General features: G+C 34.4%; 1 protein-coding gene across 2 annotated transcripts; it reads right to left on the bottom strand.

The window, feature by feature from the left end:
- Positions 1-53329: 53329 nt before the first annotated feature.
- LOC149571461 (R3H domain protein) lies at positions 53330-99535 on the bottom strand. Of its 2 annotated transcripts, none has more exons than XM_089812976.1 (9): positions 99303-99535; positions 99067-99191; positions 90593-90655; positions 69645-69694; positions 68784-68892; positions 63083-63189; positions 62783-62941; positions 53790-53891; positions 53330-53700 (listed from the first exon to the last, which is right to left on the bottom strand). In XM_089812976.1, the coding sequence occupies exons 2-9, from the start codon at positions 99131-99133 to the stop codon at positions 53506-53508; spliced, it is 852 nt and encodes a 283-aa protein (XP_089669102.1). In that variant the 5' UTR covers positions 99134-99191; positions 99303-99535; the 3' UTR covers positions 53330-53505. The 2 variants fall into 2 exon arrangements, with proteins under 2 accessions (XP_089669102.1, XP_089669103.1); XM_089812977.1 differs by having other exon boundaries at positions 99067-99199; positions 99305-99441.
- Positions 99536-144179: the final 44644 nt, after the last annotated feature.

The raw sequence follows: 144179 nt of genomic DNA, 5'->3' as shown, positions 1-144179 counted from the left end.
ATATTAATTTACAAGCAAAAGGGGAATTATAGTAACAAAGCATAGAATAGACTACTATAGAATCAAAGAAGAGACCGACCCTTGAAGGTTTACAAAACTTTCTTTTATAGCTCAAGCATAACTGAGAAACTTATGCCTTAAGCCAAAGCTCAAATACTGCCATTAAATCCCTAGAGAACAATCACTACTGATCCAAAGAAGATTTTATTGAGTGCATGTCAATATGCAAAAAATCATGTCTTTATACTAATTTAGACCTTGAAGAGACAAAAATGATAGTCATGACTACATAGCTAGCTAAGAAAGCTAACTCAAAGTGGTGATGGGGTGTCCTTTGTATCAAATAGGCATGGACATCATCAAAAAGTAGTTGCAAATGATCAAGGAATTAGTTTTCCATTAAAGAGCTACCTTTGAGAGTGTTTCGATGTGCCAGATCAGATATGTCATCAACTCGACCGTCAAACCTACCACATGGCCTAATGATACTAAAGAATTTTTCCACCTTGTTTAGACATTCAACTGTCTGTTGACCCATACTCATCACCTTTTTTTGTGGCTTCACAGCTTATTTCCTTCATTAGCTATCTGACCCTGCAAAATTGTAAACTACATTTTATGTTTATCACTGCTTTGCATCTTACCTTCACTATATTCCCTTAACTATTGAGACCTTACTAGTATTGTGTAATTAATTCTTCATGTGGTCACTGCAGTTTAGACTTAACAGTCTTCTAACTATGTGATGGTGCGAAGACAGTTATGTCTTACTTGTTGCCCCTTCACAACTAAAATTGAACATAACATCAAATGTTTATGACCCTATGAATATTGAGAATATTACTACTTGTGTTTCCATTCATTTTGTTGTGACCTAAACCCTGACTACATTGAAGATACCTGCAACAATGTGAAGACAAGGCTTTGGTCATGATCGCCCAGTCACCATTATCATTCACCTTGACCTCTTAACCCTTGTGACTCAGTGAATAGCAATTCTTTGCCCTAGTCACCCTTTTGTAGTTTGGAACTGAGGTTGGCATCAAATGTTTGCTACCACATGACTGATGTTATCTTCGTTGCACGTGTTACCTTTTGCACGGGCATGACCTGAACATGAACCAAAACCTACATACTTGTGACTCCATGAAGACTACCATTTAACCATAATTTCACTATCACAACTTGATCTATTAACCTTGATGCTAACTTAGTGATGATTTGATAAGGTGCTTCACTAATTTGTAACTCTAACTCTAGTTAACTCTTAACTCCTTTCGACTGTGTGACCCATAACCATTCACAGCATTGTGACCTAAACTATCAACCCATCTCTTAACTCTATGAACATTCAATAGTAGGCTTTTTCCACTTTGTTTCCTTGACCTAGGGTTGACCTTAACCATCCATGACTATGTGAACAAGAGGAAGATCATAACATCACCACTTGAAATGTTAACTCAGGTGTTAAACCTATGAATGAGTGATAAAGAGAATTGTTGCATCGCTACCATGACCATACGTTAAGCTTAACCACCTGTGACCATGCAATGACTACCACCATGAACTACTAGAGTTAGAGATCATGACATCATACCTTGAAAATGAAAGTTAGTCTTCTAACCTATGAAGTTGCGCTGACTATTTTGCACCATCACAACTTAACTGACAATTACTCCTTAACTATCTGTAACCTTGCAAAATGAATGATCACATCATCATAGCTTAGAATTGTTCCTTTAAAATGAATGTTTTAATAGATTTAAGACTAAAAGAAAAGTAAAAAGACCTTGTTGTATCCCATTGGCTTGCATGGTAAATAATGAATAATCAAAAAGGATGTGAACATGGGTGCCACCCTGAAAATTGGATTTTGGAAGGAGGGGCAATAATGAATAATCCGTTGGGCTGGAGTCACCAAAAAATGAACCTTACATTCTGTCTATATTCTTACAAAAACTGCCTCTTCTCTATGATTGCAAAAGCTTCAAAACATTGCTCTCTCGTATAGAGAACGCTTGCACCCGTGCACTTATTGAAAATAGGAAAACCAATCTACTATATAAAGAAAACCTTGACCTTCTCTAGAAGCAAGGCTCAAGGTGAATTCCATTGACTAGAATTGTTAGAATATCACCATTAGGCCTAGATTTTTGGAAAGCATTGGCCTATTTACAACTGCTGATAACATAAGGACTACTCCACATAGCATCAAACTTGGAGTGCCTACCAGGTTTAGTTCTATCTGCATTCCACTTGAAAACAAGGTCTCCCTCTCTGAAAATTGGTGTTGTAGCCTTCTTGTCAAAACTTCTTTTGACCTATTGTTGATGAGCCTCAGGTGTAAGCATAGCTTGTTTTCTCTTTTCTTCCAATTCAATTAGTTCTACTAACCTAACTATCATGGGATCATTCTCTTCTAGTTCCAATCGATGATCCATCTCAAGAGAGGGAAACTTAAGTGAAATAGGAAGACTAGCTTCCCTTCCATATACCAACATGAAAGGTGAGTTCCTAATTTCTCTATTGGGTGTAATTCTATTATCCCAAAGGGAAGTTATTATCTTTGAATGCCAACACCTCTTGTTATCTTCAATTGTTCTCTTCATGATTATGATGAGGTTCTTGTTGGAGGATTTGGCCAAGCCATTTCCTTAGGGATAGTAATTTTAGGAAGTGTTCAAATATATCATGTGTTCTAGAGCCCAAGAACATATGTGAGCTCCAATAAAATATTTGGCATTATCAAATATGATAGTTGATGGAACACCAAATTAGGTCACAATTCCATCAAGGAATTCAACCACTGAAGCTTATGTTGCATCCTACAAAGCCGCTACCTCTATCCATCTTATAGAGTAATATTTTGGTTCCAAAATCCATTTGTGACCAACACTAGAGGGTGGGTTTATTGGACCAATAAAATCCAAACCCCATTGAGCAAAGGGTTGGTCAACTTGGATGGGATGGAGAGGAAGGGCAACCAATCTTTGCTTTCCTAAGAAGAAAGAACATTTCTCACATTTCCTCACCCACTTATGGAAATCATTAAATAAGGTTGGCCAATAATAGCCAACCCTCATTATCTTCATTGCAATAATTATGGCTGAGAAATGACCACCAGTAGGGTCATCATGGAACTCTTTTAGTAACCTGATGATCTAATCAATTTGTATACATCTCAATAGGACTCCATCATAATCCTTTTTGAACAATATTCCATTCACCAAGATATGAGAGATAGCCTACAATCTGAATTGTCCTCTCCTAGCTCTATCTAAGCCTTGGGGATATATCCCTTCTATCAAGAAGGTAGTCATGTTATGCAACCAATCAATTTGATCTTCATTCGCCATTGGTTTCTCACCTTGAATTATGAGGGCAACCTCTTCACATGTTTCAAAAGATGAAGCCATCTATTTACATAGTTCCTTGCCTCTAAAAAGCTCGGTGATCTTGGTATCAATTTCCTATTCCATGAATCTAGTAATCCATCTAGCTCTCTTTTCATTGATATCCTTGTTTAGCAAGAACTTTTTCACACTAGCATGTGGGACTAAAAGCTAGATCTTGTTGTGAGACAAGAGATGTCTAAACTTTTTAAGAGCCCTTATAAATGCAAGGACTTGTTTCTATACATAGTTGTATCTACCCTCATATCCTTAAGCCCTTCACTAAATAAAGCAATAGGATGCTCCAAATTTTCATCATTCAACTATGTAAGGACAACTGAAATCCTTGATTCTCCTCCAAGAGAGTAGAGGATGAAATCTCTATCAAAATTGGGGTTGATAAGAGTGGGGGTTGATGCAATTGATTTCTTGATCTCTTCAAAACTAGCCTTCCCCTCTTTGGTCAAAGTGAACATTAGTTTCTTCTTCAACATAGTTGTGAGAGGATTCGCCATAGAAACAAGATCAGGGATGAACCTTCTTATGAGGTTGATCCTACCAAGAAAGTTGTGCAATCCTTTCTTATGGCTAGGAAGTGGGAGAAAGAGAATTGCTTCTACTCTTTGGATCTATTGTTATCCCACCTCTTGACATAATGTGCCCTAGGAGCTTTCCTTGGTCAATGGAAAACACACACTTATTGGGATTTAGGGATACACCATACTCTCTACATATGATGAATACCCATATCAAATGATCAAAATGATCTACTACATGTTTTGAGAAGACAGTTATATCATCAAGGTAAACCAACACAAAATTTTCTAGCACACCTTTGAAGGCCATCTCCATTGCCTTTTGACATGTGGCACCTGCATTGGTTAGTCCAAATGGCATCTTACAATAAGTATAGGTACCCCACTTGGCAGTGAATGTTGTCTTATATCTATCAAACTCTTGGACTAACACCTAATTGTAGCCTAGAAAAACATCTAGGAAAGAAAATATTTCTGAACCACTAGCCTTGGATAGGATCTGTTCCATAGAAGGAAGGGGATGGTGATCTTTAAGATAGGCCTTATTAAGGTCCATAAAGTCTACACATAGTCTAATCTCTCCACTTTTCTTCCTAACAAGAATAAGGTTAGCCATCCATGAGGAGTGCTTGATAGGGAAAATAATGTTAGCCTCTATGAGCTTTGATAGTTCTTTTCTCATTAGTGGTTCAATCTTGGGGTTAACTAGCCTTTGTTTCTGCCTAACATGCTTAGCACCATGGTTTAAATCTATGGTGTGCTGAAATAAACTTGGGTCAAAACTATTTAAGTCTTCATAAGTCCAAGAAATAACGTCATTGAATTCTTGACATAATTTAATGAAAACTTCTTATTCAATATTAGTGCATACCTTTCCCAAGTTCAAAGTCCTTCCATCAGTAATAGTGATAGGCGTGTAGTCGTCCTTCCTTGCAATCAAATTTGAACCTTTTCCCTTTGATTGATCATTAGAGTTAAATATGTCTTACAAAGTGACCAAACCTTTAGGCAGTTGGTTGGAGCTGAGATTCACAATCTGGTCCCCATACTAACTTTGTAGCTTTGACTCATTTTTTGTAGAGAATTCTACTTCATTTTGAAAGAAATTAACAATTCGCACATCAAAATCAAACACTTGTCAATTTGTGCAATTATCTCAGATAGTAGACCTTACAATAATTATGATTTGTTGCTTCTTTTCATCAGCAACATGCTTTGGTATATCATTATGAGCACCAATGGTTGCAATCTTATCAGCGTGTTTATTTTTGTTTCTTGGGACACTCTAAATATTGAAAGCCTGAAAACCTTCAAGTAGATCCCACACTCTATGCTTGTATGATTTGAGAAGGTTTTCTTTGTGATATTATGATTTCTAATTTGATTAACAGCCAACTCACTATCCCCAAATACCTTTAAGAGCTTGATGCCTCTTCCTTGTACAATTTGGAGACCTTAGATCAAAGCTTCATACTCTACCACATTATTGGTGTAGCTGAATTGGAGTCTATAAAAAAATAGCATTTCTCCAATTTAGGGAAACAAGCATGACACCAACACCTTAAACATTTTTGTGCCTTGACCCATCAAAGAACATATTCTATGATCCACTTGCATTCTCTTCTTTTTTCATAAGATTGGGAATAGGGACATTCTCCTCAAATATGCAATAGGTTCCAAGATCGGTCTCCCTAGCTTCTTGTATTCGGTCAAATTGATAAGCAATGGCCCACTCATCCAAAAGATAATCAGGCACCTCTTGTAGGGTAGTGACATGGTCATGGGCTATGCATCCCTCATCTTCTTCCCAAATTGTGTAATTCATATTTATGGGGCTAGGAGTATAGGTCTCTATATTATTGAGGGCTAGAGATTCAAACTTTATGGAAGCCTTTGTTCCATATCTTGTTCTAAAAAACATGTAGGACCAATCAGATGCAATGTAACCACCGATTTGTGTAGTAAAGTCTCTAGATAGGAAAATAGAAAAATGTGGAGCTCAAAAACTAATATGTCTAGTGTGATAGTACAAATAGGACATGCATGTAATGTCATCTTCATATTTTTAAACACTCCTACTATTGTTGCAAATATTCCATCCAATTGAAGGACTCCTTTGGCCATTGGTTCATACTGAATACCAAGGTTATTAGCCACACACTTTGACATAACTGAGTTGCTAGCTCCTGAGTCTATCATGCAATTATGAACTAGCTTATCCCCTACAATCAAAGAGACATAAAAGGGTAAGGTTTACACTTCTTACATGTTCCTTTCTCCTTTTTGGTTTGCATAAAGCTTTTTGCATTTTCCTCTCTGGCTAACTAATCTTCCACTACTATTCCTTCTAACTCTTACAGCAGTAGTTTCTTCTATGATGGTATAGCAGTGACAACATACCATATAGAGATGTTAATAGTAGTCCTCTTCATTTGATATACAATTTTGAGAGGAGTTCATACTACTTTGGTTGGATCCTTGGGAGCTACAAGGACCAATGACTAAAAGTGAGCAGTCTGAGGTTCAATAGACTTCTTGTTGCCCACATCTTGCCTCTATTTGGGAGCAACATTTGGTTGTGTATTCATCATTGGTATATGAGAAGTAGTACTTGAAGTTGAAGCTTGATTTGGAGAAGGAGGTGTGGTATCCTCGACAATTATTCTTTTGCTTCTGGTATTGTGAGCTATGGCATCATGATTGGTATGACAATGCTCTTCTGGTTGATGGTTCATGAAAGAATAATCAACTTGTTGCTATACATGAGAAGCATCAATAGATTGATGGTACTACATTTACATTCTGCTACTTGATCCTATGTGACTAATGTTTGAGATGTTTTTTCTCTTTGACACATACAATACCCATAGGACTAGTTGTAAGAAGGACAAAATTCTCTCTCTTAAGAAAGGTTGTTCTAGGGGACTAATGTCCTATTTGGATTTGTGTTTCCATTTGGAGCAGGGTTATTACCAATAGATCTATTCTGGTTGTGTGGAGCATAACCCTAACCTAGATTTGGTGATCTATTATACATAGGGCCTTAATAATGAGGTTGGGGAGGCCTCTTGCTTTGAGCTTGTCTCTTTAGAGTCACTAATTCATTGTTCATTTTTTACATCACAACATTTTGATTCTAAAATTTTTAATCCATATCAAAGTTATGATCCTTGATTTTATCTATATTTTGCATCATATCCTACATCATGGTCTTGATTTTATCTTTTCCACTAGAAGATGTAGAAGCTATGGGAGCTATAGTGAGAGGTTGGCATGTAGATGTGGTAGGAATAGGGGCTACTATGGATTGATGGTTAGGCATACCAGGAAAGAAAGGCATTGGAGGCCTTGGAGCTAACTTCCCTCCTTGAATCAAGATATTTTATGCTTTTATAGAAATTTCATATATAGATGGTAAGGTATCCCCTCCCATGGATTGTAAAGTGGTAGCAATATCACAATAAAAGACTCTGAGGTAATGTAAGTTACAAAGAGAAGGCTTTACTACAACAGGTATCCTATCCCATATTTTTTGGAATCTATAATTAAAATATGTCATACACTCATGGGGCACTCTCTTGATAGTAGTTAGTTTCTCTAAAAGTGATAGGTGATCAATTTTTTCCTCATAATTCTTACAAAGCCTTTCACCTAACTCATTCTAGTTAGTGATTGAATTATGAGGTAATCCCCTATACCATTGTAAGGCTTTTCCTTTTAATGATGAGGCTAAAAGTCTAACAACAATGTCATCCTCTATAATACCATGTATATTGCAGATATTTTAAATTTCTTGAATGTGCTCTAAGGGAGAGATGGAGGTCTCACCAATGATCTCTAGTAGACTCTTAAGAGTAGCTATTGGGATATCATGTCTTTGAGCTAGAATAAGGGGACTGCCACCATTGGACGACAAAGCATGCACTTTGTGTTGTGCCATGTGGAAAAATGATCTATTTAAATAGATAGATGGTATCCTAGGCTATGACCTATCAATAGGAGGAGTAGAGAGAGATCTTGTAGGTGTATGTGTTACTTATGCACTCCTAACTAGTGATAGAGATAATCTATTTCTCTTTCTTCAAGGATTTCAAAATCAAAGCTCAGTATATTGAAATGTACCTCTAGAAGATGAACTTATGTGAGCTTTGGGAATGAATCACAACAACTTTGGTTTGGAAACCAAGATGTAGAGATGGAGTAGAGTCACCAAGTTCTTTGAATGTGAGCCTCTTGAAGGCCTAGAATGCTAAGAGCAACACTATCTCCTCAGCATATCTTGAAGCTCTTTTCTTTGACATGAATGAACTAGTAGACTTAGAAATGCTTCAATTATGAGTCCCACCAAGCGTACCAAAAACTATTCACACAAAATTTTGCACCCTTACCTAAATTTTTTACCTAAAGACAACTTTGTGTAACATGGAAACAATCTCAAAAGTGTGGGACTTTGCAATTAGAGATTGACTCTTCAGAGAAGGTCGACTTCCTTATTATCAGGATGCACCTAACTACTTCTTGAGAGGAAAAGGGAGAAGGAATGCATGAAAGAAAACTACCTATTCTAATCTAATAGGGGTGATGCACCAAATAGTATTATTCAATCTTATCCCTACCCAAGGAAGCATAATTCATCAATATAATCCTCAGATACACAAATTATATCTTATCTTTGACTCAACAATTATGCACAAATAAGAAATCAATGAAATGGTACAAGGAAGGGACTTCACTATATATCATTCAAAGACAAATAGATACAACATATAACTAACAATGAAGGAAAAACATCAATATAATGCAAAAGATGTTGCATGATATATTAATGGAAGAAAAAGATACAATTCATAATTTTATTCATTCATAGGAAAAAGGGGAATTATAGTTTCAAAGCATAGAATACTATTGCTATAGAATCAGAGAAGAAACCAACCCTTGGAGGGCTTACAATACTCACTTTTATAGCTCAAGCATAACTGAGAAACTTCTTCCTTAAGCCAAAGCTCAATTGATGTCATTTAATCCCGAAAGAACAATCACTTTTGATCCAAAGAAGATTTGATTGAGTGTGTGCCCATATGCAGAAAATCATGTCTTCATACTAATTTTGACCTCAAAGAGATAGAAATGATGGTCATAACTACATAGCTAGCTAAGAAAGCTAACTCAGAGTGGTGATGGGTTGTCCTTTGTGTCAAATAGGCATGGAGATCACCAAAAAGTAGTTGTAGATGATCAAGGAATTAGTTCACCATTAAAGAGCTACCTTTGAGAGCATTTTTGATGTGCTAGATCAAATATGTCATTAATTCAACTGTCAAACCTTCCACATGGCCCAATAATAAAGAATTTTGTCACCTTGTTTAGGCATTCAACTATCTGTTGACCTGTGCTCATCACCTTGTTTCATAGCTTCCCAGCTTATTTCCTTCATTAGCTATTTGACCCTATGAAACCACAAACTACTTCATTTTATGTTTATCATTTCTTCACAGCTTACCTTCACTATATTCCCTTAATTTTTGTAACCCTATGACCAATGTGTAATTATCTATTTGTGTCATTGTGGCGATTTAGATTTAACAGTCTTCTAACCATGTGATGGTGCGAAGATAATTATGTCTTACTTGTCACCCCTTCGTAGCTAAAACTGAACATAGCATCAAATGCTTGCAACCCTATGAATGTTGAGAATTTGACTACTTGTGTTTCCATTCATGTCATTGTGGCCTAAAGCTTGACTGCATCAAAGATACTTGTGACCATGCAAAGACAAGGTTTTGGTCATGATCACCCAATCGCCACTGTCATTCACCTTGACCTCTTAACCCTTGTGAATCAGCGAACAACAATGCTTTTCCCTAATCACCCTTTCACAGTTTGGAATTGAGGTTGGCATCAAATTTTTATAACCTCGTGACTAATGTTATCTTCATTGCATGTGCTTCCTTTTGCACAGTCACAACTTAAACATGAACTGTAGCCTAGATACCTATGACTATGTGAAGACTACCCTTTAACCATATCACACCATCACAACTTGATTTGTTAACCTTGATGCTAACTTAGAGACGATGTGATAAGGTGCTCTCCTACTTCACAACTCTAACTCCAGTTAACTCTTAACTCCTTTTGACTCTACGACCCATAACCATTCACAGCATCACAGCCTAAACTAGCAACCTATCTCTTAACTCTGTAAAAATGCAATAGTAGGATTTTGCCACTTTGTGACCTTGACCCAGGGTTGACCTTAACCATCTATGACTATGTCAATAGGAGGAAGATCGCAACATCACCACTTGAAATGTTAACCTTGTGAACAAGTGATAAAGGGAACCACTGCATCGTAGCCCTGACCATAGGTTAGGTTTAACCACCCATGACCATGTGATGACTATCATCATGAACTACTAGAGTTAGAGATCATGACATCATGTCCTAAAAATGAAAGTTAGCCTTCTGACCTATGAAGTTGTGCTGATAGTTTGAGTTGACTATTTTGTGTTGTCACAACTTAGTTAATAGTCACTCCTTGACTTCCCACAACCTTGTGAAAGGAATGATTGCATCATTGTAGCTCAAAATTTTAACTTCAAAATGAAGGTCTTATGAGACTTAAGACTAAAAGAAATGTCAAAAGACCTTGTTGTATCTGATTGGCTTGCATGGTAAATAATGAATAATCCAAAGGATGTGAACATGATTACCACCCTAAAAATTGGATTTTGGAAGGAGGGGCAAAAATGATGAATAGTACCATCACCCAATCTTGTACCTCAAACTACATTTTCTTCCTTCTTTCATCCATATTATACTTAATTTTTTTGTTTGCTTCCATCAGAGTCCTAACCTTTTCATGAATTTCTTTCATAGACTGAGAAAAGTCTTTAGAATGTCCACTACTTTCTTTACGAATCCTTAACTCTCTAAGTTCACATGCTCCCCTTGGATGCATATCATAGACCACCTCAAATGAACTTTTCGTAGTAGATATGTTTATATTATCATTGTAGGAAAAATTAGCTTGAGGAATCACCTGATCCCACATCTAGCGATACTCTTTAGTCAAGCACCTTATAAAGTTTCGAAGAACTCTATTTATCACTTTTGTCTAACCATCTATTTGAGGATGGTATGTTGAACCAAATGCCAAGTTTGTGCCTAGTCTTTTCCACAAAGTTTTCCAAAAATGCCCCATGAATTTCACATCTCTATCTGATACTATATTGATTGGAAAACCATGAATCTTTACTACCTCCTTGAAAAAGAGGTGAGCAATATAGTATCATGAGTTGTTTTACAAAGTATAAGATGATGCATTTTTCTAAATCTATCAACTACTGCAAAGAAACTATCAAAACTAGTGTTATTTATTGGTAAGACCACCATGAATTCCATAATAAGATACTCCCATGGTCTTTCAAGAGTAGGTAAAGGTTGGTATAACCCTACATTGGAAGATTTTTCTTTTTCTTTTTGACAAACTATACACTGCTCAGCATACCTCCTTACATCTCTCTACATTTTGGCCAGTAATAGAACCTTTGAACCAAGTCTAATTTCTTTTTCAATCCAAAATTACCACTAGGACTCCCATCGTGCTTCTCTTGGATGAGTTTTTCCCTCGTAGACTCCTTAGGTACACATAACTGGTTATCTTTCAACAACAATCCATTTTTCAAAGCATAGTAAAAAAATTAGCTATTAAAATTATTAGTGAAATCAACACATACCTTCTAGGATTCTAAGAAATCTTCATCTCCATCATATAGGTCTTTAAACCCTTCAATGTCAATGCTTTGTAGCTAGATTTCTTGGACAGTGAGCAACCTTCTACTGAGTGCATCTACCACCTTGTTATTTTGACCTTTCTTATGTTTATAGTGAATGTATATGGTTGAAGGAACTTCATCCATTTGATATGTCTATGACTTAATTTCTCCTATGTGTTTATGAAGCTTAGAGCTTGATTATCAGTTTAGACTACAAATTCCTTTGGAAAATGGTAGTGTATCCACTTCCTAAGATCTTGTACCAGTGCATAAAGTTCCAAATCATAAGATGAGTACCTTGACTTTGCCTTATTCAACCTCACTAAAAAATGCTAAAGGCATCCCCTCTTGGCTTAGGACTTCTCCCACAGCTACATTTCTTGCACCACATTTGACAATGAAAAATTTTCCAAAGCTTAGCAATACTAAGATAGGTTGTGTAGCCACTTTTGGCTTCAATTGTTCAAATCCTTCTTTAGCCTCCTTTGTCCACTTAAACTTGGTCTTGATTCCACCTTTGATAGTGTCTACTACATTTGCACATATCTCACTAAATCTTACAATAAACTTTCTATAAAATTGAGCCAATCAATGGAAGCTCCTCACATCAATCCCTATTTTTGGAGTGGACCATTTAAAGATGGTTTCTACCTTACTTGGGTCCATTTTCAAGCCACCTTGGGTGATTACACAACCTAAGTACACAAGCTCTTATTTCAAGAACTCACTCTTCTCTAGGTTAATGGCTAGCTTCTCTTCATGTAATATCCTTAACACAATCTCTAGGTGCTTCATGTGTTCTTCTTTTGTCTTGCTAATTTGAGGATATCATCAAGGTAAACTACCACAAACCTCACCATGTAATCCTTTAACAACTAATTCATTAACCTCATAAATATGCTAGGTACATTTGTGAGACCAAATTGCATAACTAACCACTCATAAAGACCCTCTTGGTTTTGAAGGTCATCTTCCATTCATCCCCCTCTTTCATCCTAATTTGATGATATCCACTTTTAAGATCAATTTTAGTAAAGTACTTAGCTCCTTCTAAACAATCTATCAAGTCTTCTATTCTAGGAATAGGAAACCTATATCTTATAGTTATCCTATTAATTACCCTAGACTTAGTACACAATAGCCACTTACCTCACTTTATTGGTGCCAAGACAACTTGTTGGCTAAAAATTGTGTACGTCACTAAATAAAACTTAAAAAATTATGACTTTAGGTAGCATTTCATGAGATTTCTCTCTCCTCTCAATAATAGGGGAGGCTCCCTTCTTATCGTAGGTAGGTTCAATAGGAACTTAACTCAAATTACAAAAAGGATGGTTATCTTGATCAGTTACTCTTTTTTCGAGAATGATTTACATAAAAATCTAACTTTCCAACTTAACAAAAAGTGCCTTATTGCTACAATAGTATTGGTGACCCTGGAATTGATGTAAGAACAATGCTAGGGGAAAAAATTTACTTTTTATATTTTGTGAAACACAAATAGAACCAAAAGTCTCTTGAACTTGTCTTGAATAAATATTCAAGTAGAATAATAGTAAGGCACAAAGTCTCTTACTCGATACTCTCATATATAATAAAAATACATACAATTGAATCCCAAAGTCTTCAACTCTAAGTAATTACAACCACTACTATCGATTACAACTTTTCCTCTTGCAGCTCAAAGTCTTCAAAAGTTCAAATTGATTGTGAATGCAATAGGTAGCTCAAAGTCTGCACAAACAAATTCAAATCCCTTTTGATAAAAGATTCAAAACTTGCAACAAAAATCTAGAAAATGTCATCACATAACACCTTGAATCAACACAAAGTTTCAAAGCAAGTTGCCTCTTTATTGATAGCAATTTGATTTACAAATACAAGTTGACAAAATTTTATTGCATTTCTAAATGATGAATATTTATAATGGGCTCTCTCCTTTATATAGAAAAATAGGAGAGAGAAAGGTGAAGGAAAAGTGGAACAACCTCAACTACCTTGACTTATCTCTAAGTAACTACTTTGACTTTATTCAAAGTTGCATGCCTAATGTGATCGCAACTTAACTACATGAGCTAGTTGTACAAGTGCATGTTATTTGGTATTTACAACATAGATTCTCTTTACATGTAGCTTTCCTATTATTATTCTATGTAAAGCATTTTATTTGAAGTATTTGCATGGTATCAACCAACTCTCCAAAATTTTGTAGGGACTCGAGTACAACTACAATATCTAGTTCATCGTGAGATCATTGTAACCTTTTGAGTATGTTTGCTACTCTAGATATATCTTTATTAAAAATCTCCATTTAATTTTGTAGATTCTTTAATGAATACTTCTATGTTTCCAATGTATCTGGCACACTAATGTTGGATTCATCCACTTCCAACTGTAAACGGATGACCTCGACAAACTATGTCAAAACATCTTATTGATTCTTGAGTCTATTATCTTTAGTGATGATTTCACATGATAGCCCTCTAAATTCCTCTTTTATCATGTTTTCTTAGTTAGTTATCTTGGCTATTGCTACCTTTGCATCTTTTACAAGTCCTTGTAAAATTTTATCTTTGTTGGTCATCACATGTGTGTAACCATGGTATATTTTAACAGACATGATGGCTTCGTACTCACACAAGACATCCAAATTAATATCCATCATGTTGTTCCAAGCACTAAGACTTCATCTAGCAACTTGAGTTTATGATTGAGTGACTTGAGAATGTCATTCAAGCTAGTAGTAGTTTCTTTCCCTTTTGTTAGTGTAACTTCTCTTGACATTGTCGAATGGTGTTCCTGTGCAACTGTCACATAAAAGATCCATAGTGTATGAACATCATCGTATGAAGGGTCCATAGAAAACTTGGATGGTAAAAACAAAGACTCAAGCAAGGTATGTATAGGGAAAGGACATGGAATGGTTAGGGATAGCAAATGAGAAAATGTGTCAAGCTCATGATGACTCAAAAATGACTAGAATAGTCAAAAATGAGTTTTAGGGAGTGGATTGCATATGTGGACAGTGAGCTTTAAAATGTCTTATAGTGTAATAAAATAGAAACATAGCATACTTTAATAGGTGTAAGTCATACTATGTATCTAACAAACATGCAAGAAATTCTTCTTCATCCATAGGATAGCCATATGGAGGTTCATAGAATGCATATTCGTGGGACTTGCACTTGCATTCTTATGAGAGGAAAATAAGGACTTGCTTCCATATTAGAGCAAAATTTTATCCCTGATTGCATATGCAAGTAAATTTTACCTCTGCATATGTAACTTTAAGAAGAAGACGGAAGAAAAAGAAGTGACAACATATATACAAAAACATACAAATATGAAAATGGAAATGAGACTTGCATACACAACACAACAAATATATACAACAAAAACCTTATGCAAAATAACAAGGAATCATACCCTTTTATCAAGAGGCAAGAGAAGAAGTCATTTTTAACATTTGCAAAAAATCTAAAAATGCAATCAAAGAGATTTATTGGATTTAGAAAGATTGTGAGATGAACTATTAAATAGACTTCAAATCTTAACTGGATCCTTGCAAGAGATGAGTCGAAATTCCAAGCTCGCCAAGTGTAGGAAGTTAGAGCAAAAAATTGCATCATTTTAGCAACAATTTTGACTAGGCAATGTGCAACATGCAAAGAATTTGGAAAATGGCATCCAAAGCATATCAATTGATTTATAAGACTTGAATGCAAGCTAGGAAGGATAGGAAATGCTTTCAAACTTACCTTGATCCAATCACTTCTTGTTTTAGTGGAGCAAAATGCTCAAAACTAGGGCATTTTTTTAGCAAAAAGGTGCCTTAGATGGGTTGAGAAATGAAGAAAACACTCAACAAACTCCCTTTTTGAGTAGCACAATGTGTTATTTGGGTGATTTTTGGCAAAAATGATCCTTAGATCATAAAAAATGAGCAAGAAATGTTGAAGATATGTGCATTTGAAAGCTAGAAAACCCGTTTTTGGAGGTAAACACCCGAAAAAGTCAAGTTTTGAGAGCCAAAAATATGTGTTTTTTGCCTAACAATTGCCACTTTTGGGTGTTTGATCAAGAAGTCTCATGTTATGAAGTAAAAATGCAATTTTTGGTTGTATTTGCATGTGGAAAATGTGCCCATTACCCTCCAAATGTAAATTGCAAGTTAAAAATGAGATTTCCTTGTGCAAATGCATATATTATAATGCATGCTATGTGCTATAAAATTGCCACTTTGTGTTTTTCATTAAGGACTTAGTGCAAAACGTCCTTTTGGAGATCATTTACATATTTTTGAAAGACATGCTGGACAAAAAAATACCACTTTGCCTTGGTGGGGTTTTAAAACATAAAAACGCATTTTAAAATGCATGTAGTTGGGCCAAAAAATCCACTTTGGCTTAGGCTAAGTGAAATGAATTTTTAAATATTACATACACATGCAATTGGGTCCACAATCACCACCTAGTGAATTTACATGTTATTGAAATATGTATTTTAACTTTAAAAGTCCATTATGCAGCAATTTTAAAAGATGTAATATGTAATGGGTTAGAAAAAACTCATTTAAATGTGTGTGTGTGTGTGTGTGTGTGTGTGTGTGTGTGTGTGTGTGTGTGTGTGTGTGTGTGTGTGTGTGTGTAAACTTATACATGCAAAAACATATGTAAATGGGTTAGATTTTTTCGCTTACATTGATTTTAATAAGTTTTAAATATGCAAATGCATATTAAAAACCCACTTAAACACATTAAAATGTGTTATTGCATTGAAAAAGTCCATTTAAATTAATGGTGGGACTTATATTTTATTAGAAGTGGGTTTTCACATTGTGATTTGCATGTTGATGGATGCAATGTGTAATAAAAATCCCACTTTATGCACTTAAGTTGTCTCATGTATTTATATTTCATCTATAGCTTTTAATAAAGTAACATGAAAAATAATCTAGAAATAGGCTATTTTCGTAAAACATAAAAAAAACTATGGCTAAATCAACTCAAAATGAATATAAAATTTAAAATGGACCACAAAATCCACTTCAACTATTAAATATAATTTTATATTGTGCAATTGCCAACAAAAAGTCCACTTTTATGAGTTTTTTAATAAAAATGTGCAGTTGACAAAACCCCACTTTTTCCCTTATAACTTGAGCTAGACAACTCTAATTTGGACCTAAGTTAGTTCAAATCGAGTGAAATTTCAAGGGGTATTTACCTAAGGAAAAAATAAAAGAAAAAATTATTTACAACATAGAGAAAAATAAAGAAAATACATGAAAGTTTACCAAAAATTGAGTGTTTGCATTGCAAGAAGAAAAACTCATACCAACAATCAATTCGGGATAATCTCTACATAAAACCTTCAAAAGAACACCTAGACAAGATTGCATAAAGAACATTTCAAAGATAATGAATTGCTTTCATGATGCCTCAAAAATGCATTAAAAAAAAGAGGGTGCACCTACGAATCCATGAGAAAATCACGTAGGGTTGCCTCAATTTTGTGATGTCAAAATCGAGGACAATGCAACTAGAACAACACATGGGCTTATACTCTTCCTGGTTAACCCTTGGCCAAGAAACTCTTAAAATTTTCTTGCTATATCTTTGTTTTGGTCTAGTGTCATCTTGTATGCATCTTTGTTAGGAAAATATGCCCCTAGTATGAAGTCAATTTAATGGATAATGACTCTTTAAGGAGGTTGATGGTGTGCCATCACTGATGATGTCACTGAATTGATCCAATAGTTGTTTTACCTCTACACAAAATGTTGGCTTTGGGTTTTCTTCTTCTTTGGGTTTTACTACAATTTCAAACCCAACTCCTTCTTTCAATTTGAAATCATGCAAGAACTCTTTACCACTCATTAGGAGCACATTTGAGCCTACTAAGGTATCTTCTCCTTCTTCAACACATGACTATATTTTATAAGTGACCCCACTCTTCTTGAAGGTGTACATGTATTTGTTCCCATGATGGACTACATCTTTGTCATATTTCCATGGTTTACCTAATAGTAGATGGAAAGCATCCATAAGAAAAACATCAGATATTATCTTTTCTTGGTATTCTCCTATAGAAATTTCAACCCACACTTGCTCTTTCACTAGGACATTCTTCCCTATGTTCAACCAAGTGACCTTGTATGGATGGGTATGGGGTATCTTGGTGAGCTTCAACTTTTGAATTGCCTCCTCTGATATGTTGTTATATGTTGAGCTTGAGTCTACGATGACCCTCCACACCTTTATAAGAATCTTACACTTCACTCTGAATAGTTCACTTCTTTATTTGGGTTCCTTTATGTTGGGTTCTTTGATCAACACTCTCCTAAACATTAGGTTTTTAGCACATTCTAAATCAAGAATTACTACAGCAGTTCTTGCACTACTAACCTCTTCTTGAGCTTATGCAACCTTATTTTCCCCTGGTGAAGATGATACCTAATCAAAAGACCTATGTGCAGGGTGGCCTAATTTACCACAATTATAACACTTCATATTTGCAAAGTGAAAACCTCTCTCAAATCCTTTGAGTCTACCTCTTACACCACTGTTAAAGCCTCTGCCTCTACTATAATTACCCATGTTACTTGTATCATTACTATATTTAGACAACTTAGATTCACATTGGTTCTTGTTTTCATTGCTTCTACCACCAAATCCACGTCTATGACTCCCTCTAAAGTCTCTTCCTCCTCCTCTTCCCCTTGAACTAGTGTCATGTTTCTTTTTACTCTTCTCTTCCAGCTTAAGTGTTCACTAATAGCACTATTGGATGGTAGTAGGGGTTAAGAGACTATTTTCCTCTTGGATACTCCATCTAGGTCCAGTCAAATATCTAGCAACCTTGATGCTCTCCTCTTCTTGAACTTTGGACCTAAGACATAGTTTTTGGATTTCCTCTATATAAGAAACAACATCCATATTTCTATGTTTGAGATTTTTTCTCTTTTTATGTAGTTGGATCTCATAATCTTCTAGTAAATAGTTCTCATTTGTCTAACCATCATAGCCTTCTAGTTAGCTATTGGTTTCTTTCCCTCCTTTTTCTCTTTCTTCTTGAAGAAACTTCCACCAATTCAGTGCTGGTCCCCTCAATCTAGACTTGGCTACCTTCACCTTCTGAGCTTCAATAACTACCTCACACTCAAAGTGATTCTCCATGCACCATTCCATCACTAGCTTAGGATCCATCTTTCAACTAGACAAGGGTATCCCTCAAAGATCTTTTCCACCCAATGCTTTCATGGCCTTAGGGAATGGTTCCTTATGTAGAGGTGGGTTAGGTTCAAGTATTTCATCTTCTTCATCCATTTCCTTACCCTTATCTTCACTATCCTTTAAATTCTCTTTGACCTTATCAGTTGTCTCTACCACTTCACCTAGTTTATTTTTCGTAGCCTCTAGGGCTTCTTCGAGGAGCCTATTCTTATGCTTTTGTTATGTCATTTCCTTGGCTAATTCTAGATTAGTTACTTTAGTTGCCTCACCCATTAATTCACTACCAAACTTTGACATATACCTTACCCAAATATTTTTAGGCTCTAATACCAATTTGATAGGGAGATCTTTTCACTTGAGCCCTACTCTCTTGAGGACTCCCACAATGTCCTTATCTTGACCTTTCTAGGCTTCTTCCTAACAATCTACACTAGAAGGAACTCTTACTCCAACTCCTCTTTCCCTAAAGATCTCTCTACAAAGTACATACTCCAACTTGTTCACTCTCCTCCTCAAGACTTAACTCACTAAGTCCCACACTCAACACACCATGGCCATGCTTCTCACAAATTTGGTTGGAAAGGCTTCCAAAATATGCATTCAACTAGGTTTGATACCAATTTTTTTCTACCTTTTATGGTCTCCTTACTGATCTCTTGAAACCCTTGGAATTAGGCCTAGTAATCTTCTAGGTCTAATCAAGCCTCTTGATTGAGTTTTTGAGAAATATTTGTGAAACTTTCCAAACAAGGCCCCAAAAAAATCACCATTCTTGATACCCTTTTTAGAGAACTCAAATATTTTTAAGGTTCTAGGTTCTAAACTATCCGTACAACTCCTTAGAAATTGGCCTAAATTTAAGGGTTTCAAACTTGTTGTGTTATATTGAACTCAAGAGTCCCAAACACCCCACAAATTGACTCATTGTGCCTTTTCCTCTTGCACATAGGTTCTCTACCACTCCTATACAGATCCATGAACTTGGATTGATCCTATCAATCCATTAAGCCTTACATCTTTCTTACTATTGTTATCAAACCTTCTAGTTGGGTACAAAAAAATCGTGTAGGTCTTGATGGAAAACATAGTAAACCTACAACTCTTGACTTTAAATTCCATATTTACACAATGTATAAAGTACCCTAGCATGTTTCAAAAGGTTATATTATTCTCATTGTAGAATCTTGTCCTAGGGCCATTTTAAGCACTCCTACTTTGTATAGACCAGTGAACCAAACAAAGAAGAGATTTTATTTAGACCAATTAATATACCGATTATAACCTCAAGATTCAATCCAAGAGTATTAACAATTCCCTATCCAACCATGAAAATAAATATCTCAAGTCAACCCATTATCATGTGGATGCTCGAGTTGCAAAGTGACTAAAACAAATTAGTGTAGGAAAATTGATTGCTTGATTATGAAAAATGATATGTACAAGTTGCCAACCTTGATCTTAGACCTTATATGGTTCTAAGTATCTTCATAGACCATGGCTCAATTTTCCAAATTAAACCACAACCTCTTCTTACCTTTGTTGCTCAATCTTGTCAATTGTTGTCATGATAATATTGCAAAGTTGAAATATTGTCAATGACAACTTACCTATTGACCCAATTTGACTCCTAGTTGACAGATTTTTACATACCTTGATAACTTCTGACATACACATTAAAATTGACTTCACAAACACTACAAAACACTCTAGAACTCATTTCTAGTCCTTATTCACTAGTGACTTCGATAAAGTCACTAAAATCCAAAATAGTTTAGGTTTAACCTAAAACCCTAGGTGTTCTTGCACTTTTTTATAAGAGGTAAAGATTCTATTGCACTAAATGAGAATATTACATGTGATAATGTTTATTTGGTTGATGGTTTGAATTATACTATGTTGAGTATATCTCATTTGAATAAAAAAGACTTTAGATTTGAGTTCAATAATAGAAAGTATAGTGAATTGATTGCTACTATTGAACAAAACAAAGGTAATCTTTACTAGTTGAACACTTCTTATGGAAATTGATTGATTAGTAAAGTAGAGGAATGCTAGTTATGGCATAAAAGGTTTTTTCATGTTAACTTTGAGAATTTGATAAAGATTAGTAAGAAGAAATGTGAGGAAGTCAAACCAGAGAATATTGTGCAAGGAGTGTTAGGAAAGATGACAAGCTCAATCTTTATAAAGTTTTTCTAGATTGTGTGCATATTGATCTGTGTGGTCCAATAGGTTCTGGAAGTTATCATGGTGATGACTATTATTAAGATAATATCTTATACTTTCTATAATAGTCAACTACTTGTCTGTAGTCTGTCTTTCAATCTAGATAGGAATGTTTCCTATCCCGTCTCTTTTTTCTTCAGTCCAGATAGGAATGTTTCCTATCCTGTCTCTAGTTTTGTTTCTAATTCCGTCTTCAGTCTACGTTGTTTCTTTTAGAAACAACATCCTTGTAATTCTTTATAAGGAACACATTTGTTCCTCTGTTAATCAATGAATCATACGAAAATCTGTTAATCTGCCAACTCTTCTTGAATCTTGTAACATGGTATCAGAGCCATGATAAGCAATTTTTCAAAAAAATTATAATTTCTTTTGAAATTATCTACTCACGACTGCCTCCTGGTCTGCAAAATCCGTGCCTGTATCCTTGGGAAAGCTCGCAAATTTTTTTTTGCAACTTGCGTCCATATATTTTCAAGCTCATTTGACAGCAAAATCGCGATTGTAGGGTCAAGGATAAATTCTTGGTGGGTTTTTCGAGAGCTCAACTTGGTTGTCGTCTGTTTTTCCTGGGTGCCTCGATTTTTGTGCCTCAATTTTTGAGCCAGCAGATCTAGAAAATGACAGCAGATTCCTTCTGGGTTTTTTGAGCTCTCTTCTGGGTCATTCTCTGATTCTTCTGGGTCTTCTGTATTTTTGCCTCGAAGAACGTGCCTTCACAGATTTTCACAATTTTTCATTGAAAAACGTGCCATGGCATCTTTGACAAATATTCTGCTCAAAAATAATTCCAAATTCAATGGTCGCAATTATGGAACCTGGAAGCAGCGCATCATCGCAATCTTTGAATATCAAAACACCGATCAACTTGTTCTGGGTGTTACGCAGCGTCCAACTTCTCCAGGTCCTGATCAAGGCGAAGCTGCATTTTTTACCTTCTGAATCTGTTTCTATTTTTATGGGTTTGTTGATTTTCTCCTCAAAAATCATTTCAAGTTGTCTGTAATACGCAAGGTTGCGTGAGATTCTGGGTTTGTTGATTTTCTCCTCAAAAATCATTTCAAGTTGTCTGTAATACAGAAGGTTGCGTGAGATTCTGGGTTTGTTGATTTTCTCCTCAAAAATCATTTCAAGTTGTTTGTAATACGCAAGGTTGCGTGAGATTCTGGGTTTGTTGATTTTCTCCTCAAAAATCATTTCAAGTTGTCTGTAATACGCAAGGTTGTGTGAGATTCTGGGTTTGTTGATTTTCTCCTCAAAAATCATTTCAAGTTGTCTGTAATACGCAAGGTTGCGTGAGATTCTAGGTTTGTTGATTTTCTCTTCAAAAATCATATCAAGTTGTCTGTAATACGCAAGGTTGTGTGAGATTCTGGGTTTTACCGTTTTTTCCACAAAAATGAAGTTTTGTAAATGCAACCTATTTTGAGTCATAGCACTCTTTTGGCAAAGCTTCTTGGTTTCAGCATTCTGTAGATCTAGGGAGGGTCTCAGTTATCACAGAATGTTTTGTCATCCGTACGTTGACCATTAAGGGAGGGTATTAAGATAATATCTTATACTTTCTATAATAGTCAACTACTTGTTTGTAGTCCGTCTTTCAGTCTAGATAGGAATGTTTCCTATTCTATCTCTAGTTTTGTTTCTAATTCTGTCTTCAGTCTACATTGTTTCTTTTAGAAACAACGTCCTTGTAATTCTTTATAAGGAACACATTTGTTCCTCTGTTAATCAATGAATCATCCAAAAATCCGTTAATCTGCCAACTCTTCTTGAATCTTGTAACAACTATTTCATATTGTTTTTTGATGACTATTCATGGATGATGTTTGTAATTTTTTTGAAAATTAAATCTGATGACTTTCATACATTTAAGATGTATAAGGAAAGAGTGGAGAAGGAAACATGTAAATAAATTAAATGTCTTACATTTGATAGAGAAGGTGAATTCACTTCACATGAGTTCAATACATACCATGATGAGAATTGAATCAAGAGGGAGTTAATAGCTCCAAGGACACCACAACATAATAGAATTACAAAAAGGAGAAACAAATCCATACTGGAATGTACAAGGACATTGCTAGAGAAAAAAGAAGTGGCAAACCAATTTTATAGAGAAGTGGTGAGCATTCCAATTTACACTTTGAAATAGATACAACTTAAGAAAGGTACAAATAAGATACCTTATGAATTATGGGATGGAGATACTCCTAATGTTAGTAATTTCAAAGTCTTTGAAAGCAAGTGTTACATTAAGAAGGATGAAATGAATGACAAGTTTGATACTAAAGAAAATGAAGGTATATTCTTCTGTTACTCTACAAGAAGTAAGGCTTATAAGTGTTTGGAAAAAAGGACTAACAACATTATTGAGAAAGAAAATGTAAACGTTTGTGATTTTCCAGAAAAGAATGAAGAAGATAACAACAAGAAACCTAAAGACTATATTAAGATTATCTATTATAAACTAGTGGAACTTGAAATAGTACCACAGATGAATGTAAGAGAAAGAAATGCTCAAATGGTGACTAATAATGAAAATAAAGGAAATGAGAGAGAAGCACCACCCAAGGTATGCAAGGCTTAATCAATTTGAATCTATAATCATTCGTGATAAGAATGTGGGAGTTTTGAAAAGAAATAAGATAAAAGATAAACCTACTTTTTATATGAAATTGAACCTAATATAGCCAAGGATGCACTAAAGGGTTATGATTGGATAAAAGAAATGAAAGAAGAAATTAATCATATTGAGAAGAAGAAAACATGGGCTTTAGAACCCAAACCTATTGATAAATATATGATAGGTACTAAGTGGATTTTCATGAATAACCTAAATGAGAAAGGAGAGCTAATAAAAAATAAAGAAAAATTAGTTTTTAAAGGATATGATCAAAAGGAATGTCTTGATTATGGTTAGACTTTCTCCCATGTTGCAAAATTAGGAGTTAGAATACTTCTAGATAATGTTGCATAGAAAGAATTAAATGTCTATCAAATGGATGTGAAATCTTCTTTTCTTAATGGAATACTTGAAGAAGAAGTATACATAGGACAACCTAAAGGATTTGTTGTTGAGAAAAGTAAGAATATGGTTTGCAATTTGAATAAGGCATTGTATGGATTGAAACAAGCCCCAATAGAATGGTATGAAAAAGTTCACTCTTATCTTATGTAGATTGGATTCACAAGGACTAGGAGACAACAATAATGTGTATCTTAAGGCTGAAAATGAGGACATGATATCAATTTATGAAATATCTGTTGTTGATATGATATTTTCTAGAAATGAAACAATGAGAAGGTCATTTGCTGATGAAATGAGATAGGAAATTTGAGATGTTTATGATCAATGAAATTAAATTCTTCATAGGACTTCAAGTATAATAGATGAATATTGGCATCTACATAAGTCAAACAAAGTATATGAAGAAGTTAATAATAACATTTGGAATGGAAAATTCAAGACGAATTGGTACACCTATTATCAAAAGTTGCAAATTATCTAAGGAAGATGATTCAAAAGAGGTAAATGAAATCTTGTATAGATCAATGATAGGTAAGTTATAGTTTGATGTTGATAGAAGTCTAGGTATAGCTCATGCAATTTGCATAGTTGCTAGATTTTCATTACATCCTAAGGAGTCTCATATGATAGTTATGAAGAGGATATTCAAATATATTAAAGAACAAAAGATTATGATTTATGGTATAGAAAATGAGGATATTTTAGTCTCAGATGTAGATTGGGATGGTGATTTAGATTATAGAAAAAACATCATTAGAGGAGCTTTCTTTATTCGATAAATATTAGTGTCATGGATGAGAAAGAAGCAAAATTGCATTTCACAATCCACTGCAGAGGTGGACTATGTTGTTGCTTCTATTGATTGTCAGAAAGGAACCTAGATTAAGAAAATTCTTGAAGGATTCATGAAAAGGTAATTGAACTAGTCATGGTACATTGTGACAATAAAAGTGCTATAAATATTTCAAATAATCATGTGATGCATTCAAACACAAAGAACATTGCTATAAACTATCATTTTCTAAGAGAGAAAGAAGTTTGACTTGAGTATGTTTTTACAAAGGAGTAATTTGCTAACATATTTACCAAACCACAACCAAATGAGAGGTTTGAATATCTCAGAGTTAGATTAGGGGTCATTCCCCTATATGTTATCAACTAGAGGAAAGATGCATATTCCATGAGTTCATAGGTGCAAAAGAGGGAGATGAGTACATAAATGGGGAGAAAATTGACTAAGAGGGAGATGAGTACTTGAAGGGGAATGAACTAGAAAGGGGATACATGTATTCTTGATGTCAAAAGGAGGGAATGTCTAAATGAGAACAAAATAGACAAATGAGCGCAATCAGAGCAGGAGTAAATGATAAGAGGTGAAAAAATATAGAGATGCAAAGTAAAGTATAGATTGTACAATGTGTTGTCATCAACAAGTTAGAGAACAAAAGGGATTGTGAAAATAATTGTAAATGAGTTATAGTGTTGTCATAAATGCCAAAAGGGGAGATTGTTGGCTTAACTCATTAATGTGATGTTTGTTGGCATAATTGTTGAATTAATATCATGAGGAGATTGTTGGCTAAGCTTGATGATGATTTTTTAAACATTTGATGATAGATAAATTAATTATATGGTTTTTACTGATACCAACTATTTGACTAAGTGTTTTAGTATGTTACTACATATTCATTAGTTAAAATAATGAGTTGCATAATGAATTAAGTGTTGTTATTGTACAATAAAATTTAGTGACACGTTATGATTGTATTTTATGATAGCACCTGTTTATATGAAGAATTGATTATGTGTGATGGAATCAAGTTGGGTAATGGCTTAAGCACTTGGTGACAAAAAATTAACTAATTTGAATGTTACTTCAAATATATACTAGATTACTTGAATAGATCAGTGGATATGGTTGATAATGATGTCAAGATCATATGGTTAAGATACCATCATATAACGTTCAAAGGTAAAGTTCATTTAATGATTAGGAAGTGATGTTGACAAGAATAGGTAAACTGGAGTGAACAAGTAAACTAGACAAACATTAAATAGAGTGAACATGTCAACAAGAGAATGTTGAACAAGTAAAGGCTTATCAATATTGTTTGAAATGACTTGAGGAGCGATCGTGGACTGTCAATTTTTATTGGGACCAATGATTAGTTTTGAAGATTCACAAGGTATATTTGTGATTTATCAGAGGAATTGACAACACATTAATTGAGGTAATATATTTGAGGAAGATTTTTCAAGAAGTTTCTAAGTTAGTCAAAATGACTTATGAACCTAGAATAAATAATAAGGTACAAATTGAATGTGATCCAAAGCAATCAATATAAATGAATGAATGAATAGTTAGATGTGGCGTGTGATGAAGCAATCAATTGAGATCATTGAATTTACATTTTCTTAAGGTGGTGGAATGGATTTCTACTTAAGCATAAAGAAAGAAGAGGCTAATTGTTGATTACAAGTGGAATGCAAAGTTGGAGAAGGTTGTGATTGATCAATAAGTGTTAGAATCAAGTGTGATCGAGTTAAAGTTAAGAGTATGTTATGTTTTTGAGTTACAAATATTAATTGGATCTATTATAGAAGAGGTAGTGTGAATTACAAATCATTTTCTATCTATTACTCTCTAATAATTGTAGCATAAAAAATCCCTTAATTGAGTGGATCCTAATAGGTCCCTTTATAAACTCCTCTAACTAGATGGCATTTTGAAGGATGTTTAAAATATTGTAACAAGGTTTCTCCTAATAGGGTAAAGACTTTGATAGATATTGAAGTTAAAATTCTTAATAGGGTAGCACCTAATAGTGATTTTGTAACCCTTAACTAAGCAAGCTCCTAACAAGGTGTATTACATAAGAGTACACAATTTATGAGCATCATTCTCACACTATGGTTTTATCGCCTATTGATTTTCCATGAGATATATATGGTTTCGACATTGTGTGGATAAATTTTATGTTTTTTCATGATACTTTAAGTCTACTTTACATATTCTTCTTATTGGATGGTCAAAAGGCTAAATTGCTTATCAATTTGATCAGTTTGAATTGAGTGAGCTTAAGTTTGGGTTGGTGATGACTAATTCAACCCCTTAATAATCATTCCTATATTAATAGAACCTATTATTTTTTGTCTCCATAATGTGGCCCAAAAAGACTCTTCTTTGTAAGTCTTATGTGACTTTCATTCATTATGTTGCAATTCTACCTACTTTGGGGAATCATGACTGTTGACACAAAAGCCTGCACCCATGTCCAACATGTTGTCCATAGGTGACCTCATGTAATATAGAAATTGCCTCCAAGTGTGGGACTTTCACTTTGAGGTTGAATCTCCAAAGGACATCTTCCTTACAATTAGGATGCACCTAAACTACTACTTTGAGGGAAAATGGAGAACGCTCGCATGAAACTAAATGTTGAAAGGGAAAGTGGGTGATGCACTAGATTGAAACATGAATATATCTCTATCTATAGATGAACATGATATTAATAAAATACCCCAAACCATACAAATATTAACTCTAATCTACTTTCCAAGAACTCATATGTAGGTTAGAACAAATGAAATGTTGTAAGGAAAGAGATATTCACAGTACAACATCCATGAGTAGGTTAAACACAACATACAAACTTGAAAGATAACTTAGAAACATTCAACACAAAGAAAAACATGCACAAGATTTTTAAATGGTAAGAAAAGGAAAACATAAAATTTCATTAATGAAAGGAAAAAGGAAGTTACAGCTGTAGATCATAATGCTATTACAAAGAACCATAGAAGAACCCAAAAATTATGTATAGAACTTTTCCTTTATAGAGTTCAATAATAACTTAAATACAACTTGAAGCTCAAACCCCAACTAAACTAGAGTTAGATTGTAGATGAAAGCAATAAATAAATATCATAAATAAATTTTGATCTTTGTAGCAACTTTCTCTTGGAAGTGATAGGAATAGCCAAAATGAATGCATTTGACAATTGGAAGGATAAATCTAACATAAGAAAATCCACGCAACAACAAATAGTATGGATATGCATTGACATCATGATAACAAGGCCAAAAAAGTCGCCCAATATTAAAGAATCAACATTGGAAACATGTTGGGGCTACAAGAAATCAGCTCATTCCATTGGCAAAAATATCAGGATGAGATAACACAAAGTGTTAACCCACCTGTGCATACTTGTTAGGTTGACTCATTGACCTTTTCTAATTTGCAAGCAAATCTAGCAAAAATATGTTGCAAAAATGTGAAAAAAACCTTGGTCATTGATCATAAAATTGTTAGAAAGTAAAGTCCACCAATATAGTTGAGAGGGATGGGGGTAAATTAGGTATGCACTTCAAACAACTTAAATTAACTTTATCAAAATTGAAACATATAACCAACAAATATAACAACCACAAGATGATAACCATGCAAAGTGACATAAGATATGTTAGCTAGGGAAGCCCTTGATTAGATGGAATATCTCAATGAGAATAATGTCCACAAGATGGTGTACTAATATAGAAAGTTCAATACAATCAGTACATTTGAGTCCATGTTAAGAGAATTTGAATCTCTATTAGAAGATTCCAACCATGTCAGGAGCTGATAAGAAGTCGGTTGAACCCACTGTCCAAATTGCTTCAGAAATGTTCTCACTAAATTAATCTAGGATAACATATCTAAGGATGGGCTAACTAATACAATAACTTAGCTTCCCAATATAATTCCTTTGATGTTCTCAACACATCATTCTCAATATCCTCTATTCTAATCTCAGCAAATTACCATCCAAATTTTGCATATAATAATGATCATACATTAAAACACATATAATGACTTACAACCAAGGAAAATAACTTTCCTTTATACCAAGTCCTAAAACAACTAATTGAGTCAGCCTTGAGGATTCCCTAATGCTCAATGAATAATATAGGACCATCATAAGATATTACAATTAAGTTCCACATGCCACAATACATAATACACCAATTTATAACTCCAGTTGACTTGAAAGTGAACATAGAACATGTTATGCTTTAACAACCAACACAAAATGATCTTTTGATTCCTTAACATTGAACAAATAACCACTAACATGTCTCTGACCAAAATCCAAGCTTGTTGAACATGATTTAACCTTGCCAAAAAGATATAACCCAAACATCAACATATTGTTTCCTATGAGGTGGGCTACAACTAGTGCTCTATAAAACTTTCATAACTAATGTAAGAACATCCTGGGGTAGTTGGAAAACTTGCATTTGAGAGTTGTTTTGACCTTGGATTTGGTTAACTCAGTTGAAAGGAGGTGATACTTGGTCACTATTGGGTTAGTTCTCAGTTGTAGTTTCACTTGAGGAAATTAGTGACTAAAGGAGCTCAGTTATGCTTATTTGATGCTCAATTGATGATCTTCTCAGTGGAACTCATGCTCGGTGAAAGCACTTTCTTAGTATGCTTAATTTATACTTGGATTTTTTGGTGTTTTTTTTTAATTCTCAGTGGTTTGGTGCACTAATTAGGTGTTCTTAGGATATTTGATAGGCCGATTGGTGCATTTAATTTGTATTCCATGTGATCATGACTTGGATTGATCGTAGGATGTGTACAGAACTATTTAGGGTCTTGGTTCTTTCTCCTATGTGTATTTAATGATTTCTGTAAGATGACTAATGCATATTGTGTTAATTTGAGTTCTAGATGATTCTATTTGTAACACTATGACTTGTGGTCATGCAAGTATAAAAGAGGGGTTTGTGTAGTAGTGTATGGAAATAGTGAGAGTAAAGAGTGGTGATAGTAGAGATTTTAGGAAAGAATCTAGAGTTGCAAATTTGTGAGCAAAGCTAGTAGCTAAGTGTAGGCATAGGAAAGAAGAAGGTTTCTTTTTCGCTTGTCAACACAAGTTTAGATCTTTCTTGGGGCTTCTACCAGAGTGTTTTGGTGTTACAGATCTGGGCTAGCTAGGGTTTGTTTGGATCTTGTGAGATCTTGCAGAACTATTACTCTAGTTGCTTTATACTTGGTTATAAGTAGGAAGGCCTTACAAACTAACACATTGCATGTAATCATTTTTTTATGAATAAAGAGTTGGATTTCTATAAGATCTTGTATTTTATCTTCATTTTTCATTGTATGGTTAATTGTTGGGGGCTTAGTCACTTCCTTTGGGGGTTCACTCAGCCTTGCATTGTATCTAGTGGTATCAGAGTGAAGGTTTGATTTGGTTGGTGATTGTAAGAGAAAGGTTGTAGAGATTCTATATGATTCTTATTGCATATTTGTGTTCCTAGACTTGTAAAACCCTTCCTTGTTTTTTGTATGTGGTAGTAGGTTGTGATGTGGCAGTGGCAATCTTTCATGTTAGAGTGGTTTTCACCTTAGAGTTGGTGAACTCAATTGAAAGGAGGTGATGCTTGATCACTATTGGGGTAGTTCTTGATTGTAGTTTCACATGAGGAATTTGGTGACTAAAGGAACTCAATTATGCTTGTCCATGCTTGATTGATGATCTTCTTGATGGAACTTATGTTCGATAAATAAGGATCTTGATGAATGTGCTTTCTTGGTATGCTCGATGTATACTTGGCGTGCTCGATGGTTATTGTTGATGCTTGGTGTTTTGGTGCACTGATTGGGTGTTCTTGGGAGATTTGATCAAATGACTAGTGCATTTAATTTGTGTTGTATGTGATCATGACATGGATCAATTGTGGGATGTGTGCGGACCTATTTAGGGTCTTGGTTCTTTCTCTTGTGTGCATTTAATGATTTTAATAAGTTGACTAAGGCATATTGTATTTATTTGAGTTTTAAATAATTTTATTTATAACAAGTCAACTTGTGGTCATACAAGTATAAAAGAGGAGTTTGGGTAGTGTTGTAGGGAAGCAATGAGAGTGAAGAGTTTGGATAGCAAATATTTGAGAAAAGAGTCTGGAGTTGTGAATTTGTGAGAAGAGCTAGTAATAGAGTGTAGACTTAGGGAACAAGTAGGTTTCTTGGTGGCTTGCATGTACAAGTTTAGATATTTCTTGGGGTTTCTACCAGAGTGTCCTAGTGTTATAGATTTGGGCTAGCTAGGGTGTGTTTGGATCTTGTGAGATCTTGCAAAAAATTTATTGTAATTGTTTTGTACTTTGTTGTGACTAGGAAGGCCTTACAACCTGACACATTCCATGTAATCAATTGTTGATGAGTAAAGAGTTGGATTTCTATAAGATCTTGTATTGGGTGTTCATTTTTTGTTGTGTGGTTATTTTATAGGGCTTGGTCACCTCCATTGGGGCTTCACTCGGCCTTGTACTGCATCAATAACTAACTCAAATCCTCATAACTTTATTACTGCACTTAGACATATCCAAGAATACTCTACCAACCCCATTGAATACAACTTTGTATCTATGAGCCACACTAAACAAAATTGACTCTACAACTCTGAGTGTTCTATCCAGAAAGCCAATGTTTTGACATCCATGACAAACTATGTCATGAATGCAACACATAAGAACTCAATCATCTCTCCAACATGAAAATAATCTCCCCAAAAGAATACTCTTAACATTCTTGCTAACACAAAAAGATACACTCCATAAAACCTTCAGAAGTGAGTGTGACATTGACATGGGCCCACAACACCTTTTGGCAAAACAAAGCCCCAAAAAATTTGATAGTGGCATAGTTCCTCATTAAAAAATAGAAAAAGAAAACACATGGAGGGATAACATGAAATGTTAACGCCTTGCCATGTGGCATAGTTATGGGTCTTTAACCCTTGGAATATGTTGCATTACAACCACTTGAATGGAATGGAGACACATCATAGAGCAAAGCACAAGGACATAAAAAATTTAACATCTTGTCATGTGGCATAATTTGATTAACCATTGAAAAGATGTATGATGTGAAACCTAGGACACATGGCCAAAAAGTGGCCCTTTAACCCTCAAAGAATGATGTCTTAACACCGCTTGAATGGAATGGAGACACATGAAAACCATGCAGGAAGGGATGATATAAAGAATTTTTCGTAGATTTGACATGTTAAACCACTATGATAGATCCCAACACATTAAAGATTTCTTAGATCAGTTATTTGTGATATGTTGAGTGTGGGCAAAAGATTTGACCTGTTAAACCACTATGACAAATCCCAACACAGTGAAGATTTCTTAGATCAGTTATCTGTGATGGGCTGAGTGGGGGCAAAAAGAGCCAAATTTTTTGGAAACTTGGATGGGATGCTTTCCTTCTAAGAATAATATTAGTGGCCTTAGTAAATCCATTAGGCATGGAGTCACTGACAAAGAATGACATGTTATCCCACTTGTTGTTTCACAAAATTACAACCTTTGTAACTAGAAAAATTGAAAAATTGCAAAACTTGCTATCTCTAGGAGGGAATAGTTGTGCTTGCACACTTCTTGGAAAGATAAAAACACCTACTCTACTATGTACAAAAATTTACAACAAAGAGATTAAACAAAGTCATTGACTAGCTTGTTGAAATAGTTTCCCTTTCTTACAAGATTTGTGTTCCTTTCATGTATGTGGGTAACTAGATTAGACAACAAACATGGCATCCATACTACTACAATTTTAAATACCTTCCCAATGCTTGAAAAATGAATCTCTCCAGCACTACGACATTGTTATTTTGAGAAAGACATACTTTCTCCTCTTTGTGAAACTCTTGCTCATGCTTTGAAATAAGCATGATCGGAGGCATCATGCTAATTTTTTGTAGAGATAAATTTTTTATGGGGCATCATCTTGATGACTTTGGGTCTAAAAAATCAACATTGACCACTCTATTATGCTCTACAATGATGGTATTCTACGGGTCTGAAAGTGGCTCCTTCTTTTCTTGTGAATATATGATCTCTACCTTGTCTTCATATTGGAGATACTAGTATGGTGTGGATCTCCACTTTTTTTATTGAAACTCATGATATTCTATTGAAGGAGAAAATTTCCTAATGTCTATGGATGAGAAAAACATTTTCAGCTCATCCCAAAAATTCTCTTCATTAGATTCCTCTAATTTCCTACTCCTTTCATGAAACTCCATGCCGAACTTCACATTTTGCTCATGAAATTTCCAGTCAATCTTGTTTTAGAAATCCAACATCATCTCTTCAAGATTTTTATATGATGATGTTGGGACTCATGGAGCAAGGGTAGGAGGATAGTAATAATTTTGAGCATATTGGCCACTTGGTGTTGCAAATGAATTTTGGCCATAACCATCTTTAGGTTGAGATTGATAGTGATAATATGAGGGCTAAGGAATAACATTTTCATGATATATGGGTCTATGATTAAAACTTCATAAAAACTGTAAATTCATAGAAAATCTTAAAAATCACAAAAGATCAAGAATGATCTTTACATACCAACACTTGGTCTATTTAAGACTAGTAGATTTACACTTAGAGTCCCCATAGTTTTGATGAACTGCTTCCAAAGGATGTTGGAACTAAGAATAAACCCCAAAATCTCCATGAATAAACATTGAATTAGCTACCAACGGACTTATGTAGTTGAATCTACAGCCCACCAAGAGTTCCAAAAATTATGGTATGATCAATGGAGGTTTTGAAAACTAATTTAAATCTTCAAAATTTTGTCCCACTATGCATGCCAAAAATTGTTGACACAAATCTTTGCAATGGTTGTCATGTTATCTCTGAGCGACCTCTGGTAACATGGAAACAGCCTCCACATGTGGGAATTGCACTCTGAAGTTGAATCTCAGGAGAAAACCAACCTCCTTACAATCAATATGCACCTAAACTATTGATTTGATGGAAAAAGGAGAAGTATTGCATGAAATCTAAATTTTTAAAGGGAAATGGAGTGATGCACCATATTGAAACATAGTTACTATCTCTTCCTTTATATCCCTCTCATGCTCTTTTCTTTGTCATGTGCTTATTTTCCTTGACTTATTTCTTGGGGGCATGTCAAAGTGGAAATGTCTCTATTTGATGCATGTATACTCTACTAAAGTCATTTCTTGCATTAAGGAACTTGCAATTTCTTTAACATGGGGGCATACACTCTTCTCGTATTTTTCACAAAAGCACTATTATTTATGCTACTAAACACTTGGATCCCTTATGCACATACAATCCTTAAGGATAGATCATTCTTGTTGGACCATTTTTTTGGACATACAATCCTTAAGGATAATTTCTAGACAAGTTTACTAACATGACACACAAACCCCACTAGAATTTCAATGTCATATTTTTTAGTGCTTTTCTTTGTGTGGTCCATAGTAAGACATACAATATTTTTGGGCATAGAGGTCACACTTAGTTGTATTTCTCATTCAAAGTGAAAAATATAATAATAATGAGAAAAAGTAATCACACCCCTCCCTTCTCTCCCCCTCCTATTAGTGATGTATCTCTTATCTTAGACTTGGATTTTATAAGGACTTTTGTTACTTGGGGGCTTGATGCCTCCTTGTATCTTTGGCTTTGATAAGATCACCTTGTTCATCGGATCTACTTTACCATGAGCATGATCTTGTTTCACACTCGTACTAAAGTAGGGGATAAATGTATAGCCTTAAAAAGTAACATTTTATTTTTCCTTTTTGAGACTATTTTATCCCTCCTTTGTTTGGCCTCTTCCATTAGGATCTTTCATTTTATTTAATTGCATACATTATTTAATTCAAGATCCTCTAGTTTCCTTTAGTATTTCTCAAAACTCTATGTTAGCTCTAATTCCTATGCACAAATTTATGTTTATCCATCCATTTTCTATTCACCTTCCCTCTTGGCCGATGTCAACCTCTACATTTGATTTTCCTACTTATATGTATGTCTTTCATCAAAAATTCAAGTACATCTCAAACCGTGTACTTTTTTACCTCCACATCATCACTCCTAGGTATCAATAGTTCAAGAACAAGCTATACTCTAGAGCTCAAATTTCAAAGGGTTTCAAGGCTCGATGAAATGCATTTTCCTTTTCCCTCTTTGTGGAGTTAGATAAAACCACTATCAAATGAAGTTTTCTCCTCTCATTTTACAATCCACATGTGTACACACTCAAGCAATCCGTCCAAGTTCTCAAGAAAGAAAACTATTATGCATTCAAGTAGTTCAAGAAATCTACCATTTCATCTTTAAACATTGGAGAATTATTTTTCTAGATCTAGTTCCTTTCTCTATAGAAAGCAAAGGAGTTGGCCATCAAGGTAGGAGATCAACATTGTTCATTCTTTTTCCTTCTTCATTCATTCATTTGTGATTCATGATTTGGACAAGTAATAATTTATTGCATGTGGTGGACACATCCTACATTCTACATTTCAACATACATGCAAGCAAACATCTTTGTGAATATAGCAAATTTGTATCCATCTACAAGGGTTTGATAATTATAGTATACTTATGTTTATCTTGTTTGCATTCTTTGATAACTTCATTTCAAGGTTAATTTCTAACTGAGGGTTTAACTAGGCGGCTCCCTTTTCCAAAATAATTTTCCCTTATCATTTGTATAGGAGTAGATCCATCAACTTGATCCAAATTTTTAAAAAATTTACAAAGCTATGTAATGCCCTACCAGGGAACCCAAAAGAAATTAACCTAAATTTTCACTAAGTTTGCCAAACATTTATTTTTGAAACATAAGAACAACAAGAGATAATATAGCAGAAGAAATAACTCACATTATTACAACCATCATAAACAAATTACATCTCTTAAGGGTCTCATGATGTTGAATCACATATATAAATAAGTTTTATTAATACTAATCCGATACACAACAAATCCACATCAAATAATTACTACAAGTACAATTCCAATTCAATAATATATAATTACATAAGATACCACTTGGCAAAATTAGAATGTATAATCATCCATTGTACAAGTCATGGGGTATAAAAAGCTTAAAGAGTATACATCGTCAATCAAATACATCATCTCATAAGATCTCTAATAAATCAAGTACAGTATAACAGGATATAACCATCCAACAAAAATACAAGTTCAAAAAGAAAGGAATAACTACACAAATACATCCAGCAATGGCATCCAACTGTCAGATCTCAATGGTATAAGGAAAAGCACTATCACCTGAACTCATGCAATCTAAAAGGCCCACTCCCATTGCACTGAGGATATAGTCTCAAGTCCCAAATGAATATCAATCCACAAGTCATAACCAACATCTAGGTCAAGGAAATCATGATAGCAATCTATCTCAAAGGTACCAAGACACAAGTAACATCTAAACCTAGAGGCAACAAAGACACATAAGAAATCTACAATGTAAGTGGCCAAGTGTCATCGCATGAGCCAACTCTAAGGTTACCATGGTAGCCTCTCTGGACTCCGGCCCCCTAGTGTCTCTATGCGACATCAGTATCCTTTCATATAGACAAGGCATACTAACGAGGCAAGGTTGCAACCAAGCATCTTCTCTACTCCCATCCTAGCCTGTACTAGCACTCAAGGCATGGGCGAGGAAGAAAACTAATTCTTATTAATGCATTTTACTCTCATTTAATGAAATTTTATCACTTATTAAAACAACTTACAATGGGTTACCCAGGCAGCCTCTTTAGGCCTCCAACCTCCATTGCAAGCCACTTCCTAACGTACACATAAGTTACCTACCCTAAGCTCATAAAATGTACAACTCATAAAATCACAATTTTCACCTCAGTCCTTTACAAGAAAGTGGAAAGCACCTAGAGATAAAACACAATAATCACCTCAGTCCCATGCAAGCAACTAGAAAGCACATAAATACCAATCACAATAATCACCTCAATTCTATACAAGTAACTAGAAAACACCATAAGATAACCAATCAAAAACTCAAAGGTTACTGCTAGCCATAAGTGCCTTCCCGCCAAGGATTAATTTCAAATATTTGAACACACCCAATGGTCACAAGACTCAATTCTATTATTTAAATCCTAGAGCTCTGACAAGATGGTATGGTCACGATCTTACGATAGCTCATGTATTAGAGGATCGGGGGTGAAACAAGCAATGATAAGATGCTACGAGGCTCCTATTGGTTGAGCAGTTAGGTTGTCGTGACATCGCAGATAGTTGAGAGATCGTAAGCCAAAGGTCTTGCTTGATGTTATGATAGTAAGTGATCATAAGATCGTAAGTGCCACAAGGATATGTTCTGACGCCATGAAGGTCAATGATCATAGGATCGTGGAGTTGACTTCCTAGGTTTTTGATGCTATGAGGGGGAAGGTTGATGATATGATCATAGATTCGTAAGGTCGAAAGCACAAGTGAGGACACCTCCTAAGGTCAAGACAAAGATAGTCAAACCACGGTCATAGGATCGTAAGGGTTATTGCCACGACTGTGAATATTATGGTGGACCACGATCGTAAGATTGTAAAGGTCAAATTGACCATGTCGTGACATCGCAAGGAAAGAATAATGGTACCATGATCTTATGCCAAGGGTGTTAAGGACTTCCATTTTTTCATGAGATCATATGATCTTGTTGTTGTCAAAGGATCATAAAGAGAATGAAGGATGGGCTTGATGCTATCAAGTATTGGCAATCGTAAGATCATAGAAGTTAGGGTTATGAAAAAAAGGTGATATAAAGGGTTTTGACCATAGTTGACACTCGTAGGATTATGAGTTCAGTGTTGACCAAAACATATCAAGAATTTCACCTGCCAAGTTGGACGAAGAGGAAGTCCTAACCAATCAAGTATCAGAAATGGTATAGAGAAACAATTGAATACGGTTGACCTATGCTTTCCACTTGATTTGGTAATTTGATAATAGGGGAAATAACTTTTTGATGATAGATTCGATCTTTTTGATCTCTTGCAACCACTTTCATCATTCCCCGAGCTTGATAAATGCAACAGAATACTCCATCACTGTCGGTTGATCCATCTACTCAATCAGAAGGTTAATGGTCGTTGCTCTTGTCCTCTCAGAGATTGTTTGGTGGATAAGTGATCTTCTCACATCCATATTTGCACTATGATTAGATCTTTTCCAATTTTATAGTAATTATTCTCTGTAAAGTTGATTGTAGTGATTGAATTCTATCTTAGGGTGGAAGCTATCTGAGTTATGCTTACACTATAAAAGCGGATGTTGTACTCTTTCTTAGGGTTAGATATTCTCTATTTCTCTAGTATTGTCTTGGCATGCTACTATAAATTCCCTCTTTGCCTCTGAATTATATGACATCCTATCGTATCTCCTTCATCCATCGATGTATTGTGCAAGCTTTGTCCACCTCTCTTCGATGTACTATGGATATATATAATCTACATCTATGTATCTATTTTGGCCTATGAATGATAAGAAGTGAAGCCTTTTCCTTGTGTAACTCATTTGGTTGTTTGATCTATATGTAGCTAATAGATTAAACAAGTCTAAATCTATATATCTTTGGATTGTCATGATAATTTTACTATGCATGTACGAGTAGAGATCGATCTAAACACCCTATTTTGGTGCATCACCTCTTTAGAATAGATTAGATAGTTCCTTTCATGTATTCCTTCTCCCTTTTCTCTTCAAGAATAGTTTGAGTGCATCCTAATAGTAGAGGAAGCTGGCCTTCTCCAAAGACTCAGCCTCATAGTTCAAGTCCAATAGCTTGGAGGTTGTTTTCATGTTTCACAAGGTTGTCCTTAGGTAAAAAATTTGGACAAGGGTGCAAGATTTTGTGACAACAATTTTTGGCAAGCCTGGTGGGACAATATATTAAAATATGTAAATTTCACTAGCATCAAAGAAAGCTTCCATGTTCATGCTGAGGAGATACTATTGCCTTCAATATAAAGCCTTCAAGAGGCTTGTCTGTTCAAAAGTACTTGGCAACTCTAAGCTTCAAGCACAATCTGGTTCCAAACCAAATTTGTTGTGATTCATGCCCAAGACACACACAAGGGCATCTTCTAGAGGTAATTTCCAATACCAAGAGCTTTCTTTTTCTAATCCAAGAAGAAAGGCTAGGATATCTCTATCACTAGTTAGGAGTGCAACAGTAACACATACCCCTGCAAGATCCATCTCCACTCCTCTTGTTGTTAGGTCTCAACCTAGAATACCATCTGCTCATATCAATAGACCACTTGCTTACATGGATAGAGCTCATGCTTTTGCCACCTTTAATGGTGGGAGCCTCCTCCTATTAGCCCAAAGGCATGACATACCAGTATCAGCTCTTAAAAGTATACCTAAGTTTATTGGTGAAACCTTCATCTCCCCTGTTGAGCATATTTAGGAGCTGTCTAACATCTGCAATATTCATAGCATCATCGAGGATGACGTAGCAGTCAAGCTTTTGGCATCATCCTTGAAAGGGAAGGCACTACAATGGTATAAAGGTTTGCCTCATAACTCTATTACTGATTGGGATGGTTTAGGGGCAGCCCTATGCAAGCATTTTGAAAACAAAAATGATCACATCACTTTTAGAACAGCTGACAACTATCAAGAGGGGCCCCCATGAATGTATGACTAATTTCAATAATAGATTTTGGAAGACATGGGAAAAAATATCTACTGTAGTGAATCCATCTCATGGTAATGCATTATTGTATTATCTCAGAGCCTTCAATAGTGATATTTCTACCACTCTACAATCTATGGGAGGGGACACTCTACCAAATGCTTATTAGGTTACCATAAGAGCAAAAAATATTTTGATACAAAGAGGGAAGTTAGCTCCAAGGCTCCCAATGCCTTTCTTCCCTAGCATGCCTAGTCATCAGCCTATTGTAGCCCCTATTCATGTTTCCTCTGCAAGTCAGCCTCTTGTTGTGGTCCCAATCGCCTCCACATCCTCTAATGAAGTTGATAGGATTGAGGCCATGATACAGACATTGATGCAGAAAGTGGATAGGAGGATGCAGGATCAAGAAAAGAAGATTGAGGACAATAGTACAGTAGTACAAAAGATGGGAAATGAGTTGATAACGATGAAGAGGCAACAAGCTTGAATAATAAGCCTCCACAACTCTAGAGTCATGTCCCCTGCAATCAGAATAGACCTATCGACCACCCTCAAAATTAGAATAGACCTATCAACTACCCCCAGACTTTAAATACCAACCTAAATAGGGCTTCAATCCCTTAGAACAATCTTGCCCAAGATCAAGATTTATGCCCTTCTTGTAACTCTACCCATAGAACCTGTTGACTAGTATTCCAAAAGATCTTATTATAAGAATCCCTTAATGAACACCATAACACATTATAGATATCCATTAAAAGGAAAAATAAATAAAATATTATAAAAGCAACAATTAGAATTTCATTTACTTACTTTTTATTAAATTTACAATTTCAATCTTCAATCTTTACTATAATTAACATTAAACTATATAATAAAATTTTAACTATTATTAAAATTTAATAATTATTATAAAACATATCAGTAAAATAATATTTAATTTTATTATAAATAATAATTTTAAAAATATAATAATAATAATAAATCGAAAAGGGTTTATAGCCCCCCACGGCTTCATGCAATGGATGAATGTTGCTTGCAAAGTTCACTGCTGCCACAACAGTGTGAGTCACTGGTTGTAGTGCTCATGGCTGTTGTATGTAGCGTGAGCTACTATAATAGTAAGGAAAGAGGGGAGGTAGGGATGGTGGCTCGCCTCTAAAAATTTTTGATATTAAATTATATATAAAATTTAAATAAAAACCCATGTCAAACTCAAAGCCTCCCCTGCATAAATTCATTTAAGAACTATAATATCTTACTACAGTAATTACCAATTACTATGGTAAATATAAATATATATATATATATATATATATATATATATATATATATATATATATATATATATATATATATATATATATATATATATATATATATATATATATATATATATATATATATATATATATAGTTTTTAAAGATTTTCTCGCTCACAAATATGGTAGAAGTAATTATAAAACTATCAAACTTGATTAATTAGATTTAAGTCTTCCTTCGAAACACTATTCCAAATTCAGTATTTTCCAAACAATCCAATTACAAAAACAAAGTTCTCAAACAAGGGTTTCAATTAATTAATTTGTTCATAGATGTATTCAATAACAGAGAATAGTAAATTTCAACACGAGGGTTTCAACCCGAAATAAGTTTTGAAAACAGATCTATTCAAACACGGAGAAGACAGAACATTTTCAAAGAGGAATGTACTGTGCAAAACTCAACAAGAGCCTACTTGGATCTGATGGTAACTGATCAGATGCTCAGAGCTCACAAGAAAATTCCCTTCCTTTTGAAAAAAACCCTCTTTCCAGAAATTGTCTCCTCCAAACCTATGTGGAGAAATGAGCTCTAATTTCTTAATAAAGAGCTTTCTCCCTTTAGGGTTTCAGTTTTGCAATCACGCGAAAGCTTTTTGTTTATTGTTTTATTATATTTAATTTCATGTGTAACCTTTTTGTAACCTAATTAAAATAAACTTTATTAAATTAATTCTTGCTCTCTCTTATTAATTCACAAAATGTCTTTAATAAAATATTTATTAATTTAACTAATAATAATATTTGAAGTTAAATCATAAGGTTTTACAATTAAGAAAAAATTCAAATGTGGTAAAAAATGGCTAACCAAGTGAAAAAAGCAATCTATCTACAAAAAGCATATTTGAACCCTAAGTCTCGCTCATGATTGAAACCCGAGATCATGGGATGTGCCCTAAACAAATGCGGAAGCTTGAAGTGGGAAGACTAGAGATTTTTTGCAACATAAAACTACACAATCGGTATAATGCTTTAGATCTAGAACTAGAAGCTCAAAAATTCCCAGCAAAACTGAGTTGTTTTGAAGCACTAGTTCAACTTCATAATACCTGAAATGTCGCCATTATCAGAAAGAAAACAAAAAATGATATGCAAAGTGGAGGGAAATGGAAACAAGTCATGAATCAAAGAAACAAAAGATTAGGCCCCACAATACCCATTTCAACTCCAAGCAACAACAAAGAAGCAAAAGATAAGCAATTAAAAAACTAAGAAGTCTTCTTCAGAAAAACCAAGTATACAAAATCAGAAGAAATCAAAGCAATTAAAGATATTACAGAGGGTAATCGCAAACCCTTATTTACACAAATCATCCCTAGATCGGCAAAGGTTTCGGTTGCTAATAGCATTAAACTTGGCAGTAAGAAACCACTACCCCCTCTACCCAAAAAACCAACAGATAGATCAACTGAGACTACAACAATGAAACCCAAGCCATCTATTTATATCCCCTCGCATAAGAAGAAGCATCTTGTTGTAAACAAGCAGATCAAATTTTTGAATCATCTTCCTAGAGAAACAAACAATGCTAAAAATAGTGAAACAACCATAATTAGCAATGAATATAGTAAAGCGAAATGGTAGGAATGCTCTGATCTTGGAGTATATGTGATCTGGAATGACCCAACAATATACAAAGTTAAACTGGAAAGGAACTTAACAAAGATTTTTGGTACAAAGGTAAGTAACATAACCCCTTTTGACAATTGCTCTTGGTATCTGCAATGTCAAGATCATAGAACTAGGAACGAACTGGTAGAAATATCAAATTGTTATTATAAAGGACATCCAATCAAATTCATAGCATGGCAACCTAATTTTAATGAAAATAGTAATCTGAAGTTACAAATAATAAAATGGATGGAATGTGCAAATATTCCCCGAGAACTAAATGACATTAACATTATAAAAAGAATAGGGAAAGCTTTAGGAGATCTTATAGGTTTTGATGTAAACCATTATAAATCAAGTAAGCTAAGATTCTTAGTTTCAATGAAAATAGAATAGAGTGAGCCTATAATGAAAAAATCCATAACGAACAAATCAATATATAAATTAACCTTTACTAAATATGAAGGAGAAATCAATAAAATAATTGGAAAAATTTTTAAAAAGAAAAACATAAAGATCAATCTAAAAGAAGCCTTAAGGAACATAAGAAAAAAGGAGAAGGCAAAAGACAACAAGGAAAAAGGAAAATTAGTTGACAAAGAGAATACAAATAGTCAAGTCTTGAAGGAAAAAGAAGCAGAGTAAGAAGATAAGAGGGAAAACATAAGGATAACAGAAGACCCAAAGATAGGAAGGAAGAAAAACATGGATTATCAACTCATAATGGATAAATACAAAAACTATAAAGAGTACGAGCAAGATAAGGAAACCCTAAAAGAAATAGAGCTCAATATGAAAAAATTGAGCATGCTTTCTCATGAGGTGTTGCTCCTACAAAATGATCTGGGAGATCAATTTACTCTAGCAGATTGTAATCATATGAAACATAAAGGCAAGTCAGTCATGAGGTCAAAATGAAAAAAGAACAAAGAAAGAGAAAGCAATATGGAGACAAAAGTATTAGAAGAGAAGAAAGACATGGATCAGGGTGCAGTGGAAAGAAAAAGGGAGACAACAATAGATAAACAAAAAACTATGGGAACAAATAAACATATAAATCAAGAATAGAGCCTTCTAGACAAAGAAGAAGTAATAATTGAAAAAGTAGAATAGAGTCCTTGCATATCGGCTGCAAATTCAACAAAATGGAGTAATGTGACCATCAGGAAAAAATTAAAGAAAAAAAGTTATAAGTTTTGGCAGACACCCATCAGTGGGATAGATATGTTTGATCTAGATAAGGAAGAGGAAATCAGGATAGAGGAAAAGACTTCTATAGAGCCATTGCTACGAGTGAAGATAGAAACTTTAATTAGAGAAGCAAACTAAAGTAGCAATCAATCAAGTAAACCAAGAGAAGATCAGGAAAATCAATAAGGAGACAATACGATCTAGGAAGATTTTGGAATCTTGGGGGAAAAAATCTCTAGGGAAGGAGTAGAAAACTGTAGAATTGAGGGGGAAGGTAAGATTGTAGAAGAAGAAATTCCATTAAACGATCAAATGATTAAAGAGATTTTATCAATGTGTGAACAAGAAGCAGAAGAGTTACAAGTCTTAGCAATGGTCAGGCATCATTCAAATTTGGAAAATTTGGGAATATCCATTAATCAAGAAGTTCTAAAAACACCTAATTGTGGAAAACAAAAACTTAAAAGAGGATGAAAATCATTGAGAGAGCTTAGGGAGGTAGCAGGGCAAGCAAAGGAACAAACTAAGATTAGTGAAATATTACAAGTTGGGAAGGGGAAGACCCTTCCCAAGGACCAATGAGAATAAAAACATGGAATGTTAGGGGCCTGAATGCTCCTAGCAAGAAATGCTAGCTTAAGTGTAACCTCACATTGTTTGAACAAAAATCTTATTAATTCAAGAAACAAAATTAAATAAAGAAAAAGGAACTAAGTTAAGACTTTGGAAATTTGAATTTAAATAATCGAATGGAACTTCACGTGGATTGGAAAATACTATGGAATAATCGTAAGATCGATCTAAAAATAATAGCTACTAATCCTAATTGGATGGGATGTAGAGTTTCAAGTCTTAAAAATAATCTCCAGATCATAGTAATAAATGTCTATGGGCTTACACAAATAGCAGATAAATTAGTAGTATGGAATAAGATCAGCACCCTCTCAATTAATCAGCAAAATGAGAACTTTATCATTGGAGGAAATTTCAACGCACTATTAAAAAGGGATGAAAAATATGGGGGGATTAAGACAATTCCACAAGCAACTTTGGATTTTAGAGAATGGGTAGAGAATAACTCACTCATAGATATCCAACTCTGAATGGAACATATACATGGAATAATAGAAAAAAAGATTTCAGTTATAAAGCAGAAAGGTTGGACAGATGTTTTTCTAAAGGATACTTAAGTAGCTTAGAGAGAGAAATCAAGGCAGAAATATTACCACTGGCAAGTTCAAATCATTTTCCTATAACAATAGATATCATGGAACCATCTAAACCTACTGGAAATTCATTTAAATGTGAAAAAATGTGGTTACTTGACAAAAACTTCATGGACAACATAAAAAAATTGGTGGCAAGAAGGACAAGTCCAAGGATAAAAAAATGTTATTCTTTATATCTAAACTAAAGATGGAAAAGGAATTTTTTTTTAATGGAATTTCAATCATACTAGAAACCATCCATTCAACATCAAAGAATAAAGAAGCATGCATGTTACTAAAACTAGATATTCAAAAAGCATATAATAAAGTGGACTGGAGATTCCTATGTAAAACCTTAGAAGCATTTGGATTATCACATCAATGGATTAACATCATTTTCAGTGTATATCCACCCCTAAAATTTTGCTCCTTATAAATGGAACCCTAGAAGGTTTCTTTAGTATTTCTAGGGGGATCTTACAAGGTGGCCATTTTTCTCCCTTCCTATTCATCATCATCGTTGAAACCTTCAAGAGAACAATTAAGATAGTACAAATCGAAAAGAAAATCAAAGGAATTAAGGTACAGAGAATGTGGCTAATACCACACATCAGCAATTCATTGATGACACAATACTAGTTGAAGTTAGTACTAAAAGAGAAACAAACAACTTTAAAACAATCCTAAACAACTACACAAAAGCATCAGTGCAAAAACTTAATGCAGAAAAATAAAAATAAAAATCCTTAATACACCATTAGAAAGAGAAGAATATATTTGCAATGAATTAGGACACAAGAAAGGAACCTTCCCTTGTAAATATCTAGGAATATACCAGGATAAAGGGGTTAAAAAGAGTCAAGGTTGGGAGCAAATATTGGAAAGAATAAATAATCATACAGAAGCATGGAAAGGAAAATGGTTAACCAAAGATAGGAAAGCAACAAAAATCAAATCAGTTCTATCAGCAATACACATCCCTCAACCACATCAGGTGACTACGACTCCCTCCCTCAACCACATCAGAAACATCAAAGATAAAGTAAAACATACAAGTACGTACACCATACACATGCAAGTATGGGATAAGTAACCATAGAAACTATATATAAAACATCAATTTATCTATCATCATGAAATAACTAAAATCACTATATGAACATACGAAACATCATTTTCGAAAGGATAAACTTAAACACCTGAAATAATCATGTATCAAGTAGCTTATCAAATATATCGAGTATGAAATAACATCCAAACAAATTAGGTAACCAAGTACCACTATAAAACATAATCATAAAATTGGCCTAAAAGAGTTCGGCAATACAACATGAAAATCAAACTAGGGGTAGGTATTACAATCTATGACCTTTGAATTTATTCCTCAATGGTATATGTTTCCCCTGGTATGACCTATAACCAATACATTTTGCACCAAGTCAACCAATTCCTAGAGCATTCATATTTTCATGTTTAGAAGTTAAAGGTCTAAAGATTCCAAATCTCAATCTATTCCAGATTTTGATATAGTATGTCACAGTTTTTGCAAATCTTAAAGTGCAATTTGTATTAGCCCTCAAGGTCTCTTTCTCTCTCACTCATTTGATATCTTGTTGTTTATCATTACATAAGTATTCCCCTTACTTTCTTTTCATATATATTACATCTCTTTTACATTAGATTAAATGGAAACAAACACTCTCAAAAGACAAAGGATCTTAGAATTGACACTTCCACTTAGGTATGAATCTTGCATTAGCACCCCTACAACTATTTGAGTAGTGTTGATCTAGTTTTCATCTTGAATGAGTCTACATTTTGTTAGACCATTGTCCTCTTTATCCAGTGCATAATGTGAATGTGGAGATCTACCATTGGTTATTATTTTCACCTATACAGTCGCATCTATTAAATTTGATCAAGATCACGTGGATATGGGGATCCATTTACCTATTGGTACCTTAAAAGTAATTAGTAAGCCAAATTTTAAGAATAACATGCATTGTTGTGATGTGAACATGTCAAAGATATGTTACAATGGGATCTCATGGCTAAGAATATACATAGGAGGGGTGTTGGTCATAGAAATAATAGTTGCACAAATGAGATTAATCAAGGTGAATGTGAGTGTGAATCTATTATGATCTAGATGCAAAAAGTGCATGGCTTCTTGCAGGTGTTAAAGAATCATTGTTTATTGAGGAGACCCTTGGTAGATATGTGAATCTGAGGTTTTGCTCTAGTTTATCCTAAGGGGACAAAATAAAGGAAAAGGTCATATATGTTGACAATTCCATACTACATTTCCCAAAAACTGAAAGCAAAAATGAAGAAAAAGCTTGGTAATACAAGAACCTACTTCTTAAAGGTTAGAAAAAGATGCAAATACTCCTAAATGATTTGATAGGTTTAAGAATACAATAGAAGAAACTCCTAAGATTAATAAGTAGGATATGTTTTATATAGAAAGTCAATTGTGATATTGCTATTAGGATTTAAGTATGTATTTTTTTAGTCAAACTCAGTAACATATGTTTCATAATCAGTGATGTGCAAGCATCACCTAGATACAATGAGTGCTAATTGTTACATTCATTAGCATGAGAGATGGATTCTTGTCAATGGCTACTCATGAAACATATGTCAATAAGTTTAACTCAAAAAAACTACACAACTAATTCCTGATGGCACTCTAGCTACTTCAAAGATTCATTATGATAAAAATTTAATGTGCCTCTTGGAATGTTAGGGGACTGGAGTCACCCATTAGAAAATACATCATCAAGAGTTTTTCAGCCTAGATAAGCATAAAGATGTCATTCTTGTTCAAGAATTCAAAGGTACTAGTTTTACACTTGGAACCAATCTCAACTTCATCTACAAAAGTTCCTCACACTTTGTCAACAGATCTGAGAGATGAAGAGTGTGTGAAACTATCCTAGTCTCTAAGAAATTGGGTCATTATATTATTGAGTTTGGTACTCCCCATGCAAAATAGTTTTATGGGCCAACATTGAGAAGGGAGGATTTGATTATAGGGAAAGAATTAACTTGTGGTTTTGGCTTTAAAATTTGCATGACCTATATTGGGTCCTTATGGGTAGGTGGGGGTTGGAAGGGAAATAAATAACATTTTTTGGAAAAGAATGAAAACCAAATTTAACTTGTTTGGACCCCTTGGTGAGTTGAAGAAAGAAAATACTAACATATGGTACACTTGAAGGGAAGAATGAGGATCTACTGCAAATTAGATAGATCTTATGCTAAAAGAGACTTCTACAATTTTGACCCATCATCCCATTAGGGAAAACAATTTTGTTTGGAAGAGGTGATTTAGAAGAAAAAAACAATGAATAAATGTATTATTCTCAACAAAAACCCCTTGAAAGACTAGGATTGCAATGCTACAATAATTACACTAAGTGGAATCAACAAATGGTTACTCCATGACTTGGATGATATAGTAAAATGGAAGAAGAATGTGAATGGATGAAAAGTAATAGTGCCAACTCTTCATAAAAAAAGAGTCATAGATATGAGAAAGAAGAAAATAATCTCGAAGAAAGATTACTAAAATCTAAAACTTGTTTGAAATGGGACCCATTAAATGAAGTTTTGTGTAAAGAACTCACCACTACCAAAAGATCCTTAAGGAGATTACAATTAACAAATATGTAGGGGCCTAGGGTGAGGGAAATTTTGAATTGGTTGATCAATGAGGACATAGTTGTTGATTTGTAGTGACTAATCAAGAAAGTATTGTACACTTTTCATAAGTTGCAAGGTTTGGGGCATTACCTTGAAAAAAATGGTTAACTCGTCAAACATTTTTGAGTTGACTCATCAAGCATTTTTTGAGTTGATGCATCAACCATATCCCAAGGTTGACTCGTCAAGTATGTTTAGGGTTAACTTATTAAGTATATATATATATATATATATATATACACACACACACACACACACAACAATATTGAATTGTAACGGAGGTTTAAGATTGTAACGAGTTGAAGTAACTAGATAATAATATTGGACTCATTCAATGGATGTAGCCTAGGGATTAAATGAACCATGTTAAATCTTTGTATTCTATTCATTTATGTGTGCTTTATTCCTTTGTGATATTCCTTATATTTACATGTAACTATTATTTTCTTTCTATCTATTTTTTACACTAGGCACAATTTTTTTCTTTAGATACATTAAGGACAAAGGCATCACTAAACGAATCAATAAAATTTGGAGTGAAGATAACTTTCTTTCTAATCGAGAGGAAATCAAAATGTAATTACTTCTATTCTACAAGGACCTCTTACATATGAAAAGGAAAATGTTGCTATTCAAAGGCTACAACATTCCTAAGAAATTTACTTCAAGGAAAATATCTAGAGAGGATGCAGTTAGATTTAGGGGAAAAGAAACTGATAAAAACGTTTATGACTAACTAATGATAACTCTCTTAGGATTAATGGATTATCCATATAGTTTTATAAAACGAATATTAATTAGGTATGTGATGGTTTGTTTCAAGTCTTGAAGGATGATCTCAAAGGAGAATCTTTCTAAAAAAACTTCAATGAAGGTATTATTAAATTCCTTTCTAAATATGGAGACAACACTAAAAAAGAATTGCAAACATGTCATCCTACTAAATGTGTCGTGCAAGATTCTAGCTAAAATTGTAGCCTTGGGGTTGACATTCTTCCTAATTTTATCAATTTCATCCAAACTTGCTTTATCAAAGGTAGAGATATTTTAGAAAATCTACTTCCAATTGGGAAGCCATGGAATAGATGAGGTACTTGAGAAAAAATACACCTACAATCCTCATACTCTAGACATTGAGAATGCACGTGATAGGGTAAAATGGTCAATTTTGAGGATTGTCATTGAAGCATTTGGTTTCTTTGAAGCCTATTGTAGCATGGTTAACACCTTGCTAAGAAATGGTGTAGCTAAAATGGATATGAATGGCCCTCTTTTTCTCTCTGGGGAGTTTACCTTATAAAGATCTACCATAAAAGGCTAACATCTTGCACATTCACTCTATGTTATTGCCTCAGATATTGTGCACTGTTATTTGAGAGAATTGTGTCTTATCCCTAGTTTCAAGGGCTTACATCTTGACAACAATGATTTTTCTTAATAAACAATTTGCCAATGATATTGCAAGTTTTGTTGAACTTGAAGAATATAATGTGGAGAATAATGTGGACCCAAACCTAGAAGAAAGTAATTACCCTTGTTAAATTGATTATTAGGGCTTGTGATGGTGACAAGCCTTGGAAAGTAATGGTATTGTACCCAAGCAAGCTAAAAGCTGAAAATCATTGCCCTCTATGATATCCTCATTAGCAAAATGTCCCTACAGGATATGAAGTGTTTAGAATTCAATGCAATGCTTGGGAGATTAGTAAAGTCAAAGTTTGTAATTGCCTATTCGCTAATGACAACAATAGTCAATTGTTTGCTTATAGATCCATATGGTGGACTTTAGAACCTAGAGGCAAAGCATTGACTCAAAGGTTGCTCAACCAAAATTGGTTTTTACAAGATATTAAATATTTCAACAAATTTAATCATAATAGACAACTTAAATATTGAACTTCTTTAAGTAGTGAATATACATTTTGGAGATCTCGTATCTTTAAAGAAGCCCATGAAGGGTTTCAATGGACAATTAAACGTCAAAATATTAATAACTATAAAGATTATAAATGGCAAGTTGATTATTTCTTATTTAATGTTAAAAACCAAAATAATTTACAAATCTCTTTCTAACTATTATTCTATTTATGATTATTTGAACATTTGTTGGAATGTTAATTAGATGGTTAGAAAGGCAACAAATGTTTAGTCATTGTCAATCAGTCTTGAGCCTAAAAAATACATGTTTCAGATAGTTGCTTATTTCCCAATGGTTGTCAAAAAGATTCTTCTGATATTGAAATATGTCTTGTGTATTGGGTGTGAATCAACCAAGCATATTTTCTTTGAATACTTTAATTCTAAAAAACTATAGAATATGTTTTGCAATGACTTGTTATGGGAGTCAATAGGGAGGTTAATTGGAAGGAATTACATATAGGGATTGTAATAATTTAGACAGGTATAAAATGTTTAGATTTGTTTACATCTGAAATTTTCTGCTATATTTGGAAGGCAAGAAATGAAGACAAGTACAAAGAATTCACGAGGGCATTTATTGAGACTTCAAAAATACTCATATATTCTAATGTTGCTTTGAAAGTAAGGCGTGAACTAACCAAGCATATTTTCTTTGCGTGCTTTTATTCTAAAGAACTATAGAATATGTTTTGCAATGGCTTATTATGGGAAGCAATAGCAAGGCTAATTGGAAGGAATTACATACATGTATTGTAATTATTTAGATAGGTATAATATATTTAGATTTGTTTACGACTGAAATTTTGTGCTATATTTGGAAAGCAAGCAATGAAGACAAGTACAAGGAATTCACAAGGGCACTTATTGAATCTTCAAAAATACTCATATCTTTTAATGTTGCTTTGAAAGTATAGTGGCGATGAAAGTAGTTTCCCAAGTTTATGAAGTGACTAATTGATGGTATGATAAGAGTTAACAATGAAGAAGTAAAATATGGCCTCACATGACTTTACAATCTATTTGATAACATACTTTTGTTGAAGATCAAAGATTTCCTAAAGGTTAACAAAGAAAATGGAGAACTGCAATTTCTCAAACAGTCTTATGTAAAATAGAGCAAGGACCTTCATGTATTCAATCAAAATAAAGTTATATAAGTTATATTGTAAATGAAGTAAGAAATGGTTCAATATTTTTTGAATATAATTATGCATAATATATCTAATCTAAAACTAATTAGAGATTACATATATAATGGCAGGAATTACTGACATCGTGTCAGTTTTTTTTTTGGTCATGATATAGTAATAGGTTGAATTTTTTTCTTTTATTTTTTTCTTTTCCTTTTTTGAATTGTAGGCTGATACATTTTGTGATATAATACAATTTGTAAACTATATTTTAGAAGAATAATATTTTAAAAATTCAAAAAAACTTTTAAACGATAGTATCGCACCGAATAAAGAGGGATGATTAAGCTAGATTTTATCTAAATATAATAAAAAAAGAATATAAATGTTATTTTTCAGGGTTGTATGGGAACAACATCCCACGCACCATAACGAGCGAGAAATGGGTTGCCTGTAACTGTTTTCAAGTGTTTGATCAGATTTGTAGAGGAGATTGGAGTGGAATAAGTTTGCAGTCAGTGGCTTTGAATTATTACTTGTTTCTTGTAGCTTGTGGAATGTAATAGGTTGCGGAATATTCTTCAATATCAAACAATATATAGCGCGCGTGCCGGGGTTTCAAATGCTTTTTCATGATTAATATACTTTAATTTCACTTAATTGTTTTTGCAAATTAAATTTTGGGGTTTCATGATCCGTCTGCAACAACAGAGAATCCTTTATGGATTCTCAATTGTTGATCATCTGATTAATTTCTGCAATCACATACCACCTTCGGATTGTTATTTATCTTTCATAAACTGAACAACTTCTCTATTTTAGCGAGTTGGAACATGTCATTTATGTTTAGAGTATCTATTTCATGCTTCAGTATCTGAAAATCTTGTTTGCAGGTATGGAAAGCATCATTTCTTTCATACAAAACCCACCTTAGTGAATCTTGCGTAGTCTGCATATTTCTATATCGAACTCCACCGAACCATCCACATCAATAACGAAAAATTGAACTCTCATTGATTACCTGATGGCTTTATTTGACTTAGCCAGACCCTAGAAGCTGTCCCAATTTCCCTTAGATGCGTACCAGATTCTCTTAAAGAAAATTGGACACATACAATTTGGCACCTAGGCATATTTTAGATTAAGTGTAAAGAAAGCAATTTATTTAATTATATCTCCTCGTCAAAAATGACCCAAGTACATTTCGCTTTATTTAAATTTTTGCAGGCCCCATCAAACGCCTAGCAGTTGATTGCAAAACTTGTAACCCTGATGTAGTAAACTTATTATTATTTTCATATTGCATCCAATTGAAGCGCGTTGGCCCTTGTCGGTGTGCATTTTCGCACACCAGGTTTCCAATACTATCTGGCACCGAGGAAATAAAATCCAGAGATACGTTTTCAGCATTTCTAGTAATTGCATTTTAATACAATCGAGACGCAAGGGTTGCTTCAAGTTTTATTGATGCATTACTCAGTCAAAAAAATAAAAAGACGCAGTTCACCAAGCCAAATATAAGACTCCAAACATAAAGGAAACAGTCACATTTTTTAACTGAAAAATTACATAATCAGACAATTTACAATCATAGAATTGATATAACATATGCTATGCTTACATTGGACTCTCGTTTTACAGATGTAGAGATTATCCCACAGAAAGTATGATTTTACAGACAAATTTAAGCACTAGGCATCGTTAGCCTTTAAGCTGCTGCTTCCGTCTTTGGGACACCATTCTTTAGGATGCTAAGAAAACTAACAAGCTTCATCGGAATAGGTACATTTAAATTTGAACTCTCAGATTGCTTCTTTTTCCTGATGTGGGTTCTAGTCACCAAAGAACGCTCTCCTGCTTTATCTTCCCACTTGGAAACTGTATTGGATACCAAGCCATAGTACTGAATAGAAACAACCGAAGGTAGGAAATAAGTTAGGGCAGTAAAACAAAAAATTTAAAATTTCCCAAATCACAAAATTTTTAAATTACCTCACAAATTCCATGGAGAAGTAGACGGTGGAAAGGATTTTCGGCTTCTAGAATAAGAACTTCATTGTTTTCGGAACTATTTACATAGGTCAAGATCTTGTCCTGTCAATTTCAAAATTAATCAGCTAGAGTGCACACTGAATTCAATCTCTTTGGACAAACAAATCCAACTCTACAAAGAAGAATCATGGTGACAATTTTTGCCAGGTGTCAACAGAACTTATACACGGTATCTTATATCTATAACTTAATACGTGCTGAATCAGCCAGATTGAAATGGCTTCAAGGGACACCATGATTATAATATTAAAAAACGAAGATTATGATTGCTAGCAGGTTTCCACAATCCATATTGATTTATTGTTGCTTCTGGATCTAGATTGTGTACGAACTTCTGAATGAATGTTTTGGGTCACACTCTGTGAAACATCATCAGGACAAGAGCTCAAAGAGAACAAAACATGTGCATGCTGGAGAACATCATGATTTTATCACATATAAAGAAACAATCATGTTTAGAAAGCAAACAAAAACCAGTGTAATTGTAGTGGACCCACTAATTGCAGCAGGTTGACTTTGTTTAATCATCATTAATGATGACCAGAGAGTGGCTTGATTATTCTGTCCACGTTAATCATGCGTCTGTGTGAATATATCAATTGAACATTTCCATATAAATTAATTCATGCCATGGTATGCAAACAGCACAAAATTGGTATGCATTTCAAACCTGAAAGAAGAGATTCCCAATTATGGGAAAATGAAAATATAAAATAGTACTCATGCAGTTCAAATGTATCCAGATTCCAAGTAAAATTTTATCAAGACAAAGAAGATGGAAACAGTGAGAGTTTTGAGGGCAACCTCAAAATTATGCATGATGAAAGCTTTTCAGGGTTGAACAAATCCAAAGTACAAGAATCATGAAAAATGGTGTGATTCAAAATAGATGAGGAATGGAACACAAAAGTGATTTCACAAATCCTCTAAATATCAAGGAAAATTTCTTATAGCATTGGAGAATTTGGAACTTAAATGACATTATCAAACTACACTAACAGCTTGCCTCTAGCCAATATCAACATAGGATATAAAAATATGGAATGGCTCTAAGTCAAGATTATGTAATGCGAAGGATGGATGTAAGTTAGCATCTAGGCAGCAAGAAAAAGGCCGAAGTCTCAATTACCGATCCACTTGTGTCACAACAAACAATGCATGCCAATGGCAGGCCTCTTCACTTGGCAGCTTTACAAGTTCAAATTTTAACAGAAAACTGGTTTAAAATGAATGGTTTTCAGGGTTCCCTCAATTTGCCTCTTATATAACAACACCAAGGAGGATGTCAATCATATGCTGCTAACTGCACTTTCTCCCAACAATGCATGCCAATGGCAGGCATCTTCACTTGGCAGCTTTACAAGTTCAAATTTTAACAGCAAACCGGTTTAAAAGGAATGGTTTTCAGGGTCCCTCAATTTGCCTCTTATATAACAACACCAAGGAGGATGTCAATCATATGTTGCTAACTGCACTTTCTCCCAAGAATGCTGGCAATGGCTATACACAAAACTAGGATGGCTATCATCTTTACCAAATAACATTGTAACTTTATTTCAATGTTGGCCAAGCCTATATACTAGGTTACCATATTCACTTAGTCCAGGGCAAATTCAAAAGTCGGTTCTGCATAAAGTCGGGTTGATTCTCATTCACTATAAATTTGCCACCAGTTTGAGGAATTAGTGGCAAATTTGCTCAGCAGGACCCTGGTCAAATTTGTCACGAATTTGGCAGACATTTGTTTGTCTTTAGCGCACCTGGAAAGACTTTGCGATGACGTCGGTGAATTGGGAACAAATTTGATGTTACGCTAATGTTTTTTGAGTTTTTTTTTTGTTTTTTACTTGTCGTGTCAGCCCTAAAGTGACTGACATAACACAACAAATATTAAAAAGACTTCAATAGACGGAAAGGTTGATCGCATTCACAAAAGACGGAAAGGTTGATTGCAAGAAGAATTCAGATGCACTGCATGTAGTTGACTTATTTTTCAAGGAGAATGTGAGATTGCATCCATTACAAGGAAGTTAGTTTCAGACCAAAACTATAAGTTAATAGTAGAAGATTGCAATGGTTCTTTAATGGTCATCTCAGTTACTCTTTAGCTTATTAAGTAATTTCTATTTTATCTTCAGTTCATGATTGTTCTTTTTAGAAACATTGTCTTTGTAAATCTATAAAGGAGCTTTCATCTCCTTCGTTTAATACAACTACAACAACATCAATTTACCATAACATGGTATCAAAGTTGGTCAATGGGATTTCATAAAATTTGAGGAATTTTTTAAGAAAACTTCAGGCCTCTTTTTATCTGAATTTTTTTCTAAAAAAATTTTTTTTCAATTTTTGAAACTAAAAATTGTTAGGGGTATTTTATGAGATTTGTGTGGTTTGTCTTCAAAGATTTTTGCTGAAAATCGCAAGCTTGGTTGAGGATTTTCATTGGGCCTTTTCTTGGTTTGGGCAAAAGTCCCTGATTTTTGAAAGTTGCATGTATTTGCATGTGCTGTTTTACCATGCAAAGTCTCGTATTTTGCCACATGAAGATTTCTCTAATGAGTTTTCATAATTTTTTTCCCTTAAAATTTTCTAATGGGTTTTCATAATTTTTTCCCTTAAAAAATTTCTGATGGGTTTTCATATTTTTTTCCATTCAAAAATTTTTCTAATGGATTTTCATAATTTTTTCCCTCAAAAAATTTCTGATTTTGTAATTTGCAAAGTTTCATAGGATTTCTTTGTGGGTTTATAGTTTTTCCCTCAAAAATCATCTGTTGGGTTTTACCATTTTTCCTAAAAAACCAAGCTTTGTATTCTCTAATCCATGTCTCAAATTATGTTGTTTGGTTTTGATTAATTTTTCACATAAAAACTTGTCCTATTTTTCTCCTAAAAAATCATGGCTTTTTATAGTCAGTTTTGGGGCATCGTGCTCATCTGCAAAGTTTAGAGGGTTTGTCGATTTTTCCTCAAAATCTATTGGTTGTTCTCAGTGTTTGCCTTGTCTCCAAGGAAGAGAAGCTTCGCTATCCAACATCAAATTCGATGTTTTGTGATGATTTTTGGTCAGATGTTTTGCTGATTCTGGAAGGATTAGTGACAACCTCATCTCAGTGGCAGAGTCAGTGGTAGACTCGTCTCTTTTTCCAAAGCATTCCAAAGAAGGGGGCACCCTTCTTTGTTCTTTTTTCAACAAATTTTGGCTTCTTGGTCATTAACATTTTGCAGAGCAAAGGAGGGTCTTGGCAATAGCAAAATGTTTTAACATATTTGTGACCAAAAGACAACTGCTAGACAATGACCATTAAGGGAGGGTATTAGAAGATTGTAATGTTTCATTATCTTAGTTAGTCTTTAGTTTATTAAGTAGTTTCTATTTTCATCTTTAGTTCATGATTGTTTATTTTAGAAACATCGTCTTTGTAAATCTATAAAGGACCTTTCATCTCTTTTGTTTAAGACAACTACAGCAACATCAATTTTACCATAACAATTTATTGGCCATTATTGGAGGACAATTTAGAGGAAAATGAAAACTGATTTCAAGTTTAGTTCTACTTTTCATCCCCAGGCTGATAAGACAAACAGAGGTTGCAAACAGAAGTTAAGGTAATTCGTTAAAGTGTTTGGTTGGAGATAAGCCTACTAATTTGAGATTCTGATTTAGCACAAGCAGAGTTTGCCTATAACAATTTAGTGAATAGGAGCACAAAAAAAGAAACATTTGAGATTGCCACTGGTATGAATCCCAAGGGAGTTACAAAGTTAAGGGATCTTAGTCATGAGGAGGAATTCTAAAGTAGATAAATTATCAGATCTTATGAGATCATTACATGAGGATAGACATCATTCCGAATAGATGAATCAAAAATATAAAGAGAATGCAGATATGAAAAGGAGACATAAGGATTATCAAGTGGGAGATGAAGTTATGGTCATTTGAGAAAAGAAGATTTCCTATTGGAACTTATAGCAAGTTGAGGATGAGGAAGTTTGGACCTTGTAGGATCTTGAGGAAATTTGACTCAAGGAATGCTTATGAAATTGAATCACCAGAGGATATGGACATAGCACCCATATTCGATATTGTAGATTTGTAAGAGTATCATGTACCTAATTTGAGTTCAAAGGACGATCAAATGTCAAGCAGTAGGATCCTAAAAAACCAATGAAAGAGATAGAACGGATATAGGACAATAGAGTTGGAATGAGTACTAGAGGTAAGGAATATATAGTATTTGGTGAAATGGAAGAACAGACTAGTTGAGGATTCAGTTGAGAATTTTTCATGGATTTCTCAAGCTGAGTTGGATCATTCTGATTCTTCTCAAGAATCACAATGAGAGACTCACTTTTCATTGTTTTCAATAAACCTAGGTGTCTGATGCAAGAGTGTCTTGGGTTCTTAGCTATATTACTTCAACCAAAAACATTTTTGTTATAGTTTGTTCTTAGTTTGCCAAATTATACAGTCAAAGTGATCAGTCGAATGACCCATCATTTATTTTGAGTTACATCTTGCACAGTTGGGGACTTATTTAGGACCTAGATGTTGATAGTATTCCAGGATTGCGGCTCAGTTGATCAACTATTTGTCAAGTTGTGCCAAATTCTTATTAGATTATTATGTTCTTGTTAGTTTCTTGACCTTTTCATGAATTCCTATCTTGTGATGGAAAATCCTAATATGCGATGGTCAGTGGCACATGTTTCTATGTTTGTGGCTTGTGTATGGACCTAAATCTCGAATTGCCAACCCTTCCATGATTTTTGTAATAAGTTATATATGATTTAGGGCTTGTCCTATTTGTGGTAATATGTTTCTTTCTTTGGGAATGTAATCCATTTCTTGGTCGACTTATGTATTATGTGGCCTATATAATGCATTCTAATAGATCTTTTAAAGCATCAACACTAGGACAATTATGAGAAATTAGAGAATTCAAGGTATTTGACCAACTTTTTTGGGTCATCAGGCTTGTTATGCCTAGCATTTATGAAGGCATGTTTATGATTCGATGTACTTGAATTTCCAACTAAACAAAGATTGATCTGTGTTTTTTTCACTCATCTTCCTTGTTGGTTCCGTTGAGCTTGCTCTTATTGCATGCTTGGACAAATCTCTTTGAGGTCCTTCCATCCGTGATTGCACCATCAAGAGCGTCACACACACCAACAATAAGAATGAACATACTTATCGAATTGGTTTGTTAAAGCCCCTACTCATCCCAAACAAAAAGTAGATGTGCATCACAATGGACTTCATCACTGGGTTACCTAAGTTATAGGATAAGAATAGCATATTGTTGTTGTGGACAACTTAACAAGACTTGCACATTTCTTTGCTATCTTCACAACACACACAACAATCCAGGTAGCTAATTTGTTCATTAGAGAGATCTTCATGCATCATGGAACACCTAGGAGTATAGTCAGTGACAGGGATAGCAAGTTCCTAAGCCTTTTCTGGTAAGAACTATTCAAGTTGAGTGAGACTGAGCTCACTCCCAATTAGTCTCACTCCCAACACCAGTCACCACCCATAGGAAGATGAGAAATAGAGAACAAATAAATGTATGGAAGGTTATCTCAAAAGTTACATCTCACGATAGAGAGAGTGTGAGTTAGACGGGTGAGGAAGACTCGGCTGATGGACAAATGAGAAAATCGAGATAGTAAATAAATGGCTGGAAGCTTATCTCAGAAGTTACATCTAATCAACAAAGAGTGTGAGTTAGATGGCTGCACATTGGTGAGTAACACTATAATTCCACATATCATATATCTGTCAAGAGAAAAGATTGTAGCCATCACCTTCCTTGGTGTAGTACAATCAAAACCAAAACAACTATTTTGAGTTTTTTTTAAATACATATATATGCCTTGGGGAACAAGTACAATTTGAATTCCACTCATAGATCCATCTTCAACTTAAACGCCAAGTCCACATACAATTGAAATTCTTCTATAGGCTTTATTTGTAGACCAAGTAATCTAACCAAACAATATAATCCAATATCAGGACATTGCCAGCATTAGAGTTAATATCAAAACTTCTAATTGTAGTTAAGAGAAACAACACCTTGAAACAACATAATATGTAAGGTCAGGTTCAAGTTTGTGGGTTTTGTACATGAATTCAAAATAAACCAAATGGGGTTGGAGTTATTTTGGTTTTATGTATAAAAAGCATGTATACATATATACATACTTGCAGCCCAAAAGCAGGAATTAAGTTCAGAGTACCACATAGCATAATACAATAAACAAAACTAGAGTAAAAATAAAAAATACTACTTCAATATAAATTAACCAAACGTGAATGTCATAATAAATATACATTGTTCAATATTTAAGTAATAATGTCAAAACCCTATGGTGCGTACTATGAATATTGCTGCTACCTTATAAATAGTGGTGACTAAAGTCCATTTTAATTTCTATTAAAAAACATAAATGGGTAAAAAATATAAGGCTGTTAGGCAACGACACCGAGAATGTCTACTGATGTTTATTCCCTGACCTTATCACTCATTTGAAGATAAGAAAAGTGAACACGGGAGAAACCAAAATGTTAATTGTTTGAATGTGGCAAGCTCTATTCTCCATGGTTTAATACATGGATCTCCTTCCTCAATCACGAGTATGTAAATTTGAATGAAGTGTGCTTGGTTGAAAGGCCAAATGGCTGATTCAAGCCACAATCAAGTACGAAAATGTTGTCATGCAATCGTGGCAAGCTCTATTCTCCATGGTTTAATACATGGATCTCCTTCCTCAATCATGAGTATGTAAATTTGAATGAAGTGCGCTTGGTTGAAAGGCCAAATGGCTGATTCAAGCCACAATCAAGTACGAAAATGTTGTCATGCAATCACCCATTCATCTAATAGACTAAAATATCTCTATTTCTGTTTCTCTCTCTTCCATAGATTTACTTCTATTTCTAATGTCACTCCTCTTCTATGTTTCCATATTGAAACTTTCTCTCTCTTCAGAATGTTTCTATTTCTCTCTCTTTGTTCGTTATAGAAACATTCTTGTGTATAACATTCATTATTTTATATGGTATCAAAGCTATTTTTTTGAAAAATAATAATTTCATTATTGAAATTTTCAGAGTTACTTTTTGAAATAGGTTATTGAAAATATTTAATTTCTTCGTGAAGTTTTCGACTCAAGATTTTCAACATCCTTTGCTTGGGTGCGTTCAAAGTTTTTTCTATTGCAAGAATTTGTTTTCCTCTAGCAAACATCTACTTCTCTACAACCCATGTTCTTTGTTTGGCAATCATCGTTCTTAAGCTTGACAACCTGCGATCTAAAGTTTTTCTTCTACAAATCCATGCGATTTTTGTCGCGATTCTGGTTTTGTTTTGGTCGCAGGACTTGCAGATTTTTTCTTTTAGGTGTGTTCAGATTTCCCTCCAAAACGACTAGTTTATTGCCTGTTTGTTTCCTGCCTCTCATTTCTGCAACTCGTCATTTTTTTCGGAAGGTACTTCAGGAGATATTTCTGCTTCTTTGCTTCAAATGACAGCGTCTGGAGTTTTTAAAACCCTCAATCTGTGATTTCCGGGCAGACGTGTTCCTTCTCCACGTTTTTTATTATCGAGTCTGTAATTTTTTGAGTTTCTCGAAAAATGCCTAGGGTTTCTTTCGAAACACTCAGATGCTCTATTGTTTTGGAAAACTATTTTTAATTTTTTTTGTGGGTTTTTGCAGATCTCAACTAGGTCGGTCTTTTTTTTGGGTGCATCATTTTACATGCCTCAATTTTTGAGCCAGTGGATTCAGAATCTAATTTCAGAAATTTTCTAGGTCTTTTGAGCTCTCTTTTGTGTCCTTTCATTTTTTTCTGGATCTTCCATCAATCTACCTTGAAGTTTGTGCCTTTTCAGATATTCATTTTTTTTGCATTAAAAACGTGCCATGGCATCTCTCACCAATCTTCTCTTTGAAGGCAGTGAGTGATTCAACGGAAGGAGCTACAACACCTGGAAGCAGAGAATGATGATGATCTTCGAGTATCATCGCCTTGAGGTGCTTGTGCTAGGTATTGCCACTTGTCCTAGGTATTGACATTTGTCCTACCACAGACCATTATTGCAAAACATATAGAGTGGATTCCCTTGAAAATGTTTTTGTTTTGAAGTTAGATTAAGGGAGGGTATCGCAGTTAAATCTCTCTCTTTCTCTCTCCCATAGATTTACTTCTATTTCCAATGGTCACTCCTCTTCTATGTTTCCATATTCTCTCTCTGTTCAACGTGGAAACTTTCTCTTTCTCTTCAGAATGTTCCTATTTCTCTCTTTGTTCATTATAGAAACATTCTTGTGTATACTTGTATATATAGATAATTTATGATCTCTGTTTACTAATACATTCATTAATTTACCATAATATCATCATTGCAGTTGAAGGAAACAGTAGGGATGTGGGCTGAGCAAAAGGCCAAATAAGAATAGGCTAAACTATTTATTGCCTGTTTCTTGATTTTAGCACTGATTTCAATCTTAGCTATCACTTCAAAAAAAGCTAAAAAATAAAGAAGCTTGCCAAACTGCAACAGATTCATTTTGGTCTTGCAAAATCCATTATGGGTTAGCCTGAATTCATCCCAGACAAACCCACAGAGGAAACAGTGTACCCTGACAGAATCCTGGCCCAGATCAATCTGGAATCCAAACCTGACCTGGACTCAGGGTGTGCAGGGGGCAAACCAGGATTCAGTTCCAAAAGAACCATCCATATGCATTTGGGTCCAAAATTAAGGAGGAATTATTCAGAATGATAGATCTCGTTTAAGAGTTAAGAGTGGACAAAATGCTCATAAGAATTTCTGGGGTACCAGACAATCAAAGTAAAATAAAGATGCATGAAGAATAAGTAATGAATCAATATGGTTTAAAAGAATCTTCCAACATACCTCCAAAGCTTCAACAAGAGGTGAATCAAAGTTGCGCCGTAGCGCCTCTCGTGAGCGTCGTTCAACCAACTGCCAGGATTGTATTGCAGCTATTCTCTCTGAAGTTTGATTCTTTGCCCCTTTTGAGTGGGGCTTCGATGTAGACATGAGCATCTGCAACTGTCAAACATAACCTAGAGGTTCATGTCGGGAAGCAGTATAGGAATTGATGAGAATAACACTAAAGGTTCATACAGCCATCAATCATCCAATGGAACCTACTCTACTGGTACTTATTATAACATGATCAGTATCACATGCCTCTTTATCCATGTCCACATTTCGAAAAGGCTCCCAAGCAGCCATATCTTGGAGAAAATCATCACCTGCTCCAGTGATTCGTTCAAATGGTGTCAAGGTCCTTTCTCCTGAAAGATAAAATGACAAATAAGAAAATTCAATAGCATCCAATAACACTATAACAATTAGATACAACATGAATCTAGATGTAACAAATTTTAAATCAGCTCACATTATTATATCTCTCCCCCATCACTAGTATGTTTTTCTAACAGCAAATAACCTTGGGATCACTTGATTTATATCCATATATTTCTCAGCATACTGATAGATATGTTTCCATAAAAAGCCCAAATTAACTTCAACGACTATGCAAAGAATCAGAAATCTATTAAACTAAATAAATTTCATTAAATAAATAGTCAAATATAACAAATATAGTTAATATGATAGTATTACTCAGCCAGCGAATTTGATCCTCCAGGCAGTAAATTGTAGGCCTCTTAGGCTAGTGAATCCATCTTTGTTTATAACAAAATAGACCAAGTTCAGTAGTGATTTTATTGCGAAGGGGCAGCATATATCCTCCTGTCTGTCCATTAATTGGGACCCTCAGTTGGACACCTGAATTCTCCTTGAAAAGGCAGTAAGCTCCCTTCCAGTTGCCAGTGAACCGTTCCTTCACCAGCAACAATCCTGCATCCAAATTAAGTCTAAAGGAGTAGTGATTTGTCATTCTTGGGTAGTGAAATTCTCCTTGAAGGGCAGCTACCTTGGTTCATATTTCGGTTGGATACTTTGGCTCAGGTAAAATTTGAGAAAGAGATATGCAAAAGTATGTGATTCCAAAGAAGAAACTTGTGTAATTTTAAAAAAGGCAGAGCCCCGATTCCTCTTCAGGTCTAATTTTATTCTGTTGAAAGATATTAAACAGAAACGTCTAAAAACAAGCAGAGTAAAACACTTATCATACACAGGCTACACTCACGGCAGAAAAAAATAAAAAACTGAGGCAAACATCTGAGCCGTTTTAGCTGCAAAACATGAGAATAAGAAAGTCGTTGAGAAAAGCTGTAGTTTGTGAAGGAATTTCTTGAGAAACAGGTGTGCAATTCAAACCATGGACCTGGAACTGAGTTTTCCGCTTCGAAAAAAGATGGCTATGTATTCTATGACTGCAAAACGATAAAAATTGCAAGGCAGCAGGAATTTTTCAAACACACCAAATATGTCCATTATGAAATCTCTGCTATCAATAGGGGGAACTGGGCTCCCCTTCCTTGACTTGTAGAAGAATTGGAGTGGAAAACGTTAAAACCCAGGAGGTCTGTGAAAGCAGAAAGGATGGGGTTGGGTAGATCAGCATGAAACAAGGTTCAAAGAAATCCTACCTTTACCCCCTCAAATCAAATCTCCCAAGCTACAATAGATCCAATGTTCCACAGCAAACAGAGAGAGATTCCCTAAAACCGATTCCCCAAACCAGCTTAACACGTACCAATAAAAGGCAAACCCCTAACCAAAAAGGGAATTTGAGAGCATGTCAAAACCAACGAACATTCAACCCTTGAAGTAGTTAGAGCCTGGGAAACTAAGGCAAAACATGGCATTACAGCAGAAAAATCAAAACCCTAACCAAGAGGGTAGGATGGTGTTGGAAATCCAGGATGGTTTGGTTGAAAGAATCCATGAGCTAGGTAAAACATTTGGCATTTTTGCAAGTTGGTGCAGAGTGGAAATCCCAGTAGAACAAATAGTCGATTGGTTCAAGAAAGCTTTCAAGAAGAGGGTAGGTATAGGTAACCTTTCCGATAATTTCCTTTCTGTAGATTGTTGCAGCAAAAAGTTGAAATCATGAATGACTCTCCTTGTTTTACGAGTTATCCTCTCTTTTTTTGATTGGCAACCAAATTTTAATCCTGCTGAACTTAAGTCATTGAAGGTAGATAGATCGATTACGGTTCCTGATCTGCCACTCGAATTGCAAAATAAAGAAACTATCAGGAAGATGGATAATAATAAGTTATGTGAATATGTAGGTTTCTTAGATGAGGGGTATGCTACAGCAAATAGTGTTATTATTGTTCAAATAGATAGTTACATCAAAACGCTTAGCCCAATAGAATTAAGAGCTAAAGAATCCACTTTCATTATTAAAATGGACTTTTATCAAAGAATTCTCAAGCTATCGGAGGTAGATGATGAGGAGGAATCAATTCATTCAGGGAATTACTCTCATACTAGGGAGGTTAAGATTAGAATCAAGGTGGTTTCACCATTATAGACAAAACACCTACTGTAATAGCAGTAGTTGAAGAGAAAGAGGAAGGTGAGATTGAGGGGAGCCAAAACAAAGGTTGCAAGAAGGATACCATGATTTTGGATATAGGAAAGGAGGAAGCAAAAGATAATGTGGAAGCGGTAGGGCTGGAGAATTTAGCCAATAACAGAGATATGAAAATAGTTCAAGGTTTGGTTTCAGATCCAACAGAAACCTCTTAGGGTCAACAGGCTAAAGGAGACAATGGTTTGAAAGTAGGGGATTGTAGTAGACCTAGTAGCATTAATAAGACATTGAGCAAGGATAGTTAGAAGCCCTCATCATCTGATACATTGGTAGGAGACCAAGAGCTTGAAATCAACATTAATGAATGCAAAAAATCCTTGGACAAGATTCTCCATCAAACAAAAGATATGAAGGGAGTGGTAACGTAGGAGTTAGGAAACATTGAGAATGGAAGGGTGCAATTTAAATGGCATTGGATTCGATCTTAATTAGTATTAATGAGAGGCAAGATGCTGAGAAGGTAATTTGTATGGCAGAAAAGGAAGTGGAAGGAGAAGAAGCATTGGAAATTAATAACATAGAAATGGAGTTGGAGGAGTTGGGAGACTTTCTAGGGCTTGCTTTGATATTGGAAGGGAACCAATATAAGAGTCAAGAAATGCTACCAAAGGTTGCTGATGCTCTTAATGAGGAGGAAATAGAAGGAAATAAGATGGAATTAGCTCTAAATACAACTATTGCAATAGTCGATAATAGATAGTTGGGTCTTATTCATAATGGAAAGGTGAATGATCAGGCAGACCACGCCAAGGTCAATAAAAGGTGTGGTAGAAAGTCAATAAGTGAGCTTAGGAAAGAGGATGCGCAGTCATCAGGCCAAGCAAAGATTACTACTCTATATGCAAGGAAGGGGAAGTACCTTCACATTGAGCCATGAGGCTTATGGCATGGAATGTTAGGGGCATCAATACCCCTAACAAATAGTGCCTCCTTAAGCATTGTATTGGAACCTCCAAGGCAGATATCTTTATGGTATAGGAAACCAAACTAGGTAATGAGGAACTAAAGGAGCGAGGATGGAAGTTAGGGATCTAGGTTTTGCAAGGGAACCAGCCCTAGGGGCTTTTGTGGGACTAGGTATAGAATGGAGTCCTAGACCAATATCCTTTGAAAGGTATAGAAATGAGGAGTTTTGGATGTGTGGGAATGTTGGAAGTATCAAAAGTAGCCTGAACTTTATTATGATTAACATGTATGGACCCATTCCCCTTTAAGAGAAGAGAATAATGTGCAAAGAAGTAGGGGATCTGTTTGAAGCTTTCCCAGATCAGAACTTTATAATAGGAGGTGATTTCAATGTGATCCTCAACCTTAAAGAAAAATCAGGAGGTACAGTCAAAGAGTCTCAAACCATATCTGAGTTTAAAGATTGGGTGTTTAGGCACAAGTCATAGTAACAAGAATTGCGGTGATTCATGCAATTCGCATGATTCAATGGTTTGATTCAAGCTAAGCGGTTTTTTGTGAATCGAATTGATGATTTGTTGACATGAATCGCCATGAATCGGCTGGAAAAATCGGGCAGCTTAATTGGGCAACTTAAAAACATTTTTAAAAATACAATTTTTTTAATGATTTTTTTTCACATTTCTCTTTCTTAGAACTCTAAAAGGCCTTCTATTTGTTGAGTACAACAAAAAAAAAAAAGGAAAAGTGAGAGATAGACTTGAGCTAAAGCTAAAGCAGATAGACTTGTCTTTTCATTTTGTTTACAGATAGACATATGTTTCATGAATCTTCATCTTACATACATTTATAATTCTATATATCTATGTCGTGACTCATTATGATCCTATGATTTCTATTTACTTAAGCTAAATTTTATATTTTACATATGTGATGGATTTATCATTTATGTTCCTTGTTTATGTATGTTAGATTCTATTTGATGATGTTATAGTTTGTTTAAGTTAAATTCAATAAAGGGTGCATGAAATAAATTTTAAATTGTTAAAATCTCTAAATTTCAAGGGTTTTTTTAATTTGCTGATTCATAGCCAATTTGATTCTGATTCATGGCCGATTTGCAATTCGATTTGACCTTACCGATTCCAATTCTCATTACTCTGGCACGAATTAATGGAGATTAAATCAAATAATGGCTCCTATACTTGGATTGACAGGAGACTGGGTTTTAGTCATATAGCGGAGAAGCTAGATCGACTCTACTTCAAAGGCAATTTACTCACGTTTGGTAGAAACTTAGAATGCTTAATTTTACCATTTTCATGTTCTAACCCTTTTCCCATGTCTCTAACTGTTAAAGATGATTGTAGGCCTAATAGGTCTCCCTTTAAATTAAGATAATGTGGTTCAAGGAAGGAAATTTTATAGAAACTCTAGAAAAATAGTGGAAAGAGGAACAGTTTGAAGGTTCTAAGGCCTTCGTATTTATGGAAAAACTTAAGGCCCTTAAAAGAAGATTGAAGCAATGGAATAAAGATCATTTTGGCAATATATTTGAAGCCAAGAACAATATACAAAAGGACACGATAGATCTCAATGAGAAGATATTGAAGTGTTATACTCTTACATACTTATATCTTTATCTGCTTTTTTATACATACAAAGTTTTCTTTCTTATAACTTTACGAAATATATATATATATATATATATATATATATATATATATATATATATGTCTTTATCTGTATTTTTATATTTATATATATCATATTTATAGGCTGAAACACATGGATTTATGCTCAAATTCTTTCCTTTCATCTATTCATGCTTGCTCTCTTCGCAATGGTTTGTGAAACAGGGATCTTCAAATGTATATTCTAGAACAGTAATAATGTGAGCTATACTAACAGTTGGTGATGCGGGAATCCTTGCTCTACTAACAGCTGGCAATAGATCCATAACTTTCATTGGTAAATTGTTGTCCGGAGGTGGCATCAAGCATAGAGGCTTGGCCTAAGATAACTTAATATCGGTCATATTTCTATTGTTAAATATTTTTAAAGTAACACCTAGCCTAAGTATATAGGCATGGTGAAAGGCGGATAACGCCTCAGTTAGCCTAGTTAGGATAATTTTTAGCTACAAGTGCAATATAATAGATTTTATCTCTAGTGTTGGACATGTAAATGAGGATTAGTGATTCTCATCTTATTCCTGCTAGTCCAGGATGAATTAATCAAATCTGAAACTTCAATTTATATCCAGCCTGCAGAAGTACAGGGCGAGACCAGAGGTTTTCTTTCCTCTGTTATATCCTTCCAATGCCGCACAAAACAGAGACTGTAATTAATTTATCTTAATTACAATTAAATAATTTGGTTTCAGCCTTTTACTGATTGAAAAAAAACTATGCAAGAATCAGACTGTATCCAATATAAAATGGGATGAAGGAAAAAATAGATTTATACCCCAGGGAGGAGGAGCAAAAAGCCCAGCTATTTCTTCTTTACTCATTGGAGGAGCAAGTTCTGAAAGGAGGCGATCATTTAGCCACCTACATAAGTGTTTGTTACTGACCTGTAACATGAATGAAAAACTAAGATTAACTTTATAATGTCCATGAATAATTTAAAGGATAACATCAAGAAACAAGTACAAGTACAAGTACAAGTAAAAAAAAGAAGAGTTGTAACTGGCAAAAGATGGAAATGAGTATGCTAGAGCAGAAAATGAGATAAACGGTCTAGGCAAAAATGTACAAACTTTTAGAACCTCCATGTTACATTTTTTAAAACTGTCTATTATAATAGCATTTCAAATAAATCTTCTCTTGGCAATGATCAGAGTAAAAGTCATAATCTAAGAAAAGGCATATTATTTAGAATCACATTGTTTGAGACTAACATATTTACCCATTATAAATGCCCAGAACAAGAAAAGATTTCAGAAATTTCTGTTAAGGCAAGGAGATTTGACGAATTAAAATTTGTTTGAAAAACAAAAATATAAGAAATTTTAATTTAACAACCGCTGCCTGAACCAATTTTGTCAAAACCAAGAGCTAAGGAACCTTCACTAAATATTTTCATTTCAAGAATAAGCTCCCACCATTATAGAAAACCTAAAAAAGAATTCAAGATATCATTTTTCTTCTTATAGATTATAAATGTAACAAATAGCCAGAACAGGAAACTAAGAATGATTATTGACCTCTACTGCCAAAACCTAATAAATAGGTCTTTTGACTTCAGGCCTCTTTAACATTGGGCAATCTAATATCATGAAATGAATTTTCTTTATAAAAGAAATTTCGATGACAAGATGCTTACATCTGCATTCATAAACCATTGCTGAAGATCTGCCTCCTTAATAGCTCCACCTTTCAGAGGGAACAGAGATTATGTCAGAAACAAATTTGACTTCAGATGTGGCAAACCCAAGTTAAAATTTGAAAATTAATCTATTGAACATCAGAGAACAAAGTAGTTTCCAGCTTTTGTTCATTGATTGATTATATGGGAATCACTCTCTGCTCCTTTTCTACTCACATTGATGTTTCTTACAACAAAATATTACAATTACACTTCAAAGATTAAGATCACTTGAGCTTTTTAGGTGAAAATAATTGAAAACAAAAAGGGTATTTTTAAATTCTAATCTGTAAGACTAACTCATTTCAGGTATGTTCACATCACAAATAAAGAGCTCAAAAAGAATTTTTAACCAATAAGATCTTCAAATAATATTTGCAGAGGTCGAGTAAATATAACTGCCAGTTCACAAATAGCTATGCCTTTTGCAATAGGCTCATATGCCATGTGAGATTGGCAAGGTGCACAAAAGCAGTTCATAGAAAGACAATAACTACCATACACAGTACAAATGTAAGACTGAATTAATTACATAGAAGCCAAAACATGCTAAGGATAAGATGTCAAAGTTTCTGGAAGCAAAAAATACCTACAAAACCAAGCAATTATGCATATCATCAATACAAAATTTAAAAAATTAAGTGTGTCAAATCAGTACAAAGCAGGGAAGAAACACCAATTGTCACAATAGCATATGATTTACTGCACATGCAGACTATGACTGAATTACACAAGATTTCCTTATTAAAATATAACTATTTATGGGGTTGGAGAAGTCATTCTCATCTCCTAGTATTTTCTAATATTCTATATGTATTGTCTTAAATTGGAAGCACTTCAATTTAATGACGGTTTAGCACCCATTTAATGAGATTTCATTGTAAATTGCATTTTTCCCATTTCTTCTTATCTCTTTTTATTTCTACTAGATGGAATTGGGGTAGCATCTAATGGATCCTCCTTGGTATTCTATGGCGCAAAGCTCAAGGTGGGACCTATCCACATAGTGTCCTTTTCATCTTCCAATCACGAAAATTCCTTTTCCGCACTGAAATAAAGCTTTTCTCGAGATCTGCACCTAATTTCCCAAAATCAGCACCTGTTCCAGAACCCCAAGGGAATCCTGGAGCTTTCTGGGCCCTGAGTCAAGGACGTAGTGCATCCCTACCCAGGACCTATTCTGGGTCCCCTTCTCGGCCCTTATGTCAAGGTTGATTCGAGGCATCATTTCTTTTTCCCAGTTGGTTGGTGGGAGAAAGTTTATTCTGAATCCTTTATAAGCACACTCAGTTGCTCCATTTTTCATTCATCATTTAGATATACATGATCCACATTGAGCATATCACGATTCCATCTCCATCCACGCACATCAAACAATCAAGCATTCAAGCATTCTAGGTGTTCAAGCAAGCTCTCCATTGAAGATCAAGGCTTCAAGCACTCGTGCAAGTTAAGGAGTTTATGCAAGGTCTTTCATAGCATTTTGAACATTCAAGGTCTCCCTTCATACACTCAAGATCCTTTGTTACATCTTCTACATTCATCTCTTCAAGATCTACATAAATTTCTACGGCAAATTTCAAGCACATTCATTCATGAAGGTTTTGATTTGCTTTGATTTCTTTTTCTATGGTTTTTGAAGTTGAGTAGAGGTTACTGCATCAATATACTTGATTACATTCTAAATTCAAAAGCATATCCATAGATTTACATTGCTTCATGTTCGATCTTATTCCACTACTTCCTAGCATCTCTATTTCAATTTCAATTTCAATTTCAAAGTTAATTCCTAAACTGGGGTTTGAACAAGGCAAACCCCCCTTCAACAAAACAAAACCATTTTTCTCGCAAGTTACAAATCTCGAAAAACAAAACAGAGCACAAACTCAGATACCATTTCCGCATAACTTCAGAGATCCGAAATTTGTTTTGTGATCAGACACAAAAGGTTAGGGATGCACTACATCCCCCACCCCTGCAAATTGACCCAGTTCTAGATTGACACCACCCCTAAAAGTTAACTCTGACCTGGAGCCGAACGATTTCTAAGTTTTGTAATTCTTGTTGTTTCAAGTCTAGATTTCAAGTTTCAGTCATCTCCGACACCATTTGACAGCCAATTTACAAATTTGTATCCCTTAAGGCAAGTCTTCTCCTCTTTCCTTTTTTAATATATATTTCCATTCCTTTGCATTCAATTTTTACATTGCATATCTATCTTCATATAACCCTCTATGGAGGTGAGGGAGAAGTAATCCCAAGCAATTTACCCTTTTGCATTAGGTTATAAATTAACACTTTATCTTGTGTTAATCGGGCCCACAAACGAGGTGAATCTTGGTTTTCACCCTTCATCTTGCATACGGTAACAAATCATTTTCCCCCTATACACTATAAATGCAACATCAATGCATTTATGGTACATACTTACTAAATGGAATAGCTAGTTCTTTTCAATTATTGAGTTGTGTCCATTTTTTAAGCAAGGTTACCAATCCTAGCACTAGTTCGAACTTGGTCCAAAAAAAAAGAAGGGGCTAAGTTCGTCTATTCAAACACATTTTAAAAAAATTAATACATTCATATTTGGAGTAGTATTTAAGATCAAGATACATCACCATATTAGTCATCAAATAACATAGCAAAATACAACGCCATATTAGTAGTCAAATATTCTCGAATGTCTTGACATATAAAGTTGAAAATAGTAATGTTAAATGTCAATAATCAGTCATCATTGATCAAATATCATACAAGCCACCAAAAATATTAATCACCGTCCATATTAGATATAGGTAGAGATAACCACCAAAAACAATGCCACTACCACTAGCAATAGAACTCTCGTGCTCGCTAGCTGGTTCATAATCCCCACCATCAGCAAGCGAAGCAAAGTCAGTAGTAGAAACATCCGACTCAAAAAGCTCTAGCTCAATATCCCACTTCATTGTGTCCCCTTCTTTGTAACCACTTTGTTTGTGTACTGAGCTTCAAGTTTGAGTGCATATACAACAAGTTTTCTTCCTTTTTTGAATGTAGTCGATATCCTATTTCCTTGTGCCCTCTTCTCTATTAGCATTAGCCCTATCACTAGCACTCTCATGCTCACTAGTTGGTTCATAATCATCGTCAACATCAAATGCAGCAAAGTGGGTAGTGGAAGCATCCAAGTCAATATCTTCTAGATTGATATCACACTTCTCTGTGTCCCTTTCTTTGTAGCTACTTTGTTTGTATGTAAGGATTTCAAGTTGGGTGCACACACACCAAGTTCTCTGTGTTTCTTTTCTGTAGTTGATTGTGCTTTGCTAAGTGGATGGAAGAGTGTACTCTGATTCCTTGATGCAGATGAACTAGCAACCTCTTTTAAAAAGTTAAGGTTTTCAAAGTTAAAAGTTCCAAATTTTAAACTTAAAAGATTAAAAAATATTTTGATTAACTTACTTGTGATAAAAAAATTGATCGCAAGAGGTCATAGATGTGTGAATGATTAGTTGTTAAAGTACCACCAACTATGAGCCTCAACCATAATGAAATAACCCTCACCAAGATCACACTAACTAACTGAAGGAATAAGAATTATGGGTGCTTACAAACTGCAACTTCCTTGTCTTTCCATGTCCTCAATTAAAATATTACAGAGTTAAAACAATTACCTCTGATGCCAGCTACCCAAATAAATTTAATCTGAAGCTAAAGATGTATAGTCTATTGTTTGCAGATGAAATTCACAATCATAGTAAAGCTGGAACATTCAATGTAATAGCACTCTATGTCTTAAACAAAAAATCCTCCAGGTTGTTCAAGTATTCCTATGCCTATTAGCAAAATATGGGCGCTTGAGATTCTGATTAAAACACCACTAAGTGCAGTAGTTTGGGCGACATCAAATTGCTGTCGCTGCAAAGGATTTGCCCAAGATTTTGCAGCAAACTAATGTCCAGGGTTAATGCAAATTTCACCTGGGCTGGTGGTATTGATGAGACGCCTACGACAGGCACTAAATACATCCAATCACAGGAAAAGCAAGTGCCTATTGTGCAACCCCGACTGTGTAAATGCAGCGTTGCTAATGATGATGGATACCAAGGATGGTATCATTTCAGTTTTGCAGTGATATCAGGCCCTTCTAACTGCAGGGATGCCGTCAAAGGACTTTGGTAATCTTAACCAAGGAATTTCTCCATATAGTGCCCACATATAGTCTTTTCCCAAACTCCCAAATATGCAAAATGATAATTGCAATTCACTCTCGGCTGATAAGTCCCCCAAGCAACAACAAATACAGTAGAGAAGACACCAAATTCACCAATGGATATTTGTTCCTCAGCCACAGTCAATACAGTAAGACGAAACACCAGATCCCAACTCTTAGATCAACACCACCATACTTCAGCAATGGAGTTGAATACACAAACTCAAAACCCTCACAAGAGACAATCAAAAAGCAAATAGAAAAATTGAATATTTTCTCTCACAAATGGGCTCATATTCATAACACAATTTGGCACTCAGCTTCTTCTTCACACTTTTCACTTAAGAAGCTTCACCTACACAATACCATTTTATAACACGAAATAACATAAAGTGCCTTAATAATAATGAAACCTTATTAATTTATTAATAAATATGAACTCATCAATAAATAGCTCCATCCAATGCAAATGATGACCAACTGCACTACCAAAAATGACTTACTAAAAATAGCAAGTCCACAACTGAGACCCTCAAATCCCTCTATCAACTCACGAGGGTTGCCACGATGAACTGACCAAGCCAAATGTAGGAGCTTACTAAAAATGGGGAGATTACAATCCTCCCTCCTTAAGATTGCTTGTCCCGAAGCAATCCTAGAGCAAAACAAACATAACAATCCACCTGGATCCCAAGGGTAAAACTGTTTAATAACTGTCTCGCACATAACTAACTCTAGTAGCACCAACACCCAAATAACTAATATCAATAACAAAATCATCCACAAACTAACTATAGGTGTTGATGAAATAAACAACTCATCGAAACTCAACCCAACTGAAGCACCAACTTTGTCAACACCAGAATCCCAATATAACCGAGACTTACACCCAATTGTACTACGAAGATGGTAACAACCATAGGTACCTAAAACACTACCACCAACTCCATCCTTTGTTGAGTTATCTTGGGTGTGTCGATACTGCAAGGATCTAACTTGCAACTAGACAACGCTAATCCATCCCAAAATGGATGGCATGGAAATGGAGTCAACCCACTCCTGCATAAAACCAAATCCTCTACGTGTGGGTCAAAAGTGAAATAATGAGCACTCCTCACTGTGTAATGCCGATGAAAAGCTCCGAACTCTGTCAAAGGCCCATCCGTATCAAACTGAGAATCAAGAGATGGCTACAATCTCTAACTCCGAATAGCTGGTCAGGTAGGATCCTAGGTAACCCTCTCAGCAATCCCAACCACAAAATCCCTGTGGGGAAACATTGTAGCCAAGGTCTCTACAATCTTTTCCACCAATCGCCAAATACCATAAGAGCCTCGGATGAGAATACCCTCTGACGCTCTGCATGATTTGAACTCTCCACTAGATACTCCATTAGCAAATCTGTGCAATAGAAATTATACGAGGAAGCATCCAAGCGACCCTACAATCCACAGCTAAACCCTCTGAAATCATGGCACTACTAACTTTCTAATGCTATCAGCTTTATGAGATGAAATAATAGATTTGCTTTCGGTAGAAGGAAACAAATCCCCATGAGAGCTTGTCCCAAATTTGATGGTAACCTACCAAAGTCATATGAGGAAGAAGGAATGGTGTCAGAAACTAGCACACATACCTTCGACAATGTCCACCACTATCATGCTAACCACTAAGGAACTTGGAACAATAGGAATCACTCTGCAGTCCTCCACCAATGCTCTCATTTCCTCTATACCCACTACACACATATTAGGGACGGATATATCTACCTCATCACCACATCCATCCTCCCTACTCGTGGAAGTAAACTCACCACCGATCACTACTATATGAAGTTGGACTGGGTCTGGGGTTGGTGTGGACTAAGCACGCTCCAACTCCACGATAACCTTGTCCAACCGTGACTATGGCTCCTAGAAAGCCAACTAATTATATTGAGGAGAGCCCACAGTCACCTCAAGCTCAAGGGTGAGCTCAACAACCTCCTCTTTCCCTAACAATGTCTCATAACAAGTACTCTCCCACTCAAGAAGGTAATTATTACATCCCAATTTTTGACCTAGCTTGAAAAATAGTTGTTGAGGTTTACATGAAGTCAGTTGGCAGTTTAATTTGATATAATCTGGTGAAATGGTAAGATAGTTAGTCGTTATGATTTCAAGTGTAGATGACATGTTAGTTGATCGTTAATCGCGAATTCATGGAATTAAGATGAAAGGCTAATTGGTATGATTATTTATAATTTATAATTTAATTACAAAGAAATTCCTTGTAGGGAGCATGTTGAAGGGGTGGAAGCATTGTCAGAAAATATTTCGACAAGGCATCACCATCACTGGCAGATGGGTAAAGGACCTAGCGATTTGACACAGGATACACCTGTGGAATTGCTTGAGTTATTTAAATAAATAATTTAAATAAAATAATTGAATTAAAATATAAAACGTATCTTAAAGTGCTTTAAATTATCTTTTGTCGTAGTATTTTTAATTGTTTATAAATGTTCATTTAATTATAACAATGATTTGGCACCATTATAATTTAATTAATAAAGTAATGTTGCTTGTACATATAAGATTTTAATAACTTTAGAATTATAATAAATTATTATAATTCTCGAATTATAACTTTCCAACTCTATTCTTCCAATTTAATATTATTTGCTTTTAAATGATAACATTTGGCAATTTGAATTTTTCCAACTTTTCTTTAGATTTGAATTTTTGATGTATTCATGTAGTCATTCGAGGGGCTTTCTTTATAACCAATGGGAGTCGGAAAGCCATTGTTCGTCTCTTATATTGAAGCCATGGAATATGATCTTGTAACGGATGGAAACCAAAAGGTTTGGCCGTATCTTTTTTTTATGAATCATCAATGTATATCGACATTTCATTCTTGCTACCAGCATTCATCCCTGCTCACGGCTTGCAAGCCTTTCAAACATTCGAACCCTCCCTATTAGCAATCAACTTATCTTGCAGAGACAATCCCGAAAACGGATATATTGTGCATACGGCTGAATGGTCTAGCCACGGGTCTCAGCTAAGGTTGGCGAACTCATCCAACATACCAAGCTATTTAATTAATCAGGCATAGTCATGTAAGAATTCTAATACTTTCCACAAACCGTTTTTCATTCCTTTCCTGGTTGGTAATAAAGATGAAATTGCTCCTTTAGCAGACATCTATGTGTATCAGGTTTCATAAAAATAGCATAGGATGCTGCGTCTCTGTTTCAATATCAAGTGTATCATCTCTCTTACAGTGTCATTTCTATTTGAAAAACGTAATACAGATAATAGGACTGTTGCCTTCCATATTCTGATTTAAGTTGCCATCCATTTAGTGAAAAGTCTATTTTTGTCGTCTCCATAGAAACAATATGTCAGTGATTGGTGTATAAAGCATGTCATCTTTCTTTTTCCTTATTAAGATTATCAAGTCTGCTGATTGTCATTCGTGATATTCACTGCAATTATTTACATACTGGTCTGAGTTCTCTTTTGAATATATATCTGAATATGTTTAAATTTCTCTGAATTATTTTAAGAAAGATATCATCCCAGATAAAATCAGTTACATCCTGATATAAGAATAAATAACTAAGAATGAGATAAAGAACCTAGAAATTCACCAGGTGAATGCCAGTATGTGGTGAAGAGAACCAACGAAAATGAGGTTGACATCAGTATTCATAAAAATGATACTTAAAACATTTCTATAGCTTATGCATGTTTCATCCAGGAAGTATGATGTCAATTTTGTGATCTTAAAAGAATATAATCACAGAATGTGAAATAATAATTGTATGCAATCTTCTTGAATGATTGTTAGAGCCGCCTATTCTGAGAATTCTGGGTACTTGGGACTCACCCGGCTGTGTAACCGAGGAGATGGGTGTTGAGGTGTGAGAAAGGGATCACCACTAATATGAACTAGTATCAGTTATGACAATTCAATACTTACCATTTAATATGAATTAATTAATAGCTCATGCTTATTCTCATTATTGTGATCTCCTGCTACCAAGCCGTGTGGTAAGCTAAATTATCAGGAAGCCCAGTGGATGGTAAGATGGCCCCTGTCAATTCCGGGTAGGGAGGGCCTTTCTCGTCAGAGATCGTGTGGGGATATATTGTGGTCCGAGGTTGGGTGGTAAAGCCCTTGACATTGTTTCACCTCTCTCAAGATGTCGGATATGCGTCAAACAGAGATAAGCCATGCATTCAATTGATTATCAAAAACAGGTATTATCATTTTTATTTATTTATGAGGAGGTAAGATTAGATTGAAGTATTTCATTGTTATCATCATTTTACTTTCATATATATGAATATTGAATATAAGTATTTATCTAGTCTTGAGAAACTGTCACAGATAAGTAATTGGAAGGAAAAGAAATCCGAAGCCCTAATTGCTTGGGTGATAGCTGGAACCTTAAATGATATAGTGGTGTTGGAAACCCTAGCTGAATCCATGGCCGCGGAAGCCCTAAAATGAATCCGTGGTATTGGAAGCCCTAAGTGAGATAGCGGTATCAAAAGCCCTAAATGAACCGATAGTAAACAATGCCCTAATTGATACGGTGGTATGTGATGCCCTAATTTAAAATAATTAGAAGTATTTAATTTGATAGCGGTTTTTAGATGATAGTTGTCATATGAAATTGTTATAGTGTATTTGTAGACTAACCCCGGTGGTTACAGAAGCATTCCTAGTTTGATTCGAACTCAGCTTTTCGAGGCATGTGGTTTTTAATTTCTGTAGTAACTTAATTTGATGGTACTTCAAGTATTTAGTTAAAAAATTTTGTTTAATGGATTTTAACAGTAAATCTTATTCACATGAACATGAATGATATAACCGTCTTCCTATGAAACGAAATAGTAACTATATTCCTTGAGTATGTTGAATGTTAAATTAGACCCGAGAAAGGCAACTACCACCATGCTCATCTGTCATGGGAGCACCCCAACCAGATGCAGCTAACATCTGCTGAATAACATCATAATGCTCAAGAAGATGTCACTATCACTCACCTTCAACTAGCTAGTCACCTGATGCCTTGGTGACCCCTAACTCCTATTTAAACACTTTCCCCCACTAACTGCACTGTGATAGGAAACTAAATCCGAATTGCTCCCTGCAAGATCGCTAACCTTGTGCATGTCACCGTCCTCGCACACATCCACAACCAAGGTACTGCCACTAGGTACCTCTATCGATACCTCCTTTGAAGAAGTGGAAGCCCTAGCTATATCGAACTCCTCACACGTCTTTGTTCCCCTCTCGACAGTTAATCCCCATAAACCACACTCCTGGTACCCATCACTATCCAACAACTCTAAGTCATCACCAATTATCTGGTAAGAAATACCAGACACACTGCATCTTGTACCATCCTCAACAAATCATCAAAGGTACTTATAACAATGGTGTCCACATTCCTAACAAAGCCCCCACCAATGTCACCTAACTCTACATAGATGACTCAATGTCATGTTGTGAATCAATAATGTTGGAGCATAAATCTACATCAGTTGACTCCGTTGTAACACCTAGATCACAAGTACCATAGTTGGATAGCTCCATGTCCTCATCTAACTCACTTGAGAAGGGTGCTATCCTGCACGGAATCAACACTACACCAGTTGTCATATATCCTAGTTCTCACACTCTTCGCAGAGTCTCCAAAAACAACTCCCTCGAGAGAATCTAATCAATCAGTGGTAACAACTACCTCAACTACCCCCACACTATTCACAACATCAACTCTGGAGTCCTCAAACCTCTGAAGCTGTAGTGTTGTTATTCACCAATGACACTAACGCATCCACATGCAGATGTGTAATAAGTCCATCACCATAACTAAGAATAGTACTAGTGGCTGCCATACTGAAAACAGGCTCATCCACATCATGATCGCCTACCGAGGAAAACTTAAGTCTTCTTCCTTGCATTCTCGGTGTTGGACTACTAAAAATGGAAACCATGTACCTCGCTGCCCCAGCTACTGTCACCAGATCCGACAATCTTGCCTCCAAACTTTTCTGATGTAGTTTAAGTCTTTCCATACTCTCCCTCAAGACATTTGTCCTCTTGCTATTTTATTGACTATACCGGTGGTTCCCATATCTATCCATAGCTGGAATAAAAGCGAGTGTTGATCACTCCAATTACAACAGCAGATCATAATTAATATTTTTTTCCTACACCATAGGATGGCAAGAAACCGTTTTGATACCATTGTAATTACCCTCACCGGGCCAACACCAATTAACTGAAGGAATAAGAATTATGGGTGCTTACAAATTGCAACTTCCTTGTCTTTCCAAATCCTCAATAAAACATCAGAGTTAAAACAATCACCTCGATGCCAACTACCCAAATAAATTTAATCTGAAGCTAAAGATGTATAGTCTATTGTTTGCAGATGAAATTCACAATCCCAGTTAAGCTGGAACACTCAATGTAACAGTACTCACTAAATTTCTGAGATCGATTTCAAAATTGTTGCCAAAGCAATTGCTCTACAAAAATTACATCTATAAACTGGTAAACTTACAGCAGAATTTGCTTAAAGGATGACACTCAATTTACAAAAAGGAAACGCAAACAAAGTGTGAGCAGTACTCAAGCAAGGAAACAATGCCAAGTTTCAATTTCCCCATTCCAAAATTCGACTCCCAGAATCTAGCCGCAAATCTCAGTTGATCATGGCCGCCCCAAGAATGATATTTAAGCTGCAACTAATGCTCAATCTGTGTGCATAGGCTACCTGAAATGTCTTAAACAAAAATTGTCTGGGTTGTTCAAATATTCTTGCACCTATGAGCAAAGTATGAGTGCTTGAGATTCTGATTAAAACCCCACTAAGTGCAGTAGTTTGGGTGCCATCCAATTGCTGTCACTGCTAAGGAATCGCCCAGGTGGGCATCTGCAATTTTGCAGTAAACTAACGTCCAGGGTTAATGCAAAATTCACCCAGCCTGTTGGTATTGATGAGACGCCTACAACAGGCACTAAATACATCCAGTCGTGGGCAAAGCAAGTGCCTATTGTGCGACCCGGACCCTGTAAATGCAGCGTTGCTAATGATGATGGATACCAAGGATGGTAATGTTTCAGTTCTGCAGTGATACCAGACCCTTCTAACCACAGCAATACCCTCAAGGGCTTTGGTATTAATGCATGTCTTCTAGTGTTTTGAACTTTTAAATGCAGTCTTGAAGCAAGGAGTTGAAGCAGTCTTATATTTAAAACTTTTAAAAACTAGATACCCTCGGAGGGCCCTGGTAACTCATGCTAACTGGTTATACTGATCATCACAAACCCTACCGATTGGTTGATGCAAGACAAATCGTCTCATCTTCAGTCGTTATGGTCTTTGATGAGGAACAAGGGCTCTTTCATCTCTCTCCTCTCGTTATGGATTTAGAGGATTAGCCTCTCAAGGCTCAAGACTTGGGTGTTCGTCTTCCATTAGGTCCACCTGATGGGAAGGCTCCAATTGTTCCCCTCTGCCAGTTCCTTCTCCAGCAGGATCGCGTGGACATGCAAGTACACCACCAGATTTTCCTCGGTATTCATCTGATCTTCTGTTTGATGAACCTGATCTTGTTGCACCTCCAGCTAAAAATGTTCACACTTCAACTCACCAGCCTAAATGGTGGAATAAGACGATTGGCAGTCTTCATTATGATGAGCTCATCAAGGGTAGAACTGCTTGATGGAAGAACAATCCACCTAATTCTGTCAATTCTGCTCTCATGGTCAACATTCAGAGAATGTATGAGCCTCAAACATACATAGAGGTGAAAGGGATACCTGAGTGGGAAGAAGCTGTGAAAATTGAGAATCGTAGTCTGTTGAAAAATAACACTTTTCTGTCAGATCTTCCTCCAAGGAAGAAACCCATCTGACGCAAATGGTTCTACAAAGTTAAATACAAGGATGAAGGTAGTTTAGATAAGCACAAGACTCGTCTTGTTGCCAAAGGCTTCTCTCAGTGTGAAGGAATTGATTATGAGGAGAGCTTTGCTCAAACAGCAAAGATGATCATCATTAGGTCAGTCCTTGCTATGACAACTTAGTATAGCTTGAAAGTCCATCAAATTGACGTGAAGACTACCTTCTTAAATGGTGAGTTACATGAAGAGGTTTACACAATGCAACCTCCTAGAATCAAGGTTATGGGTAAAGCTTATCAGGTACTCAAATTGGTGAACGTACTCTATGGCCTCAAACAAGCTCCTCGATAATGGTACATTAAATTGATAAGTACCTCGCAGATCAAGGTTTCCAAAGGAGTCTTTTTTACTCAAACTTGTAAGTCAGGACTATTGGCAGTAATATCATCCTTGTGGTTATATATGTTGATGATTTGATAATCACTAGCTGCTCGGCATCTTTGATTCTGGGAATCAAACAATATTTATGTCAGTCTTTTGACATGACTAGCCTTGGGCTTCTCCACTAATGCCTAGGTGTTGAGATTTGCCAGCAGTCCCATGCATTCTTCATCTCTCAGTCAAATAAGCAAGGGCGTCGCTAGACAAATTCAGAGTGTAGGACTGCAAACCTACATGTACACCTATGGAGTTTGGTTTGAAGTTGTCCACCAGATTTGGTTCTCCTACTAAGAATGAATAAGCATTCAGGCAACTAACGGGCAGTTTGATCTATCTCGCTGCCACTAGACCTGATCCTAACTTTGCAATGTGTTACATATCTCACTTCATGGCAACTCCTACTTCAAGTCATTGGGTTGTGAAGAAGCGCAATCTATGCTATGTCAAGAGCACTTTAGACTTTGGTATCCTCTACCGACGAACTAAAGATCCCAAACTCATCGGTTACACAAATTCGGATTGAGGAGGCTTTGTTGATGATAAAAAGTCCAGTTCCGAGTATGTCTTTAGTTTGGGCACAGGTGCTATAACTTAGACCAGTAAAAAAAAACTGGCTGTATCTCTTTCATTGACAAAAGAAGAATATTAAGGAAAGGCTAAAGCAGATTGTGAGGCAGTCAACTTCAGTGTCACTTAATTCGTCAACTAGTAGAAGATGGATCCATGGATTTCAGATACATTCCGACAGCATACCAAACTGAAAATATTCTCACAAAATCCCTCCTTCTAGATAAGTTTGTTAAGTTCAAGGGGCTCCTTAGTGTAGTTTACAAATTAACCATTAAGGGAGGGTATTAGAATAAATCTCCATAATATCTTGTTTATTATTATTTGAATGGTCAATATTGTAAATATTATAATGTTTCTAATATTATTACTATTCTTTTGCTATTAGAATGTTTCTATTTACAATGATTGTTTCATAATAAAAACATCACCTTTCTAAACAATAGATGAGTGACTTGCTCACTCGTTCATTAATCCAATACTTTATTAATTACCTATGTAATAATTTATGTATAATACTTTTAAGATATATTTCATGTATATATTGATAGGATGTTTACGAGTGTTCGTGCTATATGGATTTCCTTCTATTGTATTTCCTTCTATTCTCTTCAACTTCTATTATTTTATTGTCTAGGGTGCGCAATCATTGATGGTTGAATCTACAATGACTAAAATGACATTTACAATGCTTTGTTGATTGTTTTTACTGATATCTCTTAAATTTTCCTCTTTGTTGCCTTTACCATATACATCTTTACTCTTTGATTCTCTTGTTTCTTCTTCATTGGGACCAATGCATGTCATTGCCCTTCTGTAAATCAGTGGCTTTCAGGATTGCATTTGTACTTGCCATCATAAAACAGTTGCATTCCTCCTATTTTCTATACTATCCATAAAAGTTCTTTTTAATTTATACCCCACAAATTTTTTTATTAAATTTGGTGGTGATACAACAAGGTTGTTTTTACGGTATAAAGTAGCAATATTTGGGGAATTTGGTGCTTAAGAATTTTCTTTACTTGCTTTGAATTTGGTGCTATAGATACCAATATCTGTAGAAAAGCATTATGTTTTCATGCTATTTTGAAGCCTCGATAAATCTTTTCTCGTCCAACTCTAACTTTGCAATGCCCTTTTCTAGGACATTTCTGATTTCTGCCCTAAAACAAAACTTCTAACAAAAAAAAAATGTCGTATTATACTTAAAATATAACTTTATCTAACGGGTTAGTGACCTAGTTCAATTGGCGAGAGCTTCTTGTGGGTAAAACACGAGGTCACGAGGTCCAGTCTCCCCCCAGCCCACATGGTATTGAAGGCATTTCACACTAGCATCACTAGTCACTATAAATATAATGTCTCAAACTCCATAAGGCAAGGTACTGCCCATATAGAAGCCCTCTTCCCCAACTTCTGCACGGCTCAACAGCATCCATAACTCACCTGACACAAACCTTGGACAACACCCCTTGTGTATGACGACATTTCGTACAGTAGCTATTTCAAAGAAATGGGCATCCTATGGGAATGGCAAATAAATGGACATATTTGGTCAAACAGCCCACTGCAACATAAGTGCAGTCCTTCCCCTACACTCTCAGAGGCCTAGCTATGAAATCCATCAAAATGATCTCCCATTTTTTATCAAGTATTGGAAGGGGTTATAGCAACCCGGAAAGCATAGTATGCTCAATTTTATTTTGTTGGCAAGTGGAACATTCCTACACATACTATAGCAAGTCATCCCTCAAGCTCTTCAAAGTAAACCTCTCTAGGATTTGACTATATGTCTTGAGGTACATGGGTTAACCTACACGAGGCATCATGAACCTCCCTCAAAATCTTCTCCTTCATCTTCAATTCAAGTATGGAATAGGTTCTACAATTGTAGTAGATTATGTTGTCACCACCTTGTACTTATTGTCCTGTATTTGTCCATCCATCAATTGGCATGCAAAATAATTCTTTGAGTATTCGACCAAAAGTGTGCTTTCCAATCTGCCGAGATCTGCGATAGAGAATATATGGTAGGTCTTCTTGATAGGGCATCAACAACCTTTATTATTCTTTCCCTTCACATACTTAGTGTCGAAGTCAAGCGCTTGTATTCTACTCACCAAATTTCGTTGCCGCTTGTTCAAGTCCTGCCTCAAGAAATACCTCAAACTATTGTGATTAGTCTGTACAACAAACTTTGCTCCCAAAAGTATTGTTGAAACTTGGCAAGTACATGCATGATAACGAGTATCTCCTTTTCATAGATGGAGTACAGTCATTCTTCTCCCAAGATCTTCCGACTCTCGAATGCAATGGGGTGACGGTCTTGAATTACCACCACCCAATGGCTTCACCCAACGCATTGCACTACACTACAAGACGAAGGGGCAAGTGAAGCCTACTAGTGTCAATACCAACATGTACTCATGAATTCCTTCAAGTTGTCGAAGGTGTGTTGCACCTACTCATCCCAATGAAAGGATCCCTTCTTCACTAAATCTATCATGCTACTCCAAGTTGTGAAAACCCCTTCACAAGTCTTCTATAATAATTGCACAATCCGAAGAATCCACGCAGCTTTAAGAGTGTCTTGGGTGGGGATCAGTCCATAATAGCCTGAATCTTCTCCTAGTGCACCTGTACCCCTCGAGCACCAATGAGGTGTCCCAAGTACAAGATCTCGGTCATCCCAAGCTTACATTTGGACTTCTTCGCAAACAACAATCGACTCCATGATCCGGAATACTTCATCCAAATGTCTCAGATGTTCCTCCCATGTCTTGATGTTAATGACTCGGTCATCAAAGAACACAAGAAAAAACTTGCACAATTGCTTGTTGAAGGTGTGGTTCATGCAAGATTTGAAAGTGGTCAAGCCAAACGGCATGACCAAGAACTTGTAGTGTCCATAGTGGCAACAAAAAGTTGTCTTCTTGACATCTTGCTCCCTTATGTAGAATTGGTGGTAGCCAAAGGCAAGCTCAATTTTGCCGAAATAGACTGCACCATGCAATTTGTCCATCAACTCATCAATCCTTGAAATGGGGTATACATTCTTTTAATCTTCTTGTTCAATGCACAATAGTTGACACACATCTTGAAAGTCTTGTCCTCCTTCATGAATACCACCAAGGATGCAACGGGCAAGAGATGAGTCTGATCCATCATTTATCGAGGAGTTCTTGTATTGTCTTCTCTATCTCTTCCTTGAACTTCTTTGGATAGCGATAGGGTGTGGTGACAATAGGTTTGCCTCCTTACTCCAACTCAATGATGTGCTCAAAGCCTCAATGTAGGGGTATACAAGGCAAAATATTAGCAAAAACCAAACTATGCTTATCCTATACCACTTTTAGCTCCTCATTGTTAAGATCTACCACAAAGAAATCATCTATCAACATGTAGAATCCCATGGAAATGCTCAGTTGTGAGACCAAATGAGTGCATGACAAGAGATTTCCTCCTGCAACCTTCACTTCAAACCCTTCATGTTCTTTTATACGCAAAACCCTTCTAAGTGGCAAGTAATGAGTTGATGAAGTTGAGCACGGCCCCTCTATTGAGCACAACTAACTCACTACCCCAAGAGTGTACCATGTACCCAAAACAAACTACACCTTGGGGTGCTTGCTAGTGTTGCAATGACACCCCCCTCCTTACCAATGTAACAATTTCTGCAAGATTTATTTCTTCTATTGACTCCTCTTTTGGTGGCTCAATTTCCTCATACTCCCCATCATTGGACATCACCTCAATGTAATGTATCTCCCCTTTGCCTAAGCATCAATGCCTTGGTTCCCACGACTCCTTGCAAGTGAAACATAGTTTCCTCCTCCTAAGCTCCTGTCTGGTGGCTTCATCCAATGATGGCTTCTTCATATGGGATTTATCTTTTTCTTGCGTGGCAAAGGGTGGTTTGATATGCAAACAATTTCTAGAAGAGAAGATGTGGCCATGTTATGTGCCTTCATAATAGCTTCAATGAGTGTGCTTGGGTTAAATCCTTTCAACCAACACTTCAAGGGCTCCATCAACCCATCATCCATGAACAACACAATAAATCTCCTCTCCAAGATATATGCTAGTAAAACAGACAACCTCTAGATTTATGTGATATAACTATCTATTGATCCGGTTTGCTTCAGTTGAGCCAACTCCTTGAAGTTGAGTTCAAGATCATTTTCGTCAAAGAGATCTATAAGGCTCTCCATAAATTCGGCTCCATAAATTCGACATATGTAGATACTTGATCATGGCCAACGGTGACCATACCATGATGCCACCATTCATGAGTGACCCCTTGCAAGTGAAGTGTTCCAAAATTGATTGCCTCATCCTCAAGAATCAGATTAAGCTAGAAGTAGGTATCTACCTTTTGTACCCAAGCTCATGTTTATATCGTCTCAATCCCATCAAATAGTGCTAAGTTTATTTTGGTTATCTTATGTTTAATGTCACCGTTGTAGCAGTCGCGACTCCTGTAGTCTGAGTATTTCGTTCAACGATCAACATAATTCTTTAAGGATATATCTCCCTCAAGATTTACATCCCTCCAGTCTTGTCATATAGGCTGACACAAAAAAGTATTAACTAACTAATAAAATATTGAAAAGGGGTCCGAAATATATTTTTGCTCAATTCAAGGCCATAGAAGCATTTAATTTTAATTGAACTATTTAATTATATTGGGGACATTACATTGAAAGTTTGTGAAGTGCATTGCAGTTTATAGGGGGTTTTATACCTAATTCCAGCATTCTAAAAAACATTGTGCCTTTATCTAGGGTAAAGAAATTGTATTATAATATTTAGATTTATAACATCTCTCTCTGCCAATAGGTGGTTCCTAGGCCCCTCTTCCTCCAATGCCATAGAATATGCAATAATTTTGAGAATAGAACTTGGTATTCTAGTAATTAATCCTTCGGACTGTGATGATAATGGCATTGTCCATAATTAAGAATTAAATATAATTTTCAGATCAATAAGACAGCATAATTCTGAAAATCGATCATATCTTGAATTCTTTGGAAACGCTTTCCAATCTGGTAAATTGAGGTTTTTTTCCTTAAAATTCTTAGTTCACCTTGGGAGATTTTCATTCCTCGAAGGCTTACCAAGATTTGGTTTTTCAACCTTAGGCCTCTTTATGAACTTGGGAGGGGTTTTGTCCTCCCTATTTGCAAGTCACTTTCTCAAATTCAAGACTCGTTGCTTGAAGGATTGACAGATTTTTTGTTGATTGTTTAATTGATCCTAGCTGGTTAATAGATCGCTTTATTTCTTGATGGATTGATGAGTGAATGCATCAATAACTTGTTGATTTGATTTGGCTTGATGGATGGATGGCTTCATTGCTTGTCAATGATCTGATTTGCCCTTTATACCCATTTCTATAGGTAATTACCACCCTTGACAAGAAACGAGTCACCAACCTTCACAAGAATTGGGCCACATCCCTTCACAAGAATTGGATCACATCCCTTCACAAGAATTGAGTCACCTCCCTTCATTGCTGTCTTTGAGAATAATAATTTATTTCCAAACTGATTGCTTCATTCCCCACTGATGATTGATCGATACACTTCTCAAATGAAATGATATCCCTTGTATATCTCATTTTTTACGGATTCATAAACCTTCATCATCACTATTTAGATTGTGTCATGAGCACAACAATATAAATAATAGATAATGACTATAAAATATAATATAGCCCTAATAATTACTAATATAATAATAATATATTCTAAATCAATAGAGGAAAATAATACATCACTAATATATATAAATATATCATCTCATTCTTACATGATAAATAATAATCGGTAATTAAATAATATTGATATACAAAGAAAGTAATATTGAAAATTCCCCTTGCCCTGTAAGAATGATGGGACCCATCGAAACACATGGAAGAGATTAGTTTAAAAACAATACCCAACGGTCAGGCTGTATAAAGGAGCAGAGTTAAATTAAAAGGGACAACCCCTTATTGATGGTGTTGCATACAACGTAGATCAACATGGACTAAGGATAAGATAAGCATTGAACAAACAACAAATAAAGACGTGTCCCATGAACTAAGTAGGGTATATAATAGGACACCATTGAACGAGATAAGACCCATAGTGATCAATATCAAAAATACAAGAAAACAGCGAACAGATTAAAAAGGATGACATGGACAAGAAGACAAAGGAAATCAGGAAGGCCACATAGAAATTGAGGCACTTGGAGGCATGTAGCATTGTGGGCTTCAACGGGAGAGAAAATCATGGAAATAACAAGTGTCCATTCTCGGGACTTTTGAAGGGTGCATCATAGAGAGAAAAACATTCTTAGAAGCCAACGTAACTATACATGGAGGGACATAAGGATAAAAGGTGTCATATTATACGGCACATACTTTAATTTAAGGATACGTACATGGGCATGATGTGGATTCATGAGTGAATATTTGACCCATAATTGCATATTTTGAAAGGTAACATCCCTTGTGGGACTTAGAAGGTATGAGAAATCATATTATTAATTTTATATGTTATTTCGATACACATAGTTATTTCATTTATAATTATGTTATCCATTTTATAAAGAGATGAAGAATTAGATTGTTATTATGAAGAGTCGTGTTATAATATAAATATATAAGTAATAATATAATAATTGATAATATGAATAAAAATGATTTTTGACACATGTTGGTAATATGATTATAATTTGATTCTTTCTCAAGGAGTCTAATATAATAACTAATATTACTAGTGAATGATGGATAGGCCTATAAGAACCTTAGTATCTGTTATGTGATATATGGAAATATGGATGTTATCTAGAATTACTAATGAAGTTCAGTAAAGATGCTTACAAGTTAATTATATCAAGATTTGACTTTTCAGAGTCTCTCATATTCTTTTTATGATTATTCTAAGATGACCTCGAAGAAGGGATCATCACAGATTGAGAAGAGTTACAACCTCACATAGCTAGTCACTGTCATTTGGTAATTTCATTTGATTTCAGTTTAATCCTTAGCCAGCACTCCCCTTTAATTTATTATATAGGTGCTTGTTTTAAATTGTCTACACTTAAATGTGTTGCAATTAGTAATTGGTGGCAGGGGCATGACAACCTTATTAGTATTTTTATGTGTTTTGAGTCTTACCTTTAGGATGGCCAGTTGAAGAAGGTATATATAGACATTATTTCCATAGTAATTGTCTCTTAACAACATCCATATCACCAGAAAATAGATTGTAATACCATTATCCAATTAAGTTTTAGTGAAGAAATCTAAGATGTAGCAATATAGGAGTCCCATTTCAGAATGTTGTGGTTTATTTCAAGGGGTTGGGTGGATGCTACTAACAAAAACACTACTAAAAATAAGATAACCAAAATAGATGTTCAAAGAATGTTATCCACTGGTAAATTGAGTTCATTTTCCTTGAGTTCAAGTAACTCAAGGTTAAATCTCATTGCGACCATGTAAAGCAGTAAGTGACCCAGAGAGTAGAAGTAGCTTTCTAATTTAGAAACAATGACCAAGATACATATTAAACTCATATCTCAAAGATAATTATTGTACTGGTATATTTTGCAGGCTATATATCGTACCCACAAGTGTTCCTAGAAATGAAGTTACTCCATTAGGACAATTCAATACAATTACCATGTTAACTATAATATTAATCCAAATCATGTATTGTTTTGATAATAATATGTTATGCAGCACATATCTGTTGAAAATGGAGTTTAGAATACATCAACAAAATTTGCACACTCACGTGGCTGTGCCCGTTCATTCTTTTTTGACTGTACTATCCCCGCCCGCTTTCCTTTACTTGTTTCTGTATAAGAATTACAAGACTTATAGTAAGTACAGTCACTAGATCACATAAGATAGAAATAAAACAAACAAATAGAATGCCTAATACTTTGACACACTCAGCTTGAAGCTTATTTGTTCATATATGATCAAAAAGATTTATTTAAATTATTTTTTTCATTAAGATTATTGTTTACGTGTACAACAAAAACCCAAATCCTGTAATAACCTTGCAAGCTGAAGATTAATATTTATTCTGCAAATTAAATTGGCAACAACTCAGCATGTTTATGGTTAGGATTAGATCTGGAAAACAAAATTGTAACAACTCAGCAAGCATTAAAAAATTATTGCATATCACTAGGCAGATTTATTTATTTTAAATATAATACTATAACAGGCTCTGATTAATTTTGGCATGCTCTTGTTACCTTACTGTAGTGTCACATTCAGGATTTGTTAAATGTTGAAGTGGTCTGCTACACATTTCAACCAATCTATCATTTTAGCAAATTCAAAATGTTTCTTAATCCAGGGCTTTATGCTTCTAATTGGACTTTGAGTTCCTTCATTCCAAAAATATTTGATGTTCAGTAATCCTTTCATAAATATTCCAAAGAATTGAGAGTTGCCTCAACGTCAAGCCATCAACATTGTAAACATCTTAAGAAACCATACAATTTTTTAACTTCACGAATCTTGACAACACTGCCTCTGCATTGAGTTTTAAATTTATTTTAAATTTGACAAATCTATAGATGCTTTCCAATTTTCAAAAAAATTACAACTTTTTTTTAAATGCTTAAAGGGCTCTCAAACAAAGGAGCTTTGAACAGAAATTTAGCCAAATTTCATTTCAAATGGAAATTACTTTTGAAAAAATTGACAAAATAGCCAAGTTACTAGAATTTGCCTGAAGTTCTCAAACAAATGACCGTTCAATAGAAATTTAGGCAAATTTAATTTCAAATGGAAACTATTTTTGAAAACTTTAACAAAATAGACAAGTTACTAGAATTTACCTAAAGTTCTCTCTTTGGCCGTCTTAACCACAATTTTATGAGACAATTTGAAGGAGGCCTAAAAGAATGCCTACTATTCACAATAGAGATTTTGAGATATTATGAACCTTGTCATTTCATCAAAGTTTCATCATAAGGAAGTTTCCTGTGCTATGCTACAAAAAGATAAAATTTCAAGCATACAAGGAACAAATTTTGTCTCCAAATTCTGTTTGATGGATTCTAGCAATTCACCAAGGACTGTCCAATGATATGAAAATTAAAGACAAAAACAAAGGTACCTTGTCATTCCACCAACGTTTCATCAAAAGAAAATTTCCTGTGCCATGCTACAAAAAGATAAGATTTCAAGCATACAAGGAACAAATTTTGCCCCCAAATTCTGTTTGATGGATTCTAGCAATTCACAAAGGAATGTATGAAAATTAAAAACAAAAACAAAGGTAGATAAGGGGCAATCTCAAAGTTGTGTCAGAGTCACAGAAAGGCCAGAGCAACAGCTAATAGGAAGATGAAGAACCTGATAATATCAAACCACAACACAAAATAGATGATTCTCGGGGAGGCTGGCATCCAATATGGTTTTGTTTTGTTGTTGTACAGGAGGTTAAAATAAAACAACTGATCAATAAGCTGTTAGAATCAGAGAAGTTTACATACAAACATAATATTCTGTATATCTCTTCTCTTCAATAGACATTACATATTTATTGGATATGTATATCCTATATTATTAAAAACTTCCTATAATAACTCCCAAAATATGAGTTTTTTCAACAACCCAGATCCCTACAAACACTCTTAGATCTCTATGTGAGTTGTATTAACAGCTCACGTTATTCTCAACATCATAATATGTGAACACTAATCTCTAACACCCCCTATTAGTGGGAACATGGGTGTGAAAGTACATCACAATACTCAATGACCACACATGGTAACTCACCCAACACTATAAGATAATAGCAGGGAAAAACATATCTGCTCATGACAAGCAATCACAACACTAGCCTCACTATGCTTTGTACTGTCATCCAGAGACAGAGACATGCACATCTACCCATGGAAGGTCTTGCATCAAATTTGGATAGGGACAAACAAATCTATCAAAAAACAAAGTTATGAACAGGGACGCACACTTCTGCTCACAACTATAATGCTTGGTGACAAACACATCCAATCATAATGACCCAACAAATGTGACTGAACAAATACTTCCAATCACATACATCATCTTGTGAATGAAGACAAACACATCACTCACAAACAACCAACAACAGTGATTGAGAACAAACACATCCAACCACAATTTAAAAGGTTTAAGAACCAAGACCTCGTTGTCGCATATGCAGCCACCATTAATGATCATTGCCACTCTAATCATAAATGATGAGACGATTGTCGCTGCCACCTGGAAACCAATCTTGGCCTTAGTCTTTTTGGCATAAAATGTGAATGGAACATTGATTATTATTAATGTGAAAATTCCACTTATTCACACAAAATATTGAAATGGATAGAAAATGAAATGCCACTAGAATTGGTGACTTATGAGAGGTCGCTATGTGTCCTCCAGCCTCCTATGCCTTTATCCTCCAATAGACTTGATACTTAGCAAGTTTGACTTTGAAATTCAATTTCAGAATACCCCTGATAAAGTGGATGTTGCGTACAAGTGAAAGTGCATCCAGCAACAACTGAAATAATGTTTTTATAATTTTTTGATACTATTAGCATGACCATTAATAAGCACTCTTGTCAACAAAATAATACAACTTGACAAATAAAAACATTTCAAAAAATTAATATAACCGGCTCAATTGATCACCTCCTGAACACAAAGGAATTTTATCCCATTGAAGAGTGTTGCTATGCTTGCTTTGTTCAAAGTTCAAACAAATCTCTGCATTGTGACAATGTCTTCCAAACTACTAACATCATCCATTGATCTCCAATACTTGCCAAGGACTAACATAAAACCACTGAATAATGGTCATCTTCTCCAATGCATAAAAGACTGCAAGCACATCAATAACTCTAATGCAATGAGCTCATGCATTCACAAGAAGTACGAGTTTCCTTTTGACAGAGTCGTCTACCGTACAACAAATCTATTTGACCAAGAAAACAAATTCATAGCTATAGAACATTCACAAACACTTTGTCACCAACTGTGGTTTATGAAATCAGATGGAAAGTTGTGGCCTTTCACAAAGAATTCAAACAAGCTTGATCTTCACAGATCCTTTGCACAGTGCATTGACGTTCCAACTCATTGGATCTCTTTAATTTGTCTTGTGTTTAGGATGACTTCCTGAATTAAAAATGGTATTGCCGCAATGTGCTTGAATCCATGTGAATGTGAGTATTCACTAAAACATACAAGAGCACCTTCAACTCGTCTCAGGCAGTACCAACTGAAGGGGGGTTGACAAAAAAATATCCACGATCCAATTGTCAAATATTCTCATCAATAAACCGTTCAAAGAAACACAAAATGCAGATTGCGAGGGACGAAAAGCTCCTCTATTCTCACATACATCATAAGTATACAACCTTCAACTGATAAAATCACTTCAATCTGATAACACTTCCTACTAATTTGGAATCTCAAGACAAGGTATAGAGTCTTGGATGCAATGTGCAACCAGACAACAGACCAGACAATATATTTATCACCACCCACTGAAGAGACTAACTCAAACCAAATATGGTAGCAGTTGCAGAGAGGAATACTGCTGTAATCATGGACCAATAGAATTAATCATGTGTTTCTAACAGCAACACAATTTGCACAAAGAAGATGGTTGGGTTGATGCAAGAAGAAATTCGCCACAAATTAATACAAAGATAGATAACAACCGATGCACGTATCCGCCAAATTCTTCACACAAAAGGTAGCCTAGCAAGATAGTCTGACCTCAATCAAACATTGATTAATATTCTCAAATCTCAAAGGCAACACATGAAGGAAGCTTTGATACCATGTTGGAAATCAGAGAAATTTATACAGAAAAATAATATTCTATAATATCCATATATCTAGGCAAGAGCCCATAGCACAATGGTAACTTGTAAGCCTCTCATCTAGGAGGTCTTGGGCTGGAGTCTACTCAAGCTTAACACATAATAATAATTTATCTCAAAAAGAAAAGAATCTAGGCTTCGGGTCATCACCTATATATAGTGTGTGTGTGTTACCTGGGTACGCACACCCAAGTCAAAAACCCAACGCACCGGGTGCGCATACATCCTCGGTGCAGGTATGTTGTGAACCCGAGTACCCCCACCATGCAAAAAACGGAGCACCCGACTGGGACGTGGGGACGCAGGTGCGTCTAGAGTGCGAAGTGCGCACTCAGGTGCACACGGGGTGCTGCCAACATGTTGGCTAAAAAGTCAAAAAAAAACATTTTTTGCAATTTTTTTTATTGTTTCTTTTAGCAAGGGAACCCTAATTTGTTGTGCGTCCCATGAGGTTTATTTCATTTTCTATATTCATATTTTAACAATGAATTTTGAATCTTTCATCTTTGTCATTTGATAAATTGATAGTCAATGGTTGACATACATGGTACTATGTGTCGTTTATATTTTTCATTTATCATTATCATTATTATCATTATGTTTCAAAGTTTAAACATTTTACTAAGTTCAATGGTCATTGGTAATGTTTATGAAGTTTCAAGTTTCAAATTTGAACTTATGGTTCGTGAATTGCATTTTGATTTTCTATATTCAACTATATTTGGTATGTTAAATTGAAGTATCATTTCATAACTAGCATTTTCAGTCATATATATATACTATGCAACCCCCCGCCCCACTCCGCACCCCTGCCATCCCCAAATTGAGGCCCTTTTTTTCCTACACCCAAAACTCATCCCGACATCCCCCCACACCACCGCATCCCCACACCGGTGTAACACTGTCTATATATATACATTCTCTTCAATAGACATTACATATCTATAGAATATGTTTATCCTATATTATAATAAACTTCCTATAACAATCTCAAAAATATGAGTTGTTTCAACAACTCAGATCCCTACAAATACTCCTCTATATGAGTTGTATGAACAACTCACATTATTTTCTCAACAACAATGTGTGAGTACTAATCTCTAACATTAACAAGAAACAATTGTGCAATCACGATATGACAGAGGATGCATTGAAATAAGAGGATAAAAAAATAAGAGATGCAGGATCCAAAAGGACTCAAATTTTTTTGTTTTTGTCTATCTCTCCCAATTTGGTGCTGACTCCTAAAATGTTAACTCGTTTATTTCTTTTAATAACAACCTAAAATGAATATAGTTGTTCATTTGTGGTAGTTTTGAACAAATCTTTCTACAAAAGGTATGTATTTCTTTTATAGTATGTTAGATTTTACAATTCCTTCTGCTACTAAATATACCAACTCCTTTGATTTTAATATCTTAGATTAGAATGAGCATCCATCTTCAAGTTTCATAATATTTTACCAATGTTACCCAGAAATGTGTTTCCACCCTAAATGCACTCATTCTGGAAATGGGAATGGTTTTATGGATGGGGGGGTGGCTATAATCATTTCCAAGTCATGCCTAATGAAGTAAAATTTCGGAAACTTTCCTATAACTCGAGGACAAACAACAGAAATTTTGGAAACCTTTGACCATCCCTAGGAGAATTGGGGATAGTTTGGAACGAAATAATATTTCAGAAACTGTATTGGAAACTCAAGGACGGTCAACGAAAGTTTTGGAAACCTTTGACCTTCCCTGGGACAGTTGAGGACAGCCAAGCCATCCCCTACCTGTCCTGGGGACTAATGGTTGTCCAACAACAGAAGGTGAAAATTAAGATAATTTTGTTAAATATTTGCAATCTTTTTAAATCTTGTAAGGGCCCCATACCTTAAAGTAACCCTGAACATTAAATATGTTATTAATAAAATCAAACCTTAAGCATTTGAACAAAAATATCAAATCATGTATTACGTGCACGTTGCATATAGATTGGCCCAAGTGAACAGAGTTATACCCAAGTGAATAATCATTTGAGCTTGCTATGGTTAGAATGTGAACATGCTTATCTGTGAATTGTAGAAGTCTTTGGTGAAATTTTGCAGATTGAGAGTGCAAATCTGAGCAATATTTAGTATTCTCAGACCAAATCTTAGGGGCAGCAACATATCTTTTCTCATTTGGATTTTAAGTTATTGATTAAATGACGACAGATTTTGAAGGAACCTTGAAACCTTTTACAGCATATTACCAAGATGGTTTAGACATTAACGCTCCACAAACCAAAACTGCAGCATAGAGAGACAGGCTCGGCGACCAAAAGACAGCAAGGGCAGCGCCCACCAAAAGACAATAGAACAGAACAAACAAGGCCAAGACAAAGAACAACTACCCAAGACACTTCAGAAGCTCAGAAGTTTCAAGCTTTTCAAGCTCCAGCTTATCCATATCATCAGCCGCCCTCTTAATGTCATGGACCCCAACCCCTTAGCAGCAATGATGTCCTTCTTCCTGGTATTGGCTCTGGTCCTTTTGCTGGGACCAGACTGGGTGTCCCCTGGGAAGTCTTTATCATCAGCAACCTGTATGATAGCCTTGCCATTTGCGTAACTTTCCAGCTTCTGACATTGCAGCCTTTTTCCATTTTGATAAATGATATGATACTTTTCATTGTTTCAATGAATTATATCTATAAGTGTATGGAATTGAAATTTGAACTCTCATTTGATTCATACGATCCTATGTTCTTATTCTATGATAATTCGATTTGATTCATTTGATGCTATGTTCTATGATAGGTTGATGAATGATCATTGATATTATATTTATAAATGTTATTATGGTGTTGTGATGAATGTTACAATGTTATATAATTCGTGAATATATTTAAAATTTCAGATTCCATATATATATTATTATATAGTTGTCCCTTGCTGCCCCCTGCTCCGAAAAAAAAAAGTCTATGAAAACCGTTTCCCTGTCCCTCCGTCCTGGAAACTCCTGGGGTAACATAGTATTTTACTCAAACTTGAACTCAATTTTTGCTACGTCTGGGACTATTCATTTCTAATTCTGAAAGTTAGCCTGTGAAATTTTGAGATTTTTTGTTATTCTAGATTCTGCTCCATTAATGTAGGCTCTCACATGTCAATGTTTTACTTCTTAATGGAGGAGGATCCTGTTTGAATTAGATTCTTAAAGAATGTGTGGCAAGAAGTTTTAAAATCTCTAATGCAGATGATACTTTCTAGATTCTCTCTTGACTAGATAGCAATTGTATTTGTAATCACTTTAGCTACAATGTTAAGATAAATCCTCCATATATGATCCAATCTATCATGGCTAATGATCTGGAGTGAAGAGTTCTGAGCAAAGGTAAACTGTTCATAATACTTATCAACTGTACGTGGATGTAGTCCTGAGTCTCCTTGACCTGCTTTGTTATCTCCAACAGATATTAAAAGAATTTCTTTCTCTTATTTCTAACTGTCACACTCACATCCTGAGAAAATCAATCCTTATCCTGCAAATTCAGTGATCCTCCTTCCATTTTGAAGGAAGTCACTAGGTGAATATTATTCTCTTTAAAAAGGCAAAGAACATGGAAATCTCGAGAAATTTCTGAGCAATAGCAAGAGGAGCAACCTTCATAAGAAAGAAACAATTCCTAGGGCTTGGCACCTCTTGACAGTTTAAACTTAAAACTTGAAACGACTGGAATGCAAACTTGAAAACTTTATATTTATATATTCTATAATTCTAGTCTATATATGACATATAGCTGTTTAGTTTCTCTCCAGACTGATCTGAATTCTTATCAGTGGCAAAATAAATCTATGGCCATTACACATGACCGTAATCGAAAACTTTTTTAAGGGTCCCCAAAAGATCTCAAAACATTAGTTATTCAGGATATTTTCAGAAAGAGTTAGATTGGAAAAGATAAAATAATTTCTTTGCAAACCTAATCAAAAACGTCTAACGATATTTGATAAGGCCTTTGGATATCATAGTTATCAGTACTGCAACCTGGGTAAACTCCATGTTCTGAATTCTGGCTGGACCCAAAACAGATCCCAAAATTCTTATCATCATGCTCATTCATAGAAAGAAATACCCCCGCACAAAGACCCGGACTAAGTTCATTTCATGAGAGGGTTAGAAGTTTTTATTACAGAGCCCCAGATTCAAATTGTAGAGGACATGAAATCGAATTAAGCAGCATATAATTACACCGTTGGGGGAGTGCCCCAACTAAAATGTTTGGTGGAATCATGGGTGAAATTGCTAAAGAAATAAAAGGTGAAACATTAATAAATAGGCAATTTCAATAATTTATTAAAGCAAGCAAAACAAATTAATTAGGCAAAAGAAAAATGGAGAGAAAATAGCATTACCGCTGCTCGAATCGGTTAACCAGCTGTAAAAAGAGTTCTCATCTTTAAAAAACCCAACTTTTGCCATTGCAAGCGATCTTTATGACTGCCGCGTGCTTTAACAGCACGAAAATTAGGCCAGTTGTCTTATGCACAAAAAAACCCAAAATCAAGGATTAAAAGCTCGAAAATATTAAATTATGTTCATCTGAAGAAAACAAGAAAAATGATACAAACCAATTATACATATTACTTACCAAAAATTTTCAAGAGATAATCCAGAGGAATTCAAGAAAGAGAAATTTGCACTGCAAAATAAATGCCTCGGGCGTTTGAGCAGAATAAGCGATCCACGAATTGCTGTGGTGTAAGTGGAAGCAAAGTATCGAATATGGAATACAGATAAATGTGCTCCAATTGAATTGACGCCATCGGGCAACGTACACGCTATGCCGAGAATTTTTCACAAGTTTGATTTTAATAAAGTTGTAATTGGACCGAAGTATTCATTTGATTTTATAAAAGTTGTAAACTAGGTATATTTTATTAATAGAAAAGGTCACTATTCATATTTATAAAAAAAAAGTTGTAATTGGGTCTTTGATCTATTAGTGAAGTTAAATAGTTCACAAAGAGCTCACAGGATCAAGTTTTGCTGAGTGCAAGGTTCAAAAACATCATAAAAGATGACGTCGGGATCGTGGCTCAGGCAAATTTGGCAGCATGGATGCTCCTTAGTCCTTAGCACTTAGCCGAAGAAGTTTCAGGCACGCGTGGGCCCGTCTCAGGCACCTAAGACTTGTTTCTGGATGACCTCCATCCAAAAAAAAAAAAGTTATAATTAGTAGACTCAAGTTTATGAACTTAATTTTAGACTCTTCAAAATCAACCACAAAACAATGGTTTCTTATGAGATTTTTTTTTACGCATATTTCTATAGGAAAGAGTTAAGAAAAAGAATAGGAGGATGAAGCAAAATGTCAAATGGATAGAAAAATGGAATGTTAGTTTGCATTGAAGTCTGGAATTTGATAGAGTATTAGTTGTTTTAGCACTTTTGGGTCATATGTGAAGGCTAGAAATTTGTTATACAGTATGAGTTGATAGACTAAATTTCTAGAAAACTGTCAATATAACATTTAAATTTATTACTAAACCGTGAATATTTATTATAGTGAACTCAAGATTTTATTTAACAATATACATAATATGATTTTATAATATGTATAATATATATGTATTATAAATCTATCTTATTTTATATTTATATATGTTTCTATAAAAAATTATTTCTATGTTTTTATTTATATACATGTTTCTATTTTGATTATTAGATATTTATAAATTTAGAATCATGTTAAAATAAAATAGAATAAGTTTTAAAAACTTAATTTTAGTCATTTACAATATTAATGTGTAATATATTTTTATATATTTTATATTAATTTGAAGTTCTTAATTTAGAATCATGCTTAGTTTATGTAATGCCTACCCCTAGTTGACTTTTCAGATTGTATTGTTGGATTCGTTTAGGCCTCTCTTTTTTATGTCTTATGGTTAGCAATACTCAATTATCGGATTGATTAGATGTTATTTCATACTTAGTTGATATATTTGATTAATTACTTAGTTTTTTCATGTGTTCAGGATTATTTCTATGATGATACATGTATGTATATGCAATGATTCATTTATCTCATGATGACAGCTAGATGTGGGATTTATATGCAGTTTTATGGTTATTTACCCCATACTTGCATACGTATGGTGTACTTGTATGTTTTATTTTATGTGTGATGTTTCTAATTGTGATTAAGGGAGGGAGTTGTAGTCACCTGCTAGTCAGGATCTACATGATGCACCACTTTCCGTCGTTGCTTGTTTAATTTAGATTGTATATGTATGTACATGCTCGAATTTTATGTAGATTGCAGGTACTGGGCATCGACTTCGCAGAATTGTCAGGATGAGCGTGTCATATCATAGTATCTCAATGGTAAAAGTGGGGAGATAATTCTTGAGTCCAAACCCTAACCTAAGCCAATTGTCCTAGAAAGTAGGACAAGTGTTTGAGTTGTTTTCCCTTTCGAATTCATCAAGCAGCATGAATTCGTGATTTTGACCCTGCAGTTTGATTTAGTATTTTGTACCCTTTTTTGGGTTTTTGTATTTAGTCTTGCAAGTCTGTTGTGATTTTCAATTATAATTAGATCATATTAAAAAATAATTTAATGATTTAATTTAATGAAAACTTTATTAAAAAAATTAATATTTAATTATATTTAATTAATAATTAAATCTAAAGATATAGTTAAAGTTCTAATTGTAGTGTATTTATATTTATTTAATTTAATAACAATTTATTTAGGAGTTTCATGTTAATAATAAACTATTAAATAATATTATTAGTTGAATTAATAAATATATTATTAAAAATGTCTCGTGGTTTAATGAGAGAAAGAAATTGATTTAATAAAGATATTTTAATAAAATTGCAAAAAGTTTGTGCAGGAAATTAAAATAATAAAATTAATAAAGGAAAAGGGTTTTGCATGATTGCTAAAGCGAAGCCCTAATTTGGCGGGAAGCTCTTTATTGGGAAATCAGAGCTCATTTCTCCACAAACAAATTTGGAGGAGCCAATTTCTAAGAAGAGGGGTTCCAAAAGAAAAAGAATTCGCTTGTGAGCTCCGTGCATTTGTTGTTTAGCATCATATCCAAGTAGGATCTCATGATTTTTGCACAATAGTTTCCTCTGTGAAATCATTCTATCTTCTCAATGTCTAAATAAAATTATTTTCAGAATTCAATTGGGTTGAAACCCTTGTTTGGTAGATTTTATAGATTCATAATTGCTTTCTTAGGATCCGGGATGGGGTTTGAGAAAGAAAACCAGAAATGGAATTGTTGAATTTGTTTGTTTCTTTTTCGTTGCCCTATCAAATCTAATATGTAAATTGATTTTAAAAATATATAATATATATAATTACCACAGTAAAAAAAAATTACTATGATAATTTTATAAGTATATTAAAACAACATGATGGTGAGCATTACCATGCAAATTAGGACTGTGCATATTTAAATGGAGGGGGGCTCGGTTTTTAATGTTTTTATTTTAAAAGAAAAACATATTTAAAAAAAAAAAAAAAAAGAGGGGTTGTGAACTCCCCCCCCCCCCCCCCGGTTGCAAGAGCAATGGTTGTAGTAGCAGCGCATGCAGCCCAATCACTATGCAACTTCCCCATTTTGGGGTTATGTGATCATACATCACACTATTAAAATTGTGATTTCCTTTTTTTTTTTTAGTTTATAATTTATTAAAAATTATATTACTATTATATTATTATATTAGTATATTATTATTTTATTATTTATTACTATTATTATTAAATATTATTATGTTGTTAATGTAATAATTATCATTGTTAATAAACTAATATTTAATTACATCATTTTGTTAATAATTAAATAATTATTTACTATTAATACTTTAATAATTATTATTAAGTTTTTAATAATAATATTTAATAATATGAAAAAATGGATGACACTTTGAATTAAAAACTAACTTAAAACTGTGAATAAAAAATGGCAAATAAAGCAAATATCAGAGCGAAAAGCAGAACAGCAAAAAAAGAGATTTCACATCCAATAGCAACTAGAGATTTCACCCATAGAAATTCATACCCCAAAAAAGGGGGTTTTCAAATCTAGGTCTAGCATCGCCTCTAGCAAATAGATCCTATCTCCATTCATTTGGCAGCACATGGGCACAAGAATTTTTGGGCAATTCATGTCCAGAAAGCTCAGTTTTTGATATTAAGACCACCAATCATTTCTCTAAATTATCTAGATTACAGGACCACAAGGTAAATTATGTCTTGGATATGTGCCCTAATTGTAGAGTCTTTCCTAATCCTTCTTCATTCCTAGGCAAAAACTTGTTGATCCATTCAACGTTTAACCTAGATAAGCATATTTATGTCTTCAATCTAACAAAATATGCAAGCCTTAATCTCAACCCCATTTATACCCAGCAAATTGGATTTGCCTTTAATTCATCTATAGATCAATCTATCCATTTGAAGGATTCTTTAGCTTCGATCTCACCTAGTATTTACATTCCTCCTCATCATAGATTGCTTTCATCTAACCCCGACCCTCTCCTGTCTCTTATTCCCCCTTAGCCCCCCTTTGTCACTCCATCAATTCAAGTAGACAAGGTAATTATTAGCAACCAAGACAGTGAAGACTGTTGGCAGGAATGTCAGGAGGTTGATCTGTTCACTTTTTGGAATGATCCTAAAGTAGAGTTGCATAATCTAATTGATTGGTTGGAGGATTATTGTGGCTACCAAGTAAGTATCTCTCACTATACAGATAAATTGGCTTATATTCACTATTGTGAGGAAGATGTGAAAAGAGATTTTCTTTCTGACTCTTATTGTTTTTATAAAGGTCATGCAGTTAAATTTTTCGATTGGACTCCTAACTATAATGAAGATAATTTAAATTTTGTAACTCCAACGTGGTTTTCCATAAACTCTATTCCTCCAGAATTAAATGAAATAGGTATTATTAAAAGGATAGGTCAATCTATGGGGGAATTAATCAGATTAGATGCTTCCTTTGAGAGATGTAACAACATTAAACTTTTAATTAAATGTAAAGTAAAAAAGATGAAGCCTAAACCAATCAAGATCATCACCAATAGATCTACATACAATCTGAACTTCCAAAGATATGAGGGCAATATCACAGAGATTATCAGACTTGATAATGAGCCAAAGTTTTCCTTCAAAACACTACAAAGACATCAGATCTCAATATATCCCATTCCATGATTAGAATAAGGCATCTAAGTATGATGCAAGAGGAATACAAAGCTAAGGGGGTTCCTTTAAAGAGCACAATAGTTACAACAGGTAAAACAAGGAAAGAAGAGCTAAAAAATGATATAGCAGAGAAAGATTATAATCATACATTCCAAACTGATGGAAATCAGCAGAAAAGTACCATATCAAATCAAGAGAATAATAGAAGTCCACAAGCAAAAATGATCAAAAAAATAGATAAGAGTGCAGAGAGGCGACACTCTCTAGAACTAAAGGAGCTGGATAGCCTAGAAAAGTCTCCCAATTTAGACAAGAGGGCCTTGGTATAGAGTATAATTGTTCACAGCAAAAAACATAAGAGGAAAGAAAAGAAGCTCAAAAAAAGGAAAGATGCAACTAAGGTAGATAGTGATTATAAGTATTCCTTAGATACCAATCTGCTGGTCAATAAGAGTTCAACCTCTCCATATAGAAATATTGAAGATATGGAATAATCTCTCTTATTTGAAGATGCATCAGTGAGTGAAAAGAGTAAATTCACCAAATCCCATTCGAAGATTCTAAGGCAGCAGTGTGAAGAACCATCTCTGATAAATTTAGCCCAGATAAGAAAATTTCAAAGCGGCTTTCCAAATTTTGGCAGACCCCCTCCCTAAAGAAAGAGTTTTTTGAAGACAAGACTAAAATCTATACACCAGAAATAAACAGGTCTGAAGACATTCCAATACAATCCTTCCAAGATTTTTTAAATAAGAACTTGGAAGAAAAAAAAGACTTAGAAGTAGGAGTTTTAAAAGAGGAGGAAAAGGAAAACATGGAAAGGCTTTTAGAGGAATTGATCTGGGTATTTGACTTTGAAAATGAAGATAAATGTAGTATATCACAAAAAGAAGAACTTTTGCGACAAGTACTACAGCTAGGAGGGGATAATTATACATCTGAAGACCTCAAAAGGGACCTCATATCCTTTGAAGAAGCGAATAAGTCTAGCGCAAACACTATGACAACCAGCAAGTTATATGAGATTGAGGACAAAGTCACCACGAAACACCATTGTATAATAGATCAGATACTTCAAGAGTTAAGTGACGAAGAAGAGAAGGTCAAAGGGAATAATCAATTTGACATAGTTAAAAGTGCAAATGAGAATCTGGAACAACTGGGTATAATAAAAAATCAAGAAGGGGTGAAATCTCCTAACTGTGGCAAGATGAAATCTAGGAGAGGAAGAAAGTCGCTTAAGGAACTCATAGAAACATATGGTAAGGCCCGAGAGCAGCAAAAAACCAGTCAACTTTTTAACATAGGGAAGGGGAAGATCCTTCCCAAGGATTCATGAAGATCACAACATGGAATGTTAGGGGCTTAAATGCCCCTAGCAAAAAAAGAATACTAAAACAAAACGTTAAACAATTTGAATCTGAAATTATATTACTACAGGAAACCAAACTAAACAAGAAAGAAGGAATTAAATTAGGAAATAAGCTAGGTAATTGGAGTTTTACTTTCCATGAATCTGTAAGTGCATCTGGAGGATTAGGTGTCATTTGGGACCACAGGAAAGTAAATTTAGATTTATTAAGTTCAAATATCAACTGGATTAGTGGTATAGTTAAAAGCTTGAAATCAAATTTCAAGTTTATTCTCATCAACATTTATGGTCCAACCAGTAATATAGAGAAAAAATCAGTATGGGAAGAAATCAACCAATTCTTGAAAGATTATCAGAATAGTTTAATATTATTAGGAGGAGATTTTAATACTATTTTAAATTTGAATGAAAAAATAGGGGGTTCTCATCAGATCCCTCAATCTACAAAAGATTTCAAAAAATGGTGTGAAAGTCTTAATTTAATCGATATGCCATGCAATAATGGGAACTTTACATGGAACAACAAACAAAAGGATTTTGCATATACTGCTAAAAAACTAGATCGGTTTTTATCAAAGGAGACTTAGATTTTGATAATCTTAATCTCCAATCCTTGATTCTTCCTATTGCTGGCTCTAATCATTTCCTAGTCAAAATTGATATTTATGAGCCTCAAAAACTTGTTAGGAATTCGTTTAAATGTGAAAAAAATGTGGTTTTTAGACTCTTGCTTTTTAGGTAACATCAAAGAATGGTGGACATAAGGTAATTTTGAAGGTGCTAAAATGTTTTTTTTTGTGTCCAAAATGAAATTGCTCAAAGAAAAGATTCTGAGATGGAACAAAGAACACTTCAACAACATATTTAAAGAAAAATTGGACATAGAAAACAGACTAAAGGAATTAAATCAAGAAATTATCAAGTATGGCATGAATAATGATAGTTATATGTTAGAAAAAGAACTGTTTGCTAAACAAGAAGATATATTGTCTAAAGAAGAAATATTTTGGAAACAAAAGTCACGAGAAAGGTGGCTAGTGGAGGGAGATCGGAACCCAAAATATTTGCATAACTCAACCCTTTATAATAGGACTAAAAGTAAAATAGCAAGCATTAGAAACCAAATGGGCATCTTAACTAATAAATCAAAAGAAATAGCAGAGATTTTTGTGGATCATTTTCAAAAAAAATTAAATAATTACAACAAATCAAATAGAGTAGCCCAAGTTACTATGCTCAAAGTAATCCCTAAACTGGTCACTATGGAGGGTAATAAAGCACTAAATAAATTAATATCATTAGAAGAAGTTAGATCAATGGTTTTCAACATTAATCTAGAAAAGTCACTAGGTCCAGATGGATTTCAAGCATTTTTCTATTAGAAATGCTAAGATATTATATGTATAGATCTTTGGGAATAAATTGAAGCTTTGCAGAAGGGAGGATCCTTGTTATCCAAAATTAACTATTCCTTTTTCACTTTGATTCCCAAAAAGAATCCAGGAGATTTTAGGCCCATTGCATTATGCAATACCATTTATAAAATATTTTCAAAAACATTAGCAAATAGACTTAAATTAATCCTTCCTAAGATTATTTATCGGGAATAAATAGGATTCGTACCAGGTAGATCCATTCTGGGTGGTATTCTCACCATTCAAGAAATGATTCATTCAACCCAAAAGAGCAAAGAGGCTTGTATGTTTACGAAGCTCGATATCCAAAAAGCCTACGATACGGTGGACTGGCATTTTTTCTGTAAAACATTAGAAGCATTTGGTTTCTCCTATTAGTGGATTAACCTTATCTTCAAATGCATTTCTTCTACCAAAATTTTGGTCCTCATTAGTGGGTCCCCTAAGGGCTTTTTTGAGATTTCTAGGGGTATAAGGCAAGGAGATCCTTTGTCTCCATTCTTAGACATTATCATGGTTGAAACCTATGGGGGAGCTCTTACTGAGGCTTACAACAAAAAGGAAATTAAAGGCATTATTGTCACTAGCAATGTCCCCAATATTACCAATCTACAATATGCAGATGACATGATTTTGCCGGGTAAAAGTTCAAAGAAAGAGGCAATTAATTTAAGATCCATTATGGAGCAATATATGAAAGCTTCCGATCATAAAGTGAATGAATCTAAATCTGAGATTTACTTCATGAACACAGATCCTAAGATGGAAGGCCAAATTTGTTTATGGGATTTATAAAAGGTACATTCTCTTGCAAGTATCTTGGCATTGAGCTAGAAAAGGGTGTAAAATTTGGAAAGGTTTGGAATAATATATTGGAGAAGATGGAAGCAAGGATTGGATGTTGGAAAGATAAATGGCTTACGAAAGTAGGAAAGTGTATCAATATTAGTTCGATTTTATTAACCATTCCAATATATCTGCTTTCCTGCCTTTCGCTTCCCAAGTTTCTCTATCACAAGCTGGAGTCTAAACTTAGAAACTTCCTTTGGAATGATTGTGAGGAATCTAAAAAATTGGCCCTCATTAAATGGGACAACATTTGCAAACCTAAGGATTGCGGAGGGTTAGGTATCAAAAATCTACAATGGCAGAATGAAGCTTTAGGGGCTAAATTAATATGGCATCTATACATGGAAAAAGAGCAAAAATGGGCCAAGATAATGTACAATAAGTATTTGGAGGTAGGAGATCCTGCTTTGATTTTTATGATGAAGAACCTTCCAAAAGGATCAGAAAGTTGGAACTTCATGATTAAGTGTTGTGACCTTGTTAGCAAATATTTAACTTGGGATGTTGGTAAGGGTGATGATGCCCTTTTCTAGGAAGACTCTTGGGATGGGCATCCATCAATAGATAGTTATCATCTCTCGGGGCTTCTTAAAGAAAAACTAATTAGTCGATGGGGCAGGAAGGTAAGTGATTACAAAACAAAGATTTCTATAGGAGACCATTCTAAATGGATTTGGAAACTGCTCGAAGATGCAGAGTTGGACTTGACGAAAATCGAGGCATACAATAATATCGTCCAAGATAGGAAAATAAAACAGCTTGACAGGAATGATAAGCTCATCTGGGCAGCCTCAAATGATGGGAAGTATAGTGTAAAAAATGGCTACAAAGTATTGATAAACTCAAAGAGATGGGAGGATATGGAAATGCCACTTAAACTTTGTTGGGACATGGCATGTTTGCCGAAGGTAGGCTTCTTTTTATGGCTTACATTTCAAAATAGGATTTTGATGGTAGATAGACCCAGTAAACTAGGTATTGAAGGCCCCTCAAGGTGTGCTCTTTACAAGCAGGATAGTGAGAATGTTAACCATCTTCTTTACAGCTGCCCTTATTCCCAAGTTTGCTGGGAATGGCTTACTCATAAACTAGGTTGGCACTCTCCATTTCTGAAATTTCTTATTGATTTTCTCAGGGGGTGGCCTTCAAACCTATGTAAGGGCATTTATAACAAACTATGGAGCATATGTCCATCCATCCTTATGTCAGAATTATGGAAAGAAAGGAATAGAATGATAATTAGTGATTCTGAGTTGAAATTAGAAGAGTTAGTTCTAAAAATAGAAGCTAGCATAGTTGAAATAGTTAACGCTCATATTAGGACATCCAAAACGGAAGAAGGTTCCTTTTCTCTTTGGGACAGTCAAATTAAAAAGTTTTGGCCTAACTTGATCAATCCTCCTCTCATTTATTTTTAAAAAAAGTAAGGAGGCAAAGAAAAGTTGCAAATGGACCCCTCCGATGATGGGATGGGCTAAGCTTAACTTTGATGGAGCAACCAAAGGAAATCCAGGGTCGACAGGTATTGGTTGCATCATCAATGATGATACAGGTCAATGAATTTCTAAAAAAGCGATTTTCATTAGTCCTACTTCTAATAACCTAGTAGAGCTCAGAGCATTAGAAGAAGGGCTAAAGCTTTGTCATCATTCAGGTTTAACAAAAATTGTCGTTGAAGGTGATTCAAAAATTATTTTTAATGTGATTAGAAATAGAGTTACTCCAAATTGGGTCCTAAACTCTAAACTAAAAGAAGTTATTAGCCTTATAGATAGGTTTAAGGATATCAAGATTTGTCATATATATCGAGAAGGTAATCAAAAGGCAGATCATCTAGCTAATAAAGGTGTGGATGGTGTCAACTCACTAGAATTTAGAGAGAGGCAATGATCTTTTAGGTTTTCTAGTACCATTAGTTTTTACCATTTCTGATTAAATAGACTTTTGGTATTTATATATATTAACTCAGGTAAGCCAGATTAGGCCATCTATATATTGGGACAATTTATTTGGGGTATCAGCATTTCATAACATATTTTATCTTATAGATTCTCAATTAGCATATAGCAATCTCGTGATTAAAAGATGGTCACATAAATATTAGGTATCTAGGGTACCTACGAGGCATCTTTATTAGGTCATCAGATAGACAATTTTAGATTTTAGTAGGATTTCAACAAACACTTAGACTTATCACATTCCTAAATGATTCATACATCGTCACATGGTTGGAGCATGACTGTGTTATCATTCTGTAATGATGTCAAGCCCCACCGAAACTTCTAGACATCCGAGGAGTTTATAGAGGCTTCGTCCTTTGTTCTTGTTTGAATCTTAGCACCCAATCTCTATCATTAGGTTAGTCTATAGCAAAGATGGACACGAATATATGTGTTTTCCACACCACTGAGGCACACACGATGGCATGACCCACATTATGGTTAGCAGAGCTATCAGTGAAGGAGCTTTCAAGTATAAGCACACCTAGAGAACGAAAAATGACATTATAGGCACATTCATTGGCTGCATGGCTAAAGCCAGGATCAACAAATGGGCCATGGTAAGACTTTTTCTTAACATTTTTTATTCCACTTAGTGCCAAGGAATAATAGAAGTTATTCTGAGTTTGGATGAAGATTTGAATGTGCCCCTTCCAGAGATGTATATGGATCATCCTCCAGGGAGTCTCGTAGTGGCTAATATTCCTAGGAGACCAACCCTATTTATTAGAGATAGGGTTGCCTTCAATTTGGCCTGGCGCAAGCTGGAATCATGCTTCCATTTCCTCCTTGGTTGGAGAAAGATTTTAGTGTATGCTAATCAGGGATGGCTTACCAATTATCTTAGCCTTTTCAAGGCTTATATCCATCTGGGAGTGGGATTAGGCAACCTGGATAGGCTGGATTTCTGTACCCCCAATATTGAAAAGACCAACAGAGAAAGGTCATCTTTCGAATTTCCTCCCCTTTTTTAGGCAAAAAATCTAAATGACATTGTGGAAGTTATCATGGTTTTATGGAAGAAGTGAGGTGGTCAAGCAGTTGTAGATACAGGTTTTTTTGTTTGATTGTTTGAGTATGATGAATGGGCCAAGCAATATTGTCACCTTAATTCATTGGGTATCTGTGGTATAGCCCATCTTGTTCATATGTTGTTTTATGTCTTCAAGAATATGATTAGGTAAATATCTATCTAGATTAGTTTTTGTTTAGTTCAAGGTTTTGGTTTGGTAGTACTCGAGTAGTTTGTAAATGGATAGTTATCAATTGGTGACTTTAGTGCCCTCAAATGTAAACACATTGGTGTACTCTGGTAGTTTTTTGTTCTTAATATGAATGCTGAATGGATATATAATATGTTTTACTGTTAAATTGGATGGGATGCTTGGCATTGTGATATTCTTATCTATATTTGTTTTTATCCTTATGAGAAGTGCAACATTTTATTGTCTGAGAAGTGATCTAAAATTTAGAGTGGGCATAATGATTTTATGGCAACTAGCTTTCAACTTGAATTTTTATCTTTAAGGTTATGCATGCGTATCAAATAGGGTGTTCTGTTTCCTAACCCCTTCCTGATTGGATCCAAAGTTTGTGTTAATTTTCCATTCAGTTTAGACTAGTATTTGGGTTTGAAGTGATAAGCCCTAAGGTGCTAATTGACTTTCACTAGGAACACTTAGTTAAATATTTAAGCTTTGATTTCATCCTTTAAAGAGGGAGGGGATGTTCTTTCTATTTGATTATGTAGATTTGCTTTTAGTTATCAGAATAGTATAACATTATTTTTATAGTGTATTGGTTTGAAATTTAGCGTGGGTAGTATGATCTTTGATAAACAGGACATGAAACCAATATCTCTTCGGATACAGATTTGTATCAAGTAAGATACTCAATGCTTAAATATTCTCTTAACAGGGTTCTATGTAGTGTGATTCAAATTCCTTGTTAGTATAATAGCCAGATGTTTGAAACTGGTTTTAGGATTCTTGGTGATGTGTCCAGTGGTGTTGCTTGATTTTGAGCATAAATATTCAATTGATTTGTTAAATTCTGATGTTCCTTTTGTAAGACTAGTCTAGGTGTTGGCAGATTAAGACTTATTCTTATGGCCCTCTAAAGGTAATAAAGGTTGTTTTGGTACTAGAATTTGATAGGAATTTTAATAAGCTTATTGTTATATATAATTTAGTATAGCAGAAGAGTTAAAGATCAATTTTCTAAATCTAGTAATTTTAGGTATTGTCCGAAATGCATCTATTATTAATTATTCTGATATAATAAGGATTATGTTAACAAAGGAATGATAATAATTTTTTGACATATCTAATATAAAAGTATTGTAGGAGATAGTTCAATTAAATTAAAGAGAGGTAACAATTTTTTTCAAAGGCATCCATTTCATTTATATGATTTTGCAGTTCTACCACTGACAATTCTGATGGTTAGTTAAGAAGGCAGGGTTGAATGTCTTTGCTCAATTATGGAAAGATGTGAAAATACAAAGGCTAAAATGGTCCAACTACATTGGTTGCAATTGCATCCAAGAACCAATGTCGATTGTACTTATTTGAATTATAATCCATTCTTTTGTAATTAAAACTTTTGAGTTAATTTAACTGGGGTATGCCCCTTTTATGATGTAATAATAAAGGACGTTGGTCCCGGGCTAGACTGAAGGTTTTCTTCTCCATTCTTTCCTACCAGTGCCCATTTGAACGAAGAATCTACGTTGTAATTTATCATTTTTATTAATAAATATAATCAAGGCCTTGGTCGTTTACCGATCAAAAAAATAAATTAATAATACAAAGTTGTAAAATAAAATATTGGTATAAATTTGATTAAACATTTTTATCTTGAGATTGTTATAAAAAGGAACTTTTTATTTAAAATTTTGAGAATGCTATTTTTGGAATGATCATGGATTCAAAAACCTTAGAAGTTTTGATATTTAGGTAATGAAAACTGAAACTTTGGATTGTAATTGAGAACCTTGTCAAATTGTAACACTTGGAAATGAAAACGAAAATGAAAACTTGAAGACCAATAAGTGAAAATTGAACTTTTGTGTTCTCAAAACCTAACAAGTTATGAAAGTTACATTGTTTTGTACTTACGTGATGTGTGGTTTACTAGTGTTGGGGTTTAGGTTTGTCTTAGTACTTTGACTAAATCAGGATGTTTACCAAAGGCTTGGGGGTTTGTTCTGGGATGATATTATGCATAAGATCTTTTATACCTGACCATGGTGATGTGTCACGTATTTTCTATGACGAGTTTGTTTGGATGTTTGTGGTGCTTTCCAATTTTCTTGTGTAGAATTGAGGTGAATGGTGTGACTTTTCTAATGTAACCTTTTAGTCTTCAATCAATTATCTTTGGATGATTCCCAGTTACCTGTATAGGACTAAGGTGATTATTATGTTTTATATTTTGATGTTTTCCAATTGCTTGTATAGGACTGAGGTGATATTGAGATTTGATCTTTAGGTAGTTTCCAATTGCTTGTAAAGGACTGAGGTGAATATTGTGTTTTATCTATAGGTGCTTTCCAGTTACTTGTGAAGTACTAAGGTAAAAATTGTGATTCTATGAGTTGTACTTTTTAAGAGCCTAAGGTAGGTAATATATGTGTACATTGGGAAGTGGCCTGCAATGGAGGTCAGAGCCCTAAGTGGCTGCCTGGGTAACCCATTGTAAGTTGTTTTAATAAGTGATAACATTACATTAAATGAGAGTAAAATGAATTAATAAGTCATTGTTTTTCTTCGCCCATGCCTCGATTGCTAGTACAAGCTATGATGGGAGTAGAGAGGATGCTTGGTTGTGACCTTGCTTCATTAGTATGCCTTGTCTGTACAAAAGGATATTGGTGCCGCATAGAGTCACTAGGCGGTCAAAGTCCAGAGAGGCTACTAGGGTAACCTTAGAGTTAGCTCATGTGATGACACTTGCCCACTTACATAGTAGATTTCCTACGTGTCATTATTGTCTCTAAGTTTAGATGTTACTTGTGTCTTGGTACCTTTGAGATAGTTTTCTTCTAGGTGTTTCCTTGACCTAGATGTTGGTTACGACTTATGACTTGTGGATTGTTATATGCATGGGACTTAAGTTTATCTCCTCAGCATGGTGGGAGTGGGCTATTTAGGTTCGACGAGGCCGAGTGGTAGTGATTTTTACTTATACCATTGAGATCCAACAATTCGATGTTGTTGTTGGAGTTCCCTATTTTGTATTGCCTTTCTTTTTGTTCTTGTGTACTATGATGGATGGTTGTACTCTATTGCATTGTATTTTATTCCAGAGATCTTACGAGATGATGTAATTTATTTTATTATGTATATTCTTTAAGCTTTTCATACCCTATGACTTGTACAGGAGATGATTACACATTCTGATTATTGCCAAGAGGCATTTGATATAATTGTATAATAGTAAAATGGATTTGTACTTGTAGTTACTCTTTAATGTGGATTTCTTATACATTGGATTTAGAATTTATTAATTTTAAATGTGAGTCAACATCATGGGACCCTTGAGAGATGTAATCTATTTATATGGATTGTGTTTATGTATGTGATTATTGCTTCTGCTATATTATATCTGTTGTTGTTTATTATCTTTTTTTAAAAAAATGTTTGGCAAACTTACTAAAAACTTTAGGTTAATTTCTTTTGGGTTCCCTAGTGAAGAGGCATTACATATGGTATCAAAGCCTAGTTTCTACATTGGGAGCTCTGAGTATATTGGAACGCCGCTAGATGACATCTAGTTAACTGAAAACAAAACTTGAATTATTATATGTATCTATTAAAAACTTGAACACTCGAACTAGTAAAATTGAAACGAAACTAAAATAGTGTTATGTATCTCTTACAACTTGAACACTTGAAAACTTTAAACTTGAATACTTGAAAAACAAAAAATGGAAAAAACTTTTGAGTTGGTTTTTAGACATATTTTTCTTATGTTTGCGCTTTCTGGTGGTATACCTTTGTTGACTTGTGAGTGTTTTTTTTGTTCTTGCTTGGGTGTTTTTGGTGGAGTCTTATCCTCCTACAAGGGGAAAGGGTCCATTGGGACCCACACAGTGAGTGCTAGAGTTTTATCTTTCTTGTAGGTTTCCAGGAATAAACCTAAGTCTATGGGGAGGTGGATGTAATGCCTACCCCTAGTTGACTTTTTAGATTGTACTATTAGATTCTTTTAGTCCTATTTTATGATAATGTCTTATGGTTAGTGGTACTCAATTACCAGATTGATTAGATGTTATTTCATACTCAGTTGATATATTTGATGAGTGACTTAGTTATTTCACGCGTTCAAGATTATTTCTACGATGATACATGTATGTTCATACAATGATTTCCTTTATCTCATGATTTTAAGAATTTGGCTTAGGCTAGAATTCACCCAAGACCAAGGAACTCAAACACAAGCACAACAGTAGACCAATAGAGAGAGTATGATCAAAATGACGATATATTCATTCAATATGCCATATGTGCCATTGCAAGTACACTAGGAGTGCTTGTATATAAAGGCCTCTGGAGAGCTTCTAGAATCCATAGAAGTCAACATCATGATAAGTCATACAACTAGGCACATGTCCACTAGATATGGGTTATCCTCCATTAAGCACAGAAGTAAGTGCAATGATGTGAGAATAAGCCTACAATGGTGTAACATGCAAATCAATTGTGTAGACAACATGTGCTAAATTAGGAGTGCGAATAACTGTGTTGTCTACATGATAACTCAATGAATGATGCAAACTCTTGTGTTGTAGACACCATGTGTTGAATTAGAGTTGTGTAACTCATGAGAGTACACAAACTCCTAAGTGTCTCACCTAAATAAATAATAAAAATAATGTAAAATAATAAAATAATGCATTAACCTAAGTAAACTTAAGTAAGTGTAAATAGTAAATATGTATTTACACCAACACCCCCACTTAAGTGCATAAATAAATGGTGCCTTGCGAAAATAAATAAAAAATTTTGAAATTGCAGAGTCGAGATCTGACAGCCCGATTCTGCAAAAAAAAAATTCTCTGCCTGAATGCCTGACTGGGCAAAAAATTCTAAAAAAATAATTCTAAAACAATAAAGAAATTACAAAGATAAAAATAATGTAGATATGAAAATTAAATAATCAAATCAATTAAATGACCATACCTGAATTGCAAATCGGGGCCTCTAGGTTTCGATTTGCAAAATCTTTTTGCCTCATAATCAACTTTCACCCAGCATAGGCAAATTTATAGTTGATCTTCACCAAATCGACATTCCAAACACAATGGCGAGGTTAGATCTGGCTCTAGACGCTCGCAATTTATGTAGATTCTCTGAATTCGGGTCGAGGTACTGAAACATGAATGGTCTTGAATAGCTATGTGTAGAGAATCTCCCTCAGCTCTGATATCATGTACGAATTTGGCTTAGGCCAAAATTCACCCAAGACCAAGGAAATCAAACACAAGCACAACAGTAGACCAATAGAAAGAGTATGATCATAATGACAATATATTCATTCAATATGCCATATGTGTCATTGCAAGTACACTAGGAGTGCCTATATATAAAGGCCTCTAGAGAGCTTCTAGAATGCATAGAATTCAACATCATGATAAGTCATACAACCAGGCACATGTCCACCAAATATGGGTTATCCTCCACTAAGCACAGAAGTAAGTGTAATGATGTGAGGATAAGCCTACAATGGTGTAGCCCATAAATTAGTGGTGTAGACAACATGTGCTAAATTAGGAGTGCGAATAACTGTGTTATCTACACGACAACTCAGTAAATGATGCAAACTCCTATGTTGTAGACACCATGTGCTGAATTAGAGTTGCGTAACTCATGAGAGTACACAAACTCCTAAATGTCTCACCTAAATAAATAATAAAATAATGCATTAACCTAAGTAAACTTAAGTAAGTATAAATAGTAAATACGTATTTACAGCAACAATGATGATAGTTAGATGTGGGATTTATATGCAGTTCCATGGTTACTTATCACATACTTGCATGTGTATGGTGTACTTGTATGTTCTACTTTATATTTGACATTTCTAATGTGGTTCGTGTAAAAAATTAAAATAATAAAAATAATAAAGGAAAAGAATCTCACATGATTGCTAAATTGAAGCCCTAATTTTGGGGAAAGCTCTTTTTTAGGAAATTACAGCTCATTTCTCCATAGACAGGTTTGGAGAAGCCAATTTCCGAGAAGAGGGTTTCTGAAAGAAAAAGAATTCGCTAGCGAGCTTCGTGCATCCATTGTTTAGCATTAGGTCCATGTAGGATCTTGTGAGTTTTGCACAATAGTTTCTTCTATGAAATCATTTTGTCTTCTTCATTTCTGAATAAAATTGTTTTCAAAATTCAATTGGGTCGAAACCCTTGTTTGTGTTTTATTGATCTTCATTTTCAAAAGCATTTGTAAATGAATGGAGGAATTGAAACCTTTGTTTGGTAGATTTTATAGATTCGTAATTGCTTTCTTGGGATTCGAGATGGGGTTTGAGAAAGAATGCTGGAAATGGAATTATTAAATTTGTTTGTTTCTTTTCCATTGCCCTATCAAATCAAATATGTAAATTGATTTAAAAATATATATAATATATAAAATTATCACAATAAATTTATTAAAACAATGTGTTGTTGACCATTACCATGCAAATTTAGATTGTGCATATTTAAATGGAGCGGGGCTCAATTTTTTAATGCTTTTATTTTAAAAGAAAAAAATATATTAAAAAAAGAGAGAGGGGTTGTGAACTCCCCCCCGGCTACAAAAGTAGTAAATATAGTAGCAGTGCATGCTACCAAGGCAACACATACTGCTAAGGTAGCAGCTGCCTTTGGCAGCCCAACCGCTATGCGACTTCCCCATTTTGGGGTTATACGATCATACATCACACTATTAAAATTGTGATTTCCTTTTTGTTTTTTTAGTTTATAATTTATTTAAAATTATATTATTATTATTATATTATATTAGTATGTTATTATATTATTATATTATTATATTATTATATTATTATTATTAATTATTAGTTATTATTATGTTGTTAATGTAATAATTCTCATTGTTAATAAATTAATGTTTAACTATATTATTTTGTTAACAATTAAATAATTATTTACTATTAATAATTTAATAATTATTTTTAAGTTTTTAATAATAATAATATTTAATAATACAAAATTGTAAAATAAAATATTGGTATAAATTTGATTAAACATTTTTATCTTGAGGTTGTTATTTAAAGGAACTTTTTATTTAAAATTTTGAAAATATTATTTTTGGAATGATTGTGGATTCAAAAACCTTTGTAATCTTGATATTTAGGTAATGAAAATTGAAGCCCTAGAATGTAATTGAAAACCCTATCAAATTGTAACACTTGGAAATGAAAACTTGAAAATCAATAAGTGAAAATTGAAATTTTGTGTTTTCAAAACCTAACGAGTTATGGAAGTTACATTGTTTTATACTTATGTGATGTGTGGTTTATTGGTGTTGGGGTTTGGGTTTGACTTAGTACTTTGACCAAACTAGGATGTTTACCATAGACTTGGGGTTTTTTCTGGGATGATATTATGTGTATGATCTTTAATACTTGACGATGGTGATGTGTCACATGTTTTCTATGATGAGTTTGTTTGGATGTTTGTGGTGCTTTCCAATTTTCTTGTGTAGAACTGAAGTGAATGATGTGACTTTTTTGGTGTAACCTTTGATTCTTTGATCAATTATCTTTGGATGATTTCCAGTTGCTTGTATAGGACTAAGGCGATTATTGTGTTTTATCTTTTGGTGCTTTCTAGTTGCTTGTATAGGACTGAGGTGATACTGAGATTTGATTTTTAGGTGCTTTCCAGTTGCTTTTAAAGGAATAAGGTGTATACTATGTTTTATCTATAGGTCCTTTCCAATTGCTTGTGAAGGACTGAGGTGAAAATTGTGATTTTATGAGTTGTACTTTTTATGAGCCTAGGGTAGGTAATATATGTGTACATTAGGAAGTGGCTTGTTGTTGGTGTAAACACATATTTACTATTTAAACTTTACTTAAGTTTACTTAGGTTAATGCATTATTTTAATATTTATTTATTTAGTCACATAGGAGTATGTGCACTCTTGTGAGTTTTCATGTTGACAACACAAGAGTTCACACCTCTTTTATAAACATGGTGTCTACAACACAAGAGTTAGCACATTAATTAAGCACATGGTGTCTACAACATTTCCACTTGAGATACACCTTGTCATTGTTATCCTCTCATCTAGAATGATGGATAAGACGTGTGCTTAGTTTTCATGCTTATCTTATCTTCTGGTTCTTTCTAGAGACATTCTAGGTGCTTCTTGAGAGGCCTTTATATATAGGCTCTCCTAGTGTGTACACTCAATCTAAACATAGTGATGTATTAGGACATGCTATAATATATTGATCATACTCTTTTTGGTCTATAGTTGTGCTTGTGTTTGAGTTCTATGATCTTGGGTGAATCTTGCCCTAAGGAAAATTCTTACATGGTATCCGAGCTATACCAAATTCTTACATGGTATCAGAGCTCTTGGAGAATCTCTCTTCACATAACCGTTCAAGACCATTTTCTTGCTTCAACACCTCAGCCTGAATCCAGAGTATCGCAGTCATTGGGAGCGTCTAGAACCAGATCTAACTTTGCCATTATCTCCAGAATGCTAATTCGGTGAAAATCGACAATAAAGTTAGCTACCCTAGGCCAAAGTTGATTGTGAGGCAAAAAATTTTGCAAACCAACACCCGAAGGACTAATTTGCGAAATTGGTATGATCATTTCAGATCTATACATTTAATTTTTAGATCTATGTTTTTTTCATGTGCATCTCTACATTTTTTTTCAGATTTACATTATTTTTCAGAATTTTTTTGGCCATTGGGCCATAGGAGAGATTTTTCGCAAGTGAAGATTGGTGCTTACTGATGCAAATTAGATATTTGCATCACATCCAAAAGGTGAAAAAACCTCCAAATCGGATTTTGTTTCATTCAAATTGGACATCTGAGGCAAAATCTAGAGCCATTTGATTTTTGAAGGTGCGACGATGGCGATTCAGAAAAAATAACAACAACAACAATTTTCAAACAACGATATCTCCCTCATATAGACTCCTTTTTGTGAGCAATTTTTTTTGGGGGGTAGAATTTCGTGATCTACACATTGGTGTAGGTGGCTTGAGATCTTTGTTCTTGATTTTTTTTGCAACTTGTAAATCCTTATTTTTGCCACTTCAAATGCTTAGTATGGGCTCATCTAGAGACATAATCAAGTTTTTTTTTTTGAAAGTGCATTTTTTTTTGCCTACTTTCTAGATTTGTAATCAAATTATAGGTTTTGTGAATAAAAATACTACTTTCAGAAATAGGCCCTAAATTGGCTTTTGTACATGCACTACCTATAAAGTGCATGAATCATACACTGGGGGGGTTTCTTTGGTTGTTTTTTTTGCATTTTGGGGGTTACATTGATTGGTACATCATGGAGGAGGAAGATTTGATTATCTTGACACCAGAAAACTATCAGGAATGGAGTCAATTGGTTATCCCATATCTTAGTTAGCATAATGCACTACCATATGCGAGAGGAATTTTATATGATGAGGACACATGTTCCATCCTTTATCATGCACTCTTTCTATTTATGGATATGGAGGTTATGGATTTACTTGATGACTTGAAGTCAAAAGATTTATATGATATTTGGATCCATATGTGGGAGACATATGGAGATCCACACATTCCTCCATTCCCCAAAGATCTTCTACCTCCAGTTGCAACTGCATACTCTTCAGATGAGATCACTCCTCCAGATGCTCCTGTTGCTCCTATTAATCCTGTTCCAGCCACATATGCTTTGGATTCAGTGCAACAGGACCCTTTATGTCTTCCTACTTTACCTTCATGCGATGACTTCCTTCCAGAAATTGCACAAATATTCATGGAGTCTCATATTAAAGATGTGGGAGACATCCTTGATGATATTTATCTTATTTTTTAGGTGAATTCTTCATCTATTGCCACAGTGATTGATTCATGTACTTCACTATAGTAGGGTATACTTTGTCTTCCAGTTCTAGCTTTAGGTGATGATTTCTTGATTGACATTTCAAGTTTGTTCGTGGAATCACACACAACAGATTTGGGATACTTCTTTGATGATATATCGCTTCTCTTTGATGAGGACGATCCTTCTACAATTGTTGCGAGGGCTCACTCTGACCCTCATGTCCATTCTCTACATTATCATTCTTTATAGGCTAAAGTGAATGTGGATCCTTGTGTATAGCAAGTGCAGGAGGTCTCTCTATCATTTGAGGAGATTGTTGGTTCTTTGAAACAAGTTCTACAACAATCCTTGCTAGATCTGCACTTCTTCTCAGTAGTTTTGGAAGGAGGCACCATTAGTATTGATACAAGGACACTTGCACAAGTTTTAGAGACACCTTATATCATTGAGATTCTTTCCACACCCAGGGGAAGTGTCTCACTAGTACCTTTGCCATTGTTTCTTCCAAAGGGGAGGAACATCATTCAACGGTCATGGATCAACTTCTACATTAGAGCATTTCTCACTGGTTGACATACTACTTTTAGGGGGGGGGGGGGGGGGGGAGACTACCTTGTCTCCTTCTTCTCTTTTATGGGGGGGAATTTTTCCTCTTAGGGGGTTTTGTTCTTCTCCCACTTCTCTATTGTATACACTTGATGTATGTTGTAATGAGGGGTCTTGATTACTCCATCCATCCATGCATCCTGTTTTTATCTCTCTTTTTGGGAGAGGGTTTTTCCCATGAGTTTTTCCCTCTTTCTCCGCTTTATGAGAGATTGCATTTCATTATGTACATGGGTACCTAACATGGCCTAGTATCCAGGACCCATCTTGCATTCCATCCTAGTTTTCGTAAGCTTAAGAGTATTCCCCTAAGTTGCACTTAAGGGGGGGTGTTGGTGTAAATACCTATTTACTATTTACACTTTACTTAAGTTTACTTAGGTTAATGCATTCTTTTAATATTTATTTATTTAGTCACCTAGGAGTATGTGCACTCTTGTGAGTTGTCATGTTGACAACATAGGAGTTCGCACTTCTTTTATGCACATGGTGTCTACAACACAGGAGTTAGCACACTAATTAAGCACATGGTGTCTACAACATCTCCACTGGAGATAAACCTTGTCATTCTTATCCTCTCATCTATAATGATGGATAAGACATGTGCTTATTTGTCATGCTTATCTTATCTCATGGTTCTTTCTAGAGACATTCTAGGTGCTTCTTGAGAGGCTTTTATATACAAGCCTTCCTAGTGCGTACACTCAATCTGAATACAACGATGTATCAAGACATGCTATGATATATTGATCATACTCTTTTTGGTCTATAGTTGTGCTTGTGTTCAAGTTCTATGATCTTGGGTGAATCTTGCCCTAAGGCAAATTCTTACATGGTATTAGAGCTATACCAAATTCTTACATGGTATCAAAGGTATACCAAATTCTTACACTTGCAATGGAGGCCAAAGCCCTAAGTGGTTGCCTAGGTAACCCATTTTAAGTTATTTTAATAAGTGATAACATTTCATTAAATGAGAGTAAAATGAATTAATAAGAGTCATTGTTTTTCCTCACCCATGCCTCGAGTGCTAGTATAGGCTAGGATGGGAGTAGAGAGGATGCTTGGTTGCAACCTTGCTTCATTAGTATGCCTTGTCTCTACGAAAGGATATTGGTGCCACATAGAGTCACTAGGGCTGGAGTCCAGAGAGGCTGCTAGGGTAACCTTAGAGTTGGCTCATGTGATGACACTTTCCCACTTGCATAGTAGATTTCCTATGTGTCATTGTTGCCTCTAGGTTTAGATGTTACTTGTATCTTGGTACCTTTGAGATAGTTTTCTTTCGAGTGTTTTCTTGACCTAGATGTTGGTTATGACTTGTGGATTGTTATTCGTATAGGACTTATAGAACTTGATTTTATCTCCTCAACACAGTGGGAGTGGACCATTTAGGTTCCACAAGGTCAGGTGGTAGTGCTTTTTACTTATACTATTAAGATCTGAAAGTTCAATGTTGTAGCTAGAGTTCCCTATTTTGTATTACCTTTCTTTTTGTTCTTGTGTACTACGACAGATGGTTGTACTCTATTGCATTGTATTTTATTTTAGAGACCCTATGAGATGATGCAATTTATTTTATTATGTATATTCTTTGAGCTTTTCATACCATGTGACTTGTATAGTGGATGATTATGCATTTTGATTATTGCCAAGTGGCATTTGATATAATTGTATATTATTTAAATGGATTCATACTTGTTATTCTTTAATGTGGATTTGTTATATATTGGATTTAGTATTAATTAATCTTAAATGTGATTCAATGTCATGGGACCTTTAAGAGATGTAAGCTATTTATATGGATTGTGTTTATGTATGTGATTATTGCTTCCCCTATATTATATATGTTGTTGTCTATTATCTTTTTTAAAATAAAATTATTTTTTTTGGAAAACTTGGTGAAAACTTTAGGTTAATTTCTTTTGGGTTCCCTAGCGGGGCATTACGGTTTATTTGAGATGTTTTAAATATTACTAATTTAAAGTTACAAGTTCATGAAAACTTTCTATACGTTACTAGTTTAAATATATTAATTTCTAATTTATAAAATATTTAAATTTAAAAAGATTTTTAAAACTTTTTAAAAACTAAATATTGACATCAACGTAAAATGAAAGGTATTAAAATAAGTTACTAGTCATTAAAAAATCATATGACAGGTATGGGTGACTGCCAAATTCCAAGCTCATTTTCATGTATGCTCAAATAACATTGATGGAATAAAGAAGTTTGCGAAAGAAAAATTCAAGAGTCTATGGTCAAAACAAAATGGATGCAAAAGAGACTATTATATTAGTCTCATATGGTAAAAACAAAATGGATGTAAAAGAGACTATTATATCAAAGAATTTAATCCAATGAGAGACCATGAGGAGAAAGAACACATAGGAGAAAATATCAATAGGAAAGCCAAAATGATCATAGCGCAACTTAGAACAAGCTCTTACCAGTTGAGGTGTGAAACTGGTAGATGGATGATACCAAAAGAAGAGTGGGAAGAGAGAATATGATTATTTTGTAACATGGGAGTGATGGAGACGATGGGATATTTAATCATGGAATGCCTAGCATACAATGACATGCACTCTAGCTATGGTGATATTTTAGAAATGGAGAACTGAGGTACTCTTTTTGAGGAAATGCAGGTAGACAAATCAAAAAACTCAATGGTCAACATGCACTATCGAAGAACAAACTTAAAGAAGCAGTTTCCAAAGGCCTAGTGTTCTTTTTCGGTGTTGTTATAGATGGTTCCATAGGTTGCTTTGGCCTTGTGGACATTAATAAAATCATTCATTCATTCATTCAACCAATGCTGGTTTGAAATTAAGATGGAGGAGAGTTGTGTTTGTAGGAAGAAGATTTGGATAAAGTAAAATAAAAATGAATGTTGTACAAGCATCGTCATATTAATGAGAAATTTTTGTTTTTTATAATAAAAAGTTAGGATTGGCCTATGGGATAATCATAATGGTCTTAATAAAAAGCTTATTGCATCAAAGAATTTAATCCCACATATAAACTTGGAGAAAAATATATTTATGCAGTTATTAAAGGAGAAGCGAGGTTGTTTGTTGCATGAATGGGTTTTCATCATCTTAGGAATGAGACGGGTCAGTAGAAGAGGTATGAAAAATTATTAGAAGAGATAACTTTTCATATTCAACAATATAGGTGCAATGGAAAGAATGAAACTTTCTCATAAAATGTGCAATGTATTAGGATATCTGTGCTTAGTACAAAATCATCTTGAAGGCTGACAACATGCACTTGTTTGAAAAAGATAAGATCAACCAAATTACTAACTTTTTAGTCAAGATTCAGAGTAGGAGATTAGACATTGAACAAAATATAAAGATAGTTTAGTGTTGTAAACTCTCGGTACTTTAGCTTTATTAATATTATGGATGTCATTAAGCATTTTTATTCTTTTAGGGAAAGGGTGTTATTAGTTGTTATAGTTAATTGTGTATTTTTAGAGCTTAAACAATACATCAGATTTCAAAAAATAAATGATTTTCTTTATATATGATTGAGCTACTAAAAAATATTTTTTAAGCTTATGGGTATTAATGAGGCTTTCTATAGAATTCTCTAAGTGTCGAAGGGTCAAAAAGTGATCATTTCAATATTGTGAGATGGTGATGTGCCACAAAAATTAGAGAGATTTATGTGAGCTGGCCTTAAAAGCGTAAGAAGTCTTTATTTTCATGTCTATGGACTATATGCCCCTTGATTATTGTCTAAAAGTTGTGGAAAGAATGAAATGTGAGGATCTTCATGATCAAGCAGGAGATTTTTGAGGGAATTAAGTGCAGGATCAACCCAAAAATAGAGGAGGTTGCAAGAGCAACTACAATCGTATTCCATAAGGGTGTCCCTTACACATGATGGGACAAAAAAATTCATTCACAGTGGTCAAGCATTGGGTATGTGCAGGATCATGAGGGGCCAAAAAGTGGCAATGTGAAAAAAGTAAGTTTTGAAATGTCCAAAAGCACTATAAAAATTGTGTTGACCTTTTCCCCACCAATCATAATATCAAACCAAACAAAATCAAGGAATAATGGGTACTCGATAGCTGTGATTTTATGAAAAAAATGAGCGTTAATTCTCCCCATTTCTTCCTACCAAAATGGCTTGTTTTTCTCCTTGGGCTTTAGGTATATGATTACTTATAGGTACCTGGTCATGTTTTGCATCAAATTTAACTATTTCCTCAACAACAAGTTGAATTTTTCATCTTTTTTCTTGTTTCCATTATTTTTTAATTTAAATTTAGGTTTTTAATGAAAATATAGGTTTTTATGTTTTTTATTATAATTTATCAATTCAATTTGTAATTTTAAATTTGTTTTCAATTTAATTAGACATGACTTACACAAATGAAACTCAGAAACCTACCCTACAAAATAATGATCCCAAAAAAATCCACAACCACCTCCAAATGATCGACAACCACCCCCAAATGATCCACAACCACCTCCAAATGATCCACAGCCCCCTCAAAACCCTCGTCATATAGAAGATTTGATAGAAGACAATCTAAAGAAATTATGGGGCTTCTAAAACACATATAAAAATATCCCTAAGTTGGCTCCCATACTATCCACCCTAAACATCATTATGGATAATATCAATACACTTTCTAAGAAGCATAATATTGCTCTTCATTAGCGTGAGGAGATGCATGCCCAGTTTGATGATGTGTTGAATTATGACAGGGTTGTAACCCTTAACATAAGTAAATAAAACATATCTAACCTATTTGTAAACCTAAAAATTAAACTCAAAATTGACCCCAAGAAACCCAAATTGTCAATAAAATGGTGCACAAATAAGGCAATGCATCGAACTTTTGGGATCGTTGGTGGATGGTTTTTGACAAACCACCACACAAAAATTTGGATGTTCCCTTTTATTTCTTGAAAAAATTATATGCTAAATTTGTGAAGGGGCACAAAGTGAACTATTGGACCATGAGGCCCAACATGGGCAGAGGAGGAGGAGCTCGTCGAGTAGACCATTTTCCCATTGGAAGATAGTTGTCACCTATATCCCCCACACTGATGTCTTCCCCCCTCCTCTATTACAACATCATAATGTCATCATAAAGGCTAGTTCAAAGGCTATTATAGCCATCCATAGATTGAGTGGTCTACTGGTCACCCAAACTAGGTTAGTATTGTCTCCTCGTGTTGATGATCTTGGCATAGGTACATCGGCCAACAAATCACATGTCTATGTGCCCCATACTCGTGTTATGTGCAAGAATTTATGTTCAGGTCCCCTAAGTGATTTTGATTATCAATTTGTATTCGGGGATGAGGATACAACATATGTGGCTACAATGAATGTAGCATCTCATAGTTGGATTTCTCAAACAAGAAATAAGAGGCATACATAGTCATGGGCTCCTTCTATTATGGTAAGTATATACATTTTATTTATCACAACATAGTTAATTTAAAATAAATGTTTATATTAGAATAACTTTAACAACTGCACACTTATGTACATGTATGTGATTCTTGTTGGTAGTGGGCCAACATTCCTCATGGGGTTTGCGACATGGCTTAATTGCCTCATGTACTTCTATAAGACTATTGGTTGTATTAGGCATTGAAACATACATCTTTTGGTGTAACAACAACCTTGGCCTTTCTAACAATTCCTTTATGTTCAGTTGATGACTAAGGAGGAGATGAGATAGGTGGACGATGTCATGGTCTCAACCATTTTATTTGGCCTTGAGATCTCTGGGGTATATTGTCTTATGCACTCATTACTTTCTTGTTTGATACTATATTTTACATGGTTTATCATGTATTTTCCTCTTGTAGGTTTTATTCGTCAGTGAGGATCAATGTGAGGGGGTAAACCACTGTGCATTGACAAGGGGAAGGTAATTAGGTATTTTAAAGTCATTAAATGCATATGTGTGTGCGTGCATGTGTGTATGTGTTCTTTTTTTTTGTTTGTACTAATAAAATGTTATTACATTATTTATTTTACGAGAGTGGCATTTTATGGTGTCACGACACATATTCACTAGCTTAGACCCTCAAGCATTTCATTTTGTAGCCAAAGACCTAGTGTGATGTAACACCCTATGGTTAGAGGCTTTGAAAATAGACTATCCAACCAAGCTACTAAATAATTCAAAATGAAAACACAACACAACAACAAGATATGCCAAAATGCAACTCTTTATTTTATTAAAAATTCTAACTACATGTAATTTGTTGGGTTGTAAGGCCTTCTTAGTTACGACCAATATATCAAAAAATACAACAAGATCTCATAGGATCCAAATACTCCCTAGCTAGCCCAAATCTATATTAGACAATAACAATCTGGTAGAAACCCCAAGATAGATCTAAACTTGATCTCACAAGCCATAGAGCAATCTTCTAGTTTCCTAAGCCCGCACTTAGCTACTACCTCTTCCCAAACTCACCCACCTTAGTCTTCTTTGACTACCCCTTCAAATAAATTACTCCACTGAATCACTAATTCTACCATATCCTCCTTCTATACAACACAATCACAAGTCAGCCTTACAAATATGAATCTCTAGAACTCTTGACAAAATATATTATCCCTCAAGTCAACTCACAATTGTCATTAAATTCACATAGGAGAAAGAACCAAACCTAGATTTATGTCCTCACATATCCCAACAGTCAATCCACATCACGAAGAATGAAACCAAAATTAAATGCATAGGTAAGATAGCTATAACAATCAATATACACTCTTCAGTTAACTAGACCACCAAATTGTTAGAATAGAAACCAAACACAACTCATATACCAAGCTCATTTGATGAACCACCAAGCATGAATCATCTACCGAGTACAAGATCATTCACTAAGTACATTTGAAAAAGCAACATCTAAACCTAGTCACCAAGTTTGTTGGTGAAGCAAAACATCTTCTTACCAAGAACCACCACCAAATGACCGAACATCTCTAGCCTTCAACTGAGTTCACTAACTCTAGTCACCAAGATCCAAAACCAATATCAAACATATTTTTGGTAAATATAGGATTTCTAACTACCCGAGGATGCTCTTGCATCATATTGTATGTATATCTATCTTTTATTTTTTATTTTAATTTCCTTACTGATATTATATCAAATTGATTACCATGATTGTACCAACTATATTTTTTACTCTTGTAGGAAACAACTACTACAATGGAGGGAGAACAATGGAGTTTGTATCTTTGTTGACCTAGCCAACACTTCTAGAGGAAAGATCATGACAGGTAAGTTTTTATTTGAGTTCTATGTTATAAATTTATTATGATGTGAATAATTAAATTTTAGGATAAGTTGGAGATTGTAACACCCCCCCAAGGGACCCAAAAGAATTAACCTAAAGTTTTACTAAGTTTGCCAAACATTTTTTTTAAAAAATCATTATAGATAAACCATTGACATCAATACATAGTAGCGGAAGCAATAACATACAATCAACTGTAAGCATACATAACAGGTTACATTCCTTAAGGATCCCAAGATGTTGAGTCACATTTAATCTAATTAATACTAAGTCTAACAACCAACACATCCACATGAAAGAATAATGAAAAGTCCAAAGTCCATAGCATACATTTGTTCTGAATGCATCTTCGCAAATGAAATCTAGAATACTCAATCATCCACTATTGTCATAGGGTATGAAAGGCTTAAAAGATTAAACATATGTAAAAATAAAGATACATCATCCTCATTGAATCCATGATACAATTACAATAAAGTAAATGAAACCAATGACATACATGATACATCCATCCATCAATAAAGATATATCAACCATCGTAAAAGATATCCATACATCATAAAACACAGCTAATCTAAGTGCATGGTTCCTCCCAACTGTCAATAGCATCATTAGGCCATCGTGGGCCCTAGCCATCCCTCATGCATAACATCCCAAGCCACCGAAGAGATCATTAGTACTATAGTAATAGGGATGCCACTCCTAAACATACTACAACATATGCATAAAGAGATCTAACATGCAAGAATAAAGCATTAGATGATCCTATAAAATATATAACATCATCTATCACATGCTAATAATCAATATAAAGAAACATAGCAGTAAATAACATCCATCATAATGATCTAAGAACTGAATGAAGATAAATACCAATAAGGGTAGCACTGGAGGAGATAGTCACAAGTCTCAAATAGGATAACAAATCACATAACACATATACTCTCTAAGTCTAGGAAATCCTAAAAGTATACTAACTCAAAGGTTCCATGAGAAACTGACATCTACTCCTAGAGGCACAACAAAGACATGTAGAAAACCTACTATGTAAGCGGGAAAGTGTCATCGCATGAATCACGCTAGAGTTACCTTGATAGTCTCTCAATAGACCCCGGCCCCCTAGTGATCCCTATGCAGCCACTAGTATCCTCTCGTACTGATGAGGCATACTACAGAATGCAAGGTCACAACCAAGCATTCTCTCTACTCCCATCCTAGTTTGTATTAGCACTCGAGGCATGGGCGAGAACATACAATTATCTTATTAGGTTCATTTTAATCCCCATTTAGTGTAAATGTTTTCACTTATTAAATAACTTAGAATGAGTTACCTTGGCAGCCACTTAGGGCCTTGACCCCCATTGCAAGCCACTTCCCGACACTACAAGTAGATAACCTACCCTAGGCTCAAGAAATCACAAATCAAAAAATCACCTCAGTCCTGAACAAGCGACTGAAAAAATACCAAAAGATAATCCATAATAAGAACATCAAATCTCTATGAGCAACTAAAAAGCATCCATTGATAATCATGACCACAACAGTTCTGTATTGGCAATTGAAGGTATCAATGATAATCACAATATTCATCAGTCCTCATTGAGAAACCGTATAGTATTCCAAAATAAATCTCAATATCCATATCAATGATAAATCACAACATCCATCGGTTCTCATCAAGCAACCAAAAAGGCATCTCAAAGAAAATAATACTGATCGAAGACTTCAAAATGGTCAAGTCAAACATGCCACAACATGACATTATCAAGATCAAAACAAACACTTCAGTCCCATCAAGGCAACTGGAAAGTAATCCAAATACAACTCATCGATGACTCAAAAGTGGTTACATATATCATAGCTTACACAGGAAGACTGGAAGTAATATCAATGAACGATAAATACAAACATCTCATAGAGCATACCATCACATTACCATGGTTGGGTTTAGAAAGATCAAGATCAAATAGCATCAGCATGACATCACATCTCATAACCCTCAAGCCTCTGGTAGACATCCTATAACTGGTCAATACTCTAGGACCACCCAAAATCCCAAAACAGATATCTCATAGAAGACAAAATAATAGTTTGGGTCTGTTTTGAATCACATGGTTAGGTCAAATAGGAGGTTTATGTTTTAGTTTCAAGTGTATTCCAAGTGTATAAGTCTCTTTTGTTGAATCTAAGGTCAACCCATTATCTCCTCGAATAAAACATAACAATGTTCTAGGAGACAATCATTTACTTATCTACATCATTGAACTAGTTCCTATTTAATCAAAACATTCACATGATTTCACTAGAATCAATTAAATAAAGCTTCCTTAATTCTAAGAAGCATCTTCCATTATTCATGTCATTAGAACAACACTTAACAATTTCGATGTAAATAACTTACAATTTCCTTATAATCAATATAATGATATCAACTTACACTCCATTGCATAATGTAATTATCAAATAATTTAATTACATTTCACGATTAACTACATCAATAGTATCCATATCATTGTCTCAGTAACCATCAGTTATTAATAATTAATAAAATTGTCAATTTTATTAATAAAAATGAACTATAATTACATACATTGATTAATAAAAATCATTAGATAATGCTTGAAGATTTTCAAGAGAATAATCTAAGAGTTCCATCAAAGTCAAATTTATAATCTTTTAATGGTTTTAAGACTAAAAACCAACTTCTCTTCAAATTCGATCTCGACTAAACTCCATTTAAAAAAAATTGATCTATAACTTGTTACAACACTTCAATTATTACTTTCCAAGTCAATCATTTATTAAGAATAATCTTCATTGGTCAAAAAATCAATCTCGTAAATTGCCTCCAACTATAATCCACTCCATTAACATTCAAATTAACAATGTAATAATAATCTTGTTAATAAACAATAACAAGTTAAATTAAAAACCTTATTAATAGATCTATGATTCTAAAATCCTCATTATTCAAATTTAATAACATTTATATCTCTTTCAATTTAATAATAATTAATGAATTATTATTAAATTATTAACCCATACTTGACATAATAATTATTAACATCCATATATTACGTAACAAATACTACTCATAAAATAACAGTTGTTAATATCTATCAATGATTATACATATATTAAATGATATTTAAGAAGCATACATACTAGCTAAAATATCTATCATTCGTTCAGACTACAAACCTCCCTGATTTCTTCAAATGGAATCTATGAACCATACTATACTACATTATTCTTATATTACCTCTATAACTTTGTATTAACTATGTGATTAATCCATCCATATATATTTTCCTTGATGCCATACCCATTTCTTTACTTGCTGTTCATATATATATATATATATATATATCCTTCACACGTATCTCTCATTGTTATACTGTTACTCTACTTACAATCGTCTTTTACTTTGTGTTATTCTGTCCATATACATTGCCTATATCCCATTGCCTTTATATCTTACTGTTCTCCTTTTCAATATAGTATCCCGTGCTGCTCTCTTGCTAACATCTACTTTCTATTTGCACACACACAATTTAACATCTGCATTATTTCTACTTAATGTTATATTATGTGTTCCTACTTTGTATCACTCTCTACACCTTCTACTACACATCATTTCTCTATATATCCTCTATTTACCTCCTCTTCTACTTATACCCATCCATTCATATTCTCATACAATGACCTCCACATGTTTCCTATTCCTTACCCATTATGCATATGCACTATTGATACCTTTTTATACTGTCTATTTACCACCACTCGAATATCTAATGTTGCGCTTGAACATGTGTGTAGCAACCATATTACAATATTCTTATTAATACCATGCACCTGTACCTTTTGATATTTTACACTGATTATTAATGTAGCCACTGTGAATAATCATTCTAAAGCTAATTCGCGTGGTTGCAGGTGTTCTGCAGGAAGGAATGTAGAAGTAAGTTTGAAGAATAGTGTTCGTAGACATATAATGCCCAACAATCAATTTCGGCTTCTATCATACTACTCTGAACTCTCGAGATCAATTACAATCTATATATCTATGTGCTTATTGCTAATTTGTGGTGATGGATAGGAAAATGATAGTCTATGAGTTAGTTCCTATCTCCGGTGATTGTTGCATCTTGATTTGTCATTATGAAAGCCATTCCCAAATGCCACACACACATCTACTGGTGACCATATGTTAATGGAATATAGCTTCCCTCTGGCCACATACTGTGACCATATTATAATGGAATATAGCCTTCTTCTACTAAGTGCTCACTAACCCAATCACCAAAGATATGCCTCCTTGCTGTCTTTGGATAGACCCGTACCAAAATAAGTGTAACTTTTGAATAAGATACAAACTTCTCGATCACTCTGATGAGTATGAGTGTAATTAGCTTCTCTCAAACATATCCAAATCTTAATACGATCCAATGGTGGAGTTGGAAGATACAGCCCCCGCACTCGGACTGGTTAATTCTGAGACAAACTTTCACTCACGCATGCTTGATTAGAGATCACCTTCTCTCAGAATATGTTCCCCTATCTGTCTATGTGTCATCCACTTGTTATTATGGTTAGAAGGGTCTTGTAATACATTTTTTTTCTTCTATTTCAAAGTTCACTGATTACAGTGATATGACTCTTACATAGATTACTTTCTCACACTCATTTTTTTGTTTGACCTTAGCATAGAAATCGAACGGATTATTTTTGACTCCAAATCAGAGCCTCCACCAATTTTTTGATGGAAACATAAGGTATGTAATGGATGCTTTCTTAGGAATTATAACCTATAAAAAAATTGCCAACTGGTATTGAAAACTTACGGTGGAAGCGATACTATGTCACACATTACAATTATCATAACACATCGGACATTGCAAAATATTGTAAGATGGAGGTGGAGAAAAGCATACCCGTGCTTGGTTATAACACTAGCCATTCCTCCAAACGTAATTTGACCCACAGTTGCCAACAATGTCATCAAGAGGCATGCACACCATGATGGGGTGCCTAGCAATTCTTTCAACATTCATGAGCACATTAGTTATGGTTAGTATTAGAATATATTTGTTGTGAAGAAGAAGGATCAATAACCATAGGTTGTGTACCATCCTTAAATGAGTTAACATGAGGAACAAAAACAAGTTGAGAAATAGGAGGAACCACACTAGAAGGATCATTAGATGCAAGAGGTGGTTGACCATTAGAAATAGAAGAATTAGAAGAAATAGGTGTAGAATGTGTAGGAAAAAGCCCACCAAAGATATCCCTCGACATACTCAATTTAATGATCTTTTGACATTTATGAGCTTGATAATATTAAAAATGATAGTCAAGATGAGTAGGAGGTATAGTAGGAATAAAAGGCCAAAATAAATCAAGGGTAGTACAATGTTCAGGCCTAGAAGGATAATAAAGACTATGATTGATTGTCTTAATCTTGCCATCATAAGTAAATTTAATGTACTGATGAATATGAGAAGCAACAACTTGTGTGGAAGTCAATTGAGGTAAACCAAGCTTCACTTGGAATTGATTGGGAATAAGAATTAAAAGGTACTGTTTACCTTTACCCTAAATCTCAACAAGAAAGGAAATGGAGCCTTGAGGAGGATACAAGAAACCATTGCAAGTCTGAATCCAAGTATCGATTGAATCATAGAAATCATGATGTATATGCTTAGCATACAAATGTTCCTAAGTGAAAATATTAACCATGGAAGTAGGATCAATAAGAAAACCTTAATAAGGATAGTTAGCAATCTAAGGATAGTTAGCAATCTAAGTAGTGATGTAAAGAGGACCATTAGGAGCATTAAAAATATCAAAGTCATTAAATGCAATAGCAAGCGATCTAATATGATCATGATTAGGTTTAGGTCTAGGTTGATCATGAGATGTAAAGGGAACTTGATTCATAGTTGGAAATGGAGGTTGAGGTACATGTTTCAAAGTGTTAATAGTACTATCATTCTCTTCACATAAAATATCATAAGCAACATTCAAAGAAGGAGAAGAAGAAGAAGGTTGAAAAAATTATTAGTAGTGTGTTGAGGTAAATAATTGGTATAAATTTGAAGGGTTGGATTAGGAGCTACCACATACTTGTTTCTATTATCATTACTATCAAAAGATAAAGCATTATAATCAATCAAATATTGAATCTTATGTTTTAGAGTATAACACGCTTCAATATCATGGCTAGACAAAAGGATTTAGGATCAAAGTGTGAACTTGATATCTAGTAGAAGGAAGAAGTGGTTTAATAGGAGGGATTTTAATTATATTATCACTAACCAACCTTCCCATAATGAAATGTAAATGTTCGTAAAGAGGAGTAAACTTATGATTCATTTGAAAAACAAAGGAAGAAGGAGGGGCACCTCAGGCTGTAGCAACTACTTGCTCATCTATTTTATTCATGGTTTTGTTAATCTTGACATAGTTGTTAGGTTTATAGAATTTCTTATGATTAGTGTGAAATCACACTTATCATCAAGTACATGAGCCATTGGAGTGGTGTTCTCAAGCTAACTTACTTGTAATTGATAGTGATGAAGTGTTGCACAAAGTTGTGAAACAGAATTAAAATCAATAAGAAGAATATTATCTCTAATGTATTTCTATAAATTTGTAATAAATACATGTTGAATATCAATATCAGGCACATGATAAGAAATATGAGCATGCAAATGCTTAAATATACCAATAAAATCAGTCACTTTTTCCTTAGGACCTTGTTTGTAATGCATCAAATCAATCAAAGACACTTAAGCACCAATGCTATTATGAAGTTGTTGGATAAAGCTATTATCAAGTTTATAAAATGAATTAATATAATAAGGTAGCAAAGAGAAAAATCATTGCAAATATTTATCACAAAAGGTACAAGAAAACCACTTTGCTAAAATCCTATAATCATGAGCATAATCACTACATATAACTTGGAAAGTTTTAAGATGAGTCACATGGTCACCTATACCATTATAAGCATCAAAGCGAGGCATATCAACTTGTTGAGGAGAAATGGTACAGATAATGTCAAAAGATAAAGGAATACCCATATCACATGTAGGCACTTTAAACTTGGATTGAGCAAAGGAAGCAATTTGTTGTTGCAAAGAAGAAACAATTTGAGGAAGGCTAATTATAATGGAATAATTAGAGAAAATAGATGGATCTAACACCTTTAATGTTCTAGGAAAAGTATATGAATCAACTAGAATATAAGGTGCTATAGGTGGGATACTAGGAACCACAATAGGAGGCTTAGGACAAGTGTAAGGAACACTATTGTATGAAGGTTGTGAAGTAGGCAATGAAGAAAGAGGAACACTAACAAGAAAATAAGAAATAGGAAGACTACTGATAGGAGGATTAGATATTTGAACAAAAGTAGTCACAATAGGAGAAACATAATTAGGAATGCTAGAGATAGGTGTAGAAATAGGCAAGGTAGGTTCAAGAGAAGTGACAGGTGGAACCATCCCTATTCAGATGTGGCTTGAGCCAAAGGCTTAGCATTAGAATGGACAAGGTGAGTAAGACCACACAAAATATTACAACCATGTTCATCATTACTGATCACTTTTTGTAAGAGCATCAAAAGCAAAAATAGTATCAATATTGTAATTCTCTTATAGAAGTCAATCATGCATTTTATCAATCTCAGTAGCAATCTTATGAACTTGTTCAAGAGGAATCCTTAAAGCCTCATCCTCATCATGATATGAGTGAAAAGATTTATGCTCCACAAAAATATTAGGATTATGAGAAACCATAGGATTACTAAAGTTATAAAAGAGAGGAGAAGAGGAATTTTGATCAAAGTGAGCCATGATTCTATGACTTCTCCTAATGAGAATACTATAAGGAGGATTTAAGGTAATAAATTTCACACACTAAACAAGAAAAGAAGACAAAAAGAAATATAACCTTATGATATGAGCTAAATCACAAAGAACACAATATAATATAATGAAAGCAAATATGTAAAGCATGCAAAGATAGATCTAAAACCACAAAAGAAAGAGTTGACAAGTCAGGTTCACCAAAGAGAGGTAAACATTCACAAAAATGCAATAATCTAACTCCAAAATCAAAAGAGGAAATGCCAAAGTTGAGTTCACCAAAGAAAGGTAAACACACAATAAAATGCAATAATCTAACTCCAAAATTGAAAGAGGAAATTTTGAAACTTTGGTTCACCAAAGATATTAAGGGGGAAATGTGAATCAATGAAATAAACCTAAGTTCATCAGATAACCATACTTACACAACTCAAAGAGGGAGTCAAGAACATTTATCCTTTCAATACCAATTTTAAAATACTATATCTAAAAAGATTAGTGCTAGGAAAGTGATAAAGGAGCACTAATGCCAACTAAATCTTAGTAAGTAGAATAAGGGAAAAGATGCAAAAGTCCTTAGAAACCATAGTTATAATGAAAGCATGGATAATATATGTAAATGTAATAAGTAGATATGTTGAAATGTAAAAGAGAATAGAACATGTACCTTTAAGATATGATTTTATGCTTGTTTTGTTGTTCTAACCTAACAAATAACACCAGATCTAGGCTTGAAATGTTGAAATCTACAAAATCCAAAAATTGTTCAGCAATTTGGTGGGGGTGACTTGCTCACAATGGTGACCTTTGTGACTCTACTAGACTATATTTGACCTTGATTTTGATTTTGCAGTTCTGCAAAATGATGAAAAAGGTTTCTAAATCTACAACCTATTTACAAATACAAGATCTAAGACCCACAATAAAAAGGGTTTTTATTTGTTGATGGGGGGTTTTCCTTGGTCAAACCCCAGTTTAGGAATTAACCTTAAATTTAAATAATTGAATTATTGAAATGTAAAGTAAATGTATCAATTCTTCTTACAATAGTAGGATCTCTCAAATTAAATGTAATGATCCCTCTTTACCAATTTACTTGGATCAAGAATGTGGATGAATCGATAAAGAAGATGAAACAAAGGATCTTGGATGGATTGAAGGAGATCTTGAAGATAAACTCCTTTAATTACTTGAATACTTAAATCTTTTTTCTTCAATGGACAAATTTCTCAAAGGATGTTTGAAGACTTGAATGCTTGAGCATGCAAATTCTTGATAGTTCTTGTACGTATGGGATGTGATATGAAAATTGAGAAAATGGATAGGCTTATAAAGGGCTCAAAGTGAACTTTCTCTCATAGACTAACCTAACTAGAAGTTAACATCCTGAAAAAATCCAAACACAAGACCTGAGAAGCAGACCCAAAATAGGGCCCAAGAAGGGATGCACTACATGTTAGAGTAAATAATTATTATTTACACTTTGTTTACTTAGGTTAAATGCATTTAGTTATTAGTTGTCATCTAGGAGTTGTTGACAACATGGGAGCTTGTTCCTACATTGTCATACTTATCCTCTCATCTACGTGGAGGATAATCCACTTTTTGTGGATGTATGCTTAGTTGTCAACCTTATCTCCTAGCACTTTGTAGCTTTTTCTAGAAGCTTCCTAGAGGCCTTTATAAATAGGCTCTCCTATCATAATTTAATATTATATCATATTGTACATCAATTTACATTTTATCTCAGAATACAATTTTCTTATTTTCAGACCAAACCCTTGCCTCTTCTTGTCTTTCTCTTCTCTGTGACAGGTTTTCTACGTGCAGGTGATTCAAGGGCTTGTGGACTTGATTTGCATATTTGCTCAAATCCTACACTGCATACCTACTTGGGTAGGGATGCACTACATCCTTTCCAATGAGGACCAAAAATCCTCGAGGTCCTGAAACAAGTCTTGGATCCTACAAATCAGGTGCATAACTTAATGTATAGTTGTTTCATTGCAAAAAAGAAATTCTAAGTGATTGGATGCAAGAAAGGGAGGACCTAGGTGGTTAGATCCTACCTCAAGCTTTATGCTATGAAAATAGGAAATTTAAAGATGATTAATTAGGTATTTCCCCAATTCTACCTAGGAGAATGGAGAAGAAAAGGGAACAAAGGAAGATAGATGCAAGAAGATGACAATATCACATTAAATAGGTGCAAAACCATCATAAAATTAAAGCGTTTCCAATTTAAGATGGTAAAATAGCTCTTAAAGTTAGTTAAGAGTTGGGATTACAAAAAATCCACCTTGAAGAGGATTCCATAATAGTAGTGCAAGCTATCATAAAAGGTTGCATAGAGGTGTGGAATCTTCAGCTGATTGTGAATGTTATAAAGAAGGGAGTAGAAACCTTGGCAAATTTTAAGATTAATTATTTATACAAAAAGATAACCATGAGGTAGATATGCTTTCCAAATGGACATTATCTTTTGGCAAAGAGAATGAATGAAAGCTAAAAATTTTTTGAAGGGGATTGTAAGAGTAAGAACTAGAGACAAACCCAAAACACAAAGTAATAATTGGTGTTGTATTTGTAGAAGCTATTGTGCCTTAAGGATGAATCCACACACAACAAGGGCATCAAAGGAGGATTCATGAAGATTCAAAAAGCACATAGATGGGAGTGGAAGACCTAATGATGAACAATAATGGTGCATACCAAAGTTATTTAGTCTCGCACTATGATGTGTGAATAATGTTTAACTCAAACCAAAATTGTCTAGGTATATTGATAGCTACTTTGGTTATGAAAACATTATTTGCAGATGTTGGGATGCAATTTTCAATAATTAATTACATTTAATCGAACAAGTATTTAGTCAATATTTGATCATAGATAGTTCTTTTGGTCAAGAATTACAAGGATTAGAAGTATAGTGTTAACACGATCGCCCAAGTGGGTGTCTTCAATTGAGAAAATATAAAATAGGGCTAGGGTTGAATACACAATTTTTGTGGTTTGAAAGATTATTTTGGTTCCAAAAACCACATATTGGAATTCAAGAATTTTTTCCACTTCTCCCAGTGATTTCTCAATTAGCTCTAGCTAATGAAGGAGAGTGATATCCTTATCAAACTCTCCTGTACTTTAGGCTCTACTAAACCAAGGGGAGTGGACCTTAACCTTAAACCTAATCTACTCATTTGGGTCTCTTATATAGTGAATTTAAAACTTCAATGATATCTCAAGATGACAAAAGAATTCTTAAGACAAATCAAATTTGGAATATAACCACTCAATAATTGAATATTGTAAGAACACTTTAACAAAATAAGGCTTTTAGAAATATGTTGCTTATGATGATAGAGTACTTTTAAATGAATTCCTTATGAATGCAAATGTTAATCAAACTTCATAGATTAATAATAGACCAATGCCTTCTCCTTCTCAAGTAATGAAAATTGTATCTTTATGACCATACATATAACCTTATGAGATATTGCTAAAATATCAACAAAATGACTTATGTATATTCAAGTAATTTAAAATAATATTGCAGTTAATCTCATTGATTTTAAAATTTCCCAAAAAGGCCAATAAGATATAATTATTGTTGACAACCAATCCTTAAATTTGATGATCAAAATGTAATAAACTCAAATTATCATTCCATAAGAGTGTGTTTTGGCATCTATTTATATAGATAAAGATCACAAGGAACTAATCATGTTGATAAAGATAATAATATCACCACCTTTGCAAGAGAACAACTCCTAAGTTGTATGTGATAGCTTACAGTTGGGCATATAGTCTAAATAAAACATCAACTATGCATTAAGAGATTATATTATGATTGTATATTGTGTATTGTATATCTTGGTCCTAATTTTCCCTTTTATAAACATCTAGGGAGCATTTTAGACTATTACATCAAAAGGTTGTTACCTTTGTCTTATGAAGGATTACCAAACTAAATCCCTAATCTCTAATGATTAAATACTTAAATAATATTAATTTTTGATGCTCCATTATAGATTATTTGTATCTTGATCCCATAAATCCTTCCATGTTCCTTCTTGTAAATCTTTTGACAAAAGATCTTGCAAAAGATGGATCAATTAGATATCTTCACCAATGTAGGAAAATCAAAATCTTACCCATCTTTAGGATTTGTAAGAAAAAATAAGTTGTTTATCCTAATATTCACAATTTTTGTTTATTGTAGATCATCTGATAATATCTTGCACTTAAAACTTGATCTTTGTCATTATAGTTTCTTGAGATCACTTTACAAAAATACTCATCATTTTTTAAAGAAATATATTTGAATGAATCAATGCATAGGACATTAAATATATCAAAAATAAGATTTACCACCTTTAGAAAAAAATCTATGTGAATAATGTGTAATATTTCTCAAAAAAATTAGTTGAATTTTTCTTTCATATAATTTAAACCACATAAATACTTTATCCCCTAAAGAAAAAAGGACACAAAGCATCTAGTTCATGTCGTCATGTATTTTGAATTGAAGCTTATAGTGTTGAAATAAAATAACTTGTTCATCTGGCTACTTATTAGTATTTTTTTTTTTGCTTGTATTTGTTAAATTTAATTATTTAAATAACTTTTAGTTTACTTTGTAGTAAATTGTGTAGTATGGTAGTTTCAAATCTAATGTATTCATTTTTTAAATAAGACAATTCTTCTTTATTTTTAATATAGATTATATTAACAGATATAGAGTTCAAAATATTGAATAAATTAGGTATAGTACTTCACTTTAATTCACTTTGCATATGCTATTTTTTTATAATTCAAGTTTTTAGATATAGGTATATTTGGATGGATAGAAATAACATATTTTAATTGAAGTATTTTATTTTAATAAACATTATTTTTTATTTTTTATTTATAACATAGATTATATTAACAGTCAACCATTATTGAATGGGTATAGAACCCCCAACATTTTGTATAGTTGTAGTTTCCACCCAAAATTAATGCATTCAAAAAGCCTTAAAAAAATGGTAAAATGTTTACTAATAGGTAATAACATGTATTAATAGACAATCACATATGTACTAATAGTTCATTACTAAAATTAAAAGTGAGAAAGTATTTAATTAAGAAGAAATAGACCATATTAGATAAAGGAACCTTTATTTTTACTTGAGTTGCACTAAATATTGCAATAAAGTTTTTAACCTGAACCCCTCATCAACCAATCGAATATAAATGCAAAGTATTCATACATAGGGGCATTTTGTTCAAATATATCACATTGAACTCAGGAAATAGTTGTCTTATTTTTTAATCTACTTCATACTATATAACATTAATAATTTTATAGGTTACATGCTATAGAGGATTAAAAAGAAGTCATGCAGGGGCATCTTAGGTTGCACTGCTATCCTGCATGTTTTTAGTTTTTATTTTGCTGTTGAAACTGGGTTCTGTTGAAACTGTGTTTTCTAGGTTTTGAGTGCCTGTTGTAGACCCTGTAACTAATTTTTATAATTAATGAGAGGCTGAAAAATTTAAGGATTGAAGAGGGCTTAGAGAACTATATATGGTCCAAGGCACAAGTTCTAACTCCTTATAGGTTGGGAGATATGGCTATTCTCCCAAAACATTGATTTCTAGCAGTTCTATGCAACAGTTTTCTGTGCTCAACTTTTGGAATGGATGCACACTTTTTCTTGATGAATCAGCCTTTTCACATTTAAGGGGTTTTAAAGGATCTAAAATAATACCCATATTTCAAATTGCAAGTTCTAACTCAATCGGAGCTAGGAGATATTGCAATTTTGCTTAGACATCGATTTCAGGGCATTTAATTGTTGATGCAAGCCAACTTGTGTATTTAATGTTAGGTTTATTTTCATTTAATATTTATTGAGAGCCAACTTGTGGCTTCTCCATGTTCTAGAATGATCTGTAAGCCATTTTGGCTAGTATAAATAGAGTGTTCAGGTTTAGTGATAGGTAGTTTTTAGAGAGAGAGTTTTAGGATATGATTTGAGAGCAGAACTGAAAGTGTGAATTTGTTGCTGGATCTTGGATTTTAATGTATTTGTATTTGGATGTAACCAAGAAGGCCTTATATTTGGGCATGTATGTTGAATATTTAAAGAATCAACAAAATTATTTTACTCTTCTTCCTCCTTTGGTTGTTGTTCTTTGTGTTTGCTTCCATTGTGTTAACTCTTGCAGGGTGGTTCAGAGAGTTGGGTGTGCCATTAGCCCTAGTTTTCCCTATCCTTCCTTGTGCCAGGTGGTATCAGAACTTGAGGTTCATCCTTGTGGAGATTGGATCATGTAGAACCCTAATTTAGATTTGGTTTTAGGGTTGCAAATCTACAAATTTGATCTATAACTTGTAGAGGGTTACGATCTTGCAAGAACCTGATTTGTAAAAATAGTTTGTGGTAGAGGAAATGTTGATAATGCTACATTGGATCAATTGAGACAAATTGTAGCTAGATTAGATGTTGTGGAGATAGCCTAGAGGAGAGGAGAACATCTTGATGATGTAAGTAATGATGAAGCAACAATGCCAAACCATAATCCAAAACTTCAAGAAGATCAAGAAGAGGTAAGATTGTTGAGAGTATTATCTAGGGAAAATTCAAAGCTTGCTGTAGAAGTTGTTCCTTATGATGGAAAATTGGATACCAATGCTATGTTAGATTGGATCTCAGATATGGAGAAGTTCTTTGAGTATGAAAACACTCCTGATAATAAAAAGGTGCAGATTGCAGTTACTAGGATAAAAGGTCATGCTTCACTATGGTGGGAGCATTTGCAAATTGATAGACAAAGGAGAGGAAAGGAGAAGATCAAAACTTGGTTGAAGATGGTGTACAAGGTAAAAAACAAATTCCTCCCTGCTGATTACCAAGTTAGCTTGTTGATAGAGATGCAAAATTTGAAACAAAAGGACACGACTGTGAAAGAGTATATCAAGGAATTCTATAGATTGGACATCAGATCTGGACATGTGGATGATGATGTTGAGAAAATTGCAAGGTACATAAATGGATTGAGATCTTGAATTCAAGATGAAATAAGTTTTGTGAAGTTGGAAAGTGTGGAAGAAACATATCAATATGCCTTGAAAGCTGAGGAGATCTTAGCAAAGAAGCATGAACAAAGACAAAGAGGTAGAGGTGGTAGATTCCAGAGAGGCAGAGGTAGATCTTATGGTGAAGGTGACAGATCTGACAATTTTGTGCAAGATAAAGGCAAATCTAAATGGAAGAATGATGACAAAGACAAGATCGAGTGGAAAGGTGGTAGCTCATACCGAGGAGGTATTGGATCTTATCAAGGAAGAGGTAATTCTTATCCTAGAAGTGGTTTTCATGGCAATTGTTTCAAATATGGTAAAGAAGGGCATAGATCCTTTGAATGTAGATCTTCTGAAAGTGGGTAGAATAATATAAATGTTGTGATTCAAGAAGACATTGAGAATTCACCAAGTGGACCTGAGGCTGGAGAAAATTTGATGGTGAGAAGAACCTTATGTAATAAACGAAGCAATGAGGAACCTGTCCTTAGAAGAAGTCTTTTCAAGACCAGTTGTAAGATGAATGGAAAATGTTGTAAGGTGATCATTGATAATGGAAGTTTCACAAATTTGTTACCAGAAGAGTTGGTTACAAAGTTGCAGTTGCAGAGGCTAAAACATCCCAAACCTTATCATGTTTCATGGATCAAAGATGAGCATAAGATATTGGTAAGTGAGCAATGTATTGTGAAGTTCAAAATTGGACATTACTTTGATGAAGTTTTGTGTGATATTATGCCCATGG

The sequence above is a fragment of the Cupressus sempervirens genome, chromosome 2 (genome assembly GCF_028749045.1).
Source record: "Cupressus sempervirens isolate cs-2001-9-10 chromosome 2, ASM2874904v1, whole genome shotgun sequence".
Taxonomy (NCBI): domain Eukaryota; kingdom Viridiplantae; phylum Streptophyta; class Pinopsida; order Cupressales; family Cupressaceae; genus Cupressus; species Cupressus sempervirens.
The sequence above is the reverse complement of the archived record's forward strand: the minus strand, read 5'-3'. Positions and strand labels throughout refer to the sequence as shown.

Bases quoted from the DNA above. Each gene is read 5' to 3' on its own strand.
- LOC149571461 (XM_089812976.1), bottom strand. From the start codon at position 99,133: ATGGCAAAAGTTGGGTTTTTTAAAGATGAGAACTCTTTTTACAGCTGG. The intron at 63,190-68,783 runs GTATAAATCTAT...TTTATCTTTCAG, and splicing joins TTTTGCTCCTCCTCCCTGGG to GAGAAAGGACCTTGACACCA. The intron at 53,701-53,789 runs GTAATTTAAAAA...GTTTCTATTCAG, and splicing joins TTCTCCATGGAATTTGTGAG to TACTATGGCTTGGTATCCAA.